Below are 144,179 nucleotides of genomic sequence, written 5' to 3'. Positions count from 1 at the left end.
ATGCAAAAATGAAGTGCAGACAAAACAGATGCCTCTCGTTTGTACATTTATTTTTGTTGGACTTATAGGATTGCATAGCCGTAACGGGGGGTATAAAAGGGGCGATACCAACTAATCTAAGCCTACACACGTAGTACTGTGAAGTAATGGTAGGGAGTCAAACCACGTCTTCGAGAGACTTGAGCAGTATGAAAGGGAGGTCGGTAGAAGGATTAGTAATTGGAGGAAATTATTTTATTTATTTGTTTTTTTTTGAATACCTATAAACGCTTTCTCTTAGGAAAGTAATTTATAGAGTCAGGGAAGTAACACATGCAATATAAAAGAACAATATTTAGTCGCACGAGCGCAGTAAGTGTCACAAACGATTATCATAAAAGTACAATATAAGGCAAATATTCTACCCAATAATAAATAAAATGCAACAAGGTCGTGAACTGGCCTAGTTGGTATACATTCATGTTTTACCAGCGCAAATTAAACGAAACGAGAGAAGAGTACACAACAAGAGTTCGTGTTGTGTACTCTTCTCTCGTCCCGTTTAATTTGCGCTGGTAAAACATGAATAAATAAAAGTTTGCAATACAAAAAACATTTCATGTAAAAATGCAATGGAATCTGGTGGAGATAAAACTAGAACTCACGTACTTTTGGTCTTTCAATTACCAAGCACAAAAAACGCCTGTTATATTATAAAAAGTAAGTTTAACAGCTATTAGGAACAGGAACCACAAAACACATGTATATTGCACCACAGACGAACATACATTTTAGAACCATTGGTGAAATAAAAAGTTAGTATAGAGACGAAAGGGACATTAGGTACCTACAAACCTTCACTAAAATCAAGTTGTATCTGGAAATCACTTTTATCGATAACTGTTCCGGTTTTTCAAAGCAAGTGATTCCACTAGGTTATTGAGCAGGGTATCAACGACGTAGTATGCTTTACTCGGCGACATGCGAATAATTTAAAGCTAGTACATTGATCATGGTGTCGAAAGGTGGCGAGGAGTTGTTTAAAAAAGTATTCGCAAGGGGATACATGATGGTACAGCCCGTGAAGTAGCGATAACGAGCGACGTTGCAACGACATCATTACTCTTGCAATTTCTGACGATTCCTAAATAAAGTTGTGCTGCTTTGACGTGAGTAATCGGGAAAAAACGGACAGCCTGGTCCTTGGGGGCGTTGATGCTTCAGTAAAAGTTGCCCTAATGAGGATTCAGTAAATTTTACGCCTATTCTGTTTAGAATGAATTACAGCGATATGAGGTTGTTTAAAGAAGGGTGAAGGTGTGTGCTTCAGGTTATGTGTCCTCAATCGAGAGTGAACTAAATGCAGCAATGTCATGATCGGTCAGACTTAAGATAACGACAATAAATTTACATAAGGTCGTAAGCTCGAATGATGTATGTGGTAGCAAATAAAACATTGAGATACTGGCAGCTTTTAGTTGGAATCATTAACACGTTTGCAAGAATTTAGCGTTCTTAGACACGTTGAGCACAGAAAGGCACAGTCAAGACTAGATTGTACAAATTAACAAGGAACATAAGAAAAAGCAGTACAGTAAATATATGTCAATCTTCAGCAAACAGCCTAACTCTAGGTTAGACTGAATAGAGGCAGTTATTACTTTACACTTGAAAAAGCACAGTACCAAACACATTTTTTTATTAAAATGAGATGAGGGATAAAGGATAGAAAAGTTGAAGGTATTGACAGCTGTATAGGATTGTCTCTATAAAAGAAAGCCTTGTACTCACGTGAGAACATTTCGGTGAACGTTGAGCTGCCCACGTTTTAATAACAGACAGTGGTGATGAATCTGAGCAAATCGACGTAAAAAAACAGAAAATAAGGCAACGATTATAATACCGGCGTGAAATGATGAATGTGATTTGCGCCTAAACCCTGCAACTTGCGTTTCTCATAACCAGCCTTCATGCAAACCTTGCTAGCATTTGGAAACGATATTGTGCTTCTCTGAGGTTACGTGCCCAGCAATGTTTTGGTGGGATTTGTGCGAAAGTCAGTTTCATGTTTATATGGTTGCAAGTTTTCGAATATTACCAATGATCTTGCTCTGAACAATAAATGAATGTAAAAATATCACTTACATAATGCAGCTTCCCTCCTTGTAGCGTTTGACAATGATTGATCATTTTCAAAACGTCGAATTACAAATGGGATGACTTCAAACTCAAACTTTTAGCGGTGAACTTTGAAACGGCGCGGGTTAAATTAAGCGTTAGAAGAGCTGACCATTTTCTGCCTGAAACACTGAAACATTCTCGTGTAGATGCAACCGTAGGTAAAAGCGTAGTTGTGATATTAGTGTTTGCAATGGATAGCGCCAAAACATTTTTAGAATGTTTTTTCGAAAGATAACAAGACAAAATAGTAACAGTTCTGAAGCAAATTTACAAATTGCTTTGAGTTTCATGCTTAAAAATCAGACATACTCTGTTACAGTACATCTTGCTTGTTCAGGAGTAATCCTGTGCGGTGGAGTTTATATACCATGTTTTTTTTTGTGAATAAACGGCTTTCTGCAATAAAATATTTGCGTTTTTTGTTTGTTGCAGACCCAGAATGCGCCAAAACCATAAATGAGAGACAACTCCTAGGGAAAGACAATTGCGAATCCCAAGTACAGCAAAGTGAGTGATTTTATACAAAGCAAAGCTGTGACTGGTGCATATTTTGAAACGATGAAGTGTTTGGGCAGAAGAGTTGTGTAGCGCGGGGATATAGAGAGTAGTGCATATAAAACGCGCTCAAGCACCCAAGTATTTTGAAGTGTAGAAAATCCCCAGAAGTGAAAGGGACGACCCCAAGCACTGTATTAGGTTGTACAAGACATCTCTTTTTACACACTGTTCACGCAGCAGACATCAGACGTGTTTAAAGGGGCACTGATACAAAAATTTGGCATCTTTTTTTTTGCTAAGATAAGAAGTTAGTGACGTACTTATCACCTGTAGAAACCTCATTTGCTTCAGCATGCAACCGTGGTTTAATTAGAGGCATTTTCAATGCGGCAAGTCGAAGTTTTGGTTTTAGCGGGTGCCGCGAAACGATGGATTTTGTGTGAACAAAGCTGACCACGTGACCGTCGGTGGGGTATCAAAGAGCAAAGCTGCCGTAGGCCTTTCGAATCCGTGTCGCCGGCAGTTTCTGCCTTTGCCCTCACGTGCTGATCTCGTGAGCCCCCTAATTAAAAAGCAACCGTGGACGTGACGCAGCCCCTGCGCGTGCAAATGCTGTCGCGGCTAGAGAACGACGCGCGCTGGGAGCAGCCGGGCGGTCTGCCTACAGGTCCGCCTACAGATGTGTTCGGCTTAGCACTGCGGATGACATTCGATTGCCGCTCTCGTAAGCGGCGCAGATAATAATTTGTAATGCAAACCGCCATCGCATCATTAACTCCTATCTCATATAAACTGCCGTGGTTGGGATTTGGGTGCAATTTCGTGCAGCTGTAACAACCTAGCACTCCCTCTACCGGAGCCGGCTTGGGCCACTTCGCGGCCGTGGCCGCCGCCTGCACAGCGACCGTGCGGCTCGCTCAGTGGGCGTTTCGTGTCTCCGGCGCGTGTTCGCGTCCAATGTAAATCAAATGTAATAGAAACATAGTGCCTGGAATCGCTGTAGAACTTTGGTCGCGGCAAGCTGCCCGATGAGCTGACGAATTCACGGCGCCTCTGCCGCCAACGATCGGGTCGTTCGTTCTCAAGAGCAGAAGCTCCGCCCTCCGGTCCTCCGATTGGAGCGGCGAGCTGGGCGAGCCGGCGAAAAGCGCCGGCACTGCGGAAGCGGAAAACACAAACTCTTGACGTGTGTGGATGTCGTTTATCTACAAAATACCCACGGGATATCGATTGCGCGTGGTCCTCTACTGGCTGCTGGGCTGCGTTTTTTACACTTTAAAATTGATTTATATATGTTCTAGGCTGTATTCGCCGCTGATATTTTGCAGAATATGTATATGTGTCCACACCAATCTATTTCCGAAGTTATCTGGCCTTCAAAATTTTGTGTCAGTACCCGTTTATATAAAAATATTGCTATCGCTTTCGCAATACAGTATGCAGACCAATTGCATCTGTGCTCTCTGAAATGCTTTATATAACCAAGAAAGCAGTTTCTGATCCGTCAAAGCAAAAACAGTTGCAACAAGTTACAAAACGCTAATTCGAAGCGTATAAAATCTCTTTTTGTTGTGGCCATGGGAAGCATGCATTTTGTAAAAGTTTCTACGCAATTGCTGTTTCAGAGAATATAAATACCGAGCGAAACAGCCGCTGAGAAACGTGCGTGCTCACTACAAGGAGGCGAAGGCAGCTTGATGCTTTATTAACAGAACCGAATTTAAACGATTTATTCCTCAAAATTGCGCCTTAAAAGGCTTCGACTTAGCAATGTTAGCATTTTGGCGACAGGAAATGAACCTTCCTAGAATATGATATTTTCTACCCATTGTGACGGGAGCGTTCAGAAAAGAATACGTTTTTTTACTTCTCTCCAAAAGCTCATGAATATTAAGATTACCTGAACAACCGACTATACAGTATAAAAGAGAAAAAGCACCTCTCGCACAGAACAAAAGGATGCCATTATGGTTTATCAATACTGAGTACAAACGGAGGTGAATATGGGGCGCCAAAGACAACAGGTGGTTTTGAGGGTCGTCGCCGAGAGCAGCGGTGATCGCTACTCTCAAAATTTCCCCTTCATACCGATAACTGGATACAAAGAAATAAAGAAGGAATGAAAATAAGTGAAGGCGGAAAAGAAATGACGAGGTTCGGGTCGAACAAGCGAAGCTTTTCTTTTTCCGAGAGTCTGAAGGCGATGTAGAGTTTTTGTACGGGAATGTGGCTGCATATACATTTGCAATGAAGGCTGTTGCCAGGTAAGATGGCAGAGGAGGTGTAGTTGTCACCTCGGTGACGCTTGAGACTTGAGTGCAAGACCAGTCCTTATAGCCACAGCAATACCTGTTAGGTGTGTATGGAAAACACAGTTTACAACAAGCAGATCTTATAAGAAGTGACGGGTGGCAAAAGGCGAGGTGATGCTCCAAATATCTAAATCCATCGAAGATAAGGAAGGCACACATAGGTGGCCGTCGGTAAGAGCAATTCATTTGGGAGAGTGTAGGACGGAGCAAAAATTAAGTAATGTAACATCAGATGCCGCAATAGATGTTGCGAGCCATGGAAAAAGCTAGTAGGAGGCCTACAGATGCTCCACATTTGGTGAGGTATTCCTACACTTTCCATAGGAAATGTCTGAGGGTGATAAAAAATTCTGACTCTGTACGTCTGTATTGTCTTTCCCCATTGTCTGAGAAAACGTTCAGTGCAGGACCACTGTGTTCCTCGAGAATTAAGATTGTGAACGATCGGTTGCAAAGAAAATTACGAAAGACGTCCAAGCAGCTGCGTCAATTTAAGGCTTCAATAACGCCGTGAGCTGTGAACGGCAGCAGGTTCAAAGCAAAGGAACACAATTCTCTACGCACATTGCGTACTCATTTTTCTTCTGCCATGTATTTGTTGGGCCGTCGACACGAACCTTACAAGTCTTCACTATAGCAAGTTTAGTGCGTATTAAGGCGACCAGGATCAGTCGTGAGTATTCCTGATGCAAAGTAGCATGATTAATGTAAACAACTGTCCCATCGCCCATCTCAGGTTTTGGTCTACTACGTACTCGTAAAAGTATACTAATGCATGTTATATTGTACATGTGCGGATATGCTGGGCACATGTTTTTCAATGACACGGGTGATAACGAACAAAAGTTTAATTTCGTTTCCATAAAAATAAATTTGTTTTCCAATCACGGGACTTCCTTCTTCCTTCCTAAAACACAGGAGTGCTTCAAGTTGCGTAAATGTCATAGATCTGCTATCCACATACTACGAAAGTTGGAAGAGAGAGAGAGAGAGAGAAAAGACTTTATTGAATGTTCGCCTGCAGGAGGGACGAGCAAAGGCTCCGCAGAGCTAGCCCGTCTCTCGACGCTGCCTAGGGCGTCCTCGAAGCATTGCCCCGCAGGCGTCCGCCAGTTCGGCGCGCGAGGGGCCTTCGGGGATGTCCCCTCGAGGCCTCCGTCGGCGCTTCCCCGGGCTTCTGCCTGGCGAGAGCCGCCTCGAGCTACTGGACGGCTTGCAGCTGCTCCGTCAGGTCCGACGATGCAACCGCTCGTGCGAAAGTTGGAATGGACACCGTGTAATGAAAAACTAACGTTACTCTCTTCTTTATATTTCCTAAGCGTCTAGGCGTTGCCTAATTAAATCCTAACATTCATTTAGAACAATTTCAATTGCAATTGGAACTTTAGGCATTCCTTTCGGGCATGGGGGGAAGAGAATAGTTTGTACAGCGATTGTAACAAGTACACCATAGGTTCGAGGACTTTATACTGTTCCTTGTTGAGTTTATTCGCTACGGATTGTAACGTGTCTTCAGTGTTTTTGTTTGATTACGAATGCTAGCTTTGCACAAAGGCGTGGTTCCTTCTTAACCTGGTTAGCGTACTCTTCACGAGAAACTTTCTCAAACCGAACGCGTCTGCGTTTAGAAGTCCTGCCCTGATAGAGTTCAGGATTTAGGGCTCGGTGGCGAAGGGATTGGTTTCGCCGCTTACGTTCAGAACTGCCCCAGGAAGAGGGTAAAAAATTTGAGCCGACTAAGCCCGCGTGTAGGCAGAGGATACCATCAAAATTGAACACAAACGTTACCAGGCTGAATCATTTAAATGGCGCTGGATTCTGGAGGCAGCACTTTCGGGCATTTCCCTGAACTTCGGGCATTTCCCCCTCTTCATGCCAACCTTTTCTTGAAAGTGTCCTACCTAAAGGAACTGAAGTAGGTTTTGTGGGTGATTTGCCACAACGGTTGATTGTTTAGCACGTTGGGAGGCGTGGTGCCATCTTGATGTATTAACAATTATAAAACAGTAGCATCTCCTTTTAATTATTCCTTTGAGAAAGTGGGGCACAAGGGAGCATGTAATTGTAATGACTCGGTCTGGAACGGCTTGGCTTGCCTTTTGTGTATGTATTGTTTTTCTAGCCACCCAGTTTTTCTTTTTACTACAAACACAAATACAAAGAGTTGTGGAGAAGGCGAAGGCTTTTGTGACCGCACAAAGTGATGCAATATAATCAAACTGACACGAGATTTTTTGAAAAATAATTGCAAACGCACGTGGTGCGCAATTAGCAAACAAAATACAACCTTGACCGGCTCTACTAGTCGCGATACTGGAATATTGTGACAATGCGTCTGTATACTCTGATGCAATTTTTCTTCCAAATATTTTGTGATTGTTTTACTCCAAATGGTACTTCCAATTTACTTATAATATAAAGGAGTAAGAGGTGTAGACCTCCTGAAAGTATAAGCAACCCCTTAACCCTTTACGGCCCAGCCCCAACAACCGTGTGGGTCAACAAATTCGTTTACTAAGTAGCACCTGTTTCGGTTTCGGTTTCAGAGCCCTGGGTAGTCACTGCGAACACTTAAGAGATTTCATTGGTTTCGGTAGTTCACTCATTTCGCCACCAGGGGGCGAGAAATCGCACATTAAAAACGCCGCCCCAGCCAGAGCGATCACGCTAGCCGCCTTCACGATGAAAGCTGGTATTTCTTCTTGCTATTCTCGTATTTTCTGAATAACGAGCGTAAGATGCGATTTTCAGGACTTAGAAAACACGATCGGCTAAAAAAATTCCCGCGCCTTCCCGCGAGGGGAACACGAGTAAATGCAGAGCATTGGGGCCTCAGTACTGGTTGAAGGCAGTGTTGCTTCCATCGCTTCTTCCGTGATGCTGGAGTAGCAGACACGAGTAAACGTGGGAGCGAGCGTCAACCAAGGAAGGAAGGAGCAACGCAGTGACTGAAGCACGAGCGACCGCTAGCGGCTTTATATTTGCAGCGCGCGCAGTAGAGGGAGAGCGGTACGGGGGGGAGAGCGCGCATGCGCAAGCAGCGCGCGCTCTTCTACGCCCCACCGCGCTGCTATCACGCACCTGTTACGCCGAGACACGGCCGGACTGGAGGAACGGCGAGCACGCACTTTCATATGAAAGTGCGCGCCCGCCGCTCCTCCAGCCCGGCCGTGGCCGAGACCGCGACGGAGCGTTCCGGGGGTGACGAGCGAACGGGCTGACTACGACGCATGCGCGCACCTGCTGCGGACGCGGAGCTGTGGACGCCGTACGACGCAGAAAAAGGCGAGGCTAAGAAATGCTCCGCATATAAAAACACACCCGTTCCCTTCGTGTGCGTACCGTCATCACGCTTGAAAAATGCACCCACACATGTGTGGGCTAGGCTTTCGTCCTCACAAAAATTTTGCTGGGCGGCACACGGTTGCGGGCTGGTGCACTGCAGGGCTAGCGATAAATAATTTGTTCGTGCTTTCTTGGTGTCTCATTTATTTGCGGTTTTGTTCTGATTCATTGGTAATGTTTTCTTGCGACTTAACCTTCAATTCGTTGCGTAATTACTTGTGATAATATTAATAATTATAATGATTAATTATGTAATTAAAACTTCATTATTATTTTTTCACAAAATCCTATTTATAATATAAATACTTCAGAAAGCAATATAAAACTGATAAATAATACGTAAAAATGTAGTTTTTCTGTGCCTGACACCGTTTTTAAGGTATTTTTACTACCCGCAGATCATACAAATAGAAGCCCAGCCCACACATATGTGTGGGATTGTTTTCTGTGTGAAATACTCTGGGCTTTCCATTGTCGAAGCATGAATTGGAAGGGGTAAATACACAAAATTTTATTACTTGTGGCCATTTTTTCTAAAATCGTTATGTTGGGCAGGAAAGGGATAAGGTAGAGCAGAGTACAGTAGGCAGATTAAAACCGGTTTCTTGAGCCATTCAGCAAGGCGTGACTCCCTGTTCTATGAACATAATGATGGCACGAGAAACGTGGGCCTCTTTAGAGGACTCTGAAAAGTTTTAGAAAGAAGCCGGAAAGGCTTTCATGTAAGAATGAAATAGTCCAGAAAGAGCAGGCCGATGAGACGAAATACATCAACTGTTGAATGCTGTGAGCAGTCCGTGAAATGAAGAAGAGAGTTTTCGGAGGAACGTGCGTACGTCGCATTTTCGACAGTCAATAAAGACCAGTCAGCCTACAGGATAACAGAGCCAGTTATAAGGAGAATAAGGTTGTCTAGTCTGCACTTTCATGAGGAGTCACCCTCAAAGGCATCCTACAACATGGTAATGGTGTCAGGGCCCTTGTGAGGAAGTAAATCGACACGAGTACATAACTGGAGCATTTGTTGACGGTAGTGGTAGTCCAGGCTGACGCTCACCTTGGCTGGGAAATCTTCTACGGGGGAACGAGTGAAGGTGAGCTGAGGAAATAGCCCACACTAAGGGAACCACGCCAGGCATGCCACAAATAAAGGACAACACTGCCAGCGCAACCTCTAAAGGTAGCACAGATTTCCTTAAAACGCTCTCAAGCCGAACGGGTAACTTTTGTATCTCTCCATTAAATCGGGAGAGCGGCATAGCTACAGCAGCAAGCTTTGGCAGATTTTAGGGCCGAAGCTCCTCTTGCTCGGGCCCGGTCCCGTCCCTCGTAGCTGCTGTTGACGGCACCACGATGATGATTGTGGCAGGATCCGCCTAGAGATTGGCCAACCAAAGTTTGGCCGAAGAGGTCAAAACATTCAATGCATTCGTCGCCACCCAACAAGAAGGAGAGGAAGAAGAAGAGGTTGTTCGTCGCGTGCGAGGTCAAGACACGTACCGGGGGCACGTGACACAAGACGCTCTGGAGAAGGCGACGGCCAAGGTGCCTAAAAGTGACACACCGAATTCGACAACTTGTCCATGGAGATTCTCATCGTCCCAAACAAGCCCTACATCATCACCACAAACATCGACGTCATCGACGGCTTTGTCAAGGGAGCAGTGGGAAGTCTCAAGCTTTGCGAGCGAGGAGTGATGGTCTTGACGCGGTGGCGCCCGGTTTCTATCCCACGCCTCTCTGGCCGTGACGGGAGAAATGTGGCGCAATTCTAACTTCCCCACAAACCGAGACGCGAGCATGGCTTCGAACGCGCCTTATGTCCTTCACTCATTCAGAGTGTGCGCGCTGTCAAGAACTGTAACAATGTTTCACGGTTTCACCGATAAGCATTTCAGCTTCGCCCATCTCATCATCTTTCACTTCGTCGAGATGGCGAGATTTTTTAAGTGCGAATGCACTTTATAAGCGACCCCAAACCATCCACCGCCGGCGGCGGCGGCGGCGGCGTCCGCAGTGCTCCTCTATATTTAAAAAAGAAACAGCATCCGACGCCAGGTTTCGATCCGAGGACTTTGCGGCCGCAGCGCGACGCTCTACCGACCAAGCCACAGACGTGACGGTGATATCAGTGTTAGTGACGCGCCTTATATCTTTAACGCATTCAAACTACGTCGTCAGCGGCGTGCGTTGGCGACTCAGCGGCGTTATAGCGGCTTGATAACTGCGTGGTGTACACGTGATACTACAAACCCGATGGAAGAGATGGAAGAGAAGGCGGCGAGGCGGTGGGCTGCGGGAGTGTTAGTGACGCGCCTTATATCTTTAACGCATTCAAACTACGTCGTCAGCGGCGTGCGTTGGCGACTCAGCGGCGTTATAGCGGCTTGATAACTGCGTGGTGTACACGTGATACTACAAACCCGATGGAAGAGATGGAAGAGAAGGCGGCGAGGCGGTGGGCTGCGGGGGCCGAGCGCAAGCGCCGCAAGCGGGCCGACAACCGTGCATTCGCACTTTCACATTCTCCCCCTCGGGGAAATGCGGGGGAATTTTTTTCTTAAAAGTTTTACACGAGTTTGTGTGTTGAAAACGAATCGTGTTCTTTTGTGTCGTTTGAAAGGCCAAATTGACATCAAGTTTTAAGAGTGGAACATATTTCCCACAATATCCACTCGAGCTGCGATGTTGTGCGCATATTGTAGAAAATGTATATGACCGTGATATGTTCTGAGAGATTTTATAGGCTTTTCTTACAAATTCCGCCGAAGAATTTTTGCTCTGGGTGCGCGTCTCTAAGCCAGCAACAAGACGCGGCAATCTGCAAGGCAAAAGTTTATTTCCTGAAAAGTACGCTACTCTCCCATTTAGGAAAATATGAAGCAAACGGTGTCTTAGGTTGCAGCAGTACATGGAGCGACCTCACGCTTGTTGAATCATCGGTATACACAAAGAAATGCGCACATTCTATTGAAAACTTTTAGGAGAACAGTACATTTTACGGAACAAAACATCTCGTCCCGTGGCGGCTGGAACCTGGGTCATTACAGCGGTATCCAAATACTCTATTCTGCTATGGTTTTTACGTAAGAGAGATTTGAAATCATGTACACACGTTTAAGCGCTCTCCACAGAATATCCACGTGTTTAATTTGTTGTTTCCACTGTGCATGAGGCGCGGCTCCAGAGCAGTTGAGAGGTAGCAAAATAGGAATGTACAGATTGTTGTTGGAGCTTTATACGGACCTAAAGGGTATTATGCGCTGTTCGAAGCTTAGCTTCGGCAACAAGGGAGGATCTATAACACAAAGTATAATGCAGTTAAAATAGCCACCAAAGGACAAGACGTGGCCGCTGCTCGAGCCTTTGAATAACTGAAGCGAACATCTGAAAATGCCAAACAATTTGCAAGGAACGGCCTTCGAACCCAGTCGAAAATGTCAACAGGAATACGACAGAAACCCTACAGGAATTCCTGTCGTACGACACAATTTTTTGTAGTTACGATAGAAGTCCTCTTGTTACGACAAAGCCGCCTGTTTTTACTACACACATTTCTGTCATAACGACAAAGTCAATTTTCTCAACGACAAACATTTCTGTAGTCACAACAGAACTACCTGTCGCCACGACAGCCATCATGATGATGATGATGATGATAGTTGGGTTTTATTGGCGCAAGGCCGACTATGGGCAAAGAGCGCCAAAGAAGAAGTTACTGAATTATGATGACACCGTACATACTAAAACATGTGACTAAAAGTAAAGGTGATGCAAAACAAAAGACAATGGAGATGGCTGGTGTATAGGGCCAGGGTGATTACACATGATATGACAAGAGCTGCAGAAAGTTTACCTCAGCTAAAAACTTAAAAACACGTTGACTAGAAAACATGGGTTCATCGGCTAAAAAATATGATGGGTGCAAAGGGATGTGTCGTCTGTATAATTCAGGGAAATGTTTGTGTCGTGTTGTGTCAAGTGCCTTGCATATGATTAGTATGTGGACTACGGATAGGCCCTTTCCACACCTGCTACACGTGGGTCCCGAAGTTCCAGTGAGCAGGTGGGAGTGCGTCGCATGTGTGTGGCCTATCCGCAGCCTAGCCAGGGCAACTTCAGTGTATCTGTTGTGTGAGTCAGTTATGTAGCGTCCCAGTTGTGGTTTTATTACGTGTAGTTTGTTGTCTGTTTGTTGACTCCAGTGTAGTTGCCATGTGTTACGAAGCTGTCGTCTGATGTGTGTCTTTAGGTCGGTGTAAGGTACTGTTGTTATGTCAACTGTGGTCATGAGAGCAGCGGCACTAGCCATTTGATCAGCGGTCTCATTGCCAGGGATCCCACAGTGACCTGGTACCCAGCATATGGTTATTTCTAAATCTGAAGCATATGCAGTCATTATGACCTTTAAAAGAACATTGATTACATAGTTTTTTGACGACCTTCCTGATGACAATGCCTGCACAACGCTTAGAGAATCTGTGTAGACGATGGACTTTTGAATCTTATGTTCGAGGATGTGATTTGACACGAGTAAAATGCCATACGCTTCTGCCGTGTAAATACTGCTGTGAAAATTCATTGTTTTGATAACTCTAAAATTTGGTCCGTGCGCTGCACAAGAGACAGTAGAATTAGTTTTGGACGCGTCGCTATAGAATTCTGCGCACCTGTACTTGTCCTGCAGGAACAGGAAGTGCTGCAGAATTGCATTTCTGGGTACCCTATTTTTTTCTACACGAATGAATGACAGGTCGCATGTTACAGGACGAAGATGCCATGGTGCGATCAAATTATGAATGGGTGTCTTGTGCGTGTCTGAAAGGGGGACATGGAGTGCAGAAGCCTCCTCCCTAACTCTGAGAGGGAACGGTAAGGGAATAGATGGCCTGTTTAAAAAGAGTTGTAAATTTGATGTATCGTTCATGATGGGATTTAAAGGATGGTTGGTCAAAGACACGATCTTGGATGCATACAACAGGTCAACATACTCCCGCTGATGACCTAGGCACCATTTGTCGCACTCGACATAAAGACTTTCAACAGGGCTAGTGCGGAATGCGCCACATGAGAGGCGAAGGCCAAGATGCAGCACTGGGTCGAGCATTTTCAGTGCTGTTTTTGTAGCCGACCCATACACGACACTGCCGTAGTCGAGCCGAGACCCCACCAACGCTGTGTACAGGCGCAGCAGGAGTTGTTTGTCGGCCCCATAAGATTGATGTGAGAGGACCTTAAGAATATTCATTGTTTTTAAGCATTTGCATTTGAGCTGTCTGATATGTGGGATGAATGTAAGTTTTTCGTCGAATAAAATACCTAAAAACTTGTGCTCCTTGTTCACAGGAATTGGCACATTCGCAAGAGTGATGTCTGGGTCCGGGTGGACGCCACGCCTCCTGGAGAACAGAACACAAGAGCTCTTCGCGGGATTAAGATTAAAGCCATTCTTGTCAGCCCAGCTGGCAAGTTTCTTGACGCCGAGCTGGACTTGACGTTCGCAGATGGACAGGTTACACGATTTAAAGGATATCTGCACGTCATCTACATACATCGAATAAGAGATTGTAGGTGGCAGTACCTTTCCAAGAGAGTTCATTTTTACTATGAAGAGGGTGCATCTCAACACTCCACCTTGCGGCACGCCATTTTCTTGCACGTGAACATTTGACAGTGCACAACCAACTCTGACGCGAAAGGTTCTCTCCGACATATAACTACAAAGGATGTTCAACATGTTGCCCGCAACACCGATTGACTTTAGGTCACTGAGGATACCGTACCGCCAAGCGGTGTCATAGGCTTTCTCTATGTCGAAAAACACCGTAAGACAAAATTGTTTATGCACAAAGGCATCCTTTATATATGTTTCAAGAGCTACGAGTTGATCGTTCGTTGATCGCCCCGCCCTGAAGCCTGCCTGGCAGCTCTCGAGAAGACCGTTGTACTCAAGGAAGTACACGAGCCTGCGATTTATCATCTTCTCGAGAAGCTTGCACAGGCAGCTGGTCAGGGCAATGGGTCGATAGCTAGCAGGAGAGGAAGGGTCCTTCCCTTCTTTCAAGAATGCTACAACTATAGCCTCCCTCCAAGACTTTGGAATGTGCCCCGAAAGCCATATCTTGTTGAAAAGGTGAAGAAGTGTTACTAGAGTGTCTGTGTGTAAGTTCTGTATCATTGTATATGTAATGTTGTCTGGGCCTGGCGCTGAGGGTTTACACATGCTTAGAGCAGCCCTCAGCTCATGTAGTGAAAACAGGGAGTTGTAAGAAGTCTGCGATTTGTTGTTGTCGCGTAGGGACTTCTTTTCGCAAGAGGCTTTATGTTTCAGGAAAGTGTTTGTGTAGTGTGCAGAGCTTGACACGTGTTGAAAGTGTTGTGCAAGTGTGTTAGCCTGATCTTCTAGTGTGTCCCCAGTCGTGCTGACCAAGGGCAGGCTATGTGTATGTTGTCCTTTAAGTTTACGTATTCGTGTCCATACCTTGCGTGTGTCTGTGTATGAATTTACGGATGTTATGAAGGAGCGCCAACTATCCCGTTTTGCTTCACGGCGCACGCGCTTTCCCAAGGCCTTTGCTCTTTTAAAAGAAATTAAGTTTGCCGAAGTGGGGTACCTGCGAAGGACACCCCACGCCTTGTTCTGGGCCTCTCGCGCCCGCCTACAGTCCTCGTTCCACCAGGGCCTCCTTGGGTTGCGGGATGCACTGGAGGCCTGGGGCATAGACTTTTCGGCGGCGTCGAGTATGTGTGCCGTGACGAGTTGGGCTGCTTCCTCCACGTGTAGGTGTTTTATGGTTGTGTGGTGTAGTTTAGATGTTTCTGTGAATGTGCTCCAGTTTGCTTTTGATTCATTAAACCTGTTATGGGAAGATGGACTGCATGGGCCTTTACCTATGTACGTTAGGGAAGTGGGGAAATGGTCACTACCATATGGGTCTGTGCCCACACCCCACTCAAGACATGGAAAGAGAACTGCGGAACCAATCGCCAAGTCAAGATGCGAGTATGTATTGTGTCCTAAGTTATGGTATGTAGGCTGTTTTTTGTTGAAAAGGCATGCTCCGGAGGATGTAAGAAACTTCTCTATCAGGCGACCGCGGGCATCCGTTCTGGAGGAGCCCCAAAGAGAGTTGTGCGCATTAAGGTCGCCTGTTAGTATGTATGGTTCGGGCAGCTGGTCAACCAACGCCTCGAAATCAGAGCTCAGAAGTGCAAAATCAGGAGGAATGTAAATGGAGCATACCGTTATCAACCTATTAAATATTATTAAGCGTATTGCTACAGCCTCAAGGATCGTGTTTAAAGTGACAGGGTGGCATGCTAAGGATTTCCGGACGATTATGGCCACACCGCCAGAAGAGTGTGTGCAGCCATCCCTGTCTTTCCTGTATACCAGGTAACTATTCAGGAAATTTGTGTGTTTAGAATTCAAATGTGTTTCCTGAACACACATTACACTTGGCTGATTAGCATGCAGTATTTCGTATACATCGTCAAGATTTTTAAGAAGGCCTCTACAGTTCCATTGAATTATGTTTTCTCTTCCCATTATTTAGTGTTAGAGCTACTGGAGTGTGTGTGTTTGTTTATGTGTCGTCTTTCGGGGCTGTGACTCTCGTCTTTTTTGGCTTGTCGGGAGGCTTTGGCGTCGGGACGCGTTCCTTGCGCTGCATTGCAGGCAGGAACGGCCTGACATCCATCTCGTCGTCGGATGTCCGAGGGGTGCCCGACGGACCGGGCCCCCCGGACTTGGCCCCCCCTCGGGAGCCCTTCGTTTGAGTCGCCACCGCCGAGGGCGTCCGGAGCGCCAGAGGTGGCACGGGCGGTGCGGTGGCGGTGGGAACCGGTGCGGGGCCCGTGGTGTCCATCACCTCGGTACCCTCCAACGCACTGGAGGATGGGGAGACAGAGGCGGGAGCGGCACCGGTCCCGACGGAAGAGGTTGCCACCACAACCGCTGCTGCCTCAGCAAGCGGCGTGATGGCGGGTTGGGCTGCCAGAGGCAACCCAGGGGGGGGCGGGGGAAGGACCAGGTCAGACTCGCTGAACTGGGTCCCTGTGGAAACGAGACGCCGCTCCGCCCCCCGGCGAGCTGCGTCGGCGTACCTCCCCAGGGGGAAAGAGGCGAACCTCTTTCGCGCCTCTGGGAAGGTAAGGTTCTCAGTGACTTTCACCTTGATGATCTCCTTCTCCTGTTTGAATTTCTCGCATGTTCTAGAGTAGGCCCCGTGGGGCCCCTGGCAGTTTGCACACATGAGGGTTTGCGATGGGCAGTTGTCTGATGGATGATCGTGTTGTGCGCACTTGGCGCATGTGAGTCGACCACGGCAGGCGGTAGTGCCATGCCCAAACCGCTGGCATTTAAAACACCGGCGGGGGTTGGGGATGTATGGCCTGACGGGGCAATGAATGAAACCTGCATTTACTGATTCAAGAACTGTGGAATGGTCAAAAGTCAATATTACATGTTTTGTTAGGATTTCCTTGTTGTCTCTACGAATCATGATACGCCTCACTGCTGTCACACCTTGGTCCTTAAGGCCTTCCAACAGATCGGTGTCAGTTTCATTCATTAGATCTGACTCAGAGATCACACCTTGGGAGCTATTAAGGCTGCGGTGGGGTGTGACCCTGATGTCGAGATCTGCGATGCGAGTTTGAGTCAAGAGATTTGTAGCTTGTTGCTTGTTATTCACTTCTACAAGAACTTCTCCTGTTCTGAGTTTTTTGGCTTTGTAGGACTGACCAACAATGCCCTCAAGAAATTTGGAGATCAGGAAGACAGACTTTGTGGCAAGGGGGTTCGACGGATCAACAGATTCGATTACCAAAAACCTAGCATAGTTGTCCGGCTTTCGGAAACTCGTCGTTGGCAACGGAGGAAAGGATACTTCGGTGCGGCCCCTTTTAGAGGGCCGATCTTTGGATTTGGAAAATTTGGAAGCCATATATCATAGTATAAAAGCAGGGAGACGGGGGTACTTTCTCCTTTGACCTTACCCTGGTAGCCAAAGAGGTCCCGGAGCTCCCTGCCTGGTGAACAGACAGGGAGCCCATCCGCCGGAGCTTGACCTGGGCTCCGACGGCCACCGTTCGTGGTTTCTAACCCTCCACCTATAAACACATTGCCACGGTTGGATCCAGCGTATGTTTAGGGGCTCGGGGTCCGCGGTATCGCCAGTACCGTCACCAAGATTGCTCAAGGTGCCCCGTGCGGGGACGACAGCCATCATGCTGCCGTGACATGGTCAGCTGTCGTGACGTCTGTCGTTACTAAAAGACTACGACAAAAATGGTGCAGTAGCAAAGCTGGTTGTCGTGACGACAGAATCTTGTAGCCACTACAGAGGCATAAATGCTGTCGTGACGTCTGTCGTTGCAACAGGAACACGACGAAAATGCTGCCGTAGCTGTCGTGACGACAGAGTCTGGTCGTCACTACAGATGCGGCTGCCGTGGCAAAATATGTCGCGATAGATGTAGCTGTCTACACAACAGCCAACAGTCGAACAAGATAATTCTGTCGTGAGGACAGCTTTGCAACTTCAGTTTGCAACTGGGGACTCGGGAGCAGAATTGAGTTTGCTATTTTGCTCGTTGCAACACGACGACTGACAAAACAAAACACACAATTGCGCCCTAAACCAGTCACCGCAACTCGTGACCTAGAAGAGCGCCTGTTAAAAGCCAATAAAGACGTTTCTTTCCATAAAAACCAAATTGTAGGTGAGAAAAAAAGCTGAAAGCAAACTCCACACCTACCCACACCGTGGCAGCAGGCGAACAGGGGAAGCACCAATGACAAAACTAAAAGAGAATCAATACAAATAAAGCAGACAAAATAAAGCCCTAACCACATCACGCGAAATCACGTGTCGCGCGAGCGTTGGCGTAGTTCGGCGTCAACGTGCGGGCCCGCAGGAGAGGGCGAGCAAAGGCATGAGACCGGCGAAGTCGCGCGCCAGTCGCTGCGTCGGCGGGCGTTGCTGGACGTTGCCATCCTGTTGAAGTCAATTATCAGCAGTTATTATCGGTTCTTGAACTGCACTTATCAAGACTTTAGCTTTAGAAAAAAAGGAAATCACTTGAAATCTCTATTCAATGCTAAGTAAGTTGGCGGGCAAATATTCAAATGCTGCGACATGTATCTCGTGTCATCACGGTCAAATCTGAACAAATTAAGATGGGATGATAAACGAAAACTAACCTCGCACAACTGCTTTACTTGCTTCTTGATTGAACCTTCATGTTATGTATCGACTGCAGGTTCATGAATTCAAAGTGTAAGCAAAACAAATTTAAGCGCTGCCTTTATACTGAGGTTACCTTAAATCGTCATTTGTAGGTTAAAAGGCAATATACTCTGGCACCCTGGCTGTACCCTGTAAAAAAACTGATCGAACCGTCGCCGCCAAAAAAAAAGGGATTTTACGGATTCGAACCACGGACTTCAAAACAGAAGTCCGGCGCTTAACCACTCGACCACCCCAGGAGACCGGAATACTCGGATAATTTGGTGTACCAAAGAAGGCTGCGATACGAATAGTGTCGGGTGTGCTTTGTTTTGGTCGTGTTTGAGAGATTTGAGCAGTGGTATCGCTTGTTTCTTGCGCACCAATCTTGGAGCCGAGGACAATAATGCTAGTTCTACAAGCGATGTAACCACAGGTCTCTTATTTGAGTCAAGAAAAGCTATCGCACATCCCCGGTCTCCCCTGCGCAAGCCACGGGAGCTACCAATGCAATGGAATGCGCCGCTGAAATTCTGGCGTTGATAACGCTTGCTCGTCAAGCACCGATCTTGCAGACAAGCCGCCTTATGCTTATAATGGATGCGATGTAGCCACACTTCCCTTATTTAACTCAGACAAAGCTATCGCACATCCCCGATCTCCCCGATGAAAGCCGAACAAGCCACAAATAGATGAGCGCTTGCGAACAGAAATAGCTTTCAATTAGTCTCAAGGCAACCTATTCCCGCAAGTAAAAATAAATAGTTTTTTTTAAGAGCGAATGCTCTTTATAAGCGACCCCAAACCATCCACCGCCGGCGTCGGCGGCGGCGTCCGCAGTGCTCTTTAAAGAAAAAACAGCATCCGGCGCCAGGTTTCGATCCGAGGACTTTGCGGGCCGCAGCGCGACGCGCTACCGACCAAGCCACAGACTTTTTTTTTTTTTTCTTTATTGCCTGCTTTGGCACATACAGAACACAGACATTCATTCACAGACAGCCGTCAACCTGACTTTGGTTGACGTCATGTGTTTAAAAGTCCCTTAGATGTACCAACGATTCCATGTCTGCAAGACATTCGGGCGGATTCGACACATATTTTTGATTTTCCACGTATTCACTCATTGCCTCTCTAAAATACTGCCTCGCGCTTCGCGCATCGATGTCAGAGTACCTTGCGGCCATTCTTGCTTTCCAAATAGAGCTCAATCCAACAAGCATGATCAGGTCGTAAGGCATACCATCCTCGTTTTCAACAGGCAAGTACCGTATGCCTTGGGCATCCACAGGCAGATCCTTTTTCAGAGTTCGTTGGAGCACATCCCACAGGAACACAGACGCGACGGTGATATCAGTGTTAGACGCGCCTTATATCTTTAACGCATTCAAACTACGTCGTCAGCGGCGTGCGTTGGCGACTCAGCGGCGTTATAGCGGCTTGATAACTGCGTGGTGTACACGTGATACTACAAACCCGATGGAAGAGATGGAAGAGAAGGCGGCGAGGGGGTGGGCTGCGGGGGCCGAGCGCAAGCGCCGCAAGCGGGCCGACAACCGTGCATTCGCACTTTCACATTCTCCCCCTCGGGGAAATGCGGGGGAATTTTTTCTGCTGATAGGGATGACCACAAACCACTTGAAGAAGACGGACGCGGTCGCCCGCTTTCCGATGCTCTCTCGCGCTGTGCCGACGCCGATATCTGGCAAGCGTAGTCATCGGCGTCGCTCGGGCGTCAGCTCGCGTCGGCATGCATTTCTGGCGACGATGTCGACGCGAGAAAACGCCGAAAGTGCGCGGCATGTGGTTGGGCCTCAAAGCAGCCCCGACCACTGCATTAAGAAAACAGAACCAGCGCACATATTAGTAGCCACGCACAGTGCAGAGAAATGGTGCAGAAACCGATGTGATATAACGACATGAAAGAACCAAAAGAATTGTGCCAAAGTTTGAAGCTGCTATCACTGGTTACTACAGTGCTAATTTTTACCAAAAGGTTTTTAACCTGTTAATAATTCTGTTCATTATTACAACCAAAAAGATTGAGGTTGCATGTATCTTAATTCGCTTCATCGGCTTCATCTTCTGGAATCAACCAACGCTGCCTATATAGGCCGACTGAAGCCGTAGCCAGCCGTAGCCGCAGCCATCAGTGTTGCACCAAAAACATTACAAAGCGTTTCTTTTCTTGCGCTGGTCGATCGTTATCGTATACACGTAGTGTGACCGTGTAACAAAGCGTAACCATGTAACGTTTTCGTTCAGTATGTTTTGGAAGGTAGAAGAAAAGTCGTTGTGCCTACGGACTAGCGTAATTTTTTTTCTGGTGGACGTCGACGACTACGAGCGTGGCGTGGGAAGTGTTTTGGCTCGGCGACACCGAGACGCGGGGAAATTATTCGAGGGCACCATCGTTCACAAGACCGGTAAGTGTTTTTACCCTTAATTTGTGCGCAACAGTGTCTGAGCGTTCTTTAGTAGTTTTACATCTGCCACTAACCGCATAAAGTAAGGAATGAATTTCAGCATGCCGGCGGAGCAGTCGGAAGGCGCGGAGATCCGCTTCACCGTATATGGCGCCGACGCCGAAGAAAATGCCTCGTATTACCACCTCGCACACATTTCCAAGTAACACGCTCTATTCAGGACTGTGCTTGCTACCAGTTAGTCGGGTTAAGAATTCATCTGCATTGTTCGTGTCGGTGTCGAGTAGTCACCAAGCCACATTCTCACGTACAGGTCCGCGCAAAAGTAAACGGAGCACGGGAGCGGTGGCCGAACTGCATCGCTGCGCCGCGTATGGGCGCCGACGGGAACCATGGAGCGCCGGTCAAAGAGTGTGTTCGCACTGCCCCCGCCACCCTATCTGATATGTTTAATCGCCGCTCTGCTGGCGTGTCATGCTCGGCGGGATGGTCTTCAAAAGGCAGCGCGGGGCTATAGAGGGGCGCTGTTGGCATTGCCGCTCGCAGGCATCAGCGGCGACCGCATCCGCTGCTCATGAGCTGGACGAAGCTGCGCGCTCCCGGAAACGTGCCTTGTTGGGCCCTGTAAAGGGCGGCATAAAATTGTAGGCCGCTGTGGTTCGGCATAGCATGTCATTGCTATATAATTAATTGTCAGCCGACAGCAAAATTGCCGTGTACAATATAGCAAGCACATTCACAGACATTTTCGTTGTACGGAACAAAATCCCGCTAACGAGATTTCTTTTACTTTGGGTTTGTCCCATGTTATTGATGCCGGTCAGTCCAGGTCTGTTCTGAAGAAAGGAAAAAAAAATATGTCCATGCGGGGAAATTTCTGTATTAAAGAACACCGGAAAGAATAGGTACAACCGTTGACTGCTATTACAGGGGGCCTCATAGGGCGCATATTCTGTTTCGCATTAAAACCGACGTTGTTATTTTTAACGAGCACCTTATATTGGTATAGAAAGTGTTGCAGATTTAAATTAAACTCCGATGATGATGATGATGATTCCTATTGGTTTTCCCTTTGAAGCGGTGTGATGACATGTCATCTTACCAAAAAGGACTAATATAACCATGTTTTACACTCTTGGCTTAGTACTAGCGCTGCTTAGGGCAGGCACTAACGCTTATTAGGCCCGAACTACTTTCTTTTCCCTTTTACAGGTGGTAACTGTCCTAGGCAATATTCTCCTCTCTGCTTTTCGTCCACCAGCATTCTAATCTTCTTTTCGTCCCCTCGACAGCCTTGAAGTTAACTTCCTCTCTGATACCCTTAAATCCTAGGGCTTCTGAAAGCCCAATATTCCCTTCATGTAGATTTGGATGGATACCCTCACATTCTAACACTATGTGCCGCATAGTTTCTGTTTCTTTTCCGCAGACCACGCATACCCCATCATTTTGTGAATACTTCCCCACAAAACTCTTAGTTCGCAGGCAACCTGCTCTAGCCTCAAAAAGCAAAGCAGTGCCCTGGGAATTATCGTAGAAATTTTCCTGTCTGATGTTCATCTTCTCAGCCCTGTACATCTCTAACGACGTTTTAGCCTCCATTTTTTCCCTCCATTTATTCATTTCAATCTGCCTTGCCTCTTTGTTGGTTACCTTGGCTGTTTTGGATTCCCCACTGTTCTTTCCGTATTTCATCGTTAGCCTTCTAGTCTTTCTTAACCACTACGTGTCCACGCTTTTCAAGTATAGGTACCTAAAAACCTTAGCTGCCCACCTTCGTTGATCCATTGCCCTCAACCTCATCTCAAAGCATATTTTACTTTGAGCTTCTCTAACTTCAAACAACGCCCAGCCCATATCTCCCTGAACTGCTTCGTTAGTTGTTTTTCCATGCGCGGCTAAGGCCAAACGTCCTACCTTTCTCTGGTTTACTTCAAGGCCTGATAGAACGTCTGATTTTAAGCAGAGTACAGCATTCGCAAACGTGAGACCCGGAACCATTACACCTTTCCACATTCCTCTTACTACTTCATATTTGTTATACCCCCACAGAGCTCTATGCTTCATTATAGCTGCGTTTCGCTTTCCCTTAACCTTAAGTTGCTCCTCGTGAGTACTTAAGTAGTTATCCCCTTCGTTTATCCACACTCCCAAATATTTATATTCCTTCACTCTAGGTGATTCGCCTCGCTGGATAGGCACTACGTCGGTGGTAGCGTCATTAAAAACCATTATTCCTGATTTTTCTGCACTGAAATATAACCCGAGGTCAGTGGCTTCCTGGCCGCAAATATTTATTAGCCGCTGCATATCGGTTTGGTTATCGGCTAAAAGAACAATGTAGTCTGCGTATAACATTCCCGGAATATGCTGTTGTACCACTTCGCCTTGCAGCATATGGGTTAGGCTAAAGCCTACTTGACTTTCTTCCTGTTTCTTTTCTAACCCTGCCATGTAAAGCATGAATTGAATTGAAAGATCGCTTCACCGCATGACCTCAGTGTCTTACAAAAGAGCACCATCAAGGCCTCAAAATGACCGATGACGAGTATAGTCGTCATGGCCGATGGCGACCACGCTCTTAATCGGTTAACTTGGACAAGATCTTATGACAGCTATCCTCGTCAACGGGAGCCAAAGGGTTAATGCGACAACAAAATATGCGCCCTATGAGGCCCGCTGTAATAGCAGGCAACGATTGTACCTATTCTTTACGGTGTTCTCAAATACAGAATTTCCACGACATGGACATTGCTTATTTCCCTTTTTCCAGAACAGACCTGGACTGACCGGCAGCAATAACTTGGGACAAACCCAAAATTAAAGAAGAAATATCGTAAGCGAGATTTTTTTTCGAACCACGAAAATGTCTGTGAATGTGCTTTCTATATTGTACACGGCAATTTTGTTGCCGGCGGGCAATTAATTATATAGCAATGACATGCTGTGCCGAACCGCAGTGGCCTACAGTTTTATGCCGCCCTTTACAGCGCGCAACAAGGCACGTTTTCGGGCGCGCGCAGCTTCGTCCAGCTTATGAGCAGCGGATGCGGTCGCCGCTGATGCCTGCGAGCGGCAATGCCAACAGCGCCCCTCTATAGCCCCGCGCTGCCTTTAGAAAACCGTCGCCCGTAGCATGACACACCAGCGTAGCGGTGAATAAACATATCAGATAGGGCGGCACGGGCAGTGCGAACACATTCTTTGACAGGCGCTGCATGGTTCCCGTCGGCGCCCATACGCGGCGCAGCGATGCAGTTCGGGCACCGCTCCCTTGCTCCGTTTACTTCTGCGCGGACCTGTACATACAGTCGGCAAAAGGCTTTAACGCGCGAGCGGCGTGCTTCGAAGTGCGCGAGATACACGTAGTGATAACGCCTGGTTTGTGATAGGTAGAATGTGCGCATGCGAGGCCCGTATCAGCGTGATGGCTGTATCTTCTTGCCGTACCCGTCACCTTGGCTTCCACGCCTTCTTTGACCGTAATGAGCGCTGCGTGCCTGCGCAGCCGGGCCGGCAAACAAAATCGGAGATTACCCACCTTAGCACACGTTGTGCGAGTTTTAAATGCAGAGCATTTCTTAGCCTCGCCTCTTCCTGCGTCGGACGGCGTTCACAGCTCCGCGTCCGCAGCAGGTGCGCGCATGCGTCGTAGTCAGCCCGTTCACTCGTCACCCCCGGAACGCTCCGTCGCGGTCTCGGCCACGGCCGGGCTGGAGGAGCGGCGGGCGCGCACTTTCATATGAAAGTGCGTGCTCGCCGTTCCTCCAGTCCAGCCGTGTCTCGGCGTAACAGGTGCGTGATAGCAGCGCGGTGGGGCGTAGAAGAGCGCGCGCTGCTTGCGCATGCGCGCTCTTCCCCCCGTACCGCTCTCCCTCTACTGCGCGCGCTTCAAATATAAAGCCGCTAGCGGTCGCTCGTGCTTCAGTCACTGCGTTGCTCCTTCCTTCCTTGGTTGACGTTTGCTCCCACGTTTACTCGTGTCTGCTACTCCAGCATCACGGAAGAAGCGATGGAAGCAACACTGCCTTCAACCAGTACTGAGGCCCCAATGCTCTGCATTTACTCGTGTTCCCCTCGCGGGAAGGCGCGGGAATTTTTTCGTCTGCATTAGTCTTGGTGCACAGCTGTTCATTGTGTTAACGTTCCGCCAATAGCTGCATGAGTCCCGTGAGCGCCAATATCCGGTTTCTGGGCTGGGCTTTGCATGTCACTGCTGACGGGCTCACGCCACAATACTTACTGTACTGCTCAAGCGATCACGGACCGATATCTAGTCGCTATAAAACACCGGCAGCGGTGCGTTTTCGGCAATTGTCGTTCGTTGTCTCGAACACAGGAAAAAAACTCCTGTCTAACTTCTGTAGGGAACCGCAAAAAAAGCGTTTCACGTAGATAAACGCATCCAACGCTCTACTACCAATCGCTCATTGCCGCTATTGTTTCCCTGCCCGGCAGTGCAGGCAGCGCTTCTCACGACGAAAGAAGGTACGGACGTCAAGGCGACGGGCACAGCGACAAGGGAAAGAGCCATCGCGCTGATGCGGGTCGCCCATGTTTACATTCTACCGGTCTCAAACCAGGCGTTATCACTAAGTGTCTCGCGCGCGGTCCAGAGCACGCCGCTCGCGCGTTATAGACAAGCCTTTTGCCGACTGTACGAGCTTCGAAGTGGTGGTTTTTCTTTGAAGGCCGTCTTGCCAGCATCCACTACAGTAATGCTATTTGTAAATGCTCTTCTCAAACATGACGCACATAAACGCCAATGCGCTACAATAGCCACCGCTTTCAGGTATGTTTATCAGTGGGAGTCAATATTTGCGTTAAAGTTGACCTGATAACTATCATTAAACACGTGTAAAATGACACTGAAGTGTGCTGGTTGCTCTAAATAGGTGTCGTTTTGGTGGAAGAGGCTCGGAGAAAGTCGGGCATGTTATTTCTTGACCTCTGATTGCAGGCAGACAAAAAAACTGCGAAGGCAAAGAAAAGATCAGCGGAGGTCGACATCATTCTTCGAGCTGCCGCAAGGGAACAAGACCCTGTAGCAGTTTTAAGGAAGAGGGTCGTGCACTTGAAGGCCGAGATGCGGGGGCTGCGACCACTCAACATGGAGCGGCCAGCTAGTTCTTTTCACCAGTGCGTAAACAATGCTCCATCGGGGTGCATGGCAGTTTATCACTATTAAGAGCTAAGCAACGTACCAGATAGTGCAGTTGCTATCATGCTTAGTTAGCTCTAACGTCAACTGTTGCAAGGAAGGTTTCACTTCCTCAAACATGCGGCATTACTATCTAAGGATCCTACACCCTGATTGAACAGGGGCCTTTCTTTGGGTGGATGAAAACGAAACTGCCCTGCAGCATGACCTTGTCACGTGGCTTATATATGAAGATTTTGAGGTATTGGTTTATCTAGTTGCTAGCCATTGCCTTTTTAGGCACTGCATAAATTACTGCCCGTTGAAAGTGCTTTACTCACTGTAAAGGATTTTGACAATGAGATTGTTTGGAAGAGAAGGCCAAGTAAAAAAAATTCATCAAACTGCAATTTATTGAAAGTGCAGGAACACGGCAATGCTGCTTTATGTTTGTAGCAGACTTGTTAACAATGTGACCATGAGTGGGCAACACAACTTATTGCTCTAGATTTTTCATACAGGCCCAACCCTAGAAGTGACTTGTTAGTCTCATAAAAGGACGCTCTGCACCTATGTAGAATGACTTCTTTGCGATATTGTGCGTGCTCAGAATGGTATTGACCAACGTTTAAATTCCTTTAAAAGCGGAGCAATTAATTAAAACTGTTTCCCTGTGCTGCTTATTGTTTTAAGACTGCAACACTTTTTCATGTGACTCAGGCACCTCTGTCGAGCAAATTTGGTTGTGTGCTACACACACAGTAAGGGAAACAGACAGCCCCATGTTTGTTCGCTAGAATAAAGCTCGAGTCCGTCCAAGTTTAATTCAGTAAAACGAGTAGTAAGTACGCTGCGTTGCAAATTGTGAACAAAGGCGGTTTGTTTCGTGCACTTCGTCGACTGTGCCCGGCTTCACAGCTCATCTATGTGGAGCCATTGTGTTTAGTTCTATGAAATGGCAGAGGTTAAGGACACAGTTTTGCCTGTCAAATTTTCAGTCTTTTTATGTGTTTTGCCATTTTCTTGCATTACAAGTACTGTTTAGTTCTATCCATGCAGATCCCTTCTGGCACTGCATGCAGATGAAGGGCTGTGAACCAGGAGACATGCACAAGCGACACATGCTGCTAGCGAGATATTGTCACGAAGCCAAGGACGACGCAGTTGTTTGGGAAAGAAACAAGTTTATTGGAGCGAACTTGTGCTCCCCTAACAACCGAAAAGAATACAGAGGCGGCGAAGCAGCGGTCAACAAAGTGACGTACGTGCGTCGGCGAGCGTCGCAGAATCGAATGCCCCGGCGTCCGCACTGCAGGCTTTTAATCTTTCGGCGCGCGTGGTTCTCGAAGCGTCGATTCGCATCGAGAACATAGTAGATCCAAGAAGTTTATTCTGGGCTGTTCACGTTAGGTCGGAATTCTCTCCCTATCACAACAGATAACACATGTGGCACAGAAAGAAAGAATGGAGCACGCGCTTCTCTTGGCGCAGAGATAACACAGACCGGCGCAGCCGGGCGGTAAAAGCAAAACACAAATAAACAAACCCAATGTATGGTTCGCGGCATTACCCCCCCTCTAAGAGTGCATCGACCCGATGCTAACAAAAGCGACAGTCCGAACAAATGAAAATAAAAGTTCGTCATCGTCTGTAGAAAGGTTTTAAACGAACCACGTGGACGACTTCAGGCCGCGTGCGTTCTTATGATGTGCCGGAGTCACCATCGGGGATCACTTCGTAGGTAAGTTGGCCAACACGTCGTAGAATCTGGTAGGGTCCGAAATACCGTCGCAGGAGCTTCTCACTGAGTCCGCGTCGTCGGATGGGAGTCCAAACCCACACACGATCCCCTGGTTGGTACTCGGCGTCTCGGCGTCGGAGGTTGTAGCGGCCCGCATCCACCAGCTGCTGGTCCGTTATACGAACTCGAGCGAGCTGGCGGGCCTCCTCCGCACGTTGAAGATATCCATGGGCGTCGGCGTTGAGGTCGTCGTCATCTACGTGCGGAAGCATTGCGTCGAGCATCGTAGTCGGCCTTCTACCGTAGACAAGCTCGAACGGCGTCAGCTGCGTCGTCTCCTGGATAACCGTGTTGTACGCGAACGTGACGTACGGGAGTACTTCGGCCCAAGTCTTATGTTCAACGTCAACGTACATTGACAGCAAATCTGCGATTGTCTTATTCAGACGTTCTGTTAGTCCGTTCGTTTGGGGGTGGTAAGCCGTCGTTCTTCGGTGATCCGTGTTGCTGTAGCGTAATACTCCTTGCATCAGCTCCGCAGTAAATGCCGTTCCGCGGTCTGTGATTAGGACTTCCGGGGCTCCATGTCGCAGCACAACTTGGCCTATAAAGAACTTCGCCACTTCTTGTGCATTCCCCGTCGGAAGAGCGGCGGTCTCTGCGTAGCGCGTCATGTAGTCTGTCGCTACGACAATCCACTTGTTCTGTGATCGTGACATAGGGAACGGGCCTAAAAGGTCCATTCCAATCTGTTGAAATGGTCTCGATGGGACGGCGATCGGTTGCAGAAATCCGGCGGGTCTTGTCGGCGGCGTTTTTCGTCGCGGGCAGTCACGGCAGCTCCGGACGTAGTGGGTGACGTCAGAGGTAAGGCCGGGCCAGTAGTACCTCGCCTTGATTTTTCCAATAGTGCGGGCTGTGCCCAGATGTCCGGAAGACGGGTCGTCGTGGCACGCTTCCAAAATTTCGTTACGAAGGTCCGTGGGGATGACGAGAAGGTAATTTGCTCTTGTTCCGGGGCTGAAATTCTTCTTCACGAGGACGGAGTTTCTCAGGCTGAATGCTGGTAAGCTGCGTTTGAAGGTCCTAGGAACGGCAACGTTGCATCCCTCTAGGTACTCGATTATGACGCGTAAGCCGGGGTCGGCACGCTGCTTGGCGGCTAGGTCGCTCTCCGTCACGATCCCGAAGAACGCGCTGTCTTCATCAGAGTCTTGTGGTGGTGGGTCGACGGGGGCGCGGGACAGGCAGTCGGCGTCGGAGTGTTTCCTGCCGGATTTATAAACGACTGTAACGTCGAACTCCTGCAGGCGCAAGCTCCACCGCCCAAGACGGCCAGAGGGGTCCTTCAAGTTGGCGAGCCAACACAGCGCATGGTGGTCTGTTACAACGTTGAATGGCCTTCCATACACGTATGGGCGAAATTTTGAAATAGCCCATATAATAGCCAAGCACTCTTTCTCAGAGGCAGAATAGTTTTTCTCCTCCTTCGACAGACCACGACCGGCATAGGCGATTACCCTTTCGCAGCCGCTTTGCTTTTGGACAAGGACGGCACCCAAGCCTATATCACTGGCGTCCGTGTGCATTTCTGTTTCGGCATTTTCGTCGAATTGAGCGAGCACGGGCGGGCTTTGCAGGCGTTTTTGCAGCTCGCAGAATGCTTTTTCTTGGTCGTTTTCCCAGCTGAAAGGGGTGCTATCTTTCGTCAAGCGCGTGAGTGGCTCTGCAATGCGTGCGAAGTTTGCGACGAAGCGCCGGTAGTATGCGCACAGCCCGAGAAATCTTCGCACGCCCTTGTCTTTCGGCCTTGGGAAGTTCGTAATGGCTGAAGTTTTTGCCGGGTCAGGTAGGACTCCCGCGGCGTTGACGACGTGGCCCAAGAACTTGAGTTCCCCGTATGCGAAACGGCACTTTTCAGGCTTTAGCGTCACCCCGACGTACGAATGGCCTCGAGTACAGACTCCAACCTTGCAAGGTGTTCGTCGAACGTCCGCGCGAATACCACTACGTCGTCGAGGTATACCAGGCAGGTGTGCCACTTAAGGCCAGCTAGCAGAGTGTCCATGACTCTCTGAAACGTCGCTGGTGCTGTGCACAGCCCAAACGGCATCACCTTGAACTCGTATAGGCCGTCTGGGGTTATAAATGCAGTCTTCTCTCGGTCTCTCTCGTCCACTTCAATTTGCCAGTAGCCGGTCTTCAGGTCCATCGATGAGAAGTACTTCGCGTGGCAGAGGTGGTCGAGGGCGTCGTCGATTCGGGGCAGGGGGTACACGTCTTTTTTCGTGATTTTGTTCAGTCGCCGGTAGTCAACGCAAAACCTTAATGTGCCGTCTTTTTTCTTTGCGAGTACGACGGGCGCAGCCCAGGGGCTTTTCGATGGCTGTATAATGTCGTCGCTGAGCATGTCGTCGACTTGGGTTTGGATGGCTTCCCGTTCGTGTGAAGAGACGCGGTACGGTGACTGTCGGGTAGGTCGGGCTCCATCTTCGGTTATTATTCGGTGCTTCGCTAGAGGGGTCTGACGTAGTTTTGCGCTCGACGAAAAACATTCGCTATAGCGACGCAGCAAAGCCAATAATTTGTTCCGTTGTTCTTGCGGTAGCGCCGGATTCACGTCGAAGGGCTGCGGCAGCTAGAAGGTTTCTACGGGTGTGCGTTCAAAGTCGGCGACCGCGATCACGTCACTTGCTTCTTGCGTTTCTTCGAGGAATGCAATTGCCGCGCCCTTGTTTAAATGCTGGTACTCCTCGGTGAAATTAGTAACCAAAATGTGGGATTGGTGTTCCTTGAAGCGCGCAATGCCTCTTGCGACAGACACACCACGGTCGAGAAGCACCCTTTGATCAGTGTCTACGATAGCGTCGACGTCAGGAGCAGCATCTTCACAGTAGACTGCGACCATCAAGCTTGCGCGGGGTGGCAGGGTGACATGATCATCGGCAATCCTTACAGCAGCACGTCGTTCGGGGTTCGGCTCTGGCGTCATGGAGTGATGGGGGGAAAAAGTTATTGACTTAGCCTGCAGATCGATTATTGCACCGTTGTCCATCAAAAAGTCCATTCCAAGAATTACGTCGCGGGAGCAGTTAGGCAGAACGACGAACGCCGCAGGGTACGTTGTGCCGTCTATGGTGACGCGCGATGTGCACGTTCCACTTGGCGTCATGAGGTGGCCTCCTGCTGTGCGTATGTGCGGACCGTCCCATTTGGTCATAACTTTCTTCAGTTTAGACGCCAATGGTCCGCTCATTACCGAATAGTCAGCTCCCGTGTCTACGAGGGCGACTACGTCAAAGCCGTCGATGGACACCTTGACGTCAGATGCAGTCTTCCTCGAGTTCCGGGTTCGTCGGGGCGTCGTATCTCTGCTTGTACGTGTTGACGGTCGGGCACTGTGCATCGTCGTTGTCGTCGTCGTCTCGGTCAGGTCGAACACGCGTCGCGCCGTGTAGCTGTCGTCGTGTTCGGGAGTCTCGTCAGGGTTAGGTCAGGTCGTCGGGATGAGGGCATGTCGTGAATCACTGTCTTCAGCGCGTCCTTGCGTCGTTGGAGGGTTTCCAGTTTTTCGCCGTAGAGCAACTTCACCTCCAGAAGTTGCTGCTTTTAGTTTCACCCGCGTGGGCTGGGGGACCTTCCACGTGCGAAATCAGCATTGCTACGGCGGTTAGGCGACTGGTATGGGTAGGGCGACGGCGATTCGTGTGAGCGGGCTGGTCCTCGTTTGGTGTTGGACAGGTATTCGTCGATCTCGGTAGGGCGCTGGCCGGGTCGGGGGAGTGGGGCGTCGACGGAGAAACCACGCAGTCCGAGTCTCTTGTATGGGCAGCGACGGTAGATGTGGCCAGCCTCTCCGCAGTGGTAGCACAGAGGACGGTTATCGGGAGTTCGCCATACGTCTGTCTTCCTCGGCGTCTGGTTTCGGGCTACCGGGGGTCGGGCGGGTGACAGTGGGCGGCGGTACGGCGGGGCCTCTTGACGGCGTGTTGGAGCAGGGCGGGGTCGAAGAACAGCAGCGGAGTATGTCATAGCTTGTGGCTCTCGGGGTACCTCGGATGGCGTAGAAATTCCCAACGCTTGTTGCACTTCTTCTCTAATCACGTCGGTGAGGGAAGTGACTTGGGGCTGCGGCGGCGTTGAGAGAAGTTTCCGCAGCTCCTCTCTCACTATTTCGCGGATAGTCTCGCGTAGGCTTTCGGCCGGGATCCGCGTGCTGCCAAAGTCGTTCGCATTGGCCGCGCCAACAAAGTTGCGGTCATACTGCTTAGCACGCATTTCAAGGGCTTTCTCAATGGTGCTGGCTTCGGTCACGAATTCGGCGACGGTTTTGGACGGATTTCGGACAAGTCCAGCAAACAGTTGCTCCTTCACTCCGCGCATTAAGAAGCGTAACTTCTTTTCTTCCGTCATTTCGGGGTCCGCGGCGAAATAGCTGCTTCATCTCCTCAACGAAGATCACGACGCCTTCGTTGGGGTGTTGCGTGCGTGTTTCCAACAAAAGGGCGGCTCTTTCTTTCCGCACGACGGTAGTGAAGGTCTTAGTGAACTTGCTTTTGAACTGAGCCCAGTTTGTCAAGGAGCTCTCGTGGTTCTCGAACCAAGTGCGAGCCGAATCTTCCAAGTAAAAGAAAACATGGCGGAACGTTTCTGCGTCGTGCCACCTGTTGAATTTCCGGACGCGCTCCAGTTTCTCCAACCATTCTTCTGGGTCTTCTGCGGGGGCTCCTCGGAATGATGGCGGTTCCCGTGGCTGCTGCAGAACGACAGGAGGATTGGCTTGGTTGAGCATGGTGCTGGTTGCGACGTCTTTCTTCTTCGTCTTCTCCGGTAGTAGATAGTAGACCGAACTCGGGTGGTAAATCTTGCACGCGGAGGCTGGCTCTTGTTCGACCGGCTTGGCGGCTTCCAGAGGTTGTAGTGGGCATGAAGGGTGCGTACCCAGCCCCTCCACCAGATGTCACGAAGCCAAGGACGACGCAGTTGTTTGGGAAAGAAACAAGTTTATTAGGGCGAACTTGTGCTCCCCTAACAACTGAAAAGAATACAGAGGCGGCGAAGCAGCGGTCAACAAAGTGACGTACGTGCGTCGGCGAGCCTCGCAGAATCGAATGCCCCGGCGTCCGAACTGCAGGCTTTCGACGGTTCTCGAAACGTCGATTCGCATCGAGAACATAGTAGATCCAAGAAGTTTATTCTGGGGCGGTATTCTCGTAACTGTCCTTTTTGAAAACGTCCCTTTTGAGTCCCTTTCATCGTGACGTACTTCCGGTTAAGCAGTCGGCGTTGGCAGTAGGTTTGCTGCGCTTGCGTTACGTCACTTCCTGTTGTTTGCTTTTAGCCAATCAGGGCTCGCCAAAAGGGACACTTTTGAAAGGGACGCAAAAGGGACAAAACTCGAGAATACCGCCCCTGGGCTGTTCACGTTAGATCGGAATGCTCTCCCTATCACAACAGATAACACATGCGGCACAGAAAGAAAGAATGGAACACGCGCTTCCCTTGGCGCAGAGATAACACAGACCGGCGCAGCCGGGCGGTAAAAGCAAAACACAAATAAACAAACCCAATGTATGGTTCGCGGCAATATCAAGCACGAGGGTTCGTGGATCTGCACCAATAACAACGTTCATGTTTACCAATTTGGTTGCTGAAAACCTAGGCCAGTGTTTCTACTGTTTTAAAGGAACCCTTCAGCACTTATCATCGACTACTCGGAATATAGTTCGGGATAAAGTCTATTGTTCTAGAAATCGCCTCTCCAAGAATTAGGAAAAGCCCTTTACTGTCATCGAAACTACGCACGATCAGAAATCGCGCATAGTTGTTCCCTCTCAACTCGACTGCGGACAATGCAACGAAAGCTGTGTGCTCTTTCCTGGAGAGGGGGCGGCTTGCGGCGTTCTCTTCGTCGTCCTTGGACATATCATAGGCGGGAAAGTATTCTCCGCAACGCGGGGGATGGGGGGGGGGGGTCAATTTCTGGTTTGGTGCCACAAAAAAGCAGCCATGACTCCCTGCTTGAAATACGCGCGGTCAGGCTGGTAGGGCGTTTTTGAAACAATAAACATTTGTTGTTGAGTGGTCTCGTTGAAAGGAGAGTATTGAGTTTTTCACACAAACTCTGTGCGCACTCAAGAAAAGAAGTACCGAACTGCGCGTGCAGGTTCAGACATAGAAAAGGTTGGTACACAGTGCCGATGACGGCGAATACTCACACGAATTATGAGAAATAAGTCGCAAAGTGGACCAGCGACAGCCAATTGAACAGCCATGGCCGCAATGACGTCGTTTAGGCCATACCAAGAGTGCATAATGAGCAAAATTGTAGAGAGCGTGGTTGGTTTTGCGCATCTCACAACAATTTTCGTGCTCACCGCTTCACATGGACTTGTAATATTTGGCTCAGGTATTCCTGGCAGTGTAATATAAACATTGTGCAGGTTTACTGGCACTGTTTAAAGCGTGTTGCAGGTTCCTTTTATTCCAAAAGGGTCGGTTACTGAAATAGAGGCATTTTTTTATTGTCTGCATTGATAGTTTGATTGTTTAAATTGACTTGGCAACTATGCGCCTCGACCGAGAAGACTGGAGTTCGCGCTGCGCGCAAATTTTCCATTAAGGAGTACCGGCATTTTTGCTTTTCAATTTGTTTTTAATTTGCTGAACATTTATCGTTGCTTACCTTCACTTAGATTTATGAGCTGGCGTATACTCTTTGGGGGAAGTTTTATGAGTATGATGTCAGTCTGTTGTAATTTAACTCCCGTTACCGCTGGAAAACTGTCCGATTTTAAGGGGTCAAAGAAGACATTTCTTTTCTGCAAAAATCTTTGGTAAGCACTAATTACAGGAACAAAAAATTCAGAATATCTAATGCCTTTTCCAAAAACCCCAGTTTTTTTAATGTTTTCACACATAGTTGCAAAAAATAGCAAAATCACAATTTTTGTCAAGTTGTCAAAAATTGATACAAAAGGAGTTGTGTACAACGAACCAAAAACAGAAAAAATTTCGGATATATATTTTGTACGTAACATTCCAAAAACACGTCATAGAAAAATTGTTGGCTTACGTGGCAATATATGCGGAGATAAAAAAAAGTAGCTCGGGTGGTGCCCGCAACTTGCGGTGAAGCCCAACCTGCGTTCCAAGACGGGCAATTTTGGGTGGTTCTCTGGAAGAAATCGGGCGATTTGACATTATCACAGGCACCAATATGTCTCCGTTTGACGTAATAACTTTTTGTCAGTGACTGAAGTTGCATTTACAGCCAGCACAATATTCGGGACAAGCACGCGATGCGGAAAAACATGCATGGAGTTGAAAACGAAACTCCGCGGTTGACACTTGTTGATGTTCACTGTCAGTTATCTCTAAAAACATAAACTTGCTGGTTATTATCGTCTTATGACTCGCTATTGTAGCTTTGTTTACAGTAATGCAGTGCAATGCACTAAAATCGTGCCCTGCAAACTTTACCCAAGTAGCTGCTCTGCGATAACAAAAAAACAGTACTACGAGCCTCCAGCTTTGCAGAGCACGTAACATTTTTGAAATGAAACAGTACAAAAGGTATTGGAGACCATCCGAATACACATTGCAATTAAGGAGCACCACTAGACCTCTGGAGATACCATTGTATGGAAACGAAACTTGCAGGCGGACAGCTGGCGGTGTGTAAAGCCGGCTTGGAGTGCTCTCCTCCTCGGAACTGATATCTGGTGACTGGGTGTTCTCTTTTGACTTGCATCGGAAGTTCGTATTGCAGAAAACGGGATAGCCTGGGCTGAAATCAAGAGTGGCATGCTTTTTTTTGGGGGGGGGATGTGTAGCGGAGGCTCAAGGCGCCATGGCAGGTAGGCTTAAAAATGAGTAACTGTGTAGTAACACTAAATATGAATTTCACGATGCAGAAACAAAACCGAAACTGTTGTTAACTGCTTGAATGGTCCTGTGGTAAGTAGAACTACAACACAACTTAGAACAATGTGCGCAAAGGCAATAAGACTGCCTAAAATTGTGAAGTAACTTTGCAAACGGGCACTGCTTGATATTTTCAGCCGATTTCAGGGGTTGTTACAGTCTGACTGCAAACCTGATGTTTAAAAATTATCTTCTGATTAACCCTTCATGCCCTGATTATAAAAACCCAACGCTGATGCAGAGTACCTACGATTGGCATGCATTGTTCTTTAGTAGCAGTGACGCGCAAAGACCACTCCCCTTTCTGCACCCACGTGATGCAAATGCATGGCAAGAATCACGTTTTTGTTTCAAGATGAAAACAAAACTTATTTTGAAAGGATACTTTTGGAGCTACGTCCTAATGGCTTTACTTGTTCCAGAAAAGCTAGGAACGCTGTGAAAGGGGGCTTGAAAGGTATCCTTTAAATTGAACGGTTTTGAAAAGGCACAGTAATGGGAAAAGAACTTTATCAGCATATAGAGAGCACTTCTTATTGCTCAGCATGCAGAGACGTGTTTAGTTTTGTAAAATGGCACAGTTTAAGGACACAGTATTAGCAATATGATTTTCAGTCTTTTTGTGCTCCCTGTCATTGTCTTGCATCAATATTTGTTTTGTTTTTTGTTCTATCGATGCAGGCTCCTTCTGGCATTGATTGATTGTAGGGTTTAACGCGCCGACGCAACGCAGGTGATAAGGCGTGCCGTAGTGGAGGGCTCCGGATTTATTTTGACCACCTGGGGATCTTTAACATGCGCGGAAATCTCGTAAACACGGGCGTTTTTGCTTTTCGCCTCCATCAGAAAAGCGGCCGCCGTGGTCCTTCTGGCATTACCTCCACGTGAAGGTGTGCGTGCAAGCCGAAATGCACAAGCGCCTCAAGCTTCTGGGTAGGTATCTCGCGTAGAATTTCGCTGATCTGCACTGATAGGTGGTACATAAGCTTGTTCGCCAATTTGGCTGGTGTGAACGGCAGTGCTAGTGTCTCTACCGTTTTAATCCTAAACAGCCATTGTGAGAAATGGCGGCATTTTTAATGGTGGATGTAATTTGCAATGTCGTTTTTGTGCTTCATGAGGTGTGCATTGATAGTTTTTTTGTGTCTTTCTGTGGCTTTCTGCAGCTATATAAATATTTAGTGGCAGCATATAGGTATTGGTGGTTTTCCTTGGGAATTAAGTATATTTACTATATGGTTTTTGCAGCTTCAGACAACTTCGCAGCTTTAGAATGGCACGGATCATCCATAATGCTTCCAGTTAGGGACGGTCCACTTCTGGCCTTCGGCAAGCCAATTTTAATGGTACTTGTACTTGTTTTTTCCGTCCTGGAGCTGCGTGTGCATGAAGGAAACTAAAATAAATTTTTTGTATTCTCTTCAGTTTGCCGGTGCTCATGGCATATTTGGGCTGTCTTAATTGTTTACTGACAGTGGACAGCCCAAAAACAGTGAATTGCTGGATTCAAAAATACTTATATTGGCTGCAACAGAATTTTTATGAATGCATTTTGCGACAGGTCAGGACTGCAAGACGCCAGGAATACATACCACAGCATCAGGACTTCGACAAGACAGGCATGGTCCTCGCAGTAGAGCATCAGAACTGTGGCATACTACAGAATGTCTACAGGACTACGACATACTACATATACAGGATCACTATAGGACCACTACACACGATAAAAAACAAAATTGCTACAGGAATACAACACACGACAATACGACTGTACGACACGCAAAAATACCACAAACGACATACGACAAAAATGTTCCTGTTGTAAGTTTTCACTGGAAACCGCGAAATGATACGTCACGTCTGAAGGTTACTGTGCAGCCATTGGGGAGGTACGCATTTTTATAGCTGGTAAAAAGAACACGTAAATAAAATTTGTGTCTTCTTTGTTAAATATTTGTTGGTTTACTCCCGCAAGGCCAGCAACGGGCGAAGAGACCAAAACAAGGTTGTTTATTCAGAGCTGTGTTTAGAATGAAGAAGAGTAAAAAACAGTAAGAGTGAAAACAAAAGCCATGTATAAGAAAATAACGCAGCTCTGCTATACTGCCATGCTGACATTATGGATGATAGAGAATCAGTTGTAAAAGCTTGGCCTCTGATAGATAGTTTAAAAGGCGTTTGAGCCACAACATAGGTTTGTCAGATAAAAATATAGATAAAATTGGAGTGCTATTTTTCGTCCGTAAATTCCAAAGGAAGTGTTTGTGTCGTGTTGTTTGGACAGCCCAACATGTAAGTTGTATGTTAACCACGGATAGGCCCTGTCGACCCCTGCTACCAACAGGCCTTGACGAACCAGTAAGCACGTGTAGGTGCTTCATGTATGTGTGGCGGGTCTGTAGACTAGTAGAGTATTTCTGTGCGTCTGTCTCATTTCTCTGTTATTTATTTCACTAAACATCGTTTTACAGTGTGCAGTTTGCTTTCTGTTCGTGTTTCCCGCGTTTTCTGCCAACATTTACGAAGGCCTCTCTGCACCAGCGCTTCAGGAAGAGGGTGGAGACACACGGCAGTACACGCTCCAGTGAGGAGCAGCCACAGCAGCATTCAGGTCAGCGATTTTATTCCGCAGAATACTGCTGTGTACCAAAATCCAGCAAACAGTTACTTGGAGACTTGAATGACCAGCAGAAATAAACGTTTAAATTCGGTGGTTGAGCAAGCTTGTTTGTTGAAATAACGAAGTTTAAAGGGGCCCTGAAAGTGCCCCTCAAAGGGCCCTGAAAGCGCCAGTCTAAATTAACTAGCGAACGCGTTAGAATGGCTCGTCAACATCAGCTGTGTCGAGTATTACTCTTTTGCCAGCAGTGGAAAGCTCACACTTTTGTTGCAAAGTTTGTCGCTCTTTTCTCACCCTTCCTTGCGTATTTTGGGACGCCGCCATCTTAACATGTCTACGTCACCGATTACCAGATGTTCGTCATGAGGTAGCCATCTAGCTATTGGGTTGGTTTTTTACGTACGTCCGGCAAAGAGATGTGTCGTCTGCTCAGCGTTGACTCGCCGGCTCATCTGCCAGCGCAGTGTCGGAGTGCTTGGACACTTTACGATTATCTAAACAAGTGTAAACAAACGCTTAAACTTTTGTATTTCGTACAACAGAGCCATAACATGGCATGGATATTCTCTTACCAGTATACGCCCCATAAAGAAAGCGTTGAAGCCCCGTGGCAATTCTTTCGTGTAACCGCAGACAACGCCCTGACCCGAATGCGTGGTTTTGACGAATACCTTTTATTCAACTTCAAAGCAATCCAGAGATGCCTTTCGAACGAACACAATGTCACAACATGCGTTGCAAGACTGAACCGCGATTGATAGACGATCGGTTGCCTCCTCCTCCGCGTCGTAAATTTGGCACTCACCTCCCTAACCAATTTCCGCCAAATATCACTTACCTCCACTATCTGTAAATTATAGGAACGGATGCTCTAATATCGGTTACAACATATATAGAAAGGAACGACGTACTACATCCTTTTGAAATTGGCTTTAGACCGCATGCCCGTGCCCATGATGCTCTACTGCTCCTTCACGAGCACATTCTTCTCCCTACTAGTACAGTGTAAACAAGAACAGTAGTAGGCATTGACATAAAAAGGCGTTTGACACTGTCACGCATAAATCAGTAATTGAAAGCGCTGAACTTTTCGGAATCACAGGCCGAGCTTTGAATTTCATTAAGTCTTTTTGATTCAATCGTACTTATTAAATTGCAATAGGAGACATAACATCGCTCCCTCGACGTAATCGAATTGGCGTGCCAGAAGGTGCTGTGTTGTCTTCTACTTTTTTTAATTTGGTAATGGCACACCTGCCCACATATCTCACCAGTATACCTGATCTGCACTTCACTATCTACGCAGATGATATAACATTGTGGTCAAACAAAGGCTCAGTAGGGGAACAAGAATATGTGCTTTAGCAAGGTATTGACGCTGTACAAATTTCCTTCGCAATGTTGGTATGCAGGCCTCGCCTGAAAAATCAGAGTACGTCGTGGTACTTGATGGCACCAGCCTCAAGACGCAACCAACTAGCGAGCTGTTCTCATTGAAGCTAAATCATCAGCCTATTCCTCCAAAATCATCTATTAGGGTACTAGGCTTACACATTGATCAAGACAGCCATGCTACTACATGGGTCACTAACACAATTAAAACAGTAAACAGATCCTCCGCATTATAAAGCGCTTTACGACACACCGGTCTTGCCTTAACAAACGTAACCTTAGACAACTCACTCACACCCTCCTCAATTCATGAGTCATTTATGCCTATCCTTATCTCAATATCACTAAAAACCAACAACAAACCCTTGAAAAACTTTAATAGAGATAATCTACGGCTCATTACCGGCCTACCCACTTACACAAGAATCCATGACCTTTACGACTGCAGTAACACACCTACACATGCCGACAGGGCATACGCACTCCGTAACTCGCATGTACGACTGTCTACCTCACGGTACGGACGACACATCCTTGAAGGCATTGGCCACAATACGTCGCAGCTGCCAGACATAGCCAACACATCAGAACCATGGACCACCCTATCATTAACGGATCCTAAACCCGATCCCCAACCACAAAACAGTCTTAAATCTGCAAAACAACAACAGAAACCGTCTTGCCACCCTAATACACCCAGCATCTACACTGACGCATCTAAAACAGAATCCAGCACAACTTCGGCGTGGCATATACCGGCATTTACCTTAAATAGCGTTCATTCCTTGCCACCAGATACCACCATTAAAGGGGCAGAACTAGAAAGTGTCATCCTCACTTCGTCACAATGTTCATAACATATCATCTTTTTCCATGTACAAACTCATACACATTCCCATAGATAGTCGGGAAGCTTTCCTGGAATGTGGCCATCAACTGTCATACAGCCTACGAGTTAAGAAGATCCAAGAACTCAAGAGCATCCTTCATCAACGGAACATCGACATCACCATCGCGTGGGTGCCCGGCCCGGCCATGCCGGAATCCCCGGAAATGAGGCGGCCCATTTGGCGGCTTGTGCGTCGTTTACAACCGTGCCCCAAGCCAGCTGGACGCCTACGGACTGGGATTATGACCCTGATGAGCACCGGACCGCCATCAAACAACAACGGAAAGACTTTCTCGCCTCCCTGGCCAACCACAGTCCCATTCCCAAGTCCTATTCTCGCTCTCAACAAGTCCGCCTCAGACAGCTAATGACACTTACCAACCTTTCCTTTGCACAACGACAACAGTTTTTTCCTTCGTAACCTAATCAAGGCATGTGCATCCCCTGTGAAATTCCTGACACCACTGAACACATTATTTAGACATGCCCTCAATAAAGACAGATTCTCCTAGACACCCTTCCCGCTAACTTACGACCAAATTCCTTAAATGATCTGCGTCCATCCTACCAACCTAATTTAGCGAATGCAGTGTGGGACACATTCCTGCATTTCATATCCCGACGCACACTATTTTTCCCTTGCTATTTCCCACCCATACCCGTCGTGAGCCTTAAAGGGAAGCTGAAGCGCTTTCCAAAAAAATTGAGTTACAGGCACGTTTATAAAATTTCTTGAGTGCTGAATCCGAATATGACATTGAATTTTATTGCACATGAGTCCAAACAGTATTTATTTTGCAAAAGGCGTGGTCCCGTTTGAAAGACGCGCGCTTTTTGTCTTTTGACGCGCCTGATTGGTGGCGCCCGTCATGACTTCAAAGGACGACACCCTTCGGCCGCGTGGGTTGTCAGAAGCATTGGGAACGATCGTACGGCAGCGGTTTAGCTTGCATTTTACTGTTTGCACATGACTGCAAGTTTATTTTATAACTTCCAGTGCTGTTGGTTCAATTATCTTGGAGCTAAATTTGCTTTCCACAAACCGAGAACCCCGAAGCAGTGACTGTGGCGTCGGCTAGAGGGTTCTGTAAAAATATTTCAGAATTAGGCAACCAGCATAGGGGGCTTGAATTCCTTATGTTAATATGAAGTACTGCATGAACTGTTTGTTACTGTATACGAAACCATTTATGCCGAAGAATAAGCGGCGTTTTATAAAGAATCTACAAGCAAAAATCACTTCCGTGCACTGCACGAAAAAATAGCGTTCATGCGCTGTAAATGTATACGCGCGACATATGTTGCCAATACACGCATAAACCAACAAGCGGACTCTAGTTCCGAGTTTCTTTTGTTCGTTGTCGGCCACCCCAGCCCCGTTACTCATACTCATACACAGACACACATGTGCGCCCACGCGCGCGCGCCATTTGGGCTGCGGCGCTAAGGCGCCTCCGCGATCGCTAGCTGCACTTCGATAAGTGGCGTCTTACTGCTTGAGTTGCATTTATTCTGAAAACGTTGTAGCATACTGGTGCCTCCACAGAATTATCGGCTTGGGTTTTTGAACACTGTTTCAAGCCCATAGGAAAAGAATACCAACGCGTTTGAGGAAACAGGTAGTTCCTAAACAAATGTGACTTTGGTTCTGGAATTGAACGAAACGGAAATATCCCGGGCCAAAGTACAGGACTATTCACCATCCTTCCTAAATGTAGCATCTAATTTGAACATTCACGTCCGTCGCATGAAAAAAGAGAAGAAAAAATACGAAAAACGCACTGGAGCATTTTACAAAGTATATAACGTAGCTTAGTATATTCTCTGTCATCAAGCACAGCAATCTCGGTTGTCGCTTCCGTATGTTTTCAAACATGCCGGCGTGGCATTATCCTGCTTAGGAATACGGCATAATAACGTATGCCTTGTTTGGCGTTCGTGCATACTTTTTGAACACGAAAGTTCTACAAATAAGTGCTATCAACCCCAAAAATAGTAATGCCTCACAAGGAAACACGGCGAAAAGAGCATGGCAGAGGCGGCCGATCGGGCCGGAAGTCCAGGTATGACGTTTATCAGCCGGTTTTCGCACGCGCTTTTCGGTTTTCCGGTGTCGCGCGGCGAGATGAGGGTGGGGCATCGGGCCACTTTTGTTTGCGCATTGCGCCGCTTCTATTGCATGTATTGCAAAAATATTTCGTACGCGGGAACTATTCAATGTGTACTTGCTGCTAGTCGACTTTTCTTTTATTTCTAAAACCGCTTCCCCTTCTCTTTACTTATCGCTACCCCTAAGGGGGTCTGATGCACTAGCCAGAGACCCCCGGGTATTTATTCTACATTTCAATAAATGTTGAAAAAAAAACACCTCGCGCGCTGTTTGCGGGGACGAACAGCAAGTCAGTTAACTATGGCGTGCAAGGCGAGAAGGAATTTAGCCAAGCACACTGCACATACCCCATGCGACGTAGAGTCGCACGTCGCTCGAAAAAGATAGTCCAGACCATAGGAGGCACCATCCAACCGTAGAAGCACAACGTCAGATTTCATCGCGAAACGTAGGCGTTCACACCACACACACCATCGCCTCCTGTATTTCTACAATGCCGAATGCATCGCGCACCTCCAAATGGGAGTGAGCGTTACGCCTGCAGTTCCCACATGTCGCGAGGTAGGGCCCCGAGCTGAACCGTGATCCCGCAACCCTAACTGACTTCGAGAGCGGTTTGTGCCTTGTTGCCAACACAACCGTTGAGATTGTCAAAGAAATGGCGCTCGCGCCAGCGCTAGAAATTACAGAGCAGCGGCGGAGCATACTTAGCCAACATTGCCGCTCTCAATTACGCGTCGCCCTAAACTGAACTGGTCACATGATTGAAGCGCTGGGATTGATTGATTGATTCAAGCCTTTACTGGAGGAAAGGGAAGGCCCGGAGGCCGTGCATGGGGGAATGGGAAGTGAAGGGAAGGGGGTAGCAAAATATCTTCGTCGCACAATTGAATGTCCCGTCTTTGAGCACTCGTTTTGCGTCCATATTACTAATGCTCTTCGCAGGGTGGGTAGTCACCCCCAGGCTACACTAATCTCGCAAGGCCACTCTGTATACCACATTTGCCTAGTGCTTGCAGAAAACCGATTTTAGGATTTGGAGGGTGCAGAGTGTCCGTGTCTGGAGGGACGTGACGGAGCAAGTCTTGTCTTTGGAGCGCGAAGTGGCTGCACACCCACGTGAGGTGGTGAAGGTCAAATGATACGTTCTCTTGGCAATAAGGGCAATACGGGGGTGGGTGTCCATCCGGATGGTAGCATTTCCTCGTAACAGATGGCGTGTAGGCACTGTTGGCGATGCTTTTATTGAATAATATCTTAGCAAGCCTGGGTATTTTAAGGCTCTGTGGCGTATATCCTTTAAGAGTTTCACGTAATAGGGTAATCTTGCGTTGAACACGCCTAGCATCCAGTTCCAGGCGCGGGTTCATGCCTGGCACGACGCAGAAGGGGAGGGAGGTAATGAAGCGCTCTCCCTGGCAGCATCGTGTGCTGCTTGGTGCCCCGACTGGAAATCCGTGTGACCTGGTGCCCACGCCACGCGTATTGTAACACCATTTCGCGAAAGATGTTGAAGGGAGAGCGTAATGATTTTGGCTATAGGGTGGTCTGAATATGGTTTTCGGAGTTCTCTCATGACGTCATGGGAATCGGTCAATATGCGTGCCATTTGAGCTGTATTCGCAGAGTACCTCAAATGGTACAGTACGGCCAGTACACCCCGTAGCTCCGCTTCGCGGGGTTAACAGGTGTTCACCTCGAGCCCTGCCGCGCCATCCAGGTGTGGTGCCTCTGGAGATCTCCATGCTACACCGATGCGTCAGCCGCAAATACGGGCGTCAGCGCTGGGAAGGCTACCGATTGGGAGAAATTGGCCAGAGTAGAAGGAGAGGGCTTGGTTGGCCTGTCCGGGCTGATGCGTTTGGCATTGTAAAAATACAAGACGTGATGCAAACACCCACACACACACGGAGCTTATGTCGCGGTCTTGGCTTAGCTACAAGCTTCGTTCTGACAGTCAGAGGTGTTACGACGATAAAGAGCTGCGCGAGGGCGACGTGCTAACCACTCGACGTATATAGCAACACAGGGGCAAAGAACTTCGTTCACCGGAAGCAAATTACTGTCCACAAAAGACCGCAACCGTGGATGGTTGTCGCGCTAATTGCAGCCATGTTGGAAACACAAGCGGTCTCACGTACAGCCGGGATCAATTTGAAGGTTATCGCGGGAGCGTCGACTGACCGCGACGACAGCGCCATTACGTGACACTTTTTAGCATTACCCACAACAAGATTGTGCTGGGTTTGCTACTCCTTTGGCTGTTTCATGCAGTGCTCGCACTACCGCCAGAAACGATAAGGCCACTCTCGTTTTTTTTTCTTTATTCCTTTCTCCCATCATCGACGTACTTCCCACTGATACGAAGCCTTATCAAGGCAACTATGTCAGCATGCCGGAGTATTGTACCCTAAAAAAACAGTAAGTTGCTTCTGCAATGTCCAGGTATCCTCGGTGTTATCAAATCGCCGAGAAGTGAAACGTGGGTACGTCATTCAAAAAGGAATTAAGAAAAAGAATGTGGCAGTCGGCCCTTGCTGAAGGGGGTGAGCGAATTCTATGCAACAGCCAAACGTAAGGGGGGGTAGTATAATCTATTTTCGCGAAGGAAAAAAAAGTGCCAAGGAACGGCGCTGACGTCTTGCTTGGTCGGCGCTCCTGCGATAATCTTCAAAGTTATCCTGACTGTACGCGCGTACCACCGTTAACAAGATATGGGCGAAGCTTGTCACAACACGGGTGCAGGCGGCTCGAGTGCGGCGCTGATTTCTGTGCACCTTCCCGTTCATCGCCACTTATAAAGCAATTCGATCCGGCGCCTTTTGTGCACGAGTTCTCTATAGTTTAAAATGTCTTTTTCACATGCCGCCGGTGGTAATTACCACCACCGCAAAATAAGACCCGGAACAAGCGAGCGCACATCTGAGACGGCTTGGATAAACAGTCCGCGGTGCATCGAAGGGAACGAGCGCACGAGGATCCGCGTGTGGCTGCGAGTTCGCCGCCGATAAAAAGTCACGTGCCGCCGATAGCAACTGCAGCAATGTACAGCACAAAAGGGCAAGGCCAGGCCGCACATATACGGCCATGTCTTTCGTTCGCTTTTCCAGCCTTGAGCGGAGTGGGAAATCCGTGGTGTCACTAAAGATGAAAAAGCCAAAACAGCTTGCCCGTAGCAGCCGTCAGTCTCAGGAGCGCAATAGCGAAGTACGTCACCGGTGAGGAGCGCAGCATCATGGGAGGTAACGCTCGCGCGTTGTCAAACGCGAAGAAAATGTTTAAAGGAGGAGGAAATACGGCGCGACAATATTGCGCGGTTTGTGAATAAGTATTTCTTAGCTAATACTCATCTCTTTAACAAAATTCTTGAAGGAGGAGATTTTTAATACATTGCTTTATTTGGTTGCATGTACATCCATGCATCGACGGAAGGTATTTTAGGACTCCTTTAATGCTGTAATAACGCTTCGATAGTCTGTGTACATGATTTAGTGTTGTGCTTTAGTTTCGGTGAGTTGTTGTACTACTGTTAGAATGCCTCGTACTGCTGCTGTAAAATACTGCTCATTTGTTTATTTTCTTGCGGTAGAAAATTAGGGGCCATCAGCAGCACTCGACACGGTAAGAGAAGTTTTGCATGCATCCTTGTAACAAACAATCTATTGGTACTAGTCATAAAACACTGAGAAATGATTTGTTATTATTTTCGTTGGCTCGTTTTTCTTGTCAGTAAATTGATAAGAAATATCACAAGAACTTTGAAGAAGTCGCAAGGAGGGACTAAATCAGCAATCGAGGTCTTCATTCTCACATCACATCAAATTGCCAGTTCCTCCGCATCAGCCCTCAATCGTAGACTGGAAGGAGTGGTGATAGATCGCACTGCTCTCTGCGAAGAAGCAAATGAGTTGTCGTTCATGATACAAAAACATGGTTGATCTTTTAAGGAGGTCACTTTTATAGCATACAGCAGGTAAGCGTAATACCATTAGTGTTCAGGGCTCCGCTTGTCAAATTTTACATATAAATTTTAAATAGAGCTCGTCCAGAAAGCCCCACCTACCAGGCAAAGTGGTGTGGGCAGCATTGGCCGTCACATTCTGAAAGCAGTATTACAGGCGCAACCACAAACAAAAAAGTAAAACTTAGAACCTACAATGTAAAACCACGGCGCGTACTCACTTCTGTACTCCATTAGGGCATTGCGGAATAAATTTCAGGATATCTATGGTTTTAGTGTAGTTTTATTTCTACTGTTTATATGCGGAATAAATGACATATTTTTATCTACTACCACACCATTTTCCTGGACATAATTTTGAGAAAGTGAATCGCCCACTTTAAAGGGAAAAGTTCTTTCTCCCACCCAGTTTGCAACTGTATTCAACTTGTAGGCAACAACCCCAACGCCTCACGGGCGCTAAGTAGTTCAAATGCCCATAACAAAACTTGGGGTTTTATTATCGAAAAATAACCATTATGCCATTCTGTTTATGAGTTCATGAATCTTCGATGCATGATTCCAATGCACTAAGTTTGTCATTTGTAGATTGCTCCTCCCTGAAACCAACTTGTAAGCTAAAGAGAAGACCACTTTACTCCAACAGGTGCACAACTCACCTTTGAAACCTCTTCTCAAGCAGCGTGCACAGCCACCTTCAGAGAGTGGTGGAATGCTAATTGCGGAAAAAGAAGGGTGCTTTCCCATTTTCAGAAAAGCCACCACTGAGACCTCCTTCTAAGAACGGAGATTTGCCCTGAAAGCCGTGATTTGTTGTATACTTCTATGAGAGCTTCAAGTGTGTTACACCGTAGACTTCTAATATATTCTATGTACCGTTGTATGCACCCAAAAAGGAAGGCTTACAAGCACTCAGGCCAGATTTCAGCTTATAATTCTACAGCTTCCTATTGTACGAAGTGTACGACTTATCGCTTTCCAGCAGGGACTTCTCTTTCCTTGTCTTTTTGTGCTTCTTGAAAGTGTTTGTCGATACTCGTGAATGGGACACTTCTTGGACGTGTTTAGCAAGTGTGTTGCCATGGTCTTGGAATGTATTTCCTGCTGCACTGGCAAGGATCAGACTGTGTGTTTAGTGTCCTTAGAACTTTCTATTCGTGTCCAGAGATTGTATGTCTCCGTAAGAGTTTAGGGATAATAAGAAGGCTCGCCAACTCTCTCTTTTTCGGCTCAAGGCGCAGAGGCTTTCCAAAAGCCTTTGCCCGTGCAAAGAAGAGGATGTTATCCGACGCAGCTGCACCGTCGAAGGACACCCCATGCCATGTATAGGGTCTCTCGCGCTCGCCTGCAGTGCTCGTTCCACCAGGGCGTTCTTTGGCTGCGCGTGAAACAGGAGGCCTGACGAATAGGCTTCAGTTGCGTAGAAAGTGGCGTCTAGGCTGTGGGTTGTTACGATTTGAGTTGCTTGGTCCATGTGTAAGTGTATTATTGATGTGTGCTAAAGTTAACGTGTATCTGTAACAGTGTTATTGTTCTTTCCAGCTTCCTTAAACGTATGGGAAGCACAAGTGTTCGCGCCGTTACTTATATATATTAACTAAGTAGGGCAGTGGTCGTTTGTCAAGCAGATCGTCCTATACCCTGCGCCACTTAAGCTAGGGGGCGCCATGGGCAAATTTCTATAGAGGGGAACAAACGACAAAAATTTATGGGTTTGTAGTGGGCGCAGGTTGGTCGAACACGTTTAATTTATTGTGTGGGGAATTGGTGCGAAGTGGGGCAAAACATCTACCATATACACACCATGTTCTCGCCTTCGGGGCTTTCCACAGCCAGAAACCCAACACAAGCTCTGAATACCAAAGATGAAATTAAGAAGGATCGTTGGAGTCTGTCTGCAGCAGATGCTTCACCGCAGAGTGTTTCAGGCACATGCCCGACGGAAATTGTGAAAACAGGACAGAAAGCGCCGCAGTCCCGAAAAGCCACCCCAAAACGCCTTACAATTACTTGCGGCAGTGAAAATACAGCAACTTTAAAGAACAGTAGGTAATTGATTGGGAGATTTAATGAGCCGACGCAACGCATGCGATAAGGCGCGCCGTAGTGGAGGTCTTCGGATTAATTTTGACCACATCGAGAACTTTAACGGGCGCCGACATCTCGTACACAGCGGCGTTTTTGCTTTTTGCCTTCATCAGTAAAGCGGCCGCCAAGGCCGGGAATCGAACCCGCGACCTCATGCTCAGCGGCACAGCGCCTTAGCCACTGAGCCCCCACGGCGGGTAAAAGAACAGCTGGTCGATCGGACAACCTACCCACGGTGAACACTATAAGCCACCGTAAGAATTAGCATTCAACGTTCCGCCTTTCCGGGGACAAAGAATCTTACCTCTACGTCACTTTTAATGAACGCTATTTGTATGTACGTTTTATGTTCCCTACCTACGAGTTGAGGCACGAGTCAGTGCGGCAATTTATGCACCACCGCATAGAAAAGGATAGATACCTCCCAGTGCACGCTACACCAAAATGAAACTTTACGTGCTACACAAGGTCACGATCAAAATGTTTTTTTGGAGCTCGTCTCAATAAAGTTTTTACTTACTCACTGACTCGCCAGCCAAAATCGCTTGAAAACAACGCACCCGACAGTGGTTATAAAAACAGGTTCGTTCTGTTAAAAAACCTACAAGTCACATCAGTGCCGGTCACCTGCAGCACACACCGCCGGCACCCGTTAAAATAAGCTGCTGCACCCAAGACGAAAGCGCTGTTAATAAAATTAGTGGCAAAGTGCGACGATGCATTAGCAACTTTCAAAAAAATTGCAGTCGGAGAAAAGTGTCTTGCAGCTCTATGATTTTAAAAAGGCACTGCAAACCACGTGTGACGCATCAAAATACGGTCTAGGGGCAGTGTTATCGCATGTTGAAAATGAGAATTAAAAATCGAATTGCTTTTGCTTCACGGTCGTTGCCCTATCTGTACGTAATCATTCGCAAATTTTAAAAGAAAGCCTTTAGCACGGTTTTTGCGACAAAGAAAATTAACAAGTGTATTTCCGAGTTAACTTTCAATGTTTTAATGGGCCATCAACCCGTAACCACACATCTTGATTATGCGGTAGGGCATCGGTGTTGCAACTGCACGAGTACTTCGACGGCTCTCATTTTTTCCGAAATGTGGCTACACGATAAAGCGTAGGCGAAGGTCGGCTATCAGTCCTGCGGACGCGTTGTGTCACTTACCGCTGCCGGACACGAATGCCACCTTGACGATATTTTTTATTTTGCGTCACTGAATGAGTTGCCGCTGACAGCAAAAGATAATCAGCCCGAAACTGGACAGGAGAAACTGTCGAGGGCCATTGTTGACTTGATATGGCACGGCTGGAGAAAATGTGTCCCAACCTACCGTGTGAATGTGCTGGGCAAACCAAGCTATAAACGACACCTACAAAGATGACTCATGTCACGTTACACACTCACGTAGCTCTACAGATCCTGAAACCAGAGGCGAGTGAGATGCACTTACCCGCGCCCTTTATTACTTCAAAATGATATTCTTTGCTAAGTTGTAATCAATGCATTATTTATGAATGGTGGTTGGTTTAGTTGTGTTAGTGAAGTACATCAGGGGACACTTTTTTTTAAAATAAAATAAATTCAAACCAGGTGTCAGACGATCTCACTTTAAAGACTTTGCGCAACCGCTGATGGTGGCACAGAGAATGAGTGAGTGAAGTATTTATTGAAATAGAAAGTGGAAAAGAAGTGTACTGGGGATGTTTATAACTTAATTGGGAGCTCACCAGCATACAACCCAGTTCGGGGGTAGGAGAGAGGGGAAAAAGGGGGTAGGTAAGAATAAATGGGGAGAGAGGAAGAGGGTGGGAAAGAGGGATAAGTAGTGCCTAAGGCTGGCCGGCATGCTTTGGCTACAGCCCTTTGAGGAGGTCGGTTTCCTTAGTACGGCTACGACAAGTCCGAAGGCTTCCCTCTAGATGGAGGAGGGGCTCGTCGGGAAAATGAGTTCAATTGGGGTGTGACTCAAACAGCAGCAGGCGGTGGAGTGCGGCCCGAAGCTCTGCTCTCGGGACATCGTGCTGGTGGCAGGAGCAGAGCAGGTGCCCCAGGCTCTCGTGATCTCGGCAGTCAGCACATGTGAGCTACGACCGGCGGTTTTGTCGGTGCAAGGGGGCTGCCACATTTCAGCAATCGAGCCGCATGCGGAGGAGGATAAAGCGGGCGTCCCTGCTGATGCGGCCAGATGGGACCTGTGGAGCTTGGCCCCTGATGACTCTGAGGTCCAAAATCATCGTCTCCACCTACCGCACCAGGATGGGTTGGGTGGCGCTGAAGGGCCACACATCGATGGAGGAAGGGAGGCACTCCTTGTGAGCTAGACCTCTGGGCAGGGCGTCAGCCACTTCATTGTCAACGATGCCGACATGAGATGGCAACCAGTGGAACCGCAGGTCACAACAGCGGGACTGCACCAGCTGAAGCTTCGCCGCCAGCGACCGCTACACGTAGCCGCTGCATCTCGATGGCTTGTCCTCCGCTCGCCGTCGCAAGATAGTGGCCGGCAGTAGGTGAGGACGATGGCCCTCTGAATATGGTTGAGTTTCTACAGGAGTAGGTCTGAAATAAGGTGCAGCCTGGTGCAGCCTCTGCATGGGTGGAGAAGGCGAGGAAGGGCAGGCCACACACTCGACTAGTGCCAAGTTCCATGGCCGTGCAGGGGGTTCAAGCTGTAGCAATTAACGGTTGTTCGGAGCCTTCTGCATAGAGCTGCAGCACGCCAGCCTTCTCGTCCTGCAGCAAATTAACAACCTATAATAGATTGCCTAGGTTGGTGTCAACCGCTTGGTACGATTCCCCGGGATCGTGGTGCTGACGCCAAGAACTCACACGGTGCCAGGTGGCGGTACGTCGAGGAGGGGGCGCTGGAGCAGGTCAATGTAACTATAGTAGAAGTACACCAGCATGGCCATCTACGAGTAGGGGTGACTGTGGTAGTGCTTCAGAAGGGCTCTCCGACCAGGTGCGCTATAGAGCCGGTGGATGAGGCGCAGCCCCGTCTGCGTTCTTCAGGGCCCGCATCTGGATGATCGGAGTGCCGGCCTCTCTGTAGGTAGCCGCAACCGGGGACCTGCTCAGGAGCCCACGAAGAGGCGTGGGGCCCGGCGCTGGTCCATCTCCAGCTCTTTCTGCAGCAGTGGCTGCCGATATACCATTGGCAGAGCATACAGGACTGCCGAGGACGCCATTCCATGAAACACTCGCAGAGCTACGGAATGCGATCAGTCCTGGCCTCGTGCGAGCGCCATCAGCCCGCCCCACTGCAGTCGCAGCGTGCATGGCTGGAGTGCCCTCACGTCTGGGATCCGAGTCAGCTGGCACTTAGTGAGGAGCCCCGGGCATTTGACTGTCCGGAACAGCGGGAGCGGGTGGGCGCTCAGGGAGAGGGGGGAGTTGTACTGCGTGCCTGGTAGCCCGTTGGGTTGTACGAGATCGGCTGCAGAAACAGAGAAGTGAGATGCCATGCCTTGGCCTGATCTGCCATTACATTTTCTATCTCCTAGCGCATGTGGAGCACGCGCACGGCGCTACAAGAGACGTGGGCGGAGTGCACAGCGGCCCAGCAGGTCGTGTGATGCTGTCACGCGCATTCAGCGAGAACGGAATGGGTAAACCCGCAGATGTGTTTGGTGAATACACTGCCTGTCTTTCCCTTTTCTATGTGGGCACGTAGCATATTCGGTATGAGAAGAGGGTCTTGCTTCATAACTCTATTTGTTCCAGGGTCCATTCCTGGCGGTACCAGTAACTTTTTTTTTAATTGCGATAGTATGCCCGTTGGCATAAATACTATGCTACAATTATAGGTTAACTCCTGTTTCGCGATCCAACGCAAAGAGGGAGCGGTGGTGGGGTCCCCATATCCACCGATGGTGGTAAGTGGTCTGCCAAGGTGGAGGCCTGTGCCTCGAAGGTGTCGTGTTCTGGCCGCTTGCAATGAAGGGCACGTCCACAGCAAATGTTCTGTGCCGGCATCTTCGGCAGGAGCCGTGCCAAAGGGGCAGTTCTGGTCGAACGGGGCATGGTAGCGTGGTGGCCACTCCTGAGTAACAGCGGGAGAGAAGGCTACACCAACACGAAGTCTTCGCAGCAAGACCTTCTCCCAGCGAGCGAGTCGGCTTGGGAGGTTCGTTCCACACGGTGGAATTAGAGCTCGTGTGGCGCGACGAAGATCTTCTTTCCTTTGTAAAAACTGTCCTGGGGTATCTAATGTCAGTAAAGGCAATGATTGTGTAACAAATGCAGTGTGGCAGGCACCATCCGCCGCAATGTGAGCGGGAAGCGTATTTCGCCGGACCCACGAGAGCCGCAGAGGGCAGGGGTACGTATTCAGTATGTCATGAATGTCCCTCGAGATAGCCGAGTTGTTATTCACTCGGCGTAAATCACGTATGGCCGCCGTGGAGTCTGTATAAATTTGTAAAATAGTACCTCCAGGGGATTGAGGAAGAGCAGGCGTTTGTGCTTGCAAGCCGTCCCGTATGGCCGTAAGCTCAGCCAGCATAGACGGCAGGGTGCGGCGTGTTTCGTAGAAGCACGTTTGACAGGCCTCTGGGTGGGAAGGACATTGTAGTGTTGTCGTCACCAGTAGTCCTTGACCCCAGCGTCCACAAATGCCTGCACCACCTGGGGTTGAGACTCAGCCGCCAGTTTTTGTGCGACCGCGAAAAGCGTATCAGTATGTCCGTTGCATCGATTGTGAAGACCTGTTAGCGGCCTGTTGTAGGTCACCTGGTGGTATAGCCAAGGTGGCCTGGCAACAATGCAGGCTGGAGATGTGGGTAGTGAATGACCCATGTAATTTCCTAACACCTCTGCCTCAGCAACAAAGGTGAGTTTATGCATGCGGGCGGACCGACACGGATGGACAAGCTTATCCAAGGTGTTAACTTGAGCTTCAGCTTGAAGAGCAGGGATCGGTGTTATCCTAGGGAGGCAGGCAATTGCACGCATTGCGGCTCAGTTAATTGCCTCAAGTCGAGCCCAATCCGCCTGGTTCAGATGTTTGAATTGTGCCTGGTAAACAAGCCGAGGCTCGACTACAGACCGCACCAATAGACGGGCCATTTTGGAACAGGAGCCACCAGACTTCTGTAAGATGCGTCGGATGGGCTGGAGCATCTGTCCCGCTTTTTGGCGAGCTGAATGTAGCAACATAGACGCTGAGCCAGACGCATAAATTACTATTCCCAGCACGCGAAGTGAGGTGGCAGTGCGTACTGGTCGCCCGCAGAGTTGCAATGCGATTGGAGACATCGCCAGTCGGCGACGGCCCCAAGCACTGGCCACAGGCAAAATAGCTGTCTTTTCGGAGGAAAGTGTCAGTCCAGCATATTCGCACCATTTCTGCGTGTCAGACAAGGCTTGTTGGAGGCACGCGGTTTGCCGAGTCAGGTCTGAGTGTACAGTCCACACTGCGATGTCATCCGCGTACATCAGAATGTGCATGTCAGGCATAGAACCGAGATGCCAGGCCAGCGGTAACATAATAATATAAAAAGAAAGGGCGAGATTACCGATCCCTGAGGCACTCCGCGGACAGGCGTAAAGTGACCGTAACTCGTCCCACCAATGCAAACTGAAACGAATCTTTTTGTGAGGAAGGTCCGGAGGAAAGAGCAAACCTTGTCCGGGAGAAGAAGGCCTTGGAGAATTTCTTAGATGGCTCCTTGGCTAACGTTGTCGTATGCCTTTTTTATGTCCATGGAAAGCACTGTGCGCACTTTGTGTGATCGGCCTGCCAGTAACACCATTGACGAGAAGTGGTCAAGCCCATCCTCGGTACCCAGACGGCGCTTAAACCCGATCTCCGCCGGGTGATACCACCGGAAAGTGTCCATCCACCATTGAAGCCGGGTTGCCTGTATGCGCTCCAACAGGTTGCACAGTGTGCACGCCAAGACTATTGGACGCCAATTAGGGAGCTGATCCGGTGGCTTACCAGGCTTTGGTATCGGGACGATATCAGCGAGGAGCCAAGATTGTGGCCTCGTTAACGGAGTCAGGGAGATTGCTGAGGGCTGGATCGTCGAGGTTGTTATACACATCGTACGTAAGGCCATCTGGCCCTTGAGCGGTCCGATGTTTGGCGTGATCAATCGCAGCAAGGAACTCGGTTATGGGTAAAGGCGATTGAATTCCACGCACGGCGTCGTCAGGAGGAGAGAAACCGACGTTACTCGGCAGGAGAAACGGGCACGGGTTGCTGGCTGGAAGAATGTCAAAGGCAGGAAACAAGGCGCGGGAAACATCGGCGGCAAATTGAGCAGTATCCTTTTCCGATGCCAAACATGCACTGGCTGCCGAAATCTGGAGGGCGGCCTCCACTTTCCATCGCACAAAAATGCGCCAGATGGATGACGTAGTCGCCGATGGGCCCAGCGATTCACACCAGCTCAGCCATCGCTGCCTTGACAGACGCTTCTCATGACGCCTGGCAGCCGCAGTCAGACGTTGTAAGCGTATTCGGGCCTCCACAAACGACGGATCTCGGGAGGCAGCTACTTTAGCTTGTTTGCGCTGGGCCCATAGCTGTAAGAGTCGAAGGTCACGCTTCGGTCAGGATTCCTCTACCCTTGTGTCCTCACAGGCGCTTCGAAGGGCTTCCTTAATGAGAGTGATGTCGTCCGGACTTGGCACCGTGAGCATTGTGTTGATGTTGTCCCGGAACACATCCCAGTTTGTTACAGTACAACGTCGTCGTAAGCGACGCGTCATGGTTGGAACAATGCCAAGCCTGATGGGATGGTGATCACTGCCACAGAAGTCGGCTTCTCGCTGCCAGGAGACCGTATCATTTCCAAGCCACCAGGTTAAGTCGGTCGAGTCGGGTGGCATCCGGGGATGAGTACATCAGCGCATAGGACATGAGATATCGTTAAGCAGGGTGAAGTGCGCTTCGCTGAAGTAGTCAAGTAGCACCCGTCCGCGTGCACTTGTTGAAGCATAACCCCAGTCGCAATGAGGGGCAATCAAGTCCCCGGCCACAAGTCTTGGGCAGGCAGCGTGGGAATGCCGTTGAGATGTTAACCAGCCCAATCTTAGACGAGGCGCACGTCCGCTGTGTGGGCGTACATAACATGACACCAAGATTATTGCTGACTTGCGCAGTTGAACTTTCACTGCAACCACTTCTTGCCGGCCGTACACCACACGTCTACCAGTAGCTTCATTTATTTGTTCGCGGGTGTTTTCTGTTGACACCAACGGTCACGAAAGAACTATTGCGGGGTAGAGGTAAAATGCTTTGCTTCAAAACATGGCACCCGAACAGTGAAAGCCATTCTGGTTGCGCCGATTGGAACTTTGTATAGATTACGGGTGCATAGTGTGGATAAGTAGCTTAGTTGTGCGGCAGTTCTTGCAGAGTGTCGTCTTAGGTTTGCTGCATGCACGGAACTTAGGGATAACAAAAATTACAGCTGTATCAAGGTCAATGCTATGCTATCCGGTTATGGATAGCGCCCTGCAAGAAACTTGATGGTTTTACTGTTCTTCCTGCAGCCCAATTTGTTCCTTTGACACCATAGTAAGTGTGCCAAAACCAATAGGAAGAGTACATGTTGATTCTATAGAAGAAAAAGGAAAAATGTTTCTGTTAGCGATACACGCCTACTCCAAATTGTTTGAAATAATTCTGACGGCGTAAAAACCACCGCGAAGACGATTGAAGTTGTGCGATCTTGGTTTGCCACGCATGGACTTCCTTTGTAAGTGGCAACTGATAATGAGCCGCAGTTTTGTGCCAAATATTTCGAAGACTTTCTTGAATCGAATGGTGTTCGGCGCACACTTAGAGCACCTATCACCCGCACTATAACGTAGCAGTGGAGCGCCCAGTGTAGCCTTACCAAGAAAGCACTACTAAAAGAATCTCGAAGATTCTGAAGAGAACACTACGAGATATCTTCAACAAAGATTGGACAGATTTTCTTTTCTTACCGCACAACTCCTGACCATGTCATGGAACGACCCCTGCGGAAGTATTCCTGCGAAGGAAACTGCGGACCTGTTTTTCGTTTCTATGGCCAGATACTCGAAACGAAATGGTTGTAAGGGGGAACAAAATGAACACTCTGGATGGTAAGCGATGAGGTTGGCCCCGAGTGTTTGCTGTGTTTGACAGTTTGTCGGTGCTTTCTGTGCGTAATGACGTGGTGAAATGGTGGCTTGTCAGAGTGGCGCATGTAAAGTCGCCGTCAACGTATTTGGTGGGGGTGGAAAAAGTGAGGTTCGCGCACGCTGACCACCTGTGACCATCCTGCGTGAATTTACCAATCATCCAGGTAATCACCCTGATTGTGAACTACATCATCCACCTGACGTCGTTACTCCGGCGCCCACGACAGGACACCTCGCCGAGCCGCCTACACGTGCCACAGAACTCCCTCGACCAGCACGGAAGAAAAGGTCCCGTTGTGGAGGAGCAACAGCGAACGACTACCACCGCATTTTTTGACCTACGAAAGTTTTTAAAATTGTGCAGGGAGGGAGTGTCATTTTATTGGCGCAGCGGTTGGCTGGCAGCGTATGGGCAGCACGCACGTTATGTGTTTATATTGTCGCAGCGGGCTTGGTAGATCGTTCTTCAGTTGTGAGGCGGCCAGTGAGCGCCTCGGGAAATAAAGCAATGCATTCCACTCTTGCCCGGTTGCCCGTTACTACACGGCCCTACTAGCCTGCTGGTCTGAACGGTTCAACTTAGTTCCTTGGATTTCGTAATATTCACTGTAATACGGCTGACCCACGTGACGTTTGGGGGCATATCCCGCGTTCGCCTGCCCCTTTATGATGGTCCCATAACTAATCAATTTCTATTGCACCGGTGAAGCCGCCACGTTTGATATCGCGCTCTGTTTCGGCGTAAGATAGTGAGGTTCGTTGTTCATCGCGCCTGTTCTACAGATTGGCTTAGGTGGAATTCTTTTGTTGCCTCTTAAGCGCCTCTAGCTGCTTTCCTTTTCTGGTTGTCCCCTTTTTGCTTGAATCGCACGCCGATGAGTATCGATCGGCTTGGTGTTTACGTAGGGCCTTTTAAGCGTGGTTCTCTATGCATTCCCTTTTCCTTAAAGCGAACTTCGACTCTGCTTTTTTCTGGGCAGCAGCGTGCTCGGATGTCTGCTGGCTAGAACTATATATGACGTTCACCTCTTCATTCGCCATTATATCCTAAATCGTTTGCTCTGCGCTTGCTTTTTTAGAGTGGTCGGACGGGCTTTAGAGTTTTCGGTTTTACGCGATGAACTGGAACAGCACTTTTGGCGCTGTCGCCATAGATGTGTCGAAGTCTCAATGCCTCCGTCTGCCACCCGACAGACCAATGTCACTAGCAAAACTTCACGCCAGATTTTGCAGGCAGCCCTGTACCGTCCAGCCAAGCACTGTTTCCACGGCTGTCAGCTCTTCAGTGATCTTGTCTGTTGTGTGTTCGGACGGGTCGGAACCCGCTTGTCGGAACCTAGTACGTGTCGGAACCCGCCAGAATGCTTACCTTCTTTGGTTTACACATACTTGGCGGGAAGCCGTCGGCGATGTTGTACCGTTTTTCATTTATGATATTTACAGAGCCACCGTCTACCTGGGGATAAGTCACGTTGAAAATCTCAGGGACCTCCAGGCTGCAAAGTGACAAGATCTCCATGTGCTTGTCCACGTATCTTCACCTTTACTTGTCGGCTGTGTTAAATGTTTCGAGAAGTCGCCCTTCCTAAAATGGCTAACGCTATTATTTTTTTGTGCCGCCCACACTATATTTCAGGGCTTGAGACTGATCCTGACGAATGAACTTTCGTTGACTGCTGGTGTCTAGATGTATTGGTACTTAAGATCGCCACGCACTTTATGATTGTACTTGGGTAGTCATCAGCTATAAGGATTTAGCTCGGGAGCCTCTGCGAGGAGCCGTCACATAAGTGGCTTCATCTTCTGAAGCTGTTACCAAGGGCGTCGATCGGGGCGTGGTGTAGTCAGCTCGGCGTAGCATGTCGCACACATGGTAGGGTGACGCCCGTTGCCGGTAGTGCCAGTGAGATGGCGCATCGTTTAACACAAATGAGCCAGGTGGTTGCGTTTGCTGCACCGGAAGGAGCAGCAAGTATTGCGCAGTTGTATCCTCTCCTCTGTCACCAATTTGTTAGCCCGACGCCCCATTGCCACATGACCGCAGATGAAAGAGAAGGTAGACGCTGCTTTGCTGAAGACTCAGACTCTGCAATCAAGGCCAACGCTGAGGCCCCGGGTATCTCCAATTGTACTGAGGGATTCTGGACGGATCGACGAGCTGCGTTTGATGCAGGCTTCCTTGGACTATCTTTCTCCTGAATCACAATCTGTATTATTTGGAATTCCTTGGAATTTTGACCGGGTGAAATCATCCTTGGCTCATCGTGGATTCCGTTGCGGATGCACTCGTCGACCCCTGGGCCATCTACATAGCCATCTGCCTGTATACCAAGATTATGTACAGTGGCAGGCACTGCAGAAGCACACGCTTGAGAACCACACTACGTTTTTATTGCGGAACTAGCAGGGCTTCCAGAGCGTTGATGTTGAAGTGTATAGCCATGATCAGAAGTGTACGGACGAAAGAAATACCCATTTTAGGGGTTTTCCCCTCCTATAGCAGCCCTACAAGCTCTCGAACGCGGGCTAGATGTCGCATAAGTACTGAACTACTAAAACCTACCGCACATAGTACTCCGGAAGACATGCGGCAGCGACGAAACTCAAAATTGCTGCTTTCGTGGTCACTAAACTTCTGCCCGTAGGTGTACCTTCCTGTTCAACTCGCGTAGCCTAACCGTGGCCGTAGAGCTACGCATTGGTTTGAATGCTAGTAGCGGGTCGATATTGTTGCGGATTGGGGAAAACGCCTATTCACAAGCAATAAACGAATGATTCTCTATTGGCAGATAATTAGCAAGGCAAACTCAGACAGGCAGCTAGTTGTTGTTGTTGTTGTTGTTGATCCTTTTCTAGTGGCACATACCCACGTGGGGGATTGGCCAAGAAACGGAGTGGCTTTTTGGGCCTAAAACACCCATCTCATGGCCTTAGATAATCAGCCTGTAGGAATTGGGGAGACGGTTACCGAAATATATAATAAGTCTAAGGAATGAATCAGTGAATGATGTAATAAGAAAAGGCTAAAAAATTTTGACCGAGTTAGCAGGACATGCGTCTGGAGCTAGGTCGTTCACCTCGTGCACAAGCCAGTCCACCAGAATGCCTTCTTCTTCCTCGATGACTAGCTAGGCTGCCGCACAACCATGGCACATGCCCACTTTGAGGGATTAAGCTCTTTGCAAGTAGAGTCTCTGGAGAGCTCATTTCTCAGTAAACTCATTTCTCTAATAACCGCCACGCGACAATATGTTCAATAATAAGAAACTCAAGACGAACAAATTTTTAAACAAGGGTGCTCATTGCTCACGTCGTAGTTCGCGTCCGCGAGCCGTACTACCTTGATGCTTATAGTGGCATCCAGACAAAGTATGATAGCAGGGACTTCAAATTCTCTATCCTGCGAAGTTCAACGTTTTCATGAATGGTCCCCTTGTAGTGATACCATGAAGCCTTCCACTCATTCAGAATACAAGATTACGCGGGGATCTGAAGCTGGAGAAGCACGTGTGTGTGTTGCCGTGACGCCGGCACATGTTCGGACATACCTGTTGGATCAGAGACCGGAGCAGTTGCACCACCCTATTCCCTGGCTATCCGATGTTATTCACAGCATATTTACAAAAGGCATTCAGAACAATGGATTGGGAACGGGCAGAAGTGAGGGTTAATGTAGAATTCCTCAAAAACCGCATATTTTCTGATGACTTTGCCTTGTTGAGTACCTCAGGGGGCGAATTGGAAAGCATGCTTTTCGCACTCGACCAACCGAGTAGAACGCTGGGCCTAAAAATTAATATTCAGAAGACTAATGCAATGATCAATAACCTCGGGACAGAACAGCGGTTTGGGATAGGTGGCGAGGGAGTGCAAGCGGTATGCGAATATACCTACTTACGCCAAGTTGTGACCCCGGATCGCCACCATTAGGCGGAGGTAATCAGGAGGATAAAAATGGGGTGGAGTGCATACGGTAGGCATTCTCAGATAACGAATGGTAGCCTAACATTCTCTCTGATGAAGAAAGTATACGACAGCTGCATCTTACCACTACTCACCTAAGAAGCACAAGCTTGGAGGCTCACTAAGAGTGTTCAACTTAAATTGAGGACGACTCAGCGAGCGATTGAACGGAAGATGATATGTGTAACATTAGGAGACAAAAAGAGAAAGGAGAGGGTCGGAAACAAACGCATGTTAAGGACATATTAGTAGAAATAAGAAGCACAAATGGATGCAGACAGGGCATGTATTGCGAAGTCAAGATAACCATTGGTACTTAAAGGAAACAGTGTGGATCCCCACAAAGAGAAGGCAAGCGTTGCAGAGGGCAGCAGAAAGTTAGATGGGCAGATGCGATCAAGAAGTTTGGGGGGAGAAATTGATCGCAGTTAGAAGAGTACCATGATACTTGGAGATCAATGGTAGAGGCCTTTGCCTTGCTGTCATCGTTCATAAACTGGTGATGATGATGATGATTCACCGGCTATGTAAGTATTTCGCTGGGAATCCCTAAACAAAACACGTGCCCAAAAGAAGCTGTTACAAACCTTGCGGCTGTAATCTGCCACTTCCTCGAGCGCTTGCTCCAGCACGCCATTGTGTGTTGCATCAGCGATCATTCCTTTTACTGCAGTGAGATAAGTCTTGCTTCACGATATCATCGGCGTGAGAGATAAGGGTCGGCTCTACGGGAGACGGCTGCAGGAGCAGGTCACTGAGGTGCGGGCGAGCTCGCGTGGCGGTGCTCCTGACGACGCCACGAGTCTTCCGAAGGCAGTCTATTGGCAATACAATCTGGTTTATTCTTACAAGAGTGCTTTCCTTGGTTTCGCCAGCAAAGATGTCACGGAAGGTATCACGAGTAAAGGAGCCAAAGTCCTAGGCAGAGCATTCCTGCTTCTTTGTCCCCCTCGATCAAACCACATCTCACTCAAATGATAACACGTCCCGTGCCTTCGCCCGGTTGCCTAGATCTTCAATTTTTTCATGCCCTAGTAACATGCCCCTGCTACTAATAGCATTGACAGATTTAATTGTACACGAATACGGAGAAATTCTTGTAACAGTAAAAGTGTGTTTGTGTCAACGTCATTTGTTCATACTTCGAGCGACTTCAATGAGGCAACCGGAATCGTTGCCAACTGTGTAAAGAGGTGTATAAACTAGAAGCGTTCTCTTCTAGTACATCATGCAGGTACATTGAAATTGTAGAGGTTAGACTGGCAGGTTTATTGAAGTGTTAGGAGAGCCGACTGGCGGTTATAGACTGTCCCTGCTAGATAAATTTGTGTAGTGCAGTGAGCAGTTCAAAATAACGCGCAGGGGTAAATTGTATGAACCTTGATGTGCAGGAAAAAACATTTGAAGATCGGTCAATTCACGGTATCCGGTCGAGTGTAGGCAGTGTTATATATGGTCCACATAAGACTACACCGCCTGGACCCCGACTGCAAGTTTCGGTTACCTCCTGGTATTCAGCGAAACTACGCCATGCTGTTTCACCGACTACGGCTTGGCGTAGCCTTTACCCGTCGCTACAAGCAAGTCATTGGCTTTACGAGTGACCCCGACTGTGAGACATGCCATTACTAGAGACTATCTCCCATGTTCTCTGCTACTGTCCACGCTATGTGCATCCTCGAGAACAATTAGCGAGAGCCTTGGCCTGTTTGGACTGTCGTGTGGTGTCGCAGGAAGTGCTGCTGTGACCTTGGCCAAACGCGAAGCATTCCCACAAGGCATTTAAAGCTGTGCTGACATTTCTGCGAAGCAGCGGACTCTCAGAGATATTGTAGTTGAGGCCCGTGTGGCCTAACTTTAACACATGCATAGTATTGGTATAGGCATCTTCTATACATAGCCATTAATTTATTTCTCCGCCATCTTCATCTCTCTCGTCCTCTATCCACACTCTTTTCTCCCCTTTCCCTTCACACACACAGAATAGTTGGCCAGATATACTACCATCAGGCCGAGCTTTCTGTGTTTTTTTATATCAATAAAATTCTCCTCTCTCTTTTTCGTGGCTGGTATTGTGGACTTGCAGTGAAACTAGGTGCACAGTAATGGGGTTTGCCATAAACGAGACATTTTTAGGCTAAGGCTGGTATTCCCACAATATATTTACAAAAACTTCGGCTCATCTTATGACGGTGGGAAACGAGAATGGTACGCGCTTGGAGGCACGGCCTTCACGCGGTTTTTTGTTCCCTAGGTGCACCACCACCCACGGCATTGGGGGAAAATTAGTCAAGCCAAGTGAGGCATACCCCGCGGTATAGTGCGAAAGAGATAGAGAATTCCCCTATTACAAGAAACATTTGCGATTCGTGCCGTAATTTTGACACCTACATGCTCCTCGTCCGGGTTAACGGGGATGAGCACAGAAGTGGCGCCACAGATTACTAAGGGAACGATGAAGAAAGAAAAGAAATGGGAAAACATAACAAAAGCAAGACCGTTTAGTTCGAGTCAGCAGCGAGATAAAGCAGTCGAAGATTCTGTTGTGCTAAACTATCATTTCAATGTCGCTAAGACTGCAGAGCTAATGGAACGACACCTCATGTACATTGCATTGGTTTGTTGGAGGATCCTGTGTACCAAGAAGTACTTTAAACCGAATTGGTCCTGGGATGAGGTGCTGTAATAGCTGCGCAAGAAGGAACTTAGCTTACTTATTCGTGGATCATTCAAAATAAAGTTCTCAATGACTTCAGCAATCCGCTTTGGCTGCAGTAAGTTTTGGTTTTGCACCAAGTCAAAAAGGGTATGCTGCGTGAGCGCTGCATTAACACAGAGTAAAGGTAACATTGTCTCTAATTGGCGTGCAAGTTCCTCTAGAAGATTCATATAAAAACATGTACTATGGGTACACAATGCCCTCCTACCTTCCGTCCACTTGTCTACTCACATTTGAGCACTTCAGCGTTTCCCTGGCCAGCCCAGACATAGATGCTTCCCAGTAAACGCAAAACGTCCTGAGGACGTTCTCAAATAGTCTAAACGTCCTGGATCCTTTACTGGGCGTCCAGGGGACATACACAGGGTTATATATTGTAAATGATTCCTCAATGGTCCATCCTAGAGCTTATTTTGGACCACAATGGATTGCGAATTATCCCTAAATGATCCGTTGTATTACTTCTTTTGGATCACAATCCTTATGGACGTCTGACGCTGCCCTTACCATGGAGGAAAGGCTATTACTCTCGTATCCCTAGCAAAAATTCTGATAGAAACTTGTATTAGAATTATACATTTTTGTATTGGGTGTATAAGACGTGCATTAGTCTTAGACGAACTTGTATCAGTTTGATGTTTCGCGTATAAGATGCATTAGTCTAATACAAATGAACCTATAAGGTTGTATTAGTTTACAAATACAAATAGATCTGATAGATCGCTAATAGACTTAAGAGCTATTAGTTTGTATGAGTCTAATACGTAGAGACGTATTGGTTTATATAAAAACTAATACAAATGGACCCACAACGTGCGATTTCCTGAATTTTATTTTTTCCCGAAAATCACGCGACAAAAGATTGAAATGAAGGCCCTTAAGCAATAAAATTTATTTGGTATGACATTATAAAGCGTATTGTTAAGTTTTAAATCTCCGTAAATCTCTAACCAAATTATTATGTAAAATAGGTCAACATTTTTTTTTTCACTTTCGCTGCTAAAAAATGCGCTGCTATCAGACATGAAGAGAGCTGATGGGAGCTAAGAGCGCTAAAAGTGCTGCCATGCTGTGCCTGTAAGGCCTCTGAGGTGTGAGGGGTGTGAGGCACGGATACTCTATGGTGTGAGGCCGCAAGAAGAGCAAGAAATCTAACCCGGAAAGACTGCAACGAAGTCAAGCCAAGCCATGCCATGGTGTTCGTTGGGTAGCCAATATGGCGACAAACATCAAAGTGCGGTTGGCGTGTGTGAACGTTCAGGAAGAAGACGGCTAGAAGCGAACAGCTTGTAGCATTATTTCACATCAGACGCGTGTGCATGAGCGTCATCGAGAAGCGTTGGAGATGTGTCTAACGCTCGCATAACTTTGGCAAGTATGAACCAGGCCGCCGCGCAACCCATCTTGGACCCGTCACCTCGCCGCTTCGAACATCTTTGCTCCTTCTGCTATGCTGTGTAACGAACACCTGACATGAAAGAAAACGTGCGCATCACGTCATCGAGAAGTGTTGGAGATGTGTAGCGCCCGCCTAACATTTACAAATACTATCCGGGCCGCCGCCCGACCCATCTTTGACCCATCACCTAGCCGCTTCGGACTCCTTTGTTCATCCTCAAGGGAATGCCTCACGACGAAGAGATTCCATTCTAATCACATGTTGCGGAAGGGTGAATGCCGTTTTGAAGTTGCATCGAAATGGGAATGGTGTTCAATCGGCCTATAATGCGCTCGATGTGTGCCTATGACTGGACCGTGCAGGTTTGACTTGAGCTTTTTTGATTGCATGCTGCAGCTATTTTGTGGATTCGCATTGCAATTTATTCGTTCGTTTCTAATCAGGTTACGAAAGTATGCATCGTTAAATTATTCAGCCAGATTTCTGTCAGCCAGAGGAATTTGCCTGTGTACAGGGGGGATTAAAAGAAATACGAACGGAGCACACAGCCTCCGACGCATGCCACACCGTCTGGCTGCGCTGTCAGTAAACGGCGCGCATGCGTAATTCTTTCAGAGTGTGTGAGAGTGTGGCCTACTGTTATAATGGAAACGCTTGATAAAGAAGGGAAGCCGGCCATTTATTTTGGGGCGTCTTCCTATGCTCTGTCGCCACTGAGCATATTTTTATCTACTACATTCGGGAGCCAAGCTCTCAGCAGGCTGATTGCAGCTAGCATGATGCCCTTGAACGATCACCCTACTCAGTGGCGACGCAGCATGAAAAGACGCCTCTCAATAAACGATCGGGGTCGCGTCTTGATTAAGCATTTCCCATAAATATAGGCCACACTCAAACGCTCTCAAATAAATGCGCATGCGCGCAGTTTACTGACTTTGCCGCCAGACGGTGCAGCATGCGTCGGAAGCTGTCTGCTCCGCTGTTCGCATTTATTTTAATCCCCCTGTACCCTGATAATAAAACGTGTTGCCATGTTTCACTGCTTTGTTTGAACTTGCCACTGGTTCTGATAGAACTAGTACACTCTGGTAGACCTACCAGACTAATACACACTGATAGATCTAAATACAGACTGATGGACCTAATAGACTAATACAGACTGATAGGTCTATTAGCGGCAATAAGGATGTACGTGTATTAGAATTTGTATCAGAATTTCGTCAATAAAAGAAAAACAGTTAAAAAGTTTACCAGAAGTTTTTTTTCAAAATTAGCCAAGTCCACTTTGGGTGTAATCGAGAAAAACGTCGTTTTTTGCTCCCAAAATAACCGTGGCAACTGCTGAAATAATTTTTTGCTATGGTGTAGAAGCAAGGAAAGGATGAAGTTGAGCAGCGCAAGGAGGGGACTAAGTGGCAGAGGCGACAAACACGGGTGCCTCTGCTCTTAGTCCCGTCCCTGCGCTGTTCAACTTCATGCAATGAACCAACTAGCCCAGTTACAAACCCTCCTAAAAGAAAGGATCTTATTTGAGCACTGAAATAGAAATGTGGCTGCATTACTTCCCTCAATGGTAAGTACTTGTAAAGTTCGGATCTGGCACACATTGATGTGACATGCAGGATTTAACCCATTTTGGATGAAAAGTTGTTAATTGCACAGGTCTTTGCAAGTTAATAACGGCTGGAAACATATCACCTAAGGGCTTTTTAAAGTAGCCTGCACAAAAGTAGTAATATGGCTGTCATTTTTCAGCCGCAATGCCTTGCTGCTCTGGAACTGAGGTCACTGGGTTCGAGAGCACGATTGATGCGGACAGAAGTGTCTTCTTGGCAATATCCGTACTCTTCCTGTTCAACAGCTGCCTTTTCTTTAATTTCGAATATCTTAAAAAAGTCGGAAAAGTACTTCAACTCTTCATGCAGCTGCCATGATTCTCCAAAGCTAGAGAAGTCCCGTGATGCCTTTCACCTTCAGGGGCTTACGTTGTGCTCGTACAAGCCACACCTATCTGGGGCACCTGAAAGATTCTTCCCTTTGCGTGATACTGAAACAAAATTTGACACCGAGAACTGCTACTGTGGTTCTGCTCGTACTTCCAGTCTTTGTCTGTTGGGGTTAAGCTAGCATATTTAGTTTTCTTTGGTACCCGAGCCGTCTTTTCGGGTGCAGTGTTTTTGCCTCCCTGCCAGGCACGGCTTCCCCAGGTTCTACTGTAATCATTTAAGACGTGCCCGATTTCTTTAGTGAGGCCTGTTGCATTAGCTTGTGAAAAAAAGACCGAGAAAACAGAACATTAGTTTGTATCCTGGAAGTGTACGAAAATTGTCCAGCGGCATCATTTTGACGACGTTCTGAGGATGTACTCTGGACGGACAAACGGACCCCGATTGGACTGGCTGAGGATAAGATATCGACAACCTGAGGATGCTGAAATGTCCAGAGCCGGACATCTTGAGGATTTACCCAGGTTTGTTTTGCGTTATCTGGGTTATTGCAACCCAGTGAGCCGAGCAAGGACAGCGAATGGATTCCAGAGATATCGCAGACTAGGGATGCCGTTCACGTTGTGAGGCCCATACATCAGCCTCTACTCGGCAACTATAAAAATTGCCCTCTATCTGTCTCACCTACGAAAGCCTTAGCGGGCTGATTCGCGGTTGTCACTGGTGTGTCCAGGTGACCCGTCGATATAAAGATATTAGGAGTTGTATGCAAGACGGAATTTTTTTGGTGGTTGTTTGTGCAAAGAGCGCAATCTTATTGTTTGTTAAGCTCGAGGTGCAAAAATATATCGTTAAGCCTCGAAGCTTTACGCTCAGCCTAATTTAGTTCCCCTTATGCCCTCGTTTGCATGAGATGACGAGGATCAAATTATGGTACATTTATTAAAACATTTACCCGAGGAGTACGGAACACTAATGCCATAAAATGCCTAGTGTTCGCAGGAGCCACCATACCTGATGAATGCACGTTTTATATGGGGCCTTTATTTGTTGTTTTCCAGGCATTGGGTTCACATCATGTCAACTCAGACAAAAGGGGGACCAAACTGGTCCATCTCCAACCTCAGCATGCGACGGACCTTTCTATGCTGCTTGCGGGAGGTATGGTAGGGTGCACGATATTTACAGAAATACATGTAAGAAAACAAAACCGAAATAAAATTTGTGACAAGCATACTAAAAGGCCACAATGGTTCACTTTAGGAAGAATTTATGTGCAAGTGAATAGTGCAAAAACTCGGCCAAATAAAACATTTATAAATATCATACTGTGTTTCTTATCTTTCAAAAAAAATCGCCCCAGTTGCCTACCTAGCAGAGTGATAAAAATTATTTCCCTGTTCACAGGTTTATGATCACAGTGCAATGTCACTCTTGGGCGAGGCTCCAGCGAACCAGCGAACAAATAACTGAATAATAGTTGAAGTTTTAACGCCCTGATTTAGACGAGAACACGCGAAATTGACGGTTTTATCTGAGAGAGCACGAAAGATGACTGGCAGTGCTACAGCCTATTAAAAACCCCTAAAACACAATACAGCCGGTGTTGCGGCAGTTGTGGTGTCTTCAGATTTTTTCATTTGTGTTATTAATGATGTTCCCTGGGGATGAATCGACAAACTTTGTTTCGGAAAGCATTAAGGTTTTTATAGGATACGATTGATGGGGGTTTTATATTAGTGCTACATATTGTATAACTGATATTAGTGCCCAACTAGGAAGAAGATATGAAGTATAAAAAGTCCACATATATGTGGACAAAAAGTCTACATATCCAAAAAAAGCAGAATGCAGATTCCGCCTAACAAATCCGAGTGACTAAGATGCCTTGCTGGTGATTGTATAATTATGGTGGTTCAAGTTCAGATGAGATGTTATGTGGACGTGAGCGTATTTTTTAGCGTACTGTTACAAACATAGTGGTTGGGGCTGCCAGCTTAGTTCTGGAGAGTGTTATTGTGGTAATTTGGGCACCCTTATTTCCTTCTGCCAATCAATACACCATTTCATCAGTTGACTAGGTGCTCGCAATGAAAATATTTCTTTGGGGGTTTTTAATTTGTCTAGAAATAACATAGTCAGCCGCAAATAAAGGAATAGATCAACCGAATACTTCGCAACCTCTATCTTAACCCCGTATTTGCACATTATGCCATGTGTGATGGCAGTGCTAAAGACCCCTACTCTATTGCCAAATCCCTAACCTACCTATGGGCAATGGTGAAGCAGGTGACCAGCTGCAAGCTTCCGCACCAGCCTCGAGTGGTGGAACGGGCCCGGACGGCAAGCCGGAACCAGGAATCGTGGAATAAGGTTGCGGCCCTGAGATGTTCTTTCTGCTCACCAGTATAATTTAGTGATTCTCTCTCTCTCTCTCTCTCTCTCTCTCTCTCTCTCTCTCTCTCTCTCTCTCTCTCTCTCTCTCTCTCTCTCTCTCTTTTCTCTTTCTCTCTCGCTAAAGATACTATTAAACTTGTTAACCTTATTGTTAATATCAGGAGCAGTTAGCTTTTTCATCAGCTTGATGTCATGAATCTTGTCTTGAGCCTAGGCAAAATTCTTAAATATAGCCTATATTTGTGATACAGAATGCACCGCTATATGAACCTCGGCAATAAATTTCATAAAATGGGTTCGCAGGTACAACCTTTAAAAAAATCGCGTTTATTTGTGTGTAAGAAGCTGCGTTTTGTTACGTAGGTCTTTACGCCAACTGATATTTCCTGCAGTATAACTTTGCAAACTATTCTGATTAACGAAACCTGTTTGTAACATAGGTTGTCTTATTTGAATTTGCGGATTTCATGGACAATTTTCCTGGCAAATGGTACGCGTCCTGTGGCCATAGAGTACATAAATAGAGAGGATATGATGGGGGATATGGATATTTTATTCATTTTAGGAAGTTTGATGCAATGTTTCAGAGCATTGACAAATTTATTCTGACCTGCTCACATTATTATTTTGGCACGAGCCGCACATTATAATGCTGGATTGTTTCCATTACCTTGAGGTGGAAGTTTTTATGTTAGCTAAATACGTCCTTCTGAAACTTTCTATTCGACGCTAGCAGTTCTTTAAAAATCGCCAACATTTGATCGCATTTCGGTGTCAGGATCAACAATTGACAAGTGTCAACAATAGATGAAATTTTTTAGAACAGAGAAGCAAGTGAGCAAGAAAAAACGTGGCCAGTGGTAACTGTCCCCCGGTACTGTCTCTAGCTCTTCAAATTGTCACCTTTTGTTTCAGTCCCATTGTACTTCCAGTTTTGAAAAAATGACTCCGCGTGCATTGAATGACTGACAGTTATTCCGTGCTGTTTTCAATCAAAGAAAAAACAGCGAGTACTGTGCCTACTATGCGCTGAAAGGGCGTCACCAAACATGGCTCGTAACAGTGTTAAGACAACTTTTGAGGAAAGAACAAGAACTATGTGGTGTGTTTATACATATTCTCCACGATTCACCTTTGGATCTAGCTATTTTCAAGAATTACGAAGAATTTCATCAAAAATCTTTGGGTTTTCTGCAGGATGTTATTGTTCCATTTTGGTTTCTGTGGTCCTATGTATTCACGCAAACAAAGTAGTAGTAAAAATGTTCAAAATAAACTTCCTGGTCTCTGGAAATAGTGCACAGCTAAGAAGCACTATCAAAATTCTGGATTTTTGGATTTTAACACAACATTGTTGAAGCAATATTGGTCAATGACAAATATTTATGACATAGCTCTGTCTTTGACAGCATTTTATATTTTTGCTGTGTTTCAAACAACTCTGTGCGCATCCACTTCATTGCGGCGGTTAAGTCTACCCACGTGCTTAAAAGCCCAAAGCCTAATGTAATTAAAACATGTTTACTACTGAAGTATTTTGTTTGCCCCTATATCACTCGTGTTGTTTCATTGTCTTCTGGGTGGAAATAATCGTACAGGAAGGCTGACGACACTTCAAATCACTCCTTATATGGGCACCTTTTAAGGTCACTTGCTCTTTTGTTGCATTTTTACATACAGTAGCCTACCAATTTTTTTAACCTAGAGGGGAACAAAGAATTGTGCGCATAAAAGATAGGTCCGAAAAATCTGCAGTTATCACTCCTATGGGACAACTGGAGGTTTCTTAGGAAATTCTATAATACCCATGAAGTCCCAATTGTTAGAGTCCAAAACAAAACTGTCCGCTACACGGACAGAAGGGGCGCAATAAAAAAAAACATAACCACTTTACTTCGAAAACATAACTTTACATCGATGTTTCGGATGGGTACCGTTCTTTATCAAGAGTGATATCTCACAGAATGGAAGTGGTTTATATAAAGTTCGAGCACTTGAGGCTCATGGGGTGGTGACATACGTTTAAAATGGAAAGCGAGGAGTCAGAGAGAAAAGGGCATTGAAAATTGCGACAAAAAGCCAGCAATGAGGAAGAACAAACTATAGTTCATACCACAAGCTATCTGCAGCACTGCTGGAGTCAATATTGTTATCAATAATACGGCCACTGAGGGCGCCTAACTTGCCGTGAACGGGGTCCTGAAAGGACATTCCCTTCTCCCGCTCTCGGCCAGTAGCACCGCAAGGCCCCGACGCCTTTTGTAGCTTCCTTCGCGTTGAGTTACGTGCTCTGACGGGGACAACAATGAAGACTCCACAGGGCTGCAGCTAGCTTATGGTATCAACTATAGAAACGCATAAATAGGCGAGAGAGTGTGATGGAAACAGACGACTAAGGAAGAAATAAAGTGAAAGAGAAAGGCAGTGGGGAGGACACGCAATCCAAAAAGTTATAAAGAACCGAGAAGACAGGGCAGACAGAAGCTGAGGAATGATACGGGACACATACTTGCTTGGTTGACAGGGGTGGCGAGTTGCAACCCCCCCCCCCCCCCCCCGATCTGCGCCGGCGAACAATATGCACGGGGTGTCATACGTGCGCGTGCTTTGAAGATTCCCGTGCTTGGGGCGCGTGTTTTTGTCGGTCCTTAAAGACGCTCGCCCATCCACTTCCCCCACTTTTTGTCTTTAGCTCCACAGGCGCAAAAGCCGTATGGTCTAGGTGTGCGATAAACCTGGGAAGGCGCAGGCATCCCCCAGTGGCGCCTGCGACACGAGGGCTCAGGTGTCGGAATGTCGAAGTGAGAGTGATGATGTCTCTGTAGGGCGCAATGAATCACATTCTCTACAGAGGCAGCGACAACAGAGGCAGAGTCAACAGGGTGGGAAAAAACAGGAATGCAGGTAAAACAAAGATAAACCGAAACAGGGAGAAGGGCAAGGCCAACAGACGCGCAAACGTGCATACAAGCAATTAACAGGCACAAACGCAAAATCGGTCATGGAAAAATAAAGTGGCCAATGACTCGGCCGATTAACCCAAAAACAAAATCAAACAAGTGGCCGCTAAAGAAGCAAAACAGCGACAAGGGTAGACGGGGCGAGACAAAACATTATCAATGGTCTCTAGAAGAATGACGCATAGAAACAATTTTGTGCTTATACATACACATGTATGTACTCAATTTCTGACATTGAGTACATACACACATACATACATACATTCATACAGAAACCTGGAGGCGTATTAAGGAGATTCAACTTAAATTGAGGACTCTGCGGGCAATGGAACGGAAGATGATAGGTGTAAAATTAAGGGACAACAAGGTAGCGGAGTGGGTCAGGGTACAAACGCGTGTAAAGGGCATATTATAGAAATGAAAAGATAATAAAAGCGGGCAGCGCATCTAATGCCAAGGCAATATAACCATTGGTCATTAGGGGTAACATAGTGATCCCTAGAGAAGGCAAGCATTGCATGGGGCGGCAGAAAGTTAGATGAGCAGATGAGATCAAAAAGTTTGCGGGGATAAATTGGTCACAGTTAGCACACGACCGAGGTAACTGGATAGTAATGGGAGAGGCCTTTGCCCAGCAGTGGTTGTAGATAGGCTATCAATGACATACACACGTGTACACGGAAAACTCCTAAAAAACACAATGCCTATACATAATTACAATGAGCAGATTGTTCACATCACCACCAGCTACCACCCCCACCGGCTCTTACGATGTGTGTATCAGTGAAAAAGCAGCAGATGTCAACATTACGGGGACAACCACGAAAACTTGGCCCTTTGTTCTTTTCTTTCACCTGCAACTGAGTTGAATTTGTAGATTAGAAATTATTGAAACATCTCTCTTTCGTGGTGTGTTCTGAACTTTGATTTTAGCACTGTCACAGAGAATTTGTCAAAGCAGTGACCCAAGCAGGTGACGTGTTTTGAGACAGGGAGATGAGGCGGTGTTTTGGTGTGGGATCTGCGGGCATTACTTCGTACAAGCAGTGGTTTTTCCGTCTGTACTATGTACTACGTTCGGCATACAGTGCACTGAACAAGGCACACAATATTAGCACAGTCACAATCGAAGGATCCACCTATTTGAAATGAGAAGCTAGTGGCAGTGCTCTGGCATCACCAGCGTTTAGGTATCTTGGGTCAAAGCTTACAGCGGGATTTGTTGCATGGTTCAGATCCCGGAAATTGAGAAGTTTCAGTTTTTGATGAAGTTATGATGTCTTTCAGGTTTTTGCTTGTCTGTATACAAGGCTGGGCGGTTCTGGGCGGCCACGTCGCATTCGATTGCTTTACAGAAGGATGTTGTGATGTTTACGCAAGATTTTTCTTACTTTCGGAGCGGAGGATGAATAAGTTAGAATCGAGTGGGTTCCATATTTATCAGTTTGAACCTTGCTGCTGCTGTTGCTATTAGTTGACGTCTGTCCAGTGTTTTGAGTTTTTCAATTCCATCGTTTATCGTGGGAAGGGCACATAGTTTGCGGGTGAAACCTTCACGTAGTTGGACACAGTTGGTGGCAAAGCCTTGATGGTCGGAACATATTCTTTTGAATGGGATGGACTGGCTGTAAGGGATTCCGGTTTTGCAATAGCGAACATGGCTGCTGTGAAAACTTAAATACTGGTTTCGGTCAGTGGGTTTTCTGAAAAGTGATGTTCAGGGTTCACAGCCAGATATTTCCACCGTGACGTCCAGAAAGTTTATGCCTCAGGCAGAGTACGAGTGAAAGAATCTGATATCTCTGTGGATATTGTTGAATGCTTCAATAAACGTTAGGAGAGCTTCCCTTCGTGAGGCCACATGGGAAATATGTCGTCAATGAATCTTTTTAAGAAGAGTGGTTTTAAAGGGTAGTCTCCTAGGAACTTGTATTCCAAATTTCCATGAAGATGTTGGCATAATTTGGACCAAGCTTTGTGCTAATAAAGGTGCTATTGATTTGCACATAATGTTTGAAATTGAACTGAAAGTTATTCATCGCTACAAATATTTGCAAGAGTTCACTAAACGTCGGACTATTAATTGGGCTGTTATGCGACTGCATTTGCTCATAAGCAAGTATTACTGAGCTTATGCCAACTTCGTAAGGGACGTATATATATATATTTAAATATATATAAATAAATAAATAAATAAATATATATATATATATATATATATATATATATATATATAGAGAGAGAGAGAGAGAGAGAGAGAGAGAGAGCGAATCAGAAAATGGGAAATGAGGGGCTCCGTGAAATAACACAGAAAATAAGGGTTGGCAGTCAAGAAAACCTCGGAAAGCAAAGGGGAGGTTGTGGTGGGTCATAGAAGGAGATGAAGAATTTTTTTAGTCGAAAAGAAAGTGGTGAAAAAATGCCCGCCGGGTGGGATACGAACCCACGACCTCCAGAATACCGGTCTGGTGCGATAACCACTACGCTACCGGCGGGGCTGTTTCCCCAGCACTTTCTCGGGTATTTATGTTAAGGTATTTTTGTTTCCTGCACTTGTGGGTGGTAGCCAGCGCCACTCGGACTACTCGGGGTGAAGGGGACCTTCTTTTTAACCCCCGGGCCGTGACGTGAGTGTCTACGACATGTCGAGAGTGGTCGACCAGCGTTGAACCCTCTTATACTCCCTTTGGCCCCAAGACTGCCAGAACAGAGGCCCTCGCTAAGCATGTAGCGAATCAGAAAATGGGAAATGAGGGGCTCCGTGAAATAAGACAGAGAATAAGGGTTGGCAGTCAAGAAAACCTCGGAAAGCAAAGGGGAGGTTGTCGTGGGTTATAGAAAGAGATGAAGAATTTTTTGAGTCGAAAAGAAAGTGGTGAAGAAATTTTTTCACCACTTTCTTTTCGACTCAAAAAATTCTTCATCTCTTTCTATGACCCACCACAACCTCCCCTTTGCTTTCCGAGGTTTTCTTGACTGCGAACCCTTATATATATATATATATATATATATATATATATGTATATATAAATAGGGAACGAGAGGGCTTTGAGAATGGTAACTAGATAGAAATATTACTTTGAAGAAGCTAGCAGCCTGAGACCTCTGCCAACGTTTCGACGAGGACACTCTTCTTTTTCAAGACATTAGGGTTCATCTCCAGCACACCTTTTTATAGATACAGATTGAGTTGGAGAGAGAGGGGGAGGTTGTTAACAGCGGTACCGGAAAGTTGACAGCAGAGTGGGTCTACGGTCGGTTTAAAGGAGCAAAATAGAGAGAAAGGGAGGTGTGGTTATTGTGACAGGACCGCGCAGTAGAGAAAGAGGGAAGACTACGTGATGGTTGGAGAAAAGCGGAGGGAACGGTTTAAGCTGGGCTGTGGTGGAGCCGGGCGACCTCAAAGGAGGCTTGAGGGAAGATCGGGGATGAGAGGAGCCTCTTCGGGGTGCAATCGCAAGGTTACTGAACTGTGTGTAAGAGAGAGTCGTAAACAGCAACAGCCCGTATAGTTTGAAGAATTCCGACTGGGGAGGTCAGTGTTCGCAGAAGAATAGAAGGGGTATGCGCGGATGCTACTCACGCGGAGCTTTGCGGTACATTCAAGGACTTCTTTTCTGTTTTCTTTCTTTTTCCCGTTTTCTTTTTTCCTTTTTGCATGTGTGTGTAAAGCAGGTAGTAAGACGAAATGCCGAAGGTCGAGGGAGGTGAGTGCGCGTGGTAGGTAAAAATTGGCTTGGAGCAACAGAGGAGAAAAAAAAGGGGGGGGGGTAGAAAAGCAAAGAAATTGTATTCAAGTATCAGCTTTGGGGATGGCCAGGCAGGAATATTGCGAATGGACAAGGCCACTTCTTTTAAGAGCATTATTTTTCGCTTCGAATAAGATACCGTACGGTTTCTAAGCTGCCTTTCGAAGCATTGATTCCAGCCTGATCGAGGCAGTAGAATTTATGGATTAAGTACGATTCTCTGTATTTCGGGTCCCTTCGAGACTTTATGTTTCACTGCAGAATACAGAGCTTGAGATCATCGAAATTGTGGTTCCGCTGCTTGAAGTGTGGCACGACTGCTATGGAGGCACTGTTTTGAGTGCCGGCCCGATGTCCATTCAGGCGTAAGTTCGTAGGTTGACTTGTTTCTACAATGTACTGCTTTTGACACAATGAGCATTCTAGCATATACACAATGTTAGAAGAATTGCAAGTGAAGCTTGAATTAATCTTATGAACGTATTGGCTGGCAGTGCTATGGACAATGCAATCCGTCTGCAGATGTTTGCAGGTCTTGCATCTAGGGCGGAAGCAAGGGCTGATGACTGGTTCCTGAGAAGCGATCATTTTGGCATGCACTAAAATGTCGTTTAGGTTCTTGTTTCTTTTGTAGGTTACTCCTGGGGCTTCCGGAAACGTCTTTTTAAGTCGGTCATTACTGGCTATAATGGGTAGTATTTCCGCAGGATGTTGTGTATTTAGATAGCGCGTTTGAGAATCTGGATATTAAGGCTGGTGGTCGGGCGCTTTCGTTTCGACGTTGTTGCTTGAGCACTTCGCCCCTTTCTAGCTTGGATGCTCTTCGTAGTCTGGTATCCTGTCCTACAAAGATACCTTGTTTGCAGTGTCGTGGGTGATTACTAGTGTAGTCTAGCTACGGTTGCCTGTCCGTTGGTTTCCTTAATGTATGGTTTTCAGTTTACCTTTGTCAAGAACAACAGTAGTGTCTAGGAAGTCCACTTGTTTATCCGAGTACTGGCATGAGAGCTTAATGGTCGGATGCGAAGAATTGAGATGTGAAATGAAACTTTTTAGGGTTGTGCGGCCATGCTCTCAAATTATGAAGATGTCATGTATGTATCGAAGATAAACCTTCGGCTTCAGGGGGAAAGAGTCTAAGAGGGAAGCTTCAAGTTGTCAGATAAGAATGTTGGCGTAGATGGGTGCGAAACGAGTGCCCCTGCTGGTTCCAAAAACTTGGAAGTAGTAAGATGAGTACAACTCGAAATAGTTGAGAGTTAGAAGTAACTTTAGTAAAGTAATGTAGACTTCTAACGCATTTTGGTGCCGGTTTTCTGTAGCTTCTGTTCCTTCGGTGTTGGGAATGTTCGTATAGAGGGCGGAGGCGTTGACCATGACCAAAATTTCGTCTTTGGGTATTTGCCCACCATCGTTTATTGTTTCTATTATGCGAGGGAAGTTTGCTGTGTCCTCAACAAATGAAGGAAAAGAAGTCGAAATGTCTGCCAAATGGTGATTCAGAAACACAGACAATGTTTCAATGGGGGTGTTGTTGTTAGAAACTATGGGCCTTCGCGGAATGTAAGCTGATAATAATGCTCCGGTGGGGACTTTATGGATTTTGGGAATGGGGTGGAAACGTGGTGCTTGCTTGTTCGTCGGTCTAATGAAGTTTAGTTCTGTTGTGGTGGTTAATTTTCGGGCCAGCAGATCTGTGAGAATGCGAAAGATTGTTTGACTGTATTCGTTCCTGGGATCATGGTATAAAAGCTGGTAGTCACCATGGTTGTTAAGAAGGGACGTGGCAAGTAAAACTATTTTTGCTATTAATGGACCAAATTCATTCAAGTTAGAAGATTTTATGCAGTTAACTAACCTACGAACAAAGCCTAAATCAGGTTAAAGGTATCTTCTATACTCTTTGGGTTGCCAGACTAATTACCTTCACAAAGCGGCTCCAAGATTAATTAAGAACTCAGATTAAGGCAAGAACTCAGCAAGGTTTTTATCTCAGAGTGACCTGGAAGGTCTATTCTGTGCAAGGAAGCTATTTGATTATTGCTTTATTTCTTTTATGTATCCAAAAAGAAAGAAGGAAGTTTCACTTTCTTTTTGACTTGAAACTATTTCTGATTTAGAAAGGAAAATGAAACTTTTCTTGTTCGTTCTTTATGCCAAAACGATATAATGCAATAATTTTATAGCTTCCTTGCACAGAATAGACATTTCTGATCACACTGACGTAAAAATCTTGTTGACTTAGTGCATAATTAGTTCATTATGCTGATTTCAAGTTTCAAGTAATTATCTTCAAAGTCAGAAAGTATAGTGGTATCTTTACACTGATCTCAGTTTTGTTGTTAGACTGGTTAGCTACATAAATGCATCTAATTTTATTCAATTTGGTTCATAACTAAAAAGTCGTTTTACTTGCCACGTCCCTCCTTAAAAGCTGGTAGTCAACATGGTTGTTAAGCTGCCTATAGGACTCATCTTGATATTTTTCTATTGGTAAGATGACAACGCTACCTCTTTTCCATGGAAGTGTAATGATTATGTCCGTTTTGGCGGCAAGGTTATTTAGTGTGACTTCTGAGGGGGTCAAGTTCTTGCGTTTATTTGATTTCTTGGTAGAGATTATTATTTCTTTTGATAGAGATTTTATATCAAAATCGTGTTCTGGAGATTCCATGGCATCTGGCGTCCAAGTGCGTGGTGCACGGAGTGGGTGGTCATTGATTTCACCATTGTCTTGCTTATCGGAAAAGAATTCCTTCAGCCTCAATCTGCGGGAAAAGTCGGTGAGATCCTTGTGTAAGTCGTATTCAGTCACGTAATTGCTGGTAGGGCAGCAAGTGAGGCCTCATTCTAAGATACTTTTTTCGGCTGTCGATAATTTTTCTGAAATATTTATAACGTTTCTGTTACACGTGACGGGAGAGGCGGATACAACATTCTGTTCAGGAACAGGTGTCATGCTGCTGTTACTTCTACAGTGGCAGCTAGATTCTACATTTTGGTTATTGGCGGGGGAGAAAAAATCCGCCGTAGCAGATTCTGACGCATGTGCGAGGACCGTCAGATGATTTTGTGCAACGTCGTCAGGCTTAGCGAGGACAGGAGGTTCAATGGTGCAATGTGCGTGAGACAAAAGGAGCTGGTTATATTCAAATTTAAATCTTTGTTTCTTGCACAGCGCGTGTTCCTTACGGTTTTTTAAAGGCATCAAGATCAATTTTCTCTTGCTCAGTTGGAGGAATGATTTAGGTCTTTTCATTTAAAACACTAAGTTGTTGTTCACAGTGCTCTCTGATAATTTCTAGAAGGGACAACGATCTACGCTCCAAAGTGTTCTGCCAATTAGCTTCTAGTTGGGGGGGGGGAAACTCCAAGGGAGCAAATAGCCTTAAGGCGGAGGCCTTTGGGGATTTTGTGGTTTGGAGGTAAGAAGAATAGGTGTTGAAGTGAAATCTGTAGTGTGTTTGTTTGCCGGTTAGTTTTCAAACCCTAATTAAAGCGCGGGATTTGAGGGGGAACGCGCGCGGTCCGCTCGGTGCAAGTCATTTTAGTTTGTTCCGAGAGGACCTACGGGATGGTGCATTTTTGTTCGGAGTCTGTTGTTTAGGGGGGCTGTTAGGGGTGATGTCCAAGTTTGGGTGCTTGTTTGCGTTTTAGTGCGTGTTAGTGTCTGTGTGAACATTGACCGTGATGTCCTTGGTGGGTTAGGATGTTGTTCTACGTGCTGTTGAGCTGGTGTTGTGGGTGCATCTACCGTTTGTGTGCTCGCGTCGGATGTGGGCTTCTTGGGGAGACAGGGTGGTTCGCTACAGTTGGGAATGTAAGGTTCGGTCTGCTGCTGGGTGCTGGCCACAGACGGGCCGGTGGTGCCGGTAGTGGAGAGCGTCACCTCAAACAACTTGCTAAGCCTGTACTTTATGTTATTTTCCATTATCCAAACACCTCGCAAGTTAGGGTGGAAACCGTCGTTGGCCAGATGTCCCTGGGGATGATGATAGATTTCTCTGTAGTAGATGATGTCCACGTTTTGTTGGGTGAGTTATGGGTCAAAGATGGCGTTGTTGAGCTTAACTGTTCGCTCGTAGTGAGCTGCGTCTGTGCACCTAGGGTGTGTGTGACTGGTGATTGTTTTCTATTCTGGGAAGCACTGTTGTCAGGGCTATCTCCACGTAAGGTCATTTGATCTGAACGTCTCGTACGAGAGATTTGATGGCTTCGAAAGTTCTTTCAGCGCTGTTGTACTTTACATCGTTAGTTCCGAAATGAAGTATGAAATGCGTGATGTTGCGTGGGGCATAATGTATTAGCTTCTTAGTGTCCTGAGTGTGGAGCCGCTTTGAAATATAAGGTACCCTGCATGTTGTCCAGACGGAAAGTGATCTTGGATGTACTTGAAGTGGCTGTCTCCAATTATAGCTACGTGTGCCAGACAGAGGAGAGGTTGCTTACCTTGTACCGTCATCTTCGTAGATCAAATCCAGAGAATGAGAGGGCTTTGAAGATGGTAACTAGATAGAAATAATACTTTGGAGAAGGTAGCCGCCCCACCGCAGCCCTACCGCACCCTAGCTAAAACCGTTCCCCCCAGTTTTCTCAGAACCTCGCGTAGTCTGCCCTCTTTCTGTACAGCGTGATCCCGTCACAATCACCACACCACCCGTTTCTCTCTCAATATTACGCTCCTTTCAACCGACCGTTCACCCTCGCTGCTGTCCCCCTTCCGGTCCCGCTCTTAACAACCTCCCCCCTCCCACTCCAATTCAATCTGTATCTAAAAACACTGCCAGAGGTAGTGATGCCTTGAAAAAGACAAGTCTCTTTGTCGAAACCTTGGCAGAGGTGTGAGGCACCTAGCTTCTACAAAATAACATTTCTATATATAGGTATATAAATATATATATATATGTGTGTGTGTGTGTGTAGTGAATCAGAATTGGAAAAGAGGGGTTCATTGAAAATAAGACAGAAATAAAGTTTTGGCAGTCAAGAAAACCTCGGAAATCAAAGGGGAGGATATGGTAGGTCATTAAAACAGATAAAAAATTTGAAAAGAAAGAAAGTGGAGAAAAAATACCCGCCAGGTGAGAATCGAACCCACGACCTCCAGAGGTCATGGGTTCGGATCCCACCTAACGGGTATTTTTTCTCCACTTTTTTTCTTTCTTTACAAATTCTTTATCTGTTTCAGATAGCACCCTTCCCCGGGTTCATGGTCAGGGACAACCCCTTCGACTGCCCGGACTGAGCGGAAGAATAGACCTAAGTGGGATGAATGCCACTCGCCCGTCCTTCCGGTCGGCGGAACCTTGCATGTTTTGAGCCACAGTGCGGAGATCGTACCTACACTCTTAACGAGCCTTCCTATTTGTTTGTGGGGTTGGCGTCACGGAAACATGTGTGCGGCTGCGACCGCTTGCTGTAAACTATTTCCGCAATGTCAGTGACCATTGGAATGCTGTGCTCCCAGTGATTGTGTGAGATCCTTTCTGTTACTGATTTGTGCTTTCCTTTCTTGAGCAGAGCGGCGCCCTTCTAAAGCGAGCGGTCCCTGTCGCGCTTTCTGCAAGCTGACGAATGATAGAGGCCAGCGTTTTGTAAGATTTGTGTACCATACATTGGGTTTGTTTATTTGTGTTTTGCTTTTACCGCCGGGCTGCGCCGGTCTATGTTATCTCTGCGCCAAGGGAAGCGCGTGTTCCATTCTTTCTTTCTGTGCCGCATGTATTATCTGTCGTGATAGGGAGAGCATTCCGATCTAACGTGAACAGCCCAGAATAATCTTCTTGGATCTACTATGTTCTCGATGTGAATCGACGTTTCGAGAACCACGCGCGCCGAAAGATAAAAAGCCTGCAGTGCGGACGCCGGAGCATTCGATTCTGTGACGCTCGCTGACGCAAGTCACTTTGTTGACCGCTGCTTCGCCGCCTCTGTATTCTTTTGAGTTGTTAGGGGAGCACAAGTTCGCTCCAATAAACTTGTTTCTCCTGCAAGACAACTGCGTCGTCCTTGGCTTCGTGACATCTGGTGGAGGTGCTGGGTAGCACCCTTCATGCCCACTGCAACCTCGGGAAGCCGCCAAGCCAGTCCAACAAGAGCCAGCCTCCGCCTGCAAGGTTTACCACCCGAGTTCGGTTTGATGCCAGAAGGGCCCAAGAGAAGGAACGCTGCAACCAACACCATGGTACAAGAAACAACGTCGCCAATCATGCTGCAGGAGCCCCGGGAACCGCCATCGTTCCGGGGAGCCCCCGCTGAAGATCCAGAGGAATGGTTGGAGAAGCTGGAGCGCGTGCGGATCTTCAACAGGTGGGACGATGAAGAAACCTTCCGGCATGTTTTCTTTTACTTGGAGGATGCAGCCCGAACTTGGTTTGAAAACCACGAGAGCGCCTTGACCGACTGGACGCAATTCAAAAGCGAGCTCCTTAAGACCTTCACGACCGTGGTGAGAAAAGAACGAGCTGCGATTTTACTGGAAACTCGAACGCAACACCCGAACGAAGGAGTCGTAATCTTCGTCGAGGAAATGAAGCGACTTTTCCGCCGTGCGGACCCAGGAATGACGGAAGAAAAGAAACTACGGTTTCTGATGCGAGGTGTGAAGCAAGAGCTCTTCGCGTGCCTTGTTCGCAACCCCCCCAAGACCGTGTCCGAATTCGCGTCTGAGGCCGCCGCAATGGAGAAGACGCTCGAAATCCGAACGAGGCAGTACGACCGCCCAATCAATGCGCTGGTTTCGGAGACGCTTGGTGCCAGCGCTATCAACTCCGACTCACTACGCGACACTATCCGCGAAATAGTGAGGGAGGAGCTGCGGAAACTGCTCCCGACGCCGCTGCAACCACAAGTCGCTTCTCTTACCGACGTCATTAGAGAAAAAGTGCAGCAAGCGCTGGGAACTTCAACGACGCCAGTAGCACCTCGCGAGCCGCAAGCCATGACCTACGCGGCTGCTGTACATCGCCCTCGCCCACCTGCACCCTATCGTCACGAGGCTCCGTACCGTCGTCCCCTCTCGCCGGCCCGACCACCTGCGGCGCAACCCCCTGCCCCAAGGAAGACCGACGTGTGGCGAACGGCCGACAATCGTCCGCTGTGCTACCACTGCGGAGAGGCCGACCACGTCTACCGTCGCTGCCCCTACAGGAGGCTCGGTTTGCGAGGGTTCTCCGTCGACGCACCCCGCCCCCGAACTGGCCAGCGCCCATCGGAGATCGAAGAATACCTCTCCAACACCAACCGAGGACCAGCCCGCTTCGACCGTTCACCGTCACCCTACCCATACCAGTCGCCGAACCGCCGTAGCAATGCTGAGTTCTCACGTGGAAGGTCCCCCAGCCCACGCGGGGGAAACTAAAAGCAGCAACTTCTGGAGGTAAAGTTGCACGATCGCGGAAAAATGAAAACCCTCCAACGACGCAACGACTCGCGGAAGACAGTGACTCACAACATACCCCTATCCCGACGATCCGACCCAGACCTGACGAGACTCCCGTACACGACGACAGCTATACGCCGCCACGCGCACCCGACCGGACCGACACGTCCGCTGAGAAGACGATGACAACGACGACGCACAGTGCCCGACCGTCAACACGTACAAGCAGAGATACGACGCCCCGACGAACCCGGAACTCGAGGAAGACTGCATCTGACGTCAAGGTGTCCATCGACGGCTTTGACGTAGTCGCCCTCGTAGACACGGGAGCTGACTATTCGGTAATGAGCGGGCCATTTGCGTCTAAACTGAAGAAAGTTATGACCAGATGGGACGGTCCGCACATACGCACAGCAGGAGGCCACCTCGTGACGCCAAGTGGAACGTGCACATCGCGCGTCACCATAGACGGCACAACGTACCCTGCGGCGTTCGTCATTCTGCCTAACTGCTCCCGCGACGTAATTCTTGGAATGGACTTTTTGATGGACAACGGTGCAATAATCGACCTGCAGACCAAGTCAATAACTTTTTCCCCCAATCACTCCATGACGCCGGAACCGAACCCCGAACGACGTGCTGCTGTAAGGATTGCCGATGATCATGTCACCCTGCCACCCCGCGCAAGCTTGATGGTCGCAGTCTAATGTGAAGATGCTGCTCCTGACGTCGACGCTATCGTAGACACCGATCAAAGGGTGCTTCTCAACCGTGGTGTGTCGGTCGCAAGAGGCATTGCGCGCTTCAAGGAACACCAATCCCACATTTTGGTTACGAATTTCACCGAGGAGTACCAGCATTTAAACAAGGGCGCGGCAATTGCATTCCTCGAAGAAGCGCAAGAAGCAAGTGACATGATCGCGGTCGCCGACTTTGAACGCACACCCGTAGAAACCTTCAAGCTCCCGCAGCCTTTCGACGTGAATCCGGCGCTACCGCAAGAACAATGGAACAAGTTATTGGCTTTGCTGCGTCGCTATAGCGAATGTTTTTCGTCGAGCGCAAAACTACGTCAGACCCCTCTAGCGAAGCACCGAATAATAACCGAAGACGGAGCCCGACCCACCCGACAGTCACCGTACCGCGTCTCTTCACACGAACGGGAAGCCATCCGGACTCAAGTCGACGACATGCTCATCGACGACATTATACAGCCCTCGAAAAGCCCCTGGGCTGCGCCCGTCGTACTCGTAAAGAAAAAAGACGGCACATTAAGGTTTTTTTTTTGTGTTGACTACCGGCGACTGAACAAAATCACGAAAAAGGACGTGTACCCCCTCCCCCGAATCGACGACGCCCTCGACCACCTCTGCCACGCGAAGTACTTCTCATCGATGGACCTGAAGACCGGCTACTGGCAAATTGAAGTGGACGAGAGAGACCGAGAGAAGACTGCATTTATAACCCCAGACGGCCTATACGAGTTCAAGGTGATGCCGTTTGGGCTGTGCACAGCACCAGCCACGTTTCAAAGAGTCATGGACACTGTGCTAGCTGGCCTTAAGTGGCACACCTGCCTCGTATACCTCGACGACGTAGTGGTATTCGCCCGGACTTTCGACGAACACCTTGCAAGGTTGGAGTCTGTACTCGAGGCCATTCGTACGTCGGGGTTGACGCTGAAGCCTGAAAAGTGCCGTTTCGCATACGGGGAACTCAAGTTCTTGGGCCACGTCGTCAACGCCGCGGGAGTCCTACCTGACCCGGCAAAAACTTCAGCCATTGCGAACTTCCCAAGACCGAAAGACAAGAAGGGCGTGCGAAGATTTCTCGGGCTGTGCGCATACTACCGGCGCTTCGTCGCAAACTTCGCACGCATTGCAGAGCCACTCACGCGCTTGACGAAAGATAGCACCCCTTTCAGCTGGGAAAACGACCAAGAAAAAGCATTCTGCGAGCTGCAAAAACGCCTGCAAAGACCGCCCGTGCTCGCTCATTTCGACGAAAATGCCGAAACGGAAATGCACACGGACGCCAGTGATATAGGCTTGGGTGCCGTCCTTGTCCAAAAGCAAAGCGGCTGCGAAAGGGTAATCGCCTATGCCAGCCGTGGTCTGTCGAAGGAGGAGAAAAACTATTCTGCCTCTGAGAAAGAGTGCCTGGCTATTATATGGGCGATTTCAAAATTTCGCCCATACGTGTATGGACGGCCATTCAAGGTTGTAACAGACCACCATGCGCTGTGTTGGCTCGCCAATTTGAAGGACCCCTCTGGCCGTCTTGGGCGGTGGAGCTTACGCCTGCAAGAGTTCGACGTTACAGTCGTTTATAAATCCGGCAGGAAACACTCCGACGCCGACTGCCTGTCCCGCGCCCCCGTCGACCCACCACCACAAGACGCTGACGAAGACAGCGCGTTCTTCGGGATCGTGACGGAGAGCGACCTAGCCGCCCAGCAGCGTGCCGACCCCGACTTACGCGTCATAATCGAGTACCTCGAGGGATGCAACGTTGCCGTTCCTAGGACCTTCAAACGCAGCTTACCAGCATTCAGCCTGAGAAACTCCGTCCTCGTGAAGAAGAATTTCAGCCCCGGAACAAGAGCGAATTACCTTCTCGTCATCCCCGCGGACCTTCGTGACGAAATTTTGGAAGCGTGCCACGATGACCCGTCTTCCGGACATCTCGGCACAGCGCGCACTATTGGAAAAATCAAGGCGAGGTACTACTGGCCCGGCCTTACCTCTGACGTCACCCACTACGTCCGGAGCTGCCGTGACTGCCAGCGACGAAAAACGCCGCCGACAAGACCCGCCGGACTTCTGCAACCGATCGCCGTCCCATCGAGACCATTTCAACAGATTGGAATGGACCTTTTAGGCCCGTTCCCTACGTCACGATCACAGAACAAGTGGATTGTCGTAGCGACAGACTACATGACGCGCTACGCAGAGACCGCCGCTCTTCCGAGGGGGACTGCACAAGAAGTGGCAAAGTTCTTTATAAGCCAAGTTGTGCTGCGACATGGAGCCCCGGAAGTCCTAATCACCGACCGCGGAACGGCATTTACTGCGGAGCTGATGAGGAGTATTACGCTACAGCAACACGGATCACCGAAGAACGACGGCGTACCACCCCCAAACGAACGGACTAACAGAACGTCTGAACAAGACAATCGCAGATATGCTGTCAATGTACGTTGACGTTGAACATAAGACTTGGGACGAAGTGCTCCCGTATGTCACGTTTGCGTACAACACGGCTATCCAGGAGACGACGCAGCTGACGCCGTTCGAGCTTGTCTACGGTAGAAGGCCTACTACGATGCTCGACGCCATGCTTCCGCACGTAGAAGACGACGACCTCAACGCCGACGTCCACGGATATCTTCAACGTGCGGAGGAGGCCCGCCAGCTCGCTCGAGTTCGTATAACGGACCAGCAGCTGGTGGATGCGGGCCGCTACAACCCCCGACGCCGAGACGCCGAGTACCAACCAGGGGATCGTGTTTGGGCTTGGACTCCCATCCGACGACGCGGACTCAGTGAGAAGCTCCTGCGGCGGTATTTCGGACCCTACCAGATTCTACGACGTGTCGGCCAACTTACCTACGAGGTGATCCCCGATGGTGATTCCGGAACATCACGACGACGCACGCGGCCCGAAGTCGTTCACGTGGTTCGCTTAAAACCTTTCTACGGACGATAACGAATTTTATTTTTATTTTCGGACTGTCGCTTATGTTAGCATCGGGTCGATGCACTCGTAGAGGGGGGGTAATGCCGCGAACCATACATTGGGTTTGTTTATTTGTGTTTTGCTTTTACCGCCGGGCTGCGCCGGTCTATGTTATCTCTGCGCCAAGGGAAGCGCGTGTTCCATTCTTTCTTTCTGTGCCGCATGTGTTATCTGTCGTGATAGGGAGAGCATTCCGATCTAACGTGAACAGCCCAGAATAATCTTCTTGGATCTACTATGTTCTCGATGTGAATCGACGTTTCGAGAACCACGCGCGCCGAAAGATAAAAAGCCTGCAGTGCGGACGCCGGAGCATTCGATTCTGCGACGCTCGCTGACGCAAGTCACTTTGTTGACCGCTGCTTCGCCGCCTCTGTATTCTTTTGAGTTGTTAGGGGAGCACAAGTTCGCTCCAATAAACTTGTTTCTCCTGCAAGACAACTGCGTCGTCCTTGGCTTCGTGACAATATATATGTGTGTGTGTGTGTGTAGTGAATCAGAATTGGAAAAGAGGGGTTCATTGAAAATAAGACAGAAATAAAGTTTTGGCAGTCAAGAAAACCTCGGAAATCAAAGGGGAGGATATGGTAGGTCATTAAAACAGATAAAAAATTTGAAAAGAAAGAAAGTGGAGAAAAAATACCCGCCAGGTGAGAAACGAACCCACGACCTCCAGAGGTCATGGGTTCGGATCCCACCTAACGGGTATTTTTTCTCCACTTTTTTTCTTTCTTTACAAATTCTTTATCTGTTTCAGATAGCACCCTTCCCCGGGTTCATGGTCAGGGACAACCCCTTCGACTGCCCGGACTGAGCGGAAGAATAGACCTAAGTGGGATGAATGCCACTCGCCCGTCCTTCCGGTCGGCGGAACCTTGCATGTTTTGAGCCACAGTGCGGAGATCGTACCTACACTCTTAACGAGCCTTCCTATTTGTTTGTGGGGTTGGCGTCACGGAAACATGTGTGCGGCTGCGACCGCTTGCTGTAAACTATTTCCGCAATGTCAGTGACCATTGGAATGCTGTGCTCCCAGTGATTGTGTGAGATCCTTTCTGTTACTGATTTGTGCTTTCCTTTCTTGAGCAGAGCGGCGCCCTTCTAAAGCGAGCGGTCCCTGTCGCGCTTTCTGCAAGCTGACGAATGATAGAGGCCAGCGTTTTGTAAGATTTGTGTACTCTTCTCTCCCCTATGCATGTGTAGGTTTGTTTTTGTTTTTTTGTTTTTTTTCTCTCAATTTCTCTTTTTTATTAACCTTTACCTCAACTCGCAGAGAGGGTGTGTTTGTTGTTGTTTTTCTCCCCAAATCCCCCTCTCCCTCTCTCTCTCTCTCTCTTTCTATCTCTCTCTCTCAGTTTTTCGGCGTCGTTGGACGACGAGATCATGAATACGTGCAGAGAAATACGAAATGCTTTCTTGATAAAGGTCGGCATTCGGTCGGCATTCGAATATATATATATATATATATATATATATATATATATATATATATATATATATATATATATATATATATATATATATATATATATATATATATATATATATATATATATATATATATATATATATATATATTATATATAAATATATATATATATAAATATATATATATATATATAAGCATCCCTCACGGAGCTGGTTTACGCTCAGTAATACTTGCTCATGAGGGAATAGAGCCGCTTAACAGGACAATTGATCGTCAGGCAGTTGGAGAACTCTTCCCAATATTTCTATAAATGGGAGGAGGAGAAAGTGATTGTTGGGGATGGGAGAAGGGGAGATAGGCGCCGATAACTGTCTGGCGTTACGCTGACACTTCAACGAGCCGAACAAAAGCGAGAATGGGGACAGAACAAAAGTAGAGAAGAAGGACAGTAGGAAAAAGGAGAGTATTTCTTATGTACTAAATAAATAAAAAAATAATAAATAAAACAACAATAAAATATTAAAAAAAAACCGACACACCCAGCGCAGACCACAGCCGGGCTCTAGGGCATTCTGGTTGCGGCAATAATGGTAAAAAAAAGGAATAATACTAATGATAATATGAATAATGATGACTATTGAGGTATTGGAAATCTGTTTGCAAGGTGCCCTCAGCCATGGATAACTTTGAGTTCAATAATAACCATTACGTTCAAATCAATGGCACCTCTATTGGAACCAACATTGGTCCCAATTGTGCCAACATCTGCACGAGAAATTTCGAAAGCAAGTTCCTAGGAGACTACCCATTAAAACCGCTCTTCTTTAAGAGATTCATTGATGACATATTTCTGATCTGGCCTCACGGAGAGGAAGCTCTCCTTACGTTTATTGAAGCATTTCGTAATGTCCACAGAGATATCAGATTCTCTCACTCGTACTTGGCCTGTAGCATAAACTTTTTGGACGTCACGGCGCAAATATCTGGCTGTGAACCCTTAACATCACTTTTCAGAAAACCCACTGACCGACACCACTACCTACGTTTTCACAGCAGCCATGTTCGCCATTGCAAAACCAGAATCTCTTACAGCCAGTCCATCCGATTTAAAAGAGTATGTTCCGACCATCAAGGATTTGCCGCCAAATGTGTCCAACTACGTAAAGTTTTCACCTGACAACTATGTGCCCCTGCCGTGATAAACGATGGAATTAAAAAATCCAAAACCCTGGACAGACGCGGACTAATAGCAGCAGCAGCAAGGTTCAAACTGATAAATATCGAACCAACTCGATTCCAACCTATTCATCCTCCACTCCAAACGTAACAAAAATCTTGTGAAAACATCACATCCTTCTCTAAAGTCATCAAATGCGCCGTGTCCTCCTTGAAGCGGCCCGCCTTGTATGCTGACCAGCAAAAAACCTGAACGAAGTCATAACTTCTTCAACAACTGAAACTTCTCAACTTCTAGGATCTGGATCATGCAAGAAATCCCGCTGTAAGCTTTGCCCCATGATACCTAAAACGCTTGTGGTGCCAGAGCACTGCCACTATCTTCTCCTTTCAAGTACGTGGAACCTTCGATTTTCACAGTGCTAACGTTCTGGAACTTCTTCAGTGCACTGTATGCCGAGCGCAGTACGTATGTTAGAAGGAAACACCACTGCGAGTACAAATTAATAACCATAGATCCCCCCCAAACACGTCACCTGCCTGGGTAACTCCTTTGACAAATTCAGAGTGAGCGTGCTAACATTGCAGTTTAGAATACATCACTAACGAAAGATGTTTCAATCATTCCTAATCTACAAATTCGACTTAGTTGCAGGTGGAATAAATGAACAAGAGGGCAAGCTTTCGTTTTTGTCCCCGTAAGGCTGCCTGTGCTGCCTCTTTAGTGATACACACAAGGTAAGAGTCGGTGGTGATGGTAGCGGTTAGGGATGTGAAATATCTGCTCATTGTAATTAGTTATAGACCTTGTATATTTAGGTGTCGTCCGTGTTCACGTGTGTATGCCATCACCAGCCAATATACAGCCACTGCAGGCAAAGGCCTCTCCCAATATTCTCCAATTATATCGGTCCTGTGCTAACTGCGAACAATTTATCCCCGCAAATTTCTTCATATCATCTGCCCATCGAAATTTCTTCCGCCCCCTGCAACGCTTGCATTCTCTAGATATTCACTCTGTTACCTTTAATGACCAACGGTTATCTTAACTTCAAATTACATGCCTTGCCCACGTTTTTTTCTTATTCCTGATTTCTACTAATATGTCCTTAACACGTGTTTGTTTTCTGACCCACACCGTTCTCTTCTTGTCTCTTAATGTTACACCTATCATCGTCCGCTCCATTTCCCGCTGAGTCGTTCTCAATTTAAGCTGAATCCTCTTTGTAAGCCTCCAAGTTTCCACCCCTTAGGTAAGTACCAGTAAGATGCAGTGTCATCCACTTTCTTTTTTAGCGACAATGCTAGGCTGCCATACATAATCTGAGAATGCCTGCCGAATTTACTCCTGCCCATTCTTATCCTTTTATTATCTCTGCCTCGTGGTTGGGATCTGTGGTCACAACTTGGCCTAAATTGATATGTTCGCTTACGACTTTTACTGCCTCCCCAGCTTTCTGAAATTGCTGTGCTGTCCCGACGTTATTTAATTTTACTTTAGATTTCTGCATAATAATTTTCAGGCCCATGGTTCTACTCTTTTAGTCCAGTGCGGTAAGCATGCTTTGGAATTCGTCCCCCGAGTTACTTAGCAAAGCAACATGATCCGCAAATCAGAGGTTACTGAGGTACTATTTCCTTATACCTTACTCCTAGCTGTTCCAAACGTAATGTTTTGAATACTGCCGCGAACCACGCATTGCGTTTGTTTATTTGTGTTTTGCTTTTACCGCCCGGCTGCGTTGGTCTGTGTGATCTCTGTACCAAAAGAAGCGCGTATTCCATTCTTTCTTTCTGTGCCGCATGTGTTATCTGTTCTTATAGGGAGAGCATTCCGATGTCACGTGAACAGCCCAAAATAATCTTCTTGGATCTACAATGTTCTCGATGTGAATCGACGGTTCGAGAACAACGCCCGCCGAAAAATAAAAAGCCTGCAGAGCAGACGCCCGGGGTATTCGGTCCGACGACACTCGCCTGTTCAAGTCACTTTGTTGACCGCTGCTTCCCCGCCTCTGTACTCTTTTGAGTTGTTAGTGGAGCACAAGTTCGCTCCGATAAACGTGTTTCTTTTCCAAAAACTCCTGCGTCTTCTTTGGCTTCATGACATCTAGTGAGGTGCTGGGTGGGCACCCTTAATGAGCTCGACAGCCTCTGGAAGCCGCCAAGCCAGTCCAACAAGAGCCAGCCTCCGACTGCAAGGCCTCCTGCCCAAGTTTGTTCTCCTGGCAGACGTTCCCAAAAGAACGACCGGTGCAACCACCACCATGGTGCAAGAAGCAACATCACCAATCATCCTGCAGCAGCCACGGGAACCGCCATCCTTCGGAGGAGCCCCTGCAGAAGATGCCAAGAATGGTTAGAGAAACTGGAGTGCGTTCGGATCTTCAACAGGGGGACGACGCAGAAACGTTCCGGCATGTTTTCTTTTAGGTGGAAGATTCAGCTCGCACTTGGTGTGCGAACCACGAGAGCTCCTTGACCAACTGGGCTCGCTTCAAAAGCGAGTTCCTGAAGACCTTTACTACCGTGGTCAGAAAAGAACGCGCGGAACTATTGCTTGAAACTCGAACACAGCACCCCAACGAAGGGGTCATGATCTTCGTCGCGGAGATGAAGCGACTTCTTCGCCGTGCGGACCCAGAAATGACGGAGGAAAAGAAAGTGCGTTTCTGATGCGAGGTGTGAAGCAAGAGCTCTTCGCGTGCCTTGTCCGCAACCCCCCTAAGGCCGTGTCCAAATTCGCGTCTGAGGCGGCAGCGATGGAGAAGACGTTCGAAATCAGAACAATGCAGTACGACCACCCATCAATGCGCTGGTTTCGGAGATGATTGGTGCCGACCCTATAACTCCGAGGCACTATGCGACACCATCTGTGCAGTGGTGAGGGAGGGGCTGTGGAAACTTTTCCCTACGACGACGCCACAACCTCAAGTTGCTTCCCTGACTGACGTGATCCGGGAAGAAGTACACCAGGCTTTGGGAAATTCTATGGCGTCCGTAGCACCCCGCGAGCCAGAGGCTATGACCAATTCCGCGGCTTTTCTTCAACCCCGCCCTGTTCCAACACGTCGTCAAGAGGCCCCGCGGAGTGAGAAACTTCTGCGACCGTATTTCATACCCTACGAGATTCAACGACGTGTTGGCCAACTTTCCTACGAAGAGATCCCCAATGGCGACTCCGGCACATTACGACGACGTACGCGGCCCGAAGCCGTCCCCGTGGTTCGCATAAAACCATTCTACGGACGATGACGAACTTTTATTTTTATTTTCGGACTGTCTCTTATGTTAGCATCGGGTCGATGCACTCTTAGAGGGGGGGTAATGCCGCGAACCACGCATTGCGTTTGTTTATTTGTGTTTTGCTTTTACCGCCAGGCTGCGTCGGTCTGTGTTATCTCTGTGCCAAGGGAAGCGGGTGTTCCATTCTTTCTTTCTGTGCCGCATGTGTTATCTGTTCTGATAAGGAGAGCATTCCGATCTAACGAGAACAGCCCAGAACAATCTTCTTGGATCTACAATGTTCTCGATGCGAATTGACGGTTCGAGAACCACGGGCACCGAAAGATAAAAAGCCTGCAGAGCAGACGCCGGGGTATTCGGTTCGACGACACTCGCCTGTTCAAGCCACTTTGTTGACCGCTGCCTCGCCGCCTGTATTCTTTTGAGTTGTAAGGGAGCACAAGTTCGCTCCAATAAACTTGTTTCTTTCCCAAAACAACTGCGTCGTCCTTGGCTTCCGTGACAATACTTCTTGTCACACATGCTATGAATAACGTTGAAGATATTGTGTCTCCTTGTCTGACGCTCTTCATTATAGGTATAAGTCTGCTCTCCTTATGGAGGTTGATGGTAGCTGTGGACCCATTGTAAATATCCTCTAGTATTTTTGCATAATGCTCATCTACTCCGAGGTTCCGTTTTCGAAAATGACTGCTGAGGTTTCGACCGAGTCAAATGCTTTGTCATATTCAATGAAGGCTATTTATAGGGGTTCAGTATACTCCATCCACTGCTCTATCATCTCTTTGATCGTGTGAATATGGTCCATTCTTGAGTAGCCTTTATAAAACTCTGCATGTTCTTTAGGTTGACTGATATCTAACGTGGCAGAAATTCAGTTAGCGATTACCTGGGCAAGTACCTTTTAGACCACTGACAGTAAGCTGATCGGCCTGTAATTTTCCAAGTACTACATATCACCTTCATGTCACGCTGTGGCAAATCTTAAAGTAATTCCGCAAGCATAAACACACCTGAACTGAGCATACACACTATTTAAGGAGTTTCAAGCATTTTTACAGCTACAATAAAATGATTCTGTGGAAGAACGTCCAGTGAGGAAGGGGCAGAGGCATTAGTCGATAGAAAGCAGATATATTTGCAATGTGTACAGCTAACCCTTCACGCAAAACCATCTTGTCGCCTCTCCTAGTCGCCTTATTCTTCTGGGAACGTTCTTTTGAGCTCGGTACCAGCCTCATCCTCGTCTTCCTCGAAAGTTCCAACATTACCCAAGAATTGTTTTGTATGTTTGGTGTCATGGTGTGAGGCAAGGACACAAGTTTTTTCCTGTGTGCTGTATTTTTTGAAATAATACACTGACATTGGCCGTGAGTGGACTCGAGGTACCAAGACCGACCTGAAGGGAAGACGATGGGCTGCGGGCAGGTGGCACGGCTGCTGGGCAAACATTAAGAAAAAAGGAATAGGAAGCCGGAAGGGCTACGAGTAGAACATGTGAAGGGGCTCATGCCACAATTCACGGGTTGGGCGACGTTACAGAAGAAGAGCTCCGTCCGTCGTTCCTTCTGCGGGCCTTCACCCAGGGCGTGCCTAGCTTATCTAGTCTTGGTGGCCTGTCCCAGGACCGTGGTGCGACCTGTTGAGGTCCTCCTGCCAGGGTGCAGCTGCTGAGTGCGGGGCCTTGGCCGACGCTACCACAGTGTTCATCTCTGGGATCGATCCTTCGGCGTGGTCCTCGCGAGTTGCACTGGGATCAGATATTGGCCCGCCGTCCTATGGCAGGCGCCGCACACGTTAGAGCAGCCGTGTGGCGGTGACAATTCAGTCGCAGCTTTCGTTCCACCCCTGCCCTCGCACGCTTTGATGGCCACATCAACTGACGACGGCCAGCCTGAGAAGGCATCGGGACCTGTCCATGAGACGACAACTTTAATATTCCAGAACCCGGCTCACGAAGAACGTTGGTGTGGGGTAGAATAGACAGTAGGTCGGGAATTGCCGAACTGTATTTTGGGGTCACTTGCCATGTGAGACTCACGCGAAATGCCGATGTATTTTGTTTTCTCCCTCCCTTAACTCACGACTGGTAGGACAGATAAATGTATTTCTTTCTTTTTCCGTGTTCACAATGTCTCTGTCGCCCCCTTTCTCGTCCGACAGGCCACGGAAGTGTGACGAACGTCCATTTACCATCACACAGTGTTAGTAAGCAGAGATATTTGAATCATAAGTAAATATTTTTATTATTCTACCGTACAGTTGTCGTTGTTTATTGCGTAATATGCGTACTGGCCTACCATGTTGGAGCATCTAATAAATTCTTTTAAACATTTTTCGCCAATGCATTGGGGATCTTTAACGCGTACTTCACACCAAGGTTTATTTTTTCGATTGCCTGAAAATAAAAAAAAATTTATATATTGCGTTTTTGCAGGAACATTTTGTCAGCAAAACAAGCAATACCGGGGCCTGGTCAACTTTATTTAAAAAACAATTCCCTGGGATTTGTTGCTTCCCAATTTATTTAACGGCTAAACCTATTTTTTTCTGTAACACGAAAACATCGCAAAGCGGAATTTATGAACTATACTGAAAGCTACATTGTCAAACCATGTAGGCCTATCTTCAGGATAGAGATTTTTGCATGAAAGACAAGTGAACAAATTTGCAGCAAAAAAATTTGGTCGATCAATGAAATTTAGATTGGTTCCTAAAATGCCAACCATCATGCTGCGATGCGTTTGAGCACTTCTGAACATCTACTTACAGTTACCAATTATGGTAGCAGAACCTAAGTTGTATGGGATAAACTATTGGGACCAATATGAGCTTTTCTATATTGGAGATAGCGCAGGAACCTGCATCAAAGCCCCACCTAGCCGAAGCCTTATCGATACCTAACGAGAGATAACGAGTGCGCCAGGCGCTGATTTCATATTGCCGACCATAAAAGGGACGGTACGTGAGTAGAATGACTGCAGCGCCTCACACACAGGCTTGAATCAGAAGAAGCTGTAATGTGAAGCGTCCCAATTTGGCCTCTCGAAGTATGTTGTCTATAGATGAAGAAACACGAGAGAAACAGTTCGAACGTGATTCAGACGTAGATACAGATTTGATGAATATTGGTAGAGTAAATCATACTGCTTTCACAACCAAAGTACCGTACGATAGCAGACTTAGGTCCCTAAATAAATGTTTGTGTCCTCCCAATACAGTTGGAAATTTAAGGATGTGCGCATTAAAACGGAAACAAGCTTTTAGTGAGTTGTTCTAGAACGGTGTCTCATTAGCAATTATATAATGCATCTTTGTAGTCGCAAAATTACAAGAAGCAATCAACTGCTAGCAAAAATATGTCCACAATTATGTATCCCGCTGGTATTTAGGATTATTGACCACATATTGTTAAAACCTATCGCTTAGGTTCACCATTTCCATATAACAGCAGTTTTTCAAATATCTCTTTCTCGTATCCTAGAAAAAGTTTACAAGCATGTGTTGAAATTTGCAACCAACTCGCATTTTGAAATATTCTATCACTTAATGTTTACACCGCCTCTTGGTGCGACACTATGCTTGGCAACTGCGGCTGCATTCTTGTTGAACACAACAAACCCACAGTAAAGTTGTACGTTTACCAAGGTTATTAACCAATGTATAAAGAAACATTATTCGGAAGAATGTTCCAGAAAGCGTACTTTTGCACGAGAGGATGCCAATAAGCAGCCCCATCACCTATGTGTAGAAAAACATTGTGGACAATGAGCCTAAACAACTGCTACAAGAATGAATGTAGTTTCTCGAAATGCTATATTTTAGTGTGCGCTCACTTATGTTACCTGTTCTGTGATGTTTTTTTTCGTTACCCCTGTCTTGACTGTGTTTTCGCGAAAATGTGTATCATAATTTTTAATGACAATTCACTTGATAACGGTATAAATAGCTGATCTACGTAAATGAGTGCACTGTCTTTGTGGAAACGTTGTTGACATTGTTAACTATCTGGCCTAAGCAGAAGTGGTCATTGTTATTGCGTGTAATGCCTTCTGGCCGGCTATCGTTACACCATCACTAAGAAAACGGCAATACTGCAATTCAATGTAAGCACTGCAACACACAAAAAATGTACACTGTGACACAAAGATGGTGCATTTGCAATTGGTTACATGCAAAAACAAGCGAAAACAAGTATACTACATAAGAAATGGGCAGTTAGACCTAGTGATGAAGGGTTCTAGAAACAGCAGAGATGCAGCCCCTCTCCCGCCAATCAGTAACGCGGTTGTTCCGCCTGACGTGGATTTCCGAACTTGGCGCTGAAAGTTCTCGATGACTCGCATTCCCGGATTGTTTTGTAGGCAGGCTTTCCCATTTCTCCGAATGGCGAACATATTATTCCGCGCTAGAACCTGCCTCAAGCAGCTTTGCGAACTAGGTGTGTGTAGCGCGCACTCGGCGTCTGTGCCGCCTACTTAAGACGCCAAAGCACGTGCTATGGTGAGTACAAGAGCGCGCGACCGATCAAGCCAGAAACGATGGGTAGAGTGTGGTAGAAGGTCGAGCTGGCCTACATCGGGAGCTCATCAACCGGAGCAAGCTCGCGTGCGTTCGGGATTTTTTTTATTTTTTCGCAAGCCCATGTTCATGCCTGGCCATCGGAGGGGGCTGCTGACAAGGGGGCATTCACGTACGCTCGACTAGGCTTGAGTTTCTTGTAGCGTTCGATGCCGCAACTACAGGCAGGACAAGCTCTGCGGTTAAAAAGGTTCAGCCGATGGAATGTTCAACGGCATTGTTTCTCTAAATGTAGTCGTTCACCCGCACTCAGCGAAACGACGAAGATCTCCCTCGCTTGTTTGCACGTTAGCGGCACATAAAAAGCCTAATACATCTCCCGGAAAATTTGATTTATTGCGCGAAAGAGTACTGTGATCTTTTATAAAGTAGCTTCACACTTGTGTATACCATGGTGCTTGGCTAGAGTTATAGGAGCATTAACTTCCTGTCAGGGCACCACATCGGTGTTTTGTAGTAAAGAAAGACCATAAAATCTTCTAAACTACTCCGTGATAACACCTAATGTGTTTTGTGTATGGCGGATTTAATCTAACTGGTACTTGGAGCATATATGTTTTTTAAGCATACGCACAGCCCACCGAGTTATCTGATGCTGTGCGAAAAGTTAATTTTTATGCTGGCCGCGACTGATCTGATTGTTTGTGACGCGTCCTGATCGTCCTCCACTTGAGTGATCCCTTTGCGTTTGCTTGTTACTTTATTATACATTTTTTCTTGGCCTTTTTTTGATACCTTCTCTGCAACTAAGGCAGAACCTGGTACCCATTCCTTCAAGTTATTGACGCGGTTGTGCAGAGTTTACTCTCTAGATAGCGGCCACAGTATCGGGATTTTTTGCAAGTGGAATTACTTTTCATACATTTTTCGCTCTTAGAACAGTGAGATGCAAAATATATAACAACCATTATAACAGCAGTGCGTACCGCGGTCCCCATAGAGTTTCATTCTAATATACACTGGAGAAAAATCTGGCACGGCAGTGGCGGGTGTTGTGGGCACCACCATTGCAGCTAGCGGGGCTCCTCGCCTACTTGGCTTAACTAGCCATATCGCTTCTTTTATGTCTTGAATCCCGAACACAAATATCAGGCAACCTTTATTTCCTGTTCATCTTGCACGAAGCTTCTAAATAATTCATTCTATCTAAATCAGTACGGAGCTTTTATTTCACAATAAAACAAATAAAAATATTTAGTTGCAGTAATATTTTTGCTTTTTCGCAGCCAGATCCAAATTTCCAGCCTTTTCTTCAGCTGTGGCCAGGACAAATAAAATGCGGCGATACATGAAGGAACACTCGATTAAACACGGCTCGCCCAAATAGTGTCACCAGATTTCACCATAGCATATATTAGTATGAAAATATGCAGCTAGCACGGACTTCTCAGCCGCTAGCTTAGCTTGTTTCCTTGTATGTTCTTTCTTACTTCTGTGGTGGTATTTGTGCTGCTTGTAGTATGCGGTCAAGCCCAATTATAACAGCAGCAGTTATAGCGAACTCTCGGTTACGAAGAACGAATGCGCATGGCCGTCACAGCATGTATTGAAGCAATTATTTTGTCTCACATATACCCAAGTGCCGTGAGAGTATAACTCTGGTACAGCAAACAATCAACCAACGACCGACCGTGCCTGGCATTCTCAATCCCAACTGACTGCTACAGCCTGACTGCTGCCAGAAGACGAAAACCAATGGAAACGCTATGTAAACAAAAGAGAACATCGTCGTCGTGGGTTCCATGTTCCTATGCTTCCCCTACACACCCTTTCATCTCCTGCCGGACTGAAGGAGGAAACGATCATAGGAGGTTTGAAGCTATATAAGTGAAAAAATTGGAGAGCCGACGGCAACTTCCTGAACGTTGACGTTTGTTCTGTGAAAATGCCTGTGAAGCACATGCGTCTCTACCGTCTAGCTTGTTTGCGGCCTGAAAAATTTGCGAAATTATTTTTAATGCCCCAAAAGCGTACGAATTATTTTCAGCAGTCACTAATTTCGCGTTGCTTTGTGGGTCTGCCGAAAGAAAAGGGGAAAAAAGCAGCAACCATAAAGGCGTGCACGAAGCGGAAACGCATAGAGTGCACGGAATTTCAATCGGTTGTTCTCTTCGGACATTACTTATGTGCCCAACTTCGGTGCCCACAAAATTGGCCATGGTGAAGAATCCAGGAAGGAAAAAACTGGCCTCCTAAAGAAGTATGTTTTGTCCAAGTCTAGAAAAGATGATCAGCGCCAGAATGATGCGACCCGTCGTCCAGGAAGCGCAACGGCCTAACGGCTATTCACAGGACATTTGTGCATATATTAGAAGCTATTTTTGCACTTTCCTAACTTCTTTTTGGACCGGAAGTGTCATTCGTGCGGGCTAGCGGTAAACGTCGGCTCATGGCTGCTGCTAGCACCCCGGTATTTCCGCACGCCGTGCAGGCAATATCCACGGCCGCGTCAGTCCGACTTCGTGCGTGCCCCGTCTAACGCGGAGAAAACGCTACTTTGACCTATAACAAACGTCGCATACAACTAAAACAATTCACCTTGATCGCCGAGTTTGCTAAACGTGAGATAGCTATATACGTTTACGCTTCATTTAGAACAGAAAGGAGGTATGTGTGTGGCTTCTTTACGTCAGCGTGTACGGGCTTTGTGTTGTTTGTGTTTGTGTTCGAACACCACACGCGTAGATGATTCAACAATATTTTACCAGATTGAACAAAGTTGCCATGAACACGTTTAAAATACTGCACCAATGAGGAATTACTGCGGTAAACGGATATATAAATGAATTATACAAAATATATCCTTCCACGTGTCATATATTTCTGCCTAGTATTACGAAGGTTACTCTTGAGCCTACAAAGCTGGGCGAACACAGAATACCGCAATACCTTTTCAATTAAAGGAGAATAATTTCCTACTTCGGAGCCTAGTGTGAGGTCGATGAACAGTGCAACGATGAAGTCGCCCGTGCCGATGCTTGTACGAGCGCTTTCGGTAAAATTTATCAGGTTGGTTTCAACAGACGTGTTCGTTGTAATTTATGGTGAAAATAGGTTTTACGTCTTCATAAACTATACAAAATGAAAGACGGCATAAAAAAGAAATCGGCACAAAATCTTAGCAGGCATGCCTGTTGGCATATTGAAATGCGTGGTATTGATTTCTTATCTTACCAATATTGTCCTGGTGGTAAAAAACGCCGCAGGTTAAATCCTCACTCAGGAATCGTAGAAACTCAATGCAAACAGTTTGTTGTGTGTATGCTGTAAAGTTAAAGGCACACAATTGTTATTTATGTCTCCTCAGTGTTATTGCACACATATACGAAACAAAGGGGAAGTTGACCAAAACAACACTTACGACTAGCAATTTTAAAGTGACTTGAGATTAGAATTTAAACCCCAATTTTTTAGGGTTGTCATAGTTTTTTGAGAAAGAATATGTGTACGTTTGCATAAAAGCAGAAAACAGGAGAAGCATTTATGAGTGCTTGTAAGTGCTTTGCAAAAGGGTTGTCTATCCAATTGTATTGTAGAGTTATCGTTCTGAGTATCCTAATTTTTGCACAGGAAGGCTTTCAAACAATTTTAATACAGAACACTTACATGGGTATATGACGGCACTTGCGCCTTTTTTACGTCGCAAACCACTTCTAGATTCAATTCAAGCACTACTAAAATCCTATGAAAAAATGTTTCCCGACAATTCGAAAAGGGCGTGTAGTTTTCATATTTTTGTCCACCATAACTCCATGGGGCATGTTCGAGGTTAGGTTAGGTATGTTGGGTTAGCGAATGCCCCACAAAGGCCTCTTCTCTGTGGTTTAGGCTGCGAAGGTTATCCTGATAAAATAAATAGCAATCCATATTATAACAGCAGATTTCCATTTTTTCGGAGAGCTTTAGCTAAAGGATGGCGTTACTTACGCATAGCTTACGACAGGGCATACTTCTCTAATTGGTGGATTTGAACTGATAGAAATGAATAAAAGTGTAACTGGTATATTGTAAGCTATTGAATGTAAAATCATTTACGCAGCTGTGGTCGCATTTTGGATTCCCATCAGCACCCGCTAGTGCTATCTGTGGCGATCGGAAGCAGGAGCTCGATGGAGGTACCTTTCATGGAAATACAGGCACCTCCTGCCTGTGTAGTTCGAGCGCATCAGTTCTGTATGAACCCAAAGATAAGGACGGGTTTCTGGTTTCCCTTCAACAACCTGCAACGGCCGGAGGTCGTCAAAAATGCTAGAAAGCCCCCTTAAATCCAAAACACAGCCTTCCAACCAAGAGAACATTGGTAATAATGGCTCTGAAAGACTGAATTTGTGAACGTCTCAGCTTGGTCACGTTCTGTACTTCGCAAAAGAAACAGCTGCAGGACATTCCTTAGCAAATTATAAGGTAGGAAAGTAAAAGTATGACAGCAATTCCATATCGGAAGATGAAGGCGTAGGACTGAATATATTCACGCACAATAACCATTTTGCACTAGTTTCTACACGATAGGTGCAAGCTACGCGCCATTGCTGTTTTGTAGTATATAGTGTAAAAACAGCGATAAAACGGAACTTGAATTCTTCAACGCAATAGCACAGTCTCATATTTTGAGTCTTGACGTTGAGGCAATGGTCGTGGAGGCAAAACATACCTTTCTGGTGCATTTTAATACACACGTTTTATTGAGCAACGACAGAAGCTAAGTGACGCTTTACGTTTTTTTTCTCACTTAATAAACTTTATATACTACCTCTTGCGCATTCTGTACTTATGGTTGGCCTATTACCCCGCCTAAAACGGACGGCTTTGAAGGGGCGTAAATTTGCTTTACTACCGTGCCAACCTCATTTGTAAATAGATGTCACAATTTCTGCGAGGGATTGCGCATGCCTTCGGCCCACAGAATCGCAGTAGATATTTTAACGTCTTTCTGAGCAGGCTATGACTGCGGCTACGCACGAAGTTACGTAGTTGTTTAAAAGGTAACTTTGCAGAGGACGGTGCCAAAGCTCCATCCCACCAACTGGGACATCGAAGTTTATCCAAAACAAATACATTACATAATACAGGATACGTGTAAACCAAAATAGTTAAGCATGACGTCTGCAGTTCTCCCCTTTACGTTTAATATAGCTAACCAGGCATAAAATTTATATATTTCTGTTTTTGATGCCTATGGAGGTCGGCAGTGTTAACATAATTAAAATTTATCTTTGTTACGCGGCTTCTTGGTGCAAAATGATAACAGAAAGCCAAAGCGCAAGTCATCTGGAGAGTTCAATATTTGTATCGCGTACATGGCGCTGGAAACCAAAACGATGCTGTCCTACATGAATGCAAGTATGTAGACTCAGCCGCAGGGACTCAAAATTTTTGTTGCAATAGTTGTGTAATTGTTAATTTTCTAGAACGTAGACCCAAAACTATGTGCAAAAAAATTTGTGGAAAAGTACATAAAATTGGTTCTTTACTAGCCGACAGCACTTTGCTGGACATATTTGCGGTATTTCCGGCAATGACAACCACGTCTTCTCGGAAATAGTAGAAATCACTTTTATTGTATTTTAAGTACTACCCTCTAGAATTATAAGGCATGTCGGGAGCTCACGTCTGTAGTGACATTGGTGGAAATAAAAAAAAACCTCAAAGCACCTATTGAGCATCAATCCCATACGCCAGAGACTAGTTTTTCGGTTGGAGTGTTGCAAAAATACACAGCTATGGTTGTTAAAAAATGTCCGAAAACTCGGCACTTCATTGTTGGGCGCAGCCTGAGTGGCAATATCACCTTACATTGCTGTCATTGTTCTAACACTTTTTTGCGCGAAGACTCTATTGGCTGATTCGACTGGTGGTCAGTAATGCTGATTGTGTCCTTCCCCAAAACTTCTTCCTTAATGCCCGTTCTCTTAATCCTAACCTTAAGCTGGTGGCCATTATCTCCTCCTTCAACATAGCTAGCGCCCCTCCCCCCCCCCAAAAAAAAAACCTCCTAACCAATCACAGGCCCTACACCCTTTCTTAGAAACGATAGGTTAGGTTAGTTGCCTACGGGCGCTTCTTTTTTGGAACAATACGCCGAATTACAAACTGAATTATTATACTAAAAAATAACCGCCTAGCACGACTTCGTCAACTGTTATAAAGGTAATTCACAAGGATATAAAATAACCGGCAACAATGGGCATAATTACAAAACAAACAGTTGAAGTAAACTAAAACGGGCACTCATCCCGCACTCGCGTCCCTCGTGAAGAAGGACTCGGATAGCGAAACTCGAATTCGAATGAGCACAAATGCCAACACAAGCCAACGCACTCGTTCGCGCAGAGCACCCCGCAGAGGGATTGATTGATTGATTCATTGATTTATTGGGGTCCAATAAGAAAAGTAATGGACCGAGGCGGAAAATATCAATTACATACACATCAAGAGATATAGCCGTGCAGACACTGTAAATATCACTTTCGCATAATAATGGGCATACATTTTACACAGAAGAGAAGCCTTTCTCGCATTAAACAATTGGGTCGCAAAAAACAAACTACATTTGTGCACACAATCAAAAAGTAATGGGAGATCACTTTGTGGACACACACAGAAACGTGAGTTAAAATAAAAGAAACACGAAAACGATCACGGGTTTTATGACGAGGAAAAAAGGGCTAGGTTTACAAGATTCACGGTTGTATAATTCTAGAAATGTAGGTGTTTACCGCCAAAGAAAAAAAGAAGCAGTTAAAGCCTACTCGAGAACTCATTTTTTATTTCCCGCAGCATTGTGGGATCTCTTCAATTTAGTTTGCAAGCTATTCCAGATCTTTATCCCTGTGCATTGCATTATTCTCTCCCCGTAAACGTTATTTTTTGGTGGCAAGTTGAAGTTACCGAACATGAGACTTATAGTGTGGGGAGAAGAGGAATAAAATAACAGACATCAAATTGGGTATTGTATTTTACAATACTATTAACACAAAGAGTCGTCTTGTATTCACGCAAAAGATCGAAAGGTAGTACTTTTAGCGCTCGAAATAACTGCCGGCTTTACTTGGTATGGTAAATGTGATTTATTCTTCTTAAGGCGCGCTCTTGTAACCTCCGAAGGGGATCCAGATAAGAATCATAAGTCTAGGCTCATGATTCTACGCAGTAAGGTAAATAAATATTGACGAATGCAAAGTAAAGCGCCCGCAGAATGCTGTTGACTAAGTATCCTGTAGCTTGTAAAAGCACGTCACAGCCGGAAGCCAGATTTACACCTACGGCAAATAATTGGCCTGCCCCGTGAACGTGACTATATAGTATATTCCCAAGGTATTTAAAGGTGTCCGAACGTTCCAGTATGCAGTTATCAATTTTATTCTCAATATCTTTGTAACTAATTATTTTTCTGCGGGAATGTAATATAATCTACTTGGTTTTGTTGGCAATAACCGTTACCCTCTTAGCAAGAAACCACTGGAAATTCTTTTTCAATTCGGAGTTTTCTTGTGTTTGTGATTCAAAAATAATGTCTGCCGTACAAATTAATGCTGTATCATCGGCATACATAATAATTTCCGAAGAGCTAATACATGAGGCAAGTCATAGATATCAAGTGAAAAGAACAGCGGCCCTAGAACCGACCTATGTAGCACCCCTGTGTTCAGATATTGGAGTGTGGAAGTAATACTGTTCATCACGAAAGCTTGCTGTCTGCTTTTGACGTAGCTGAAAAATAACTCATATGCTTTATACGTAGGCCCTAGTGCTTTAATTTACGCAAAAGAATTGAATGATATACATTATCAAATGCTTTTTGTAATGCTTTTGTAATAACTTCCTCTACCTTGTTGTTGTTTAGGGCCGTGTTAATCGATTGAGCCAATGTCAACACTGCGGATGACGCAAAATATTTAGACACAAATCTATGTTGGTGAGAACAGAGAACCATGTACTTGTGTAAAAACTTATTTATGTGGTCTGATAGGAGTTTTTCGGAAAGATTATTTACAACGCTAAGGCCATATACGTGTCTGTAACTAGCCGGATCGGAATTGTCGCCATTTTTGGTAATTGGGAGTACTTTTGCAATTTTTAGTATGGATGGTTAAGTTTTGTTTTTTATAGAATGAATAAATAAATTGCATCAGATTGGACCTAAAATATGCACGTTTTCTTTTACCAATATTGCTGTAATTTGGTCTAACCCAGCAGATTTGTTAGTTGAAAGACTTTTAATAATGTGAACAACTTATGTGAACAATAACAAACGTATTGCCAACTGGGTTTGGCGCATTATAGCTGTCTATAAAGCGGGGAATTTTGCCCGCAAGAGCTTTGCCTATACCAGAAAAGAAGGTGGTGAACTCTATAACAGTGCCCTTGTCAACGCAGTCAGGAGTAAGGCGCTGTGATTGATGGCCCCTAGTAACCTCGTTTATGATGCCCCATATTTTGCGTGTATCGCCAGATGCCGCATGAAGGCAGCGTGAGTAGGATTTTTTTGCATGCTCGAATTATTATAACGCATTTATTCCGCATTAGCTTGGACTAACGTAAATAGTACCAGTTGTTTTCATTTATTGTACCAGAAATTCTTTGTTTTTAATACTTGCAAAATCTCTTCATTCATCCAATGGCCGATTGGTAATTCATATGACGGTGTAGGTAGTACGGACGGCACTTATCAACGGCGTTTTTAAGAATTCTTTTTAGGTTCGAAAACTCAGTATTAACATCATTATCGTATGTGTCGTCAAAACTGATTTGCAAGAGGCTCTGTCTCAGCATCGTGTAATCTGTCTCGATAATATGTCGGCGATGTTCCTTCTTAGTTTAAATTAAGTTATTAATTACAATGAACATTGGATGGTGATCCGCAAATGGTTCATTGAACACGCCAGCGTGAACGTCGGTATCTATTATTTTTAGTGCGTGATCTATATTTGATGAAGGAACACTTGTAACATGCGCGGGGGTAAGTATAACATTTGTGATGTTGAATGACTGCAACAGGAATAGTAATCCTTATGAGCATCATGACTAGTATCAAGGTTAAAATCTTCAACCACCACAATGGGATCAGCGAACGTTTTGATATCGCCATAAAAATCATTTCCAGTGTACAAGAAAGGCGGGTAGACTAGAATTGGGAGGCCGATACAGGACACCAACAATAAGAGGGAATCCTAAATTTACGAACAAGGTTTCCATAAAAGAACAACTGTACGAAAGTGATGGCAAGGGTGTGAAAGAAACACTTTTATGAACAAAAAGGGCGACGCTGCCACCGCGATTTCGCGACTCGGTTGGCTGTGAGGTAAACCTATAAGCAGCGATTACAACCTCCTCACCTATTTTCAGCCATGTTTCTGTGATTGCAATGACATGAAACGGTTGCGCATGCTCGGACAACTGCGCTACAATTAAATCTAAGTTCTTTTTCATACTTCTAACATTGCAGTGGAATATTGACGAGCTCGTTTGGCCAGGAAATTGTTGAACCTCACCATTATTCATTGTAACGGTAAGCCTTGGTAACTTAATGAAGTGTTAGGACTGGGTGGATGACTACGCGAATTTGACGAGGTCATTTTTCTCAAGTTATGTGAGGCACCTTCGTTTTTCCAATTTCCTCATTAGGCACTTTCCGCAGAAATCCAAGCGAATTTGCAGTTGTTCTCACGCTTTGCACTTATCGCTTCGCCAAGCAAAACGTTGTTTTCACGGGATAGATGTTCGTTGATTTAAACTGGTTCGTTTGTTGCAAATCCAAGCATCACCGTGTTTATCTGTTCTTTTCGGCAGCCTGCATGACACTATCTCGAGTCGACGTTGAGTTCAACTTAACAATGACGTTAGGAAGCCCCTTTGAAGCTACTCGATGCACTACATCAATATCCTGAGAAGCAACGTCAACACCTGGATGGGTAGTGATTCGCTTCAGCGTTTCCTTTAGGCCCTCGTTTTCTGTAAACGGGACACCTTTTAGCTTAAGGTTTTTCTTCCTGCTGTACTGCTTCAGCTCCACAAGATGCCTCCTGACTTCCTTCATATCCCTGCTCCGCCTCTCACTTTCGCGATGACACCCAAGGCCCCGATTCTTGACCTCAGTAAGCTTCTCCAGAATAGACTTTGCATCACCGTTGATTTCCTCGAAACAGTCATTCATAAATTTCATTGAAGTCGTGACACAAGTTCTGTTTTGATATCAGTTGTTGAGGAAACAAGAGCTGTTACCGTGGCTGTCAACTTATTCATGACCTCGATGAACTTCGACGTCCTTTTAACCAGGGCCTGAGTGATTTCTTTACCGCTAGTTGGTGCATTATCTCCGAAGCCTTTTGCAAACTACATGAAAGTATCGGTTTCCTTGTTATCCTTTGCCATCCTAATGCATTAAGTATTTTTGGACAACACAGTTTCAACCAAGAAAACACTCAGAGCAATCCAAGCAGCCTCCGTACATCAGCTTGTACCGTGCACATAAACGTATGAACAGTACCTGCAGTGAAACAGGAAGCAGTTAAGCGACGTTGTTGTTCGGCTTCCCGGAGCGCTCTGATGTGGCGTAGCTGTTGGCCGGGTATATATGGGCGACGTGGGGTCAGCGAGTCCTGTCCGCATGCGCAGAAGCCGGGACGATGTAGCACAGAAGCCATTGAAGCCACTTGCTTTTGCAGCGGCTACGACGGGCCAGCGTGGTGGCGTGCATAGAGTTTCTTAGTAAGTATAGTAGAGAGTAAACTGCGTTTCGTAAGCCATGTCGTCATGGGGGTTCATTTGAAGACCCCCATTTTTGGCTTGGGCCTGGTATAACAATTGAATTCTTAAGCGGTATTCGGGTTTTGTTTCTTCACTATGCATTAACACATTTACGAGCTACAAGGAAGCCGAAATCGTCCCTGTTCTGTGGTAGCCATTTTCGGTGAAAGAGCAGGCAGTGCGTGATCGCACCTGACATTGCTGATGCCACAGTGGAAGGACGCATGACTGAGCGGGTAATATGCCACCGCGAAATTTGTAGCCCACAAAAACAAGAAACAAATCGTACTTCGACAAGACAATATACGACCACGGGAATACGACAGATACGGGCGCTTGTATGTGCCCTATCTTGTCATCGTGCACGACTGCTTTCTTTTTTCTTGTTAAACCAGTTGGCGGTCGGTGCACCGGTTCACCATGAAGGCAACGTTTTTATAGGCACGCTCAAAAAACTTTCCGAACACTTCAAGCAACTTATTATTTGCAATAATGGTAAAATTATAAAATCAGAGTCTCTAATGACTTTCGCCCCAAATATTAACCTCGTTCGTAACTACAAACTCGGTTTCCAGAATAGCAGGCACAATTGCTCCTGCAAACATACGCTTTACTTCCTTTTCCTTAGTTTAAAACAATTTTTTTTATTTTGCACTAACATAATTTTACATTATTCTTCGCGTTTTTGTGGCACTTTGTTTAAATTTGCGGTCACGAAAACGTTTCAATCCAAGCCAATGATGAAATTAGGGCGAGCGCGTTGTATAATGGTGGTTCATTACGACACAAACGGCCTTAATTTGAGCAACATTGGCGCAGCACCAGATTCCTCTCTAGTGTATATTATAAGAACCTCTATGTGTGACGTGATGGCGTCCTTGGTTGCAGGAGGAGATGACACACCCAGCGCGTACCGTTTTGCCGCTATCATGCAATGATACAGAAGATTGTTCAGCGACATTGTCGTTCGGCTGCCGGTACTACTATTCGGGCCGCCGAATTGGGATTTTCGGGGCATAAATTGTGTTTGGTCGAGGGTTTGGTATTTCATTTGACAGACTTTATGAGGAATTAGTTTGCGATATCACAAGGATCGACAATATTCGCATGAACCACTGATTCCGGTTTTAGGGTGTGGTACTCTTCAGAGTGTTTGGTGCAGCATTTTCCTAAACTTCGACAACTACGACTCCCTTCACTCCACTTGTGCACGGATGTATCTGGTGACATATTTGACGAAATTTTAACCAATGAAGAAAATACAAACGGCGGTATATCATGTGCTAGATGAAAGCCAAATTGTGTCGCAATGCCCTAAAAGTGGTCACAACAATTATGTGTGTGGTGAGCCTCTGTGCTGCATGCCCGTGTTTTAGGAAAGGTTTGTGACGGGCCAATAAGATATGCCCATTCGATGCATACACATACCTCACCGCAAAAAATTATAGGGAACGAACATCACCCCCTAGGCGATAGGAAACGTGTACGTTAGAAAAGCTTTTCTTTTTTTTAGACAACAGTATACCGTTTTGTGTGACTTTTCATTTTAATATTCAATTGTTCGCTGACACCTCTGTCCGTTTATTAGGGCAATCTTATGCACCCATCCATAAGTGGTCCAAACGTCTTTGTCCTGAGACTGAATACACCGCTCTTGGAAGCGGCGTCGTGGAAAGCAGGGTAATAAAACTGGCAGCAGTGATATTTTGTACTGTTGTAGACATTTACGATGGGAGACATGAAAAAAAGGGCAACCTTTGGAGTTGAGACGCGAAGACTGAGGTACAGCGGAGCTGCTGGGCTTCACAGGTCATATTTTTGGTCTTAACGTCTTATTGGTTGATCGGACACGGATGCCGCTGAGTGGAGTCCGTCTTGTTTTCCCAGGACGGATACGGACGCTGTGCTTGGGGAATCAGTAAGAGACGGAAATTTTCAACGCGCGCCTCCCCACAATGATAATTTCGCTAAGACGCGATGTTCGCACACCTTCCCGTTGACTCCTTTCCCTCTCGCCACTTTTCCTAACACTTCATCGGCAAGCATTTTCGCCCCTCTCTGTTTTTCTGCACCATGTTTTCAGCAACGGCAAGCGCGAATAGAACTCAAGCTTAAGCATCTCCAGTGTTGAAGACAGAGCTGCTTCGAAATAAAAGATGGCTAAACGTCATAGCTTTCCGCTTGCAAACTGACTCAAATGAAAGGCGGAAATCCCCACTACTAGAGTATAAAAACCAAAACTGCAAAATTCCAAGCTAAACTCAACTTCAACAGAGCCAAAGTCGAACGCCAGCGCCCGTGCTAAGAACACAAAGGAAATGCTGAGCGGTCGAATGCGAGAATACCCTAATGAAATAAACACCGCTTTGTTAACGTGATAAACCGTTGCTCCATTTCGAGCGGTGAAAGAATTTGCTCCTCTGTTTTGTGCACTTCGTACACCTGCAATTCAGTTCCTTGCCACCTCACTAGTTTTCGACACATTTCTCGACGCAGCATCCTCCTCCTGTTCACGTTATTGCACCGCTTTAGAGTGACGCAGGCACTCATGTAACTGAAGCTATCAGAGGTTCGCTACTATAAATTACAGATCGCTAAACCCAAACGAACACAAGGTCTTGTTTGAAAACATCTTCGTGTACTGTTTATAAAGCGGGGTCGAATGCGACAAAATGCGTGGTCCTTTACGTAGGCACAGGTCTGGAAAAAGCGGAAATCTTATGTTTCAGAGTCAGTGCACGGGGGGTTTCAATAAATGGGCGTGTACTTGAGTGTCGGTGATTTGAATGCTTCGGCTGTAAATTTTTGCTTCATACATTTTGTGATGGGTTCTTGAATCTTCCAAGAGGAATTGAAGGTGCCATTGCACAGCACTTCGTGGATTAACTAAAACTTAGTTGTATATCACTTCAGTCGAAGAGAAACAACTATTTAATGTTAAACTTTTTGAAAGCTCTGTCTTCCAGCGGGCATGATACAGAAACGTGACATACAATAAGCAGAGTTACAGCCGTTTTGAATAGGATTCTTTTTGTTATTGCCGAATTTAAAGCCTAACGTCGGACAAATGCCCTATTTTTAGGACTAACGTTTATCAGCTCTCAACCGCAGCTTGACGATGCGCCAAGCAGCGTAAGGATTATTAGACATTGGCTGCGCTTCGTGGGGAGCTTGTCAGTGTTATGTCTCCAAAAAAGATTCGTCATCTTCATCAGCTCCGCATCCAGTGTTCGGCTGGTGATTTCTAAACTAAAATGTACGTTGTAGGCTGGGGCCTTATTTGTTAACATGCCTATGGGACTTACTACTTCAGGACCCACGGGCTTTTATTAAAAAACTATTGTGCACCAATACGAAAAGGTTTACGAATACATATCAGTGCTCACAATGGCATGGGTGGCTCATTGTAGAGATATATCACTTCTGGAACAAAATAAAAATACAACTCTTGCTCGCTTGACATCTAGCGCCTTCTAGTGACAGCCACATATACCGAAAAACGTTTTTTTATTTTGATCTTAGTGAAGCAGATATGAATTAAGAAAAAGCAAATTAGAATGCTAGAGACATTTCTATTGTGTTTTAACACATTTTGTATCTAAACACGATGCTTTTAAAGGCCGTGGGTGATAAAGTATTAACTCCCGTAGTGATGTGATCAGGTCTGTTTTCCTTAAAACGCATTTTTTTGACGTCAGGCCAATAGGCCGAAGTTGTTTAAGAGTCGCTTTTTTATAGAACAGTCATCATTCTATGACGGAGCTTTGCATTAGGCATCTTTGTGACGAATCTCATGCGTATGAATGTTTCTCTCCAGAACCTCCGTTGTGATTAATTTCCAGCTTTCGCTTGTTGCAGTTGCTGAACGTTTTAGTATTTGCAATGGTAAATTTTTGTAAAGTGCGCAAACAATTTCTTCTCCGCCAAAACTCACCACCAGCTACACGGTCTAAAAATGAAGCTTCTGTGGCGTCACGTAAAATCAATAGTTGGGAATTTATTATGTGTGCTTCTGGCCTGACATGGAGTGCTTAATGCAAGCAGAGGTAACCATTTCAACGTAAATGATGTAGCTAGGAACTATCCAAGCTACAGCGTTGAAATGTTCAAATATTGTGAGTGATATTACATTTCTGTCACCAACATGGGCGTCTACAGCAATGACAGAATCGCCGATATTGTGTGCGCATAGTGGAGTAGGTAACTAATGACTTTGAACAAAATTACACACTAGTTCTGACAATTGGGGGGTAGTATTAGAACTTCCTCGAGTTCTAGTTTGTACTTCAAGACCGCTACGAGCCTAAGTATCATGTTATGCGAACACACTCGAATTTCCTTTGAACATGCTTGTTGAAATGTGGCAATGGATTCCGGCCGGAAGCATAGACCGACTGGGTAAGTCATCAGGTAGCAATGCTTTCGCTCATCATCAGCAAAACGCCCCTGTTAAGTATGGTTTTCAAAGTTGTTTACGAAAGGACATAAATATGTTGAGAATTAGGGAACTATTCGTGTATATAAAGTGAGTAAATTCCAAACTGTTACGGGCGACAAAGCAGCGACGTTTATTTACAATAGTGATTGCAAAATACTAGAGGGAGTTACCGCCGCTCACGTTAGCTGGTCCAAGTTTTCTTCTGGTAGATCATCCCCATCCTGCTGAATGTAATTGGCAACATTGGCATTCACGCAAGTCTGTGAATGAGCGGAAAAAACCTCCCTCGGCGCATATAAAGTCATCTGGGCGAGTGAGTTGGTTTTGCGACGATAAAACCCCGTGAAATCTTTACTCTTAGTGCGACAGCGACTGCTGGCAGTGAGCCGGGATAGGACATTGGGTACGTATTTAGTGTGTGCTTGCTGAGACCATTGGTGTGCAGGTGATAGAGTGCGGATCGCCGACATAACTATCATGCACGAAACAATAAAAACGGCGAGCAGTTTGTGACATATTACGCGCTTGTGCAGAGGCGTCGAAAGGTACACCAAGTCTCCCAGTTCGTAACAAATGTCCCGGTGTTGGCGATCATGGATAGATATATAGATAGGTACATCTTTATTTGAGGCACTGAGGTCACCGTTGATGCGGCATCCGACGGAGTGGTCCCTTATTCACAGGCCCATATACAGCCAGCACCTCCTCGCGTGCGCGGCGTGCCATCTCTCGGGCATAGTAGTCGGCAATGGTGTTGCCGATTATTTAGGAGTGAGCTGGTGTCCGTATGACCTCGACTACCCTTTCTGATGGCTCTCTCTTGTTCATTATGTTTCCTGCCAATGAGGACATTGTGCCCTTCCGGTAGCTGGTCTAGGTCTTCTTGACCATGACCTCGACGCCTGGTGGAAGCAGCGCTAGTGCCATGGCCACTTCTTCCGCTGTGGTTGGGTCTCGTGTCCTCGTGGAGGCCGTGGTGACTAGCCTGTTTCTAGACGTTAAGGCCACTGGTGCTCTGTCTCTTCCCTGCAGTAGGGATGCGTCCGTGTACAAGACGTGAGGGTTGTCGCCGAATCTCCTCCATAGAGCTGCTGTTCGGGCCTTTCTTCTTTGTTCGTCCTCTCCCAGCGTCATATCACGTGAAAGGAGCTTCGACACCGCTTTGAAGACCCTTGTGAGGCCAGAATGCGGAGACGGGCAAAGTCATGGGATTCTTGTCCACGGCAAAGAATGGTTAACACGGCTGGTATTGTTGCGGAAAGAAAGTGGGGTCTCGACAGCACTTCGATTCAAACGAGCGTAGAGGAGGAGAAAAATGCTGTAGTCAGCAGTTTCGTACTTTGCGGTATTATGCGCATGGTTACAAACGGCAAAATGGCATGCCAGGTTCCTTGGTCAGAAGCGACGCACATGTGCAGCATGTCAGGGTCCGTTGTGTGAGCTCGGTGCGGCCATTCGACTGCGGGTGATAACTTTTGAAATGCTGATTGTGCGTAGCATAAAAACGAAGAAGCTCTTCGGTAATATCCACAGTACATATGTGTCCCCGGTCACTAATAGTGATAAGAGGGGCCCATGATGAAGGGCCCATGATGAATCAGAATTGAACTTAGGACAAAGCTCGCTATTGCCGAAGCCATTACGGACGGTAAGGCAGAGGTCTCGGCGTAAAGCGAGAGGTAATTAATGCCTTCGGGGATACAGCTGTTGCCACACAAAAACGGGTGAAATGGTCCCAGTAGGTCTCTCCCGACATTTTCAAAAATCACGGGACAAGTTTTACGTGATGACGTTGACCGGGATGAGCAGTGTTTTTACGTTTCAGACGGTGGCAAGTGGGGCACTTGGACACATACCATTCGGTTGTTTTGATCTTTGGGCCAATAAAAGCATGGGTGTAAACGATGAAGTGTTCGTACAATTCCTATATGGCCAGTGGTAATATCATCATGTACGACTTTGAGAACAGCGGGGTACATGTTTTGTGACACCACAATCAGATAATAAGATATCGAGAGAATACTACTTTTTATAAACCGCATTCTCACGCATAAAACCTCTTTTCGACATGTTGGGTCACGATCTAATGCTAAAAATGGCTCTAGAGTCTGATCGTTTTCATTCAAAGCGTAATATATGCACGCCAAGAAACGCCGGCTCAACAGAAACAAAAGTCTCGTCATCGGCATTGGTGTGACTTTGGGTCTTTTCATTGGGCAGGCGAGCGAGATGTTAGCGTCAGCGTGCTTCCGTCTGATCCTATACATACTAGTAAAGTTGAATTCTTGAAGACGCCTCGCCGAGCACGCAAGCCAACCACACAGATCACGCTGGTTGACCAACGAATATAGCGAGTGATCGTCGGTGATTTTATGATGGCGCATACATAGTGTTAGGAACGAAGTGTCTTGGTAGCCAAAACAAATAACGAACAGTCGTTTTTTGTCAACGTGTAATTACACTCACACTTGCTGAGGGAGCGATTGGTGTAGTCAGTGATATCTTCTCTACCGGAACTTCGATGCTGGAGCACGGCAGCTACGCCGACACCCCTCGCATCCATGTGAAGTTCAGTTGAGGCGCAAGATTCAAAGTGGAGAAGTACTGGCCTTTCTTGGTGATAGCGTTCAATCGGGGATAAAAAGCCAACTACCTCCACATAGTCTTTTTTTCAACCAAATTTACCGGAGCTGCCCATTCACTGCTAAATATAGTATGACACCCTTCGCCACCATATCTTGAAATTGTTCATTGACTAGCTCATTGACTGACTCGGTTGCGCGCTCCCGGTGTTGATGGAGTGAGCAGTGTTAGATGGTTGGCTCGGGGACGGCTTTTGCTTAATTGAGAAACCGAATGCTGATGGGCACGTACGAATGACGTCAAGAACATTAGAATCTTCTCAACGTATTGCACTGTCCTTGAACATGTGTAAAACTACAAGTCGTCCGGCAATGCTTCGCTGATTGATCAGTGCGTTCGCTTAAAACAGCTACTGAATTTTTCGGGTATTCTTCCAAATGGCCCATTTTTAACCCTCACGATATAACGATCTTCTTAGGTGTATAATTTACCGCCCACAGAGCACAACGCCCTTGTTTAAGGGGAAGAACGAGAAAGAACCAAGAAGAACTATGTCCTTCTTAGCGCACGACACGCTGAGAGCCTCAATAGTAGCGGTGGATTTGTTAGGAATAGCTCTTGGTTCCTTTTGGTGTCACAAATGCAGCGCAGAGTCCCAAAATAAACCTTCCAATACGGGCAATCTGCGTTACCTTGCACATTGACAATCCTCCACCAGCGCCGAAAAGAGAGAGCCATTGACGTATATTTAACCACTTTTAAAATCAAGGAGTGCCGTGCACTGTGCCAAAAAGTCAATACCATTATTCACGTTATGTGTGGACATCGAGTGCACGGTGAAGAAAATTTTAAATTTCTGCCCACAGAATGTGACATTGGGGGAGCAAAGAACCTGCGTACGCAAATATTAGCGCCAGCCCCACAAAAATGTACCGGACGACGCCAGTAGGACATCGCTTTGCTTTCAAGTTTATTTTAAAAGCTGGGCTTATAACAGAAACACCTGACTCAGTGTCTAATACTGCCTGTATAGGACGTCGTCAATACCCAGTTGATGATTCTTTTTTGCAGCAATACTGGAAATAACATTGTATAAGCGCTGAATGACGGCGTCACTCCCTTCGGCCGCGATGACTAGCTTTCTGGAGGCAGGGAACACCATCGTGGCTACCGAGAACAGTGGCGGAGAGGCAGTAGAGAGTTTTAGCAGTTGTATGCTCCGTTCGTTACGTTCGTTAAGTTGTTTACGTATGTACCGGGAACAGACTGCGCATGCGCCAATTGTTCCGTACGCGGCCGGCGTCTCTCCCGGGGCTCTGCTTCCGCGTTACTGTATCCGTAACTTGGTGGCCAGCCGTGCCTCCTCAGCGGCTGTTACGGAGGCGTACACAGCCGATCCACAACCACGCGGAAGTGGGATCCTCAACTACATCCGCTATAGACGTCAGCGCCTCCTAATTTGAAGACTTCATACAGTGATGATCGGGCCTAGTAGCTATTATGTTCATTTCGAACTGAATCGGGCAAGGCCAAGGCCATTCCTCCACGTGAGCGGCGCGCGTCGCCGCCGCCACAGCAAGCTTGCGAGGGTGACGCAAAACACAGCAACGCGATAAACAGATCGAAAACAGAAGATGCCAAATTCACAGCCACTGTCACTGAGATGCACTGGGCACGACCCATGCACGACGCAGCGCGCAGGTAACAGGCCCCCGCAACACGTCGCTAGCAGTCTGCTAAATATAAATGTAACCGTAAATTGTCTTACATTGATTGGAACAACGATTGTTTACTTTGTGTAAGATTTATTTTACATTTACAATGCTTTAGGGGAAACTGCGTTGTTTACGTATTTTTAGCGTGTGGATTTTTGCAACAACTCGGCTAATCCGCCATTACGCGGAACGAACGGTACTACGCTACGGAGTGCTAAAACACGTTTTCCGACTCACTCCATGGAAATGATCCGGTACATGCGCGCGCATGCGCAGTCGGGTCCCGGTACATACGTAAACGGACAGCATACGGACTGCTAAAACTCTCTAGTGTTACACTTCGGTCGGTGGCTGGAGATCCGGTCCGCGGAGCTTCAAGTTGGAAAAAAATCCTTCTGGGAGACCGGCTAGGGCGCAAGTGGAAATTATTCTACTAATAGTCAGCGTTAGAAAGAGGAAACAGTAATGCCGGGCTTTATCGCGGGCACTGCCGGCGTCGTTGACAATATCGGGAGAGGTGCCCAATCTTGTCGCAACGACAACACACTAGACCTTGTCGATCTCGCTACGAGGTACTTTCTCGGTTGTAGTTGTGGAATCCAGAGCTGCTGTAGCTCTTGGGAAAGCACCGAAGTGTTCCGGACGAATTGGCCTGTTTCTACGTGTGGCCCACTCTGGTAGTCTTGGTTTGAAGCATGCGGAATGGTAGTAGGTGAACTATCGTTCGCCACAGCTAGGGCTTACCTGTGAAACACAGGTGTTATGGTATTTGTGATCCACGTGGTGTCCCTAAGGCACGGTAGCTCTTTCCGCACAGTGTGGCGTGTTGTTTGAGCCATGTCAGATTAAAAATCGGAGCCAGAGCTTGAAATGGTCATAAAATTAAGAAGTGTACCAAACTTTGGAACGATGCTGCATATCGTCAGGGTAAAAATGGTGGACAGCATCTAATGATATCTGTACCCGAGTTAAAATTATCACGGCCAATAAAAAAATTTCTAAGTATCTTCCACATGGCCCATCAGCAAATGGTCGACTTTATCCTCATCACACATCCGCGAACCCAGGGTCTTGCGGAGATTTAACACGTCCTGAAAATACATGGTGAAAATTGTCCCGGGAATCGGAGCCCGGTGATACATTCTTGCCTCTGCTCGTTTTCCTTGCCAATAGAATCGCCGAACCGGGCTTTCATCTGCCCTACAAAGTGGTCCCAACTCGGCAGTGTCTTCTTTATGGTTTTCAAACCATACTAAAGCAGTGGCCTCTAGGCAGAACGAAATGAAAGGCGCCGCTTTCTCATTACAGCTGCTCACGCATTTAGGCCGGTAATTGTTGTCTTCCGCAGCTCTGCCAGTTTATGGACGTGGCCCACTGCAATGCGTTCACCTTCCAGTAGGCGCCCGCCGCTGAGACTGCTGATTTTCGTTAATTATAGTAGGCAGTGAAAAGAGTCCAGCCACCCATCTGCTTCAACACGAGTCCTCGGCTTCGGTGTTGACGTACCTCCAATGACGCAGCGAGGCCTATTTACAAGCGGGATCCCTAAACACCCTTGGAAGCAACGGCCGCTCAGCGTTCACTCTTCCCGCTTTTCTTCTCTAAGTCTATCCCTATTTTGCTGGATGTCCGTATTCAGGCAAATGTTTATATGTTTATAACAATACCACACAGCACGTCATGTGTCAAAAAAGAGCCTTTTTCTGTTCACCCTGTCCTTTTAGGGCAATCTTATTTCTATCATGTCAGACCAACCAGCCCGACAGATTTCATGGGTCATATGTGGCACCCAGGCAGCACTGAAACCAGCGATTACTCTCGAAAGAAGCGTTGCGCTGCTGAGCACGAGGTCGCGGGCTCGATTCGCGGCTGCGGCGGCCGCTTTTCTGATTAAAGCGAAAGCAAAAAACGCCCGTATCTCTGAGATTACGTCCAACGTGAATGATCCCGAGGTGGTCAAAATATTCCTGAGCCCTCAACTACGGCGCGCCTCATCGCCTGCGTTGCGTCGGCGCATTAAACCCTAGAGTAAATCAATACTTTCTCAAGAAAGATAGGTTGTTCCGTAAAATGCCAAATAGTGTCAGTGCCTTTAATGCTTTCTGATATCTCTTTTTTATAATACAAAAAGAGCTCATGCTTTTGAGAAAGTAGTGGTGCTTATAAACGCCGACTGACTAAACAGTCGAGGATGTTGGAAATGTTGTGTAAACATTGTTCCCAATACTGTGCTCCAAGGTTTCGTTTCCCTTTTTCGCTTCGAACGCAAGCGCGGTAGTCTCAACTCACATACAGTAATCCCTCATAAAAAAGGAATCACTTTATTCGGAATATTGATTTACTCGGAATTTATTATAGTTCCAATACAAGAAAATGCTTTTTAGGCAGCATTACTCGAACCGCACAAAGAGCTTGACTCGTTCAGATTGAACTGGCGAGTGGAGGTGCCGCCGAGCTGCAAGTAAAGCTGTCAAGATGGCGGGTCAGCGCAAGCTGGTGTTTTCTTGGTGATTTTCTCGAACCGATCTTGCTCGATTCACGCCATCAAACTTAAGGCGAATGGCCCATTATGTTCATGAAATTTGGTTCCTAGGCATTGGTCAATCGTGTGGAAGGAATGGTGCGCGAAGAGCGATGCCTGGACCATACAACCAGCAGTGTCGTCGACGACGTGGACCAAGAAAGTCTTGTTTTACTAACTTCCCGGCGGTTGTGATTTATAAAGCCTACTAGTGTCCTATACATACCCGGCTCGATGCGAGGAATGGGTAACTGCTTCTCCGAAATAACAATTGCTCAAGCCACGGGAAGATAGGCAACACCAGGCGATCTCTTTCGAATTTCTGACTGCAAACACAATAGCACAAGTCCAATCGATCATTCAGGGCATCATTGGAACCACACGAAAGTTGTACCGCATGGCTATATTGCAGTGCATGCTCACAGCGTACACGTCACACAGGTACAACATTGATTTTCTTGGGGCGCTACATTTCACTAACTTTTCATTGATAGAATTCGCAACTTCGAAGGCCGCAAACTGCTTTACGAACGCCGGCCATTATCGCACCGTTCTCAGCTACTCTGACTATTACCAGAATGACGATGACGGGATTGGCAGCTATCTGTACGATTCTATTCATAAAATTGGTTACCAAAATGTACAAGGTGATTTCACTACTTTTGCGTTTGGGGACGATGCGGCTCCCGTGCTTGCCCCAGGGACAGATGCGCAGATCTTTCACACTGTGGTTGATGGCCCGGCAAGAACAAAGAGAAGGAGGACGAAGAGCCGCGTGATGTGCAAACTATGGTGCACATGCGGGACTACCTACGCCTGTTGGGAAATAAAGTTGAAGGTATGGGCGGCCACCGCGGCATCGTGCAATGCTTGGTCAAATTAGAGCAGGGATCCTTTTCTCAAAAGATCGCTTTTATTGATACACCGCTTACAACAAAAGTTTTTGCCGTCCCACTGAATTCCTTATAACGAGAGAATACTGTATTTTCTCATACTGCATAAATTAAAGGCAGAATTATGTCGCTCGCAAAAATAATTAGTTTGCTCGATATAACCTCCCTACTTGCTACTACATAAAATTTAAGGGTAAAATGGAGAATCTTTTATGCGTGCAAGATGTTTCCATAATAAATCGCAATATGCCTTGATTATTGTAAAATTTTGTAAATAGGCATTGGAATAAAATTAAGGGGTGGGTTCGACATATTTTCGTTAAAATGCTTTTGTCTGGCTGCCATGATTTTGTGCGTTAGGCATGGTAGTACTTAAAATCTTTCTCTGGGTATATAAGTATTGTTCATGAAAACCAATATATGCCATTGAATGGGCGGAATTTAAAGAAAACTTCAAAAAAATTTAAAGGTAGAAAACTAAAGATACTGCTTAACGTTGGTTTCTCCAAAAATTCGCAAGATAAGGATAACTTAATCGATGAGTACGATCATTCAAAGATTTCATGTCGGCCGCAGTTTTCTTTACGATAAAATATTCTGCCAAAGCGTAAATTTGGGCTAGTTGGGTACACATGACACCTTGGGAAACAGCGCAAAAAACGTAGACGAAGAGAGGACAAAGAAACACAAACGCTGACGAGAAACTGGTAGAATTTTATTAGAGTTGTCAATAACTAGAAGAAGGAAACAACTTAATCATACGAGAGTGCGGGAAATAAAAGCGAGATAAACAAAGCCTAAGTAGCCGCGTCGACAATAAACGGCAATAAAACACACAAACATAATTTTCATCCGGCCAGATACGCAATCTCCTGCTCCAAGTGTGCCACGGAAGGCGAACTCACGCATCCCTCACCCTTAACGCTTATACCTGAAGCCTCAAAGATTTCGCGGGATCGGGCGCCAGGGTACCGTTTTAAGATGCGGGTTTCGTTGAGCATAGGGTAGCAATCTTTGCCATTCTTGCTGTGTAAGGCAAGATTGCTCCCAGTTCCTGTGCGCATGTTACATGCGCGCTCACAAAGCCTGTCGTTAACGCCCCTGCCACTCTGGCACACATAGACCCGCCCGCACGAATGTAGGATCTAGTATATTATACAGTCCACGCATCTACAATACTTTTTTTCCTTCTTCGTCGCACACTTTGCATGTGATCCTTTCCATCAGTGACCATGGCGCACAAGGTTAATGATGGAAAGGGCAATGATAACATATTGTGCTGCTCAAAGCCGCGCGGAATGAAGAATTTTAATTTTGACTTATTCTTCACTACCAGTTATTTCATTTTCAATGGGACTACTCTTGTTAAGTTGAGAGTTTTCTAAGAGAACAGTGCTCTTGGCATACCGTTTATGGGGCCGGGAAGAAATTTTTCGCCAAGGATAATTATTACTAGTCCTAAGCACAAAGAATTACGTGTGCGTGTAATATTACACGCCACATGTTCCGAAACTTTTGCGTGAAACCAGCAACCTAATGCTGTGACCGATTAAAATAAAAGCTCTACAATAGATCCGTAAAGATTTATTTACCAGTATACACCGTCATGTAAGTTCCAGGTTTAACCACTACATTTGGCATACCAACCAAATCTTGTTCCATACTGAAATATTAAGCCGTAAATTAGTTAAGATGTTTTACAGTTTTTTCTGGTTTCTGCTACTAACAGTGTTACTAAAGACAAATTCTTTGTGGTGTTCTTTAAAGTTACTTTGCATTCTTAAAGTTGTGTTACAAAGCGTGATTTTTGCCTATTGGCCAGTGGGCAACATTTAGCCTACGTGGCTCGGAGTGTCCTACTGCATGACAGGAATTTTCTCATTCACAGCAGCTGATGCCCTGGCGGTGCTAACGTATTTCCTTTTTCTGCGGTAAGAACGCATGTGTGTTGCAAAATCATCAGCTTAAAATGTCCCTGAGAACTTGCATGCTGCTCGTTATATCCGGAGTCATACTTACGTTTTCCGACGTTTTATGTAGCTTCGCCTAAATGCTATGGTCGCCTTTTGTTCCGAATAGTCCGTATTGTTTATAGAATCAATCACGCATCTTTTGCGGAGGCCGTTGGGTTCTGAAGTCAGTGACGTATATATTGTCTCATTTGCTTGTTTGTAAAACTGGAAATATATGAAACCTCTCAACAGTATGTGGATGCGAAACCTTCCTCCAAACAATATGTGCTGAATAGGTGTTACAAAGCAGTGTTGCGACAATATTCCCAAAATAGTCGGACACTTAAGAGGACGAGCAATAAAAACACAAAAAAACATCAGTTCAATGTTTATACGCACACTGTTTGTAACAGGTCTGTGTAAAATAGCATTTCTATGACTGTGTTGTACCCTGTAGAAATAAAGAGTTGGGGCCTTTGTAAAGTTACCAGTTTGAAAGAGATATGTTATATAAATATAGAAGCGTTACTTAATTGTAATACATTAGAGCCAACCATTTCTGCTAATGGATATTCTTTTATTATTTTTTTATCAAAAGTGTAGGTGTTCTGCAGACCCATGCAGGGGAGCGAGCGTACAACATCCCAGGTATCTTATAGATACTCAGTCAAAGAAAAACAATACTTTGGGGACGATAAACGGAACAGCGGAACACTCAATAGTGCGTACATTAGTACATTGGTACTCTTCGCATGCACGAAAAGAAAAGAAAATGCTCGAAGCCGCAAGCTACGCATGAACAAAATATGTACAGAAAAGAACAATGCAACCCTGCAAGACCCATTTTGTGGTATCACAACAAGAACAACAAAACATAACTATACAGGCTACGTTACAGTATACAGGATATACAAAACAAGATCATTTTTGATCCCACTTGTGTATAGTGGATCTTTTGTCTTGGCATACCTTGAAAACAATGATCTTGCGTGCGCCACTTTTTTAAGTGGTGTTTCGGTAGGTACAGATGGGTTTTTCTTCGGAAAAGGGACAAGTCGCCAGTTCGTCGACAAATACGAGACGTGCACACAAACAATCGTCTTGGCTAACTCATGGTCAATCAGCAGCAGTTGTGGAAGTGGGCAGTTTAAGCTTGGAAGCACGACAGCTTATAGTACGCGCACCATCGACGTTATTCTGCAGAAGCCGTTGAAGACGCGTTTTTGGTTTGCGAATGGCGACGTTAGTGTCTTAGGTCAAAGCAACAGTTTCTTTTAATGGTTATACCTTTGCAAACCCAGGCGCCGTGTGGACTGAAAAACCGCCTATCGATGCAGTGGTTATCTTGCATTTGCCTTGAACTTCCCCATCCAATACGAACCTGACCCTAGTGCTCGCACCGGAACCGCTAGGGTGTGCTAATTAAGAATGTCCTACAACCGGTAACATCATTCGATAGCACAAAAACCGATGCTCAACGCTCAGCCAACCGAGCGTACAATTAAAAGTTGGCTATTTTCTAGCGTATGGCCGGAACCCTTCAAAGACATTGCTTACGTTACACTTACTGTATACAATCGCTGCTTTTGGGTGCCTTCGGCCGCCTTATTGCACTGCACGGAGTTTCCGTTTTATTTTGACGTCTTTCTTCAGTGAACACGACGGTTGCGATAAACAACGGACATCTCTTCTAAGGTTCTGAACCTCTGCCTGACGTTTAGTGCAACGTTCGGTGGCGTTTTATAGGGAAAACAAGAAAAAGGGTTTGTTTTGTCTCATAAAGCAAACCAGAAACGAATAAAAAGCATTTAAATGGCCTTGCGTGTCTCCTTTCCTTTTGTAAGGTAGAATATCGCATAAGCCAATAAAATGCGTCCGTAACGTCTTGTTACAACCACCATACCAATAGTCGTTTTTTTCTTGCTGGTCTTGTTATTCGTCCATAGGGTTCATGACGTTTCTTAATGGGCGTAGGGGGCACAACGCACAGTAAAGTGCCTGTTCCCTACTACCACAGGCGAGGATGAATACACTGGGTTAACTGTACGGAGAATAGGAATGACGAGCAAAGAGAAGTTAAAACAATAAACCATACCCTACGACACCATCGTGTGTAAAAGAGAGTTGTTTTTGGCGAGTCAGATATCAGTGCAGCTAACTAACAGGAAGATTCAAGGCTGCCCATTGCTACGAGCCTCCGCAACTGCCTTGAACCATGGAGTCCACGCATTTCAAATTCAAATGCGAGGCTTGTTTAAATCGTGCCGGGCACAAGAGAACGAATAGCGATGGCGAGGGGCAGGAATAGCTTCATCTGAAAAATGGGGTGGTTGCTCGTTAAAATGCGCTCGCAACGCCATGGCGAATAAACAAAATGGGCAACACGTCCTCAATTTCACAACGCTGCACCGGTCAGCGAGTTCTGTACAACCACTGCATCGTCATTTTTACTCAGACAACCCACGAAATTACCCGCTTTTCCATGCATTCCTTTTCTACCTGTAACTAAGTTTGTTCGCCATCGTTTTGACTTCAAATTCTATTGCTGCTCACTTCATTTCGCAACCTCTCCAAGTGCTTACGGGAGTTACCGGGTGTGGAGAAATGGCGTGAGATCGGCTCATCGAAAAGAGTAGGTTGTGAGCCCCGTTTCAGTTGGACATCTTGGCAGCGTGTGCAAGCGCAGCTCGTTTACGCCTTCTCCTCTCTCTTGCTGGCGGCTGCTTACGGGCTCACTAAGAACACAAATCGATGCTAAACCCTTGCCGACATGCTGTAATACACGCAGTAATAAAGAAACGTCGTTTTAAAGTCTTGTACACATCATCAATGCCTTCTGTTTACAAGAATTTTTGTATAGACAGCCTGCGTAATTAAAGTGAAGGAGTGCGCGGTGCTGCTAGAAAACAACAAGGACTCCAAGATCGAGTTATTGAATGGCCCCAGAGCCGCATAAAAATTTGGCCTGTATCTCCTTCTAATTTTGTGAATGTCGTGGGAAGATCTAATTCTGCCGTCTGTGTAAAGTTAAAGCCTCTCTTAATTTTCACGACCACCTCTCACTCTCATTGCCTCCGCTTTGCATGTGGCGCGATAAACACAGTGGAGAATTGCTTACGTTTATTCAAATTTGCCGTATTACAATGTCTCGCCACATATTGGCAATTTTTGTTACGGTTGAACTTTTTTGAATGTCGCCCCAAGTGGCTCTGCGAAGGCTAGTTCTGTTTTAGGGAAACAACTTTGCTTTTAAAAGGCGGATTTCTGTTTCACTTTCGCAAATATCATCCGCCACGTGTCTCTAATAAAAACAAAGTGAGCCAATATAACTTACGTATTCTATGTTTTGCATCAAACCTGCCTAAATGTTTTACATAACTATGTTATTAAGAGTAAACGTTGCTTTCAGATATGGTAGTTTGACAATGGTTTTTTAATGCGAAGTTGTTCTAAAATTCCTTTACGTTATGCCTCGGTGGCGGAATCGGATGAGAACCACACAGACAGACAGACAGACAGACAGACAGACAGACAGACAGACAGACAGACAGACAGACAGACAGACAGACAGACAAACAGGAACAACTGTCGCTTCCGTGCTTCCCAAGAAACACTACCGTCTTCAAAAGTTATGTGTAGTATTTGAAGCATTGTAGAATCAATTTTGGTATCCAATCGTCGTAAACACCTAATAAGATTATGGGACTTTTAACATACCTAGTTCGTCCGTCGGTTCTTTTTTAAACCTACGTCGTGTGATTAGTCTATTTCGGATTAAGCGAAACAGGAAAACGAAGCATGACAGGCTTTTTTATCGCTTCACTAGTTTGTATGCATGTTACAATTGTAATACAAATGGACGTGGCAATGCTGTAAAGTACAGTTATAGTCCCCTGTAGCAAACAGTCGCTCAACAGGTTTGTTTACTGGTCAATGGCGGCGAGATTGACTTCCCTTATACATGGCGTTCTGCTGGCGCGTTTTTCTCTTGAATGAGAATCCAATTAGGGACTCCGCCGTTGATGACGGTAGAGCTTAAAACTTGGCAAGAGGCCCTAATTCAGGTTGGCTAATTCCCACGTTGAACGAGACCTGTACGTGACAACGGTTTTTAAGCGCTACATGGCACACAAATATAAAAAGATATTTACCCTGAAAAAAATTTACTACCCGCCTAATTCACACTGTTAGAGTTGTCATGCGACTAACAGTGTAGAGTGCCAGTGTTACGAGCTTCCTGCCACCATGTCACCCATTCGGCTATGCTATATCTTTTGAAGCCCACACTTGTCATTTTTTGCATGTGGAAATAGGTCTGGTTGTCCCTGTTCCAGTCAAGTCGGCCAGCAACCAGTATGATGTCGTCTGTGTTGAAAATCTTAAGCGTAACGCAGAAACCGCTGCTTTGCTAACTGCTTCAGCACGCTGAAGTTACTTATTCACCCACAGCATTGCCAGAAAAGTGCCAGCCGGATAGAGCCCCTTTACCTAATGACCGCACGCACACCATAGATAAACCTGGACAAGATCGTGCACTCCTTGTTGTCCAACAACATATTGTTTTTCAAGGCCCTGTGCCCGGACGATAAATCCTGTCATTTGAGTGGTCTGCGTTACAGTCCTCTTGAAAACAGAGATATGATGTCCTCTACCCATGTACCTTTGTGTAGAGATTTGGCGTGGCTCTGCGCTCCATATGAAAAACCCGGTTTGGGCACTTAGCTTCCGTTCTGTAAATTGGCCCATTTGTTACTGCGCAACGTGTAGGCGATGTGATATGCGTATTACACACCTCAGTGGGAGTGGCGGCTGGGCAAGCAAGGCTAGACTTGTGTATGTAGCATGGTTAAAGACTTATCACACCGTGCTGCAGAGTGACGCTCAAGGTAGGCTTTGTCAGCGGGGGATTGTTATGCGATGGCCTCACTTGAAGTAAATGGTAAGGCCTGCACAATAGGGTAGCCTTCTGTGAGCATCGCGTAGAACAAGGAGATAGATTCGCTTATTACGTACTTGGCGCACGCGCTCACCGCGTACCGGTTATAGGAAGTCTTTGCCTGTAAATAAACACTGCTCCACCCATCAGTTGTCTGAGCATTCCTGTAAACATAGGGATGTAAGCCTCAGTCGATATCTCTTCTGCATTTATAAGTGTGTAGTTGTGGAAGACTACATAGCATATCTAGGTGCATATTGATTTAGTTAATCAATCGTGGTGCCTTGGTGGCATTTAAATGCGCTCATCAAACTTTGAAATGACGCAGGTTTTTGCCCTTCAATCATACTTACAATACGTTTTCTGTCTTGTACATTATCTTTCTTTCGCTGTAGTTCCTGGAGTATTCTTTCGTTACTCCAGAAAACATTTATTATTTTTTTGTTTGTTGCCGTGTCTTTGTATAAAGACACCTTTGGTCACGATCAACGAATCTATGCCTATGACTCCAACTTAGGCTTCGTTGAAATCACCTCACGCAATAAATCACAAGCGGCTAATATATTTGGTTCCTGAAACCTCGAACTTTTTCACTTGCAAACTCCTATATTTATAAACTTAAAATCCGATCTATCAAGGTCACCTACAACTGCGAATAATTTCGTTAAATCGAGAACTTTGTAAAACCGAGACTGGTTTTTGGGAATCAATTGATTCAATAAATTTAATGTTTAATGGGAGGCGCTTATCAGCAGATACAATGAGTTCGTAATGAGTTCGCCGGTAAGTTATCAATGAGCGTAAAGTGCGAAGTCAAATTAATAAGCAAGCATGGTCTTGCCATCAACTCGTAGCACCACAACGGGTGCAGGAAGCGCAGCAGTTTTTGTTTCACCACTTCTGCGCTGAGAGGAAGGTCCATGCATCTTTTATGCTTGAACTTTGTAAGCAATGCTTTCTTTTACTTGTGGCGTGGGGTGGTCTTGGGTTTCTTTTTCTTTGGTACAATTTCAGGCGAAGTGCCATGGATAAGAGTGTCGTCTTCTTGAAGAATGTTGAAAGCATGCAAGTCTGCATGTTCTGGTCTTCGGCCACGTATATCTCCTTTAACAGTACATAAGCAAATTGCTTTTGCCCTCGCCTATTCCACAATAGGTATGGAAATTTGATGTTTTTGATTTCGCTCTGACTTTTGTAAAAACAGAGTGGATGTCTTTTAGGTTAGATATTTAAACACGTTTTGCATGGTACACGAGGTTTGATAATAATGCCGTGTTTTGTCTTCTGCACATGCCATTTTACGTTATTATTCAAAGAAAAGGTTGTATTTGATTATATTTGGTCTCTGCTTTTTTGCCAGTTGTACACTCCTTTGAGTCATCTACGCCCTCGTTTTATGTTGCCATGATGTAGAACGCGATTTGGTGAACACGTTCGAGACTGCTAAGTGCCGATGGTCCTGACTTTTTTGCCAGACGACTTCGTTTTTATGAATAGTCGAAAGCACATTAAACGCAATCTAATAGCCATAAAGAGTCTTGTTTCTGTGTAAGTTATTTCAGATAAGATCCGTACGTTTGTTGTATGTTTGTGAAGTTTTGACTGATGAAATGTGACAAATATATATTGATGTAGATTTACTACGCCCTGTTTGCTGCCGGAAACGGCTGTACATGCCCTTGCGGCTGTGGCATACCCGCATATGTATTCTGTTTTTGGAATCAATAAACGCTATTATTATTACTAATCAAAAGTCGATGTCACACAAAACTTAAACAAACCCCGATGCCTAGTTTTTCTGACATGGTGCAGTGACCTCCGTGGAGGTCTCCTAAACCCCATTTGAAAATGTTCTTTTTAAAATGTGTCTTCGGGTCATAATACCTAGTGGATTGAGATCGGCGCCGAATCACTTCCGTCGGTTTGAATTTATAAAAGAATTGAGCCATTTTGGCTACCTCGGGGAAATTCTGATTTGTTTGCCTGATCGGCAACTTTGTAAGACCCTATTTTGCTTGATCGAGTGTTGGCTGTATTCCAAACAGAAGATAGTACTCCTTTAGATACATAATAAATACGCAGCCATCAGTTGCAAGAGCACTAGAATTTTCCCAAATTCCTTAAAGATCGACGTTTAATCTTTTACCTCGTTCCGTGCAGTGGCTTTAAGTAAGTCAACATACGGTTTCGAACTGCAAGTGAAGCCGAAAAAGATTTCCCACATTTGTAACCACGTGACTTGTGCATTGCACTAAGCTTCCAATCCAAACAAATGCACTTTTTACTAAGCTCTGCTTCCTGTTGTCTAAACCAGACAGCGGTCTCAGAAAACACGACTTCCTTGTGCATTTACTGGTCTGCACTTGCCAACGGGGTTTTTTACCCTTTAAAGACGAATTTTTGACAGAGGCGATGCAAAACTCAACTATTTCTGTTGAAAACTTTTTATTATTCCTGTTCTTTTTCAAACTAAGTCTGTGTTTTGAATCTACAGCTTGAAACCGAGTGGTTTGTCGCTTGGTTTTTATGGCTAGATATCTTTAGGCTCCACAAAAAGCCTTGAAGGAGTACTGACACGAAATTTCTCGGTTTCATTTTTATGCTGTAAAGAATACCTATTGGCCCAGTAATTACGAAAATCGAACCGAAATCCGTCAGCCCTCAAACACAGAATTAATTATAGCACGTTTATTGCAACCAATTTCAAGTTTGGTCGCCGCGCGGGAATATGGCCGTTCGAAGGCCAGCCTGCAAGCGGGCAGCCTTACGTCACGGTCTCACCCGTGACGTCAGGGACGTTTTTCTTTCCTCCATCCGTTCGCCGCATCGTCTGCTACGATTGCACATGGTCCGCGACTCGCCCGCGCAGTCGACATGTCGTCTGAATCTTCAGACTCGAATGAGTCACTGCCACCCGACAGACAGAACAACTTTATTTGGTCAGGCGATTAGGCCGGCGATGTCTTTGCCGTCGTCCGTTTTTTAATAACACTGCTGTTCATACCGGCGCAGACCGTGATAGCAACAGCTTGTCGCCACTCTTCTAATCAATCTTATCACGAAGAAGAAGCTCTACATGCGAGAAACTAGATGTCAGTGTGTTGAAAATTGTGCTAGGAGTTGTTATCAGCGCTGAATTTAAAAGTGGCGTTCAGATATTTGCCGCGATGGTAAGCCTACGCTGACCGGAAGCGGAGGTTCGGCGCTCCGACCCAGCACTGTCGGCACCACGGTGCGGCGAGCGGCCGAAAGATGGCGCCACCTACGCGCTAGAATCAAAACAGGCCGCGGCAGATGTCTTGGTCACCGATCGCAGAAACGGAAATTATTGCCAAAATAAAGCTTCATATGCGAAACAGGTGATGATAGTGTGGTGAAACGTTGTGTAAGGGATGGTCATTCGCAGTTGTACAGATACCAGCGATCAAATAGTCGCCACGATACTAAGTTCCCAACACCCAAGGTGACCCGTGCAACCAACCCCGAGCCCGCTGGCTTGGGCGACAGTTCTTGCGGCCGCCGGCGTGCACGAACTCCACGAAGACCACGTTTAGCGCTGCATGTCGTCGCGTGGAAAATAATGCATCTTGGCGTCGTCGTCGGTTTGCTCGGGCAGGCTTCCACGAGCAGTACTTTGAATACCGCGAGCTTCCCATAGCACAACTTGGGCGAGCTCAGCGACGCGCACCGCCGCGTCGCCGCGGTGCCCGTCGACATCGCGCACCACGCCGTTTTCGGAACCAGTGCCGAACACCATGCGCCGGCAACGAACTGAAGAGCAAAGACGTCGAACACGCAACGTTTACAAGCATTGCTCACACAGCTACGCCCACGTCTCCTGCCCAAACGAATACCACCGACAACAGCAGCGCAGGATAATATCGTTTCCGGTTCAGAAAACGGCTATATGACGTCACCCTGAACCGGCCAGACACGTAGGCCAATGTTTCGTCACGCCGAAAGTGATTGCGCTAGTGCTGCCGATTTGTGGAAGCTCGCGGCCTGGACAATCAAAATCGATTTTAGATGTGATTCCGGACTCGGATCGCTGCAAAAATTTCTGCGAGGCGTCTGTACAAACTACTGAAGCCAATTATATCATTTTTTAGGTATCAAAATTTGGTGTCAGTACTCCTTTAAAACATTTCTGGGCCTGTTGAAGGCGAGGAAGATACTTTGTCTCATGGCAGTGACCGTTTTTATAAATGTTTGATAAATTGCTAGGGAAGAGAAGGACAGTATGGGCAGATGCCTGGTTCAATGGTGCACTACTGATGGAGCCGTTGGTACGTTGCAACAGCAGTGGCTATTTGACGCCACCACTGACGAGCTGTGTGCATGCGCTAAGTGCAGAGTAGACTTTTGCCTAGCAAAGCTACAGATCTGCTGTGTGATGGAACTTCCTCGTGCGCACAAATGGTTTTCAATAGAGAGCTTTCACATACAGTGACATTGTGCACTTGGTGGGCGGCATGCTACACGCCGGCTTTACATTAACAAAATATTTTTCTCTGAAATGCATAATATTGCTGAAATTTTGGGGCTCATATTGCACTTGACACACCAAATAAACTTTGCCAAAAAGTGAACTTCAAAAATAGCATGCGAATAATTGCACGCGTCCCTTTAAATCGCAGTACAGCACATGCTCTAAACATTCCTCTTATGTGTCTGAAAAGTATTTCTAAACAAACGAATGTTAGCTAAGCAGTTGGGTATATATTTTGCGGTGTCATGATTAAAATACAAAAACCAACTTACCTTTTCAATATTTTCATAGGGCGTTTCCCAATAATCTGTAGGAAGGTCAAATTTAAACCCAATTTTCTTCTCACCCTTCGAAGGGTTTATATATCCAAGTATGAGAAGTAGCAGCCCCCTCATGAACATAGTGCCTTTTGTCATCGATTTTGATATGACGGCTTATTTTTGCGACAGGTTGAATATTCGGCTTGTTACAGTTAGGCACAGTAAGCTTAAAAATACGTTCAGCCTGGATTATGCGGAGCACAGTCAAATTTTATAATACTGCAGGATGTTTTTTAGCAAATAAAATTTCACAAATCGATCCTAATGTAGGGTGTCGGGCAATGCGAAGATTGTGTGACGGTATTGCGATCCTAGCACTAAAATGTGCTACAAAAAAATTTAAAAACTTTGTCTTTGGATGATGCATTGTTCCTTGTATATTGTAGGAAAAATGATCGATTCAAAAGAAAAAAGCTGTCAGGTTTGCGGAAAGTGTTTTGTTCTGGGCGTTGCTTCGTATATATATTTACGTCTACGACAACCTTTTCGCAAATAGCGTCGAACAAACTGACAAAAACTTCCTGCATACTACGAAACAATACCAAGGTTGTTTACGCGTATGCCAAAGGCTGTTCTTCATCAAAGTAAGCTCCAGACGGCACATATACGGCCTGATGCCGCAACAAATGTCACAAAACAGCACACTCCAGTTGTGCGTTCGAAATGCAGATTTCGGGTGCATCTCCGGTTGAAATGCAGCTTTCGGAAAAACAGAAAGAAAGCGGAGAAAAATTTATTTTCTTAGGGTAGTTGGTTCGGATCCCTACCGGCGGGAATTTTGTTTCCACTTTTTCTGTCTTTCCAAAATCTGCATCTGTTTCAAAGATAATAAATGACCTTCCACATTATCCCTTTTGCGCTCCTTGGCATTCTTCACTGACAGCCGCTATTTGTGCCCTAATTTAACAAAGCCCGTCATTTTACATTCCGGTTCGCAACATGCATAGCGAGGGTCTCTATTCTGGTACTCTACGTGCCATAGGTATCTTAAGGGGTCCCATTAACGTGCCAAACTCTGGGACCCCTGTCTGTATAATATTGTTTCACACACTGTAAACATTGTTACGAATAATAAACTGAAACTGAAACTGAAGAGGGTTCATCACTGGTCAACCACTTTCGACAAGTCATGGACTCATGAGTCACGGCTGGGTGATAAGAAGAAGGCCCCCTTCAACCCGAGTAGTAGGAGTGGTGCTGGTTACCACCTCCAAGCACAGGAAACAAACACCGTAACATAAATATCCGAGAAAGTGGAAGGAAAAACAGCCCCGCTGGAAGTGTATTGGTTATCGCACCAGATGCTTCTCAGGAAAATGTAGGCTCATGTCCCAACCAGCAGGAATTTTTTCTCCATTTTCTTTCTGTCTTTTAGAAATATTTATGGCTTTAAAGGATAGTAAATGTCCTACTGCATTCTCCCCTTATCGTTCCTTAGCATTCCTGACTGCGCAACCGATATTTATCCTAATTCAACGAGCCCCTTATTTCCAATTCTGATTCGCTACATGCATGGCGTGGGACTCCGTTCTGGGAGTCTTGGTGCCATTGGTAGCTTAAGTAGGTTCCACGCTGGTCCACCACTGCTGACATGTCGTTGACACTCGCGTCACGGCCAAGTGGATAAAAGGAAGTTGCCCTTCTGCCCGAGCACTTCGAGTGCCGCAGGCTACGATCCCCACGCGCGGAAAACAAATACCTCAACATAAATTCTGATTCGCTACATAACATGCATAGGGAAGGCCTCTTTTCTGGCAGTCTTGGTGCATTGGGAGCCTAAAAGTGTTCAACAATGGTCGACGACTCTCGACTTCTCAGCACTGGAGGAACAACTCGGGCGTTAAAAAGAAGGTCCACTTCGTCACACGTAGTCCCCATGGCGCTGCCTACCATCCCCAAGCGTAGGAAAACCAAATGACTTATCATAAATACCTGACAAAAAGAAGCGGAAAAAACCCCGCGGGTAGTGTAGTGGTCATCGCAACAGACGCGTATTCTGGAGGACATGGAGAATCCCGCCTGGGCCGTGGGGTGGAAGATCACCTCCCGCGGGTATTTGATGTCCACTTTCTTTCAGTCTTTCCAAATTCTTTGTCTTTCAATGAGCTACCCCATTCTCTCCTCAGCTTTCCAAACATTTTTTGACTGCCAACCATTATTTCGGTCTTAATTCAACGAGCTCCTCATTTCTCATTCTGGTTCGCTCGTCAGTAGAGGCATTACAAAAGAGAAGAAAATTGCGGGTAGGTTCATCTGGCTCGTAGTTGATCTGTTGCTAGCGAGATTCTACTAAGCCAAATATCAAAAGATAACTCGAGGCAACAGTGTACCATGGTACCTCAGTAGCAGTGTCTGTGATGATTCAGGAAAACTTGAGGACAAACAAATGCAAGATAAAAGAAACGGGGACAGCATGGGCAATACCCGGAACGCGGGTATGCTCCATAGGGGGAGATTTGCGTGGAAGAAGACTACGATGTTGGAACAGAGAACACAAGACGGGCGGGGCGACAGTACTGGGTTTTTGCAGCGGGGATTGTTGCCGCGCTGTACATTCATTTATCTTTGAATCACGCCGTCTACCGTGCTAGCCGCTAATTAAAGATGGCGGGCTGCTCTTAAAAACATGTCTGCGCCCGTATCCTCTGCCTTTCCGCCCACTGCCTCCCCTTCGCTGCCGAATCTTTTTTCTTTAATTTTCTTACATACTTTCTACGATTGTCCTTTGGCCTATCCTTTACTTATTCATTTTTGTTGATTTTGTAGTTGGTGACCTCTATCTGCTACCGCACCTCATTTTCTCGCAGTTTACTTATTATCTTTTTATTCCCGTTTATACTCACCTTTTTCTTGTATTTATTCACTTTTCTTCTGTTAATCCAAATTCCAGTTTTTCCTCTTCTCTCAGTTAGCGCCAATTTCCTAGCCAATCCCCCTGAGTGGGTACGAGCCATTTTTTTGGAATCAATCAACCAACCAAGACGGGTTCGAGTTCGGGTGCCCTTAGAAAGGCGACATTCACCTGAGGGCGGCGACCATGTAGCAATGCTGGGACGTCGGCAGCTCTTCCGGCACAGCGAGGCCCGCGGCGAAGGGCCGGATACCCGTCTATCTCCCGCACCAGAGCGTTGCGCCGGGTAGCGTGGGCATCGTTCTTTTCATCGGGGGTCACCACATCGTCGGGCGGACCACCTGCACTTTTCAAAAATCGAGGCGATTTGTTGGGAAGAGCATGAATCCCTGTAGATTTTCTACCCGAATATCTTCGCGAGGAGAATCATACCTACCTCCGTCGTCTTCACAGTTGTTCAGCTGTGAAACAAACAAGAAATTTCCCGTTTCTCTCCAGAACTACGCCGGAGGATGTTCGAACAAGATATGACCTGGGCTGCTCAGCAGGACGCAGATGTCGCGCTTCCACATTTCAGTCTGTCAGCCAGACTTCCATGCCCTGTTCGAGCTCCGGCAACGAAGTATCCCTATGACGACGGTTGAAGTGCGTACGCTGTCGCTGGCGGGCGGTTGTATCATGGTTTTCTAACTTGTTGAGGCTCACTCTCTGATGTAGAAGGCTCCTTGGACAAACAGGTACCGTTGTTCGTTGCCGCCTGCCCATTAGAATTTAATCAGGGCTTTTTTTTCCAGTGGCCCCGGAGTGTCTCTGTGCACTAGGAGAGAAAGGTATTGGTCATGCGGTCTTGTAATCAGGCCTTTAGTGTTTGGCCCATACTCACTACTTCCCCATTTGCTTCGGGGTATCTTGTGCTCGACGTCACAGCGCGAAAGCTGTATTTGCGAGCTTACAACCTGTACTCTTGCGAAACAAATTGCGCTCCATTATCAGACGTAACCACATCCGGTATGTCATGTCTTGCAAAGATACTTTTAAGATGCATTATGACAGCGGCACTTGTATAAGATAGCAAGGCTATCTTACCCGGGAATCTAGAAAAATTATTCACACCTACTAGATACCATTTTCCTTGAATATGGAAGAGGTCGGCGCGTAGCTTTTTCAAGGTCGGCGTAGAGTGGTTGTCTGGAATGGTTCCTACCATTGCTGTCTCGGCTCAGCGCATACGCGGCAATCGGTAACCAAACCTCTCAGCTCACAACTCAATCCAGGCACCCATACCGACTCTGTGGGTCGACCTCTGCATTTCTCGATTCCCTGGTCAGTCTCATGCAAGCGTACCAGTACCTCTGCGCATGACGTCTACGGGAATACAAGCCGTACACCTTTCTGTAACACTCTTGTGACTTCCAGCGTGGCTGTTTCCTGAAAGGTAGGAAAAGAAGCCATCGAAAGCGACGAGAACTTTGGCTACTGTTTTCGGCAGAATGTCATGAGGGCTCGACAGACTTCACCAGTTGCTTGTTCTGCTTTGAATGTTTCAAAAAAGTTGCCTTCGACGGCGTTCCGCAAACAGTTAAACGTGCTTGCTGAAGTAAGCAACCGACAGTGCATGGTCAATTTCTTTTATCTGATTTGGGGCTCTGGATAAAACAACTGAAGTAACAAGGCTCTTAACCGGCACAGGCAAAATATTACAGCTAAAGGGCACAAGTTCATAAGAAAACGCTGGACGCGAAGTGGTAACACATCTAAAGGAGATTTTGCCAGCAAATATAGGCGTGGTTTGTTGTCGGTTTTACACACAATTTGAAGTCCTTTGATATACCATACGAATCTCCCTGCTTTCCACATCATTGGAAATGCTTCCATTTCAATCTGGGAATACTTGGATTCGGCAGGCGTCAATGAGCGCGACGCAAAGGCAACTGGTCTTTCTTCTTTGGCTGTATTTGCACCAGTACTGCTCCTCAACCAAGTGATGACGCGTCAGCAGAAAGCACCCTAGGGTGCTTTCTGCTGACGCGTCATCACTCGGTTGGCCACTCGGTAGGGAGCCATGACGCGCGAACAACTGATAACGTCTTTGATATTAGACAGCACTTGCTCTTGGGCTGGCCCCTCGTCCATTCAGAATCCTTCAAAAGGAATTGACGTAATGTCGCAGTTTTTGAAGCCAAATCTGGTGTAAAACTTGCCAGATAATTATTTATATCGAACCACCCTCGAATGTCAGACACGTCAGTTGGCGTCGCCAGTTCTTTTACAGCCGCAAGCTTTTCAGGGTCCGGCTTTATTACATCTCGAATAAGCACTCAACTAAGAAACGTTATCTCGGTTATTCCGAAACAAAACTTTTCCTCTTTAGCGTAATGCTAGCGCTTGCGAGACGTTCTAAAGTGAGACGAAGGCGCGTCATGTTGAGCCTTGTCGCAACCACAAATGAGCACATAATCCTTCACATTTACCACACCTGGGATTCCTTCCAAAATCTGCGACATTTTTTGAAGAACTCAGGTGCTGACGTTATCTTGAAAAACAGTCCCTGAAAACATTTACAGCCCATATGCCGTTATGAAGGTAGTTACCAACTGAATTTCGGGTGACAACTTGGTTTGTTTCAAACAAGAGTAAGCATCAAGCTTCGAAAACACAGAGACGGCTATAACAGACCAAGGCCATCTCCCACCAGTTGCACGACTTAGCACTCGCGAAAAATATTTTAGGTAGCTGCGTTGAGTCAACGCAAATAAGAACATCTCTAGGAGGTTAAATTACTCGTACAATACCCGCGAACCGTTTTGTTGGTTCGTTACTTTGCAAATTACGGCGTCTCGCTTCTTACGCACCAGCTCCAGCCGAAATCGGCCCCGCAAAGAAAAGGGAGTGCGACGCCCAGAATAAATTGCAGAAAGAATCAAGTTCGGCTTCAGTCTGATATTGCATTCACCTTTCATAGCTCCAAGAGCGCCGAAAAGCTGCCGGTAGGAAGCTTCGATGGCTGACGCACAACTGACAGAGTCAGTGAACTTTCTAAGCTGAAGAGCTTCCAGCACTGGTAGACCCAAAAGCATGTAGCGCAAGGGGAACACCACGTACACAATTTGTTGAACAGTACGTTGTTTGCACTGGATATTGGCAAGAAACTTTCCGAGAACATGCAGCGGCTATTTCGCGGTGTCTTTAAGGTTATTTCGCACTTGTACAACCTGGTAGGTAAACGATAAAATGTTGACGGTGCAACAGACCCTTCACCACCCGAGTCTAGTTTAGCGAACTCCGGAGTTCCGTCATTTACAACATGAGCATACGGAGAATTAGAGTGGCCCCGTGCACAGCTCTAACAATTTATCTATTTTTTATACGGACACCACAAAATTGCCCTTTTTCCGACACAAAACCGCAAAATGTCCGAAACAGCCGCAGTAGTTTTTTGCCGCTTTGGCTGGGCAGGTGGTCATGGGGTGCGCTCCTTGACCACAGTTGGGGCATGGAACGGAGGTGCGTGGTCTGTTGAGCTGTTATCTGGCGTGCTGACCTGGTATGCCAGGTGCGGTGTTCGTTGATGAGCTGGCGGGAGGCTGTCATGAAGAGGGCTTTCGGGGTTGCCCCTGGTTGCTGACCGCATCCAGGTTTCTGGCTTTCGGTGCAGAAAGTTCGTAGCTGGTTTCTCGCAGCTGTGTGTTGTAATGTTGGACGGTCTCCTTCAAACGAGCTTTTGCACACCGCTCGAGAATGTCGAATTCGCATCCATTTGTACTTTTTATACTTAAAAAATAAATGATAAAATAGATTTCACGCGTTCGGTAAGTGCGTCTAAACAGCACATTAATAATGTATTGCAGTCACTCGGTCTCCACTCTACCAATTGATATTGCCTGCCATTTTTTGTTCACGCAATCTAGCTGAAATGTTCTGGTTTGTTTTTCTTGCTTTCATTGATTTTGTGAATGGCGTTACCGTGCTCAGCGAAATATTATACACGTATGTATAGTTATTCACTGTGTCATGAGAAATGCATGTACTATTGTTGTAACAATTTGATCAGTTGTAAGCGTTTTTTTAATTATTAATATTTTTGGGGATATTGGTTGTATCAACTGCTTTATATTATCTTGTGAACTTGCTCGTATATACATGGATGTAGTTATTTTCTTCGTGTTCTTTTACTAGACAAGTTGCTTTAGATTTTTTTCTCTTTTTTTTCTGGCAATCTTTGCTCTGTACAGATACCCAAATTGTCTATACCTTTTGCGTAAAATGTACCCGCAACATTGTTGAACTGCAGAGGGACAGAGTCCTCGTCAGGCGATTTAGCCTTTAGTCTCTGTACCTGTAGCACACTATGTATTTCGGTTTCTGCCATTAAAGGATTGATTGATTGATTTGTGGCGACTGGGAGATCATCCCATCACTGAGGCCGACAACAAACCAATCCCAGATCATGCGTTCCTTCTGCAGGTAGTCGCACCGGTCCACTAGAGTGTACAATTCAGTGACTAATTGGTCGATTGATGTTCCTGGTTGTTGAATGCGCCGGTGGAAAGATGGGCTTTCATAAATTAGGTTTATTGCGGCTAAAACGTGTTCGTCGAAAGTCCTTTTGACGACTTTGTACTGCTTCTCCTACTCTGAGGTAGGGCGAACAATGAGAAAATTTCTGTGACTTGCTCTTTTATCTCATAGAGGAGAGTCCGATCTTGCGCTTCTTCACTCCGCTCATTTCAGCCTGGGGCAAAGCACTAGTCATCGTAGAGTTGAATTGAATAGGGCATTTCAAATGTCCGGTGGAAGTCAAAAGTTAGCGGAGCTGGAACAGCGAACACAACGTTGAATTGCTTGACTCCGCTGTCTTCTCGCATGGCGCCCCTTGACAATACAGGTGCAACACCCGTTGGATGTCGTAAGACGGCCACTTCTGACCCAATGGGAGTGTTGTGGCTTACCAGTAGGCTTACCGGAGCCGGGCTACAGCAAGAACCGGGAAAGGGACTGAACTGCCAACGATTCTGACAAGATAACGACAACGCCTATTTGTTGCCACCCACATACATATAAATCAAACACATATGTGAACAGTTACGTCAAGTACAAACTGCACTTGACAAGTCTGGGTGACAGCACAAAATAACCATGCACACTACACGCGGCATAGTCACGATCACTCCAATGCACTTCACTTCATTCGCAACTTGGCCAAGTGGATATACTCGCTTACTAATTCTAATGCCTCGCTACCCATCTCAAACCGCTGTGCGTTACTGAAGATAATGATCAATACATTAGTTTTCTGAAAATATTTTCAGGCCCAATGTTCTGCTGGGTTTGTCCGGTGCAGTAATCATAAGCTTTGCTATTCCTGGCCTGAGTTACTTTGCAAGGCAACGTCATCACCCAAAGTGAGGAGACTGAGGCATTCTCTATTAACCCTTACTCCCACCAGTTCAGTTTAGAGTCCAATGCTCTGAATACTTCTTGTAAACATGCGGTGAAAAAACGGTGAGAAAGTAAGCCGTTTGCCACTCGGTTACTAACTTACGTTCGTAGCCCAATGGGTAAGACAATTAACACTAACTCTGTCTGGCCTACCATACACATGATCGAATCCTGCCGGTGCTTGTGTGATTTTTGCGATTGTCAATATTGTGCGCATGGACGCGTACGGACATTGTGTGGTCTTAACATACTCCCCACCTAACAACATCCGGACACCAAAGCACTTTCACGCTGCCTAATCGTGCGGTCTTCGAGTAGTAATGATTTATTTTTTCACGTAGCAGTAACCAAAGCCTGGCTTCGTCGAATATGTTCATTCTGACGGCCCCGTGAAGCCCCGTTCACTGCTCAAGCATTCTTGGCGCCGCAAGAGCACCAAACATGAAGCCTCAAGAGCGTGTCATTTGTGATTTTCCTAAACATACGACCGCGTTTGTAGCCATTTTTGGCCTGGTCTCTCCCCAAGCATCGCACGGTACGTCCCTTCCTGTGCAGCCTGTTTACGACAGAAGCGCCATATCAGTTCCTCTGCTGTATTCCTAGAGCTACTACTATGCCCATCTATATCATCGGACGAATTGGCATTGACTTAGTTTGTCCCTTTTCTTTCAACTACGGCGACAATGTCACTTAAGCCAACCACTGAACTGGGGATGCTGACACTGCTCCGGACAGTTCTAGCGCAGGTTCGGTAGTTGCTGACATCTTCTTGTGCACGATAATCTGCCCTAGTCGTCGCCTTGTGTTTTTGTAATCTTGGAAAAACCATTTTCAGATTTGCCCCAGGCGTACTTCGTGCCTAGGATACGATATGCAAAAGAACCTGTAGTGGACCTGTGCCTATTGTTGCTTCTAATTTTTTTACATTTTTTTGTGTGGCACGTTATCAAAATCCTTTGTGGAGTCCAACTGAATTAAATCCGTTTCTGTTGTACCGTCGACAGTTTAGGAGATGTCATGCAATAGGTCAGCCAGTTTGGCAACTGTGGATTTTCCTTTGTGGAAAGTTTTAATGGCGATAAGATGTGCTGTAAGATATACGGCCTCCCTGAAAGATTTTGTAGAAGTCCGTCCGAAATGATATCAATGTACGCCCACACTGATCACCTGAAATGGGATAAGCTTTTTCAATTAGTAATGTCTGGCTACAAGACGTCTATTCAACGGACTCGGTGTTTTCATTTTTTTATTGATGGGAAGCAGCCTATGTCCGAGCCTCTTCCCTCCGCCTTTGGGTGGGCGCGTTGTGCGGCGTCCACACCCCCAATGCGCATGCCTGGCCAGGCACCACTGATGAGGATTGTGGCAGGATATCCTTAGGATTTGGCCAACAAAAGAATCCATCACGAGGTAGCTTCGCGTACAAGAACGTCGTCATCTTCCCGTAGGGGAACCCTTAGTACCACACCCCCACTGCGCATGCCTGGCCAGTCACCGCTGATGAAGATTTTGGCAGAATGTCCCTACGGATTGGCATACCAAAGAATCCATCACGAGATCGCTTCGCGTTCAACCACCGTCATCGTCTTCCCGCAGGGGAACCCTGAGTAGTATGCGAGGCATTCCTCCTCTCCTCTCCGATGCTCCTCTCCTTTCCGGCACTCTTCCTTCTCTCCTCTCCGAAGCTCCTCTCCTCATCAGGATTGCCCAAGCGATGGCCACAATTCCGGCTCTGCGCGTAATAATGCGAAGCAGCTTAGGGTTAGAGATGCGACGTGTAGCAACTGCATACTCCACTGGCGGTGCCACTGTAGTTCACGGGTATAAATGAGGCGCGCGCGCGCTCCGCTCCCTCCATCTCCTACCGCAACGCCGCGATCAAACAGAAAACTAACGGGAACTTGAGTTGACCCCATGGCGGCAGCGCATACTACTCAGGGCTCCCCTACAGGAAGGTGGTGAATTTTGTTTCGGTTGCATACTTTCAGTTATCGTGTTTTCATAATACCTTTTCGTCCGTGTTGGTTCCCTACATGCTCCCTTTCTAGCTAATAGAAATGCCGCACTTGCTTAAACTGTTCGCAACACCCCTCACCCACCACCTCTCCCATAGGAATGAAGGGGACGCCCTCCCTCACAGAAATTTTGTATAAAGGCAAAACGCGAGCAGTGAAAATGCAGCCCTTAAGGAGTTTAAAATTCTGAAACGGTTGCCAACAGAAACAGGAAACGTGTCAGTCGACTTTTAAGTGCGAATGCACTTCTTAAGCAAGCCTGAATCGTCCGCCGCCGTCGTCCGCATAGCAACAGCTGCGGGTGCGCGCGCTGCTCGTCTTCCCTAGCAACGGGGGGAGATGGGCGCGCGCTACTCTCCTCCTCCTCTCTTCGCTCAGTGACTACGGGTGTTGGGCGCCTCCTCTCCACTTCGGGCGGGAGAGGTCTCGCTCGCGTAGCAGGCGCTCCGCATTCCGACGCGTGAGGGCGCTCGTGTAGCCCTCGCCGTAACGGCGGGCGCTACTCTCCTCCTCCTCTCTCCGCTGAGTGACTGCGGGTGTTGGGCGCCACTTCTCCACTTCGGGCGGGAGAGCTCTCGCTCGCGTAGCGGGCGCTCCGCATTCCGACGCGTGAGGGCGCTCGTGTATAGCGGCCGCGTGGCGCGGGAGGGTATTAGTCGAGCGCGCGCCATCGTCGAGAGCGGTCGCTGGTCCTGCATCTCGATAACGATGATGGCGGACCGGGCAACGGTACCAGCAATAACGACTAAAATATCTTTCTTTGTAGTTGTGTGCGTGTGAGTGATCTCTCGACTTTTCATTAAGATCACGATATCCACCGTAATCGCGCAATCAACAACCGTGCATTCGCACTTACACACTCTCCCCCTCGGGGAAGTGCGAGGGAATTTTTTTTCAATTTTTATACCGGCCCAGCGAATATGTAGACAAAGAAAGGCACGCATGCCACAATGCCAAAGGAGAAATTAGGTAAGGGTAGGGCTTTTTTGTTTTTAACGGTTATTGAAGTTAGCATTTTAAAATAATGTAAAAAAGGAAGTAAACAGGCGTCCAGAGTGGGGACTATACCCACGCTTCGGTTTTATGTCCCACGCCTTACCAACTCGGATTTCTGGGTGACTGTGTTTTGCTTTACGTTGTGGGGTATGTATACCCACTACAACTGCATCTGAAACTTGAAAGTGGTAACCACCACTACTCTGACAACATGGGGAGAGAAGGACCTTCTTTTCTATCTCCGGCACTTGACGCGCACGTCTACAGCCCGTCATGAGCACTCGACTGATTTAAAACCCCTTATGCTACTTAGCTTCACGGCTTGCAGAACCGAGGCACTCTCTAGGCTTTCACAGAGTTATATAATTAGAAAATAAGGGACTTGTCGAGGAAAGAGACAAAGAAAGTCAAACTGTCTACAACGCCACATGAGCCTTAGGAAAATGGTTAGGCGTTTTTTGTATACTCAGGCTAGTGAAGTTAACATATTTTAAATACGTAAAATAGAAAGAAAGAAAGGAAGAAAAACAAGCGTCCAGAGTGGGAACCGAAACCACGCCAATGGATTTTATCTCGAATGCTTTATCAATTCGCCTATCTGGGCTACTGCGTTTTTCTTCACTTTCTGAGGCATTTAAATTTAC

At 46.5% G+C, this 144,179-nt stretch overlaps 1 long non-coding RNA gene, 2 other non-coding genes and 2 pseudogenes across 3 annotated transcripts; all 5 read right to left on the bottom strand.

Annotated features, from left to right (window-relative positions):
• Positions 1-74,763: 74,763 nt before the first annotated feature.
• Trnat-ggu (transfer RNA threonine (anticodon GGU)) lies at positions 74,764-74,836 on the bottom strand. Its single transcript has one exon. It is a non-coding gene; the product is annotated as a tRNA-Thr (tRNA).
• Positions 74,837-78,297: 3,461 nt separating this feature from the next.
• On the bottom strand, positions 78,298-78,395 carry LOC144143635 (small nucleolar RNA Z122). The gene has a single exon (XR_013317143.1). It is a non-coding gene; the product is annotated as a small nucleolar RNA Z122 (small nucleolar RNA).
• A 16,922-nt stretch (positions 78,396-95,317) lies between these two features.
• Positions 95,318-132,511, bottom strand: LOC144141392 (uncharacterized). Its single transcript, XR_013316576.1, has 5 exons — positions 132,187-132,511; positions 122,557-122,714; positions 122,130-122,200; positions 100,816-100,905; positions 95,318-95,458 (listed from the first exon to the last, which is right to left on the bottom strand). It is a non-coding gene; the product is annotated as an uncharacterized LOC144141392 (long non-coding RNA).
• Positions 132,512-135,202: 2,691 nt separating this feature from the next.
• Positions 135,203-136,130, bottom strand: LOC144141802 (uncharacterized; annotated as a pseudogene).
• Positions 136,131-138,447: 2,317 nt separating this feature from the next.
• Positions 138,448-139,950, bottom strand: LOC144141801 (uncharacterized; annotated as a pseudogene).
• Between the last annotated feature and the right edge of the window lie 4,229 nt (positions 139,951-144,179).

Source organism: Haemaphysalis longicornis, unplaced genomic scaffold (assembly GCF_048455015.1).
Source record: "Haemaphysalis longicornis isolate Haplotype H1 unplaced genomic scaffold, Haemaphysalis longicornis Haplotype H1 scaffold_6, whole genome shotgun sequence".
Lineage (NCBI taxonomy): Eukaryota > Metazoa > Arthropoda > Arachnida > Ixodida > Ixodidae > Haemaphysalis > Haemaphysalis longicornis.
This window is presented reverse-complemented; position numbering and strand designations above follow the sequence as displayed.